At 40.2% G+C, this 115,980-nt stretch overlaps 8 protein-coding genes and 2 non-coding genes across 11 annotated transcripts; 5 read left to right on the forward strand and 5 right to left on the reverse strand.

Moving 5' to 3' along the window:
- Positions 1-2,597: 2,597 nt before the first annotated feature.
- On the forward strand, positions 2,598-19,157 carry LOC146309142 (myosin-4-like). The gene is made up of 40 exons (XM_084743678.1): positions 2,598-2,716; positions 2,821-3,033; positions 3,630-3,773; positions 5,094-5,250; positions 5,325-5,352; positions 5,442-5,550; positions 5,653-5,745; positions 6,574-6,637; positions 6,729-6,827; positions 6,909-7,012; positions 7,100-7,238; positions 7,342-7,460; positions 8,310-8,459; positions 8,554-8,724; positions 8,814-9,120; positions 9,301-9,377; positions 9,896-9,983; positions 10,065-10,182; positions 10,255-10,378; positions 10,470-10,606; positions 11,309-11,564; positions 11,650-11,892; positions 12,634-12,810; positions 12,898-13,043; positions 13,652-13,742; positions 13,841-14,230; positions 14,679-14,805; positions 14,889-15,007; positions 15,092-15,288; positions 15,361-15,544; positions 16,310-16,475; positions 16,558-16,682; positions 16,777-17,085; positions 17,174-17,377; positions 17,502-17,627; positions 17,717-17,887; positions 18,022-18,126; positions 18,286-18,381; positions 18,467-18,598; positions 18,681-19,157. Exons 2-40 carry the CDS (start codon positions 2,830-2,832, stop codon positions 18,699-18,701), a joined length of 5,817 nt encoding a protein of 1,938 aa, XP_084599804.1. The 5' UTR covers positions 2,598-2,716; positions 2,821-2,829; the 3' UTR covers positions 18,702-19,157.
- A 1,672-nt stretch (positions 19,158-20,829) lies between these two features.
- LOC146309143 (myosin heavy chain, fast skeletal muscle-like) lies at positions 20,830-39,259 on the reverse strand. The gene is made up of 40 exons (XM_084744468.1): positions 39,131-39,259; positions 38,827-39,038; positions 37,635-37,778; positions 37,402-37,558; positions 36,583-36,610; positions 36,379-36,490; positions 36,195-36,287; positions 35,953-36,016; positions 35,524-35,622; positions 35,340-35,443; positions 35,126-35,264; positions 34,936-35,054; positions 32,856-33,005; positions 32,575-32,745; positions 32,176-32,485; positions 31,982-32,073; positions 31,799-31,886; positions 31,564-31,681; positions 31,336-31,459; positions 30,524-30,660; positions 30,179-30,434; positions 29,849-30,091; positions 29,086-29,262; positions 28,854-28,999; positions 28,673-28,763; positions 27,805-28,194; positions 27,583-27,709; positions 26,518-26,636; positions 26,239-26,435; positions 25,846-26,029; positions 25,595-25,760; positions 25,385-25,509; positions 24,994-25,302; positions 23,952-24,155; positions 23,743-23,868; positions 23,485-23,655; positions 22,469-22,573; positions 22,253-22,348; positions 22,024-22,158; positions 20,830-21,480 (listed from the first exon to the last, which is right to left on the reverse strand). The coding sequence occupies exons 2-40, from the start codon at positions 39,028-39,030 to the stop codon at positions 21,457-21,459; spliced, it is 5,844 nt and encodes a 1,947-aa protein (XP_084600594.1). The 5' UTR covers positions 39,031-39,038; positions 39,131-39,259; the 3' UTR covers positions 20,830-21,456.
- A 6,040-nt stretch (positions 39,260-45,299) lies between these two features.
- LOC146309144 (myosin-1-like) lies at positions 45,300-62,544 on the reverse strand. Its single transcript, XM_084744469.1, has 38 exons — positions 62,344-62,544; positions 61,187-61,330; positions 60,913-61,069; positions 60,648-60,675; positions 60,446-60,560; positions 60,240-60,332; positions 59,881-59,944; positions 59,688-59,786; positions 59,460-59,563; positions 58,715-58,853; positions 58,309-58,427; positions 58,066-58,215; positions 57,142-57,312; positions 56,754-57,060; positions 56,564-56,637; positions 56,317-56,404; positions 55,992-56,109; positions 55,757-55,880; positions 55,061-55,197; positions 54,228-54,483; positions 52,967-53,209; positions 52,702-52,878; positions 52,456-52,601; positions 51,645-51,735; positions 51,161-51,550; positions 50,954-51,080; positions 50,743-50,861; positions 48,940-49,136; positions 48,676-48,859; positions 48,408-48,573; positions 48,199-48,323; positions 47,675-47,983; positions 47,378-47,581; positions 46,659-46,784; positions 46,371-46,541; positions 46,182-46,286; positions 45,980-46,075; positions 45,300-45,882 (listed from the first exon to the last, which is right to left on the reverse strand). The coding sequence occupies exons 1-38, from the start codon at positions 62,542-62,544 to the stop codon at positions 45,739-45,741; spliced, it is 5,808 nt and encodes a 1,935-aa protein (XP_084600595.1). The 3' UTR covers positions 45,300-45,738.
- A 6,772-nt stretch (positions 62,545-69,316) lies between these two features.
- On the reverse strand, positions 69,317-73,450 carry sco1 (synthesis of cytochrome C oxidase 1). Its single transcript, XM_084743955.1, has 7 exons — positions 73,212-73,450; positions 72,202-72,318; positions 71,838-71,928; positions 71,497-71,694; positions 71,313-71,405; positions 69,938-70,053; positions 69,317-69,821 (listed from the first exon to the last, which is right to left on the reverse strand). The coding sequence occupies exons 1-7, from the start codon at positions 73,380-73,382 to the stop codon at positions 69,687-69,689; spliced, it is 921 nt and encodes a 306-aa protein (XP_084600081.1). The 5' UTR covers positions 73,383-73,450; the 3' UTR covers positions 69,317-69,686.
- Positions 73,451-74,529: 1,079 nt separating this feature from the next.
- On the reverse strand, positions 74,530-76,598 carry tmem220 (transmembrane protein 220). The gene is made up of 6 exons (XM_084744347.1): positions 75,803-76,598; positions 75,681-75,710; positions 75,545-75,605; positions 75,129-75,252; positions 74,804-74,863; positions 74,530-74,689 (listed from the first exon to the last, which is right to left on the reverse strand). The coding sequence occupies exons 1-6, from the start codon at positions 75,908-75,910 to the stop codon at positions 74,557-74,559; spliced, it is 516 nt and encodes a 171-aa protein (XP_084600473.1). The 5' UTR covers positions 75,911-76,598; the 3' UTR covers positions 74,530-74,556.
- Positions 76,599-77,407: 809 nt separating this feature from the next.
- grna (granulin a) lies at positions 77,408-91,222 on the reverse strand. Its single transcript, XM_084743428.1, has 14 exons — positions 91,089-91,222; positions 90,260-90,400; positions 88,897-89,034; positions 88,663-88,791; positions 86,454-86,535; positions 85,083-85,189; positions 84,767-84,920; positions 84,553-84,642; positions 82,645-82,739; positions 82,309-82,545; positions 81,482-81,859; positions 80,496-80,732; positions 79,809-80,066; positions 77,408-79,231 (listed from the first exon to the last, which is right to left on the reverse strand). The coding sequence occupies exons 2-14, from the start codon at positions 90,398-90,400 to the stop codon at positions 79,088-79,090; spliced, it is 2,190 nt and encodes a 729-aa protein (XP_084599554.1). The 5' UTR covers positions 91,089-91,222; the 3' UTR covers positions 77,408-79,087.
- An 847-nt stretch (positions 91,223-92,069) lies between these two features.
- Positions 92,070-101,492, forward strand: slc25a39 (solute carrier family 25 member 39). 2 transcript variants are annotated; one of them, XM_084743429.1, is made up of 12 exons: positions 92,070-92,230; positions 94,126-94,231; positions 95,257-95,316; positions 95,520-95,570; positions 96,600-96,709; positions 96,790-96,857; positions 97,473-97,597; positions 97,733-97,906; positions 98,366-98,475; positions 99,117-99,198; positions 99,284-99,364; positions 100,216-101,492. In XM_084743429.1, the coding sequence occupies exons 1-12, from the start codon at positions 92,207-92,209 to the stop codon at positions 100,320-100,322; spliced, it is 1,098 nt and encodes a 365-aa protein (XP_084599555.1). In that variant the 5' UTR covers positions 92,070-92,206; the 3' UTR covers positions 100,323-101,492. The 2 variants fall into 2 exon arrangements, with proteins under 2 accessions (XP_084599555.1, XP_084599556.1); XM_084743430.1 differs by lacking the exon at positions 95,520-95,570.
- A 1,354-nt stretch (positions 101,493-102,846) lies between these two features.
- On the forward strand, positions 102,847-107,531 carry rpl3 (ribosomal protein L3; the record flags this gene model as incomplete). The annotated part of the gene is made up of 8 exons (XM_084744140.1): positions 102,847-103,051; positions 104,069-104,237; positions 104,606-104,741; positions 104,947-105,133; positions 105,238-105,500; positions 105,621-105,716; positions 106,907-107,026; positions 107,396-107,531. Coding segments are annotated over 8 exons (1,221 nt in total), but the record flags the coding sequence as incomplete, so codon positions are not given.
- LOC146309150 (small nucleolar RNA U83B) lies at positions 104,775-104,867 on the forward strand. The gene has a single exon (XR_014772542.1). It is a non-coding gene; the product is annotated as a small nucleolar RNA U83B (small nucleolar RNA).
- Positions 107,185-107,317, forward strand: LOC146309151 (small nucleolar RNA SNORA54). The gene has a single exon (XR_014772540.1). It is a non-coding gene; the product is annotated as a small nucleolar RNA SNORA54 (small nucleolar RNA).
- Positions 107,532-115,980: the final 8,449 nt, after the last annotated feature.

Raw genomic sequence — 115,980 nt, forward strand, 5'->3', positions numbered from 1 at the left:
GAGCTGCTTTAAGACGAGACAAGGGAAACAAACAAGAGTTTATGACTTTATCTCATGCTGACAAAAAGATCTTTTTTTTTTCTGGGATGTTAAAACAAAACTTGATATGACTTCGTTATGACTGCCAGGATGTTTATCTTGCAGGACTCAGTTCTACCTGCTCTATTTTCCTGGAAGCTGCCACAGCACCACCGCAGCGAATCATAATTAGTGATACATCAGCCTCAAGCATCTTCTTGAATTTTCGCTCTCCATGCACTGTCAATAGGAGACTGCGCAGCTTTTTTAATGATTGATGAGGGTCAAAGGTCGTTCCTCTCTGGTGTATTAAGAAAATACACAATACTTCACATATGTGCTGACACAGAAAAAGCAACACAGTACAACAGAGGGTGTGTGGGTCTTTGTGTTGCATTTAAAGGGATAGTTTGTTTTTTTTTTAATGTGGGCTTTTACGAAGACCTCACATTATCTACAGCAGGCAATGTGCCGGCGCAGAAGCTAAAAAGAAAAGATGTTTTTGCCATTTAAAAATGTACCACATAAGAAAAATAGATAATATCAGTTTAAGTCTATTTAGAATATTGCCATCACTTTACTTTGCTGTCATGCAGCCTTTTCTGAAGGGAATATCACTCTCTACAAACCAACCAAACTCCATAGGTGAAATCAAAAAACAAAACAGAAGTTGTTGGTCCACTGCTGCCTCAATCTGTTCATGTGTTTGTGTTATTGTGTGACTTCGGTGAACCAGGTCTAACCTTTGAAAACACCAAAGTTGCACAATAACGCAAACATACTAACAGATCGAGCCAGCGGTGGACCAGCAACTCCTGTGTTCTCCAAGGTAAAATGACTAGTTTCGCCTATGGAGTTTGGTTGGTTTGGAGAGAGTAATATTTGGCTAATATAATGATGGCTTCCTGTCAAAAAAGGCTGTCTGACAGGAAGGTAAAAAGGTGAAAATATTCCAAACTGGGGGCATGTCGACTCTATCTACTGTAGGTACCTGTTGCTTTTAATATTAATGTAGGTTTTCCTTATGACGATCACAATTCTCATAACTAATCCACACCTTCAGAAAAATATGTGACTCACTGACCTCATGAGGATTCAGCCTTCTCCTCTCCTCTCCTGTAACCTTCAAGCTCTCCCTGAATAAAAATCCTTGTTGTAGCATCCGCACATGATTAAGTTTTATGTGCTGCTGAAGAAACCAGTAATAGTTTAAAAGGTTTTTATGGTTTAAGAAGCGTTTTGGAAGGAAGAACAATCTAAGAGCCTCTCTGGTGGAAGAAACTTTTGCAGTCCAGCTGATATCAACTGTACAATCAAAGTGAAACCTTAAACCTGCTGAGATGCTAATGCTAAAATCCTGTCCTGTGCCTCACCTTGCTGTGGCATTACAGTTACACGACTTTATAGCCTCTTGCACAAGCTTCACTCGAAATGTTAGCCAGAAACAACTGACAGGAACGTTGACCACAAGCTGTGATTGGTTAATGCTGAAGATCACGGACAACCTCACACAAGAATAACAATGCACTTCTCTCACCGGACTGTTTACTTTGGTCTGCCGCCACAGTCTCATTGTTAAAACACTGTATCCCACTCAGGCTCTGAAGGCCTTTATTTCCACAGCAGCTGCCCCTGCAATAATCCTCTAAAAGGAATATAATCAATCCTCTTCAAATCCACTTTTAAAGGTTGTCTGCTTGTTCGTGTCCGGGCACTAATCACGTCAGTCTGCAGCTGTAAAACCCTCAAAACATGTTGGGTAATCAAAGGGAATGTGGATGAGATCGTACTGATGGCATAAATAACCTGCAGCTCGTTAACAGGCAGGTTGATCTTTTTTAATTTGCAGGATTTGGGTTTGAAATAAACATTGAAGTTGGCTTATTTGCATGAAATATGATTTACATTGTAAAAAAAAGAGCTGAGGATTAATTTTTACCATAATTCAAACCACACTTTGAGCATGTAGTAAAAAGAAAACTTGAGAAAACTATTATTATTAGAATTCAGTTGTTGTTGGACAATTTTCATGCCCCCCCCCCCCTTTTTTTAAATGAATTTATTTATATATTTTTGGCCCTTGTTATGCCTTTATTTCCAAGACAGCTTAAGTCATGGCAGGACAGGGGGAGAAAGAGAGTCGAAGGATGACATGCAGCAAAGAGCTCTAGGCGGGAATCAAAGCCATGGCAACTGCAGAGGTTGTGCTTTTCACAGACATGAGTCAGTAAGTGCTTTACAACAGTATAAAACAACATTCAAAATAAAGAAATCAATAAAGTGAAAAGATTAAAACAGCACATTAAATAAAAGTGAGAACACACAAATCAATTCAGAAATTGTTGCATCATGCATCAGTATTGTTCAAATGTGACATTCTGTGGTGTCACTGCACTCTATATATAACCTCACTGCATCTTGTGCTTAATCCATGATCCATCCTTATCCATGATAAGCAACAGGTTCGTGTAACTCTACCACCGCATGCCCATGTAAAGGAAGGAGGCCTCACACCAAGGACAATGGTGAGATATAAAAAGGGACAGTGCAACCGGTTATGATTGTTATCGCAGCGTAATCCAGAGTCCACAGTCCCGTGGTGTGCAGCAGCAACTGAGCAGGATTATTGTCTGCGTTTGCATCTTTTAATAAACTTCAGTTTCAAACTTTCTGGCAAGCATACTGGTGCAGTAAGCGGGTGAGTATAATGGGATTCTGGATTCAATTTCAGGCATTATCTACTGCATAAAGTCATTTAAAATATGCTGATGATGGTGAGGTTTTTTTTTGTCTTTGATTCAGGAGGAGAAAATGAGCACAGATGGGGAAATGGCAATCTTCGGGCCTGCTGCCCAGTTCCTCCGCAAGTCTGAGAGGGAGAGGACGGAGGCTCAGTCTCGCCCGTTTGACGGCAAGACGGCGTGCTTCGTCAGCGATGAGAAAGAGCTGTACGTCAAGGCTGAGATCCAGAACAGGGAGGACGGCAAAGTCACTGTCAAGACCGTGGATGACAGAGTGGGTGTACTGAAGGGTTATGCTGATAAATTGACCTTTTATTAGACACTCAACGCAGACGGTGAATATGGCTTTTCTGTTTTAATGGGATGTCTGAGCAGGACTTTATATTCCAGGGTGAAGTGGAGGGATTTTACGCAGCTTCAGGGTGTCTGTCTGTAAAACCGGCAATAAAGAATCTGCAGAATTTTATTAGTCTGGCTTTCAACAGAGACATTTAGTGGTGCCTGAAGCTCTGAGTGCTGCTTCACCTTTCATAAGAGTAATATTTTCTTCGCATTATGTTTTTAAAGTTCATGAAGACAATGAATATGCAGTTTTTGGTGGACACCCACATTTGTAAAAACTACTTTCTGACAATGCTTCAAACTTTAAAGTGTCAGTTCAACCCATATTTTTCACCCATTCTGTAGTGCTGTTTATTCATCCAGATTTTTTGGTGTGAGTTTGGAGATATCGGCTGTAGATATGTCTGCCTTTTCTCCTGCACTCTTTCTTTCTGCAACAGAATCGACCGGAACTACTTTCTTACCACTAGACATCCCTACAGTTACTCTGCAACTCAGATTAAAACTATTTATGTTTCTGTTTTCCAGACTTTAACCGTCAGGGAGGATCAAGTGTTTCCCATGAACCCACCAAAGTTTGATAAGATTGAGGACATGGTGATGATGACGCACCTTCATGAACCTGCAGTGTTGTTCAACCTCAAGGAACGATACGCAGCGTGGATGATCTACGTAAATCCTTCGACAAACACTGACGCCAATCAGCAGGGGTGCAAACGTGGGATTAAACTTCTTTAAAAAAGGAAGAGGCCTCAGAACTTGATTTATTTTAAAAAATATGTGTAATAATGGCCAGTTATGTTAAATTATTACACTTGTTTCCAAAGCAATATGGCAGTATCATGGGTGACAAACATCTCTCTTGCTAAAATTGATATTTCTACCGTTAAAGAGTTTGATAACACTTTAAAAATTTTAGACAAGACAAAGACATTATGCTTTTAACTGCTGACCAGTAGTAGAAAAACTGAATATTGTTTTTTTTAACTGCCATCTGCCCTGAAGCTAATTATTAAACTGGAGGAAATCAAAAGGAGGCATTTTGTTCCCTGTAGAGTCGCTGTCAAACACAGATGGCTGCTCATAATTTGATTTATTGCTTTGAATACATACATTTACTCTGACAGTAACTGGGCTACTGAGGGCTGAACATTTATTAAGGTAATGTGAAGGATACACTGTGCTTTTAACATTGCTTTCATGTGTGCATGACCATGGGACATGCAGCTCATCCTGCATAATACTGGACTGATCAGTCTAATTTTTTGTGCACATTCACTGCTGCATGTTCAAAGGCCTCTGTGATTCACAATAAAAAAAAAAACAACAACTGAAAAACCTTTTTAAAGGTTCTGCAGGTGTTATATTTTGGGTCGTAGCATTCTTATGAAAATATATCTTCAATCTCTTCTGTTTTCCCTCCTTATTATGCACTGACTTTATTTGTGGTCCTTTGTTTGATACGTGACTTTAAAGGTTTAAATTGATGACATTTAATTCACTCCACCTGCCAATAAAGGGCGCCAGTGCCGATAAGACTGACAGAATCTAGATTAAAACAAGACAAGGCCTTAATAAGGAAACCAAAACTTGATTTATTTTAAAAAAAAATGTGAAAAAAACTGAAGTGAGGTGAGATTATTCTACTGCTTCCCACTAGTTTTGCAATGAAAGATATACAGTCAAGTTTTTTCCCCCATAAAAATTTACCCAAACTGATCAATCAATTATTAAAATAGTTGGTGATTAATTACATTATCAATTCATAGGCGATTGTTGTTGCAGATTGATCGCCCCCTGGTGGCCAAATGTTAATTGGTGTCAGTGTATTGTCAGTTTTATCATAACATTAAATGTGAAATACCCTGGCAACAGTTGCTGAACAGTAAATTATTCACATGATCTACATCATCTGGAGATTTGGGTAATTTTCAATCATGAATATTTAGCAAACCTGCTGAATAAGTGAGAGACCTTCTCTTTTCATTACAGACCTACTCTGGGCTGTTCTGTGTGACTGTCAATCCCTATAAATGGCTGCCGGTCTACAACCCAGAGGTGGTACGGGCCTACAGAGGGAAGAAGAGGATGGAGGTTCCCCCTCACATCTTCGCCCTGTCTGATAACGCCTACCAGTTCATGCTCACCGGTATGTCTGCAGCCCAAAATCAGTGCAGATTCAGTTTCTTTCTTCTCACCATGTGTCTCCTTTTATGTCCTCAGATCGTGAAAATCAGTCCATACTTATCACGTAAGTTTAGCAAATGTTGTGAATATACTGACAAACTATTGACAGATAAAACAATTAAAAATTAAATGTGTGTGTCTGTGTGTGTTAAGTGGAGAATCCGGTGCAGGAAAGACCGTCAACACCAAACGTGTCATTCAGTATTTTGCGACCATCGCAGTGTCTCCAGACAAGAAAAAGGAGGCGAGCAGTAAAATGAAGGTGAGCTCAGGACGACTTGTGACAGGCTGCGCAGCTGGTTGAGTCAGTTGTTGTCTCTCGGAGAGGAGTGGGTGTCAGATTTACATGTTTGCTTTTCGACAGGGAACTCTGGAGGATCAAATCATCCAGGCCAACCCTCTGCTGGAAGCTTTTGGGAACGCCAAGACGATGAGGAATGACAACTCCTCTCGCTTTGTGAGTCACCTTGAGGGACTTTGGATTTGATTTAGCAAGAACTCGTCCAGCACACAGAGCTGGCCAAAGTACACAGTCTTTATTCAAGTAGAAGTACTGATTCAACATCTTTACTCAAGTAAAAGTGAAAAAGTACAGGCTCTGAAATGTACTCAAAGTATAAAGGTAAAAAAAAAATCATCCTCTGAAGGACATTTCTACTGACTGCGAACTGAACCTCACCTTTTCTCCATGGTCTCCCTCTCTGTCTTTTTTGTCTTGTTATGCCTTCTACAATGCTTTCATCTTGTTGCATCTTTTACGTCAATTTTGTCTTGTTCAGTCGTTTTCAATGTATTACATAATTTCCATCTTGTTACATTGTTTTTGTCTTGTCACAATGTCTTTGTCTTGTTACTTCTTTTACATTTCATCTTGTTACATCATTTTCATCTTGATACATATTGTTACATAAGTATTGTTGCATTGTTTACATTTTGTTACATTGTTTGCATCATATGATGTCTTGTTATGCTGTTTTCTTCCTCTTATGTCTGTTGTGTGTCATATAAATCGACGGACACACCAAGGAGTCGTCTTTTCTGTTTGTGATTGTTCCGTCCATTTAGGTTGAAATAAGTTATGATGTTAGGTGGCATGAACAATGATGCAAAATAAATATAATCAATAATTCCTCTCAAAACGCATTAAACTTAAGTAAGGAGCCTGTTTTGAAACTGAGGAGTAGACAGTACAGATATTTGTGTCAAAATGTAGGGAGTAAAAAAAAAGTAAAAAGTTGTCATAAAAATAAAATTCAAGAAAACTCTACCCTACTCTACTCTACAGGGGAAATTCATTCGAATACACTTTGGTGCAACTGGTAAACTGGCTTCTGCAGATATTGAAACATGTAAGTTCATGCAAATTTTGCCCAGAAAATTTACAGAGATAAATTAAGTTGCAGTCAAAATAAAGTTATTTTTGCTTTTTCTTCTTTTAAGATCTGCTGGAAAAATCAAGAGTGACATTCCAGCTGACGGCTGAGAGGAGTTATCACATTTTTTATCAGCTTACTTGTAACAAGAAGCCTGAACTGATTGGTAATCTGATTAATTATTCTGTGTCTTGTTTGACTGAAAAATTCATGCAGAGAGGTTTTAGTTGAATTTCTCTCCCTTCAGATCTGCTTCTCATCACCACCAACCCCTACGACTTCGCCTTCATCAGTCAGGGGGAAATCAGCGTCAAAAGCATAAATGATGCTGAGGAGTTAATGGCCACAGATGTGAGTCGACTTGATTAAAGCTCACAAAGCTTGTTCTGTTTTCTCAGGTGCTCCGTCACGTCTCACTTTGCCTGTTTTATGACACAGGAGGCCTTCGATATTTTGGGTTTCACCGCTGAAGAGAAAGCGTCCATCTACAAGCTGACTGGAGCTGTGATGCATTATGGGAACATGAAGTTCAAGCAGAAGCAGCGGGAGGAGCAGGCGGAACCAGATGGCACCGAGGGTGAGGATCATCCATCCAAATTAACGCCGTCACACAAGTAACAGAAGCAGACAAGGAAAATGTTTTGTGGTTAAGATTGATTTTGTTGTTGTGTTTTTTGCAGAAGCCGACAAAGCAGCATATCTGATGGGTCTGAACTCTGCTGATCTGCTGAAAGCTCTGTGTTATCCCAGAGTAAAGGTTGGAAATGAGTACGTTACCAAAGGACAAAATGTTCAACAGGTAAGACTTTCTACTTCTGGATATCTATATAATAATCCACTGAAGATCAATGAGCTGCAGGTAGAAACTCTAAGTTCACAAAAGTTCTGAGAATGTCCCTGCTGGTCTAAAGGACGTCACCTTGTAATGTTCTCGTAACGTTCCCTGATGGTGACCATACAGAATTCCTTAGGTTCTTAAGGGCAGGGGAGACTTTATTTGGTGGACGTTTGGAGAACATTCAGGATGCATTTTGGGAATGTTTAGAGGACCATTACTATACTGTGGGACATTCCCTCTAGGTCTCTACAGTACGTTACAATGATGTTTGCAGAACCTTTAGTGGCATCACAGGTACGTTTAGGGGAACAACCTTTAATGTTTGGTTGCACTTTAATTTACAGTACACTAACAAGCCATACACTGTGAAAAAAAAAGGCAAAGGATTGTAAAAGATTTGTGAGTTTTGAGCCCAACTCAAATTCTTAGGTTTTGAAAAAGTTTATCTCAAATACAGATTATAGATCAGCAAAACTTTTTAAAGTTTATTTCAAAACTCAAAAATCTCTTGCAGTGCGTTGCCTTGAAATTCCAAGCCGTCTCAACTGATTGACAGAGTAGCCAAGACTGATGCCTTCTTCTTTAATCAAATCACACTATCTGTCTACACTATTACAGTATTATAAGTCTGTGCAATGACCTACTGACAAAATATTTTAGTCGCAAACTACACTTCAATGAAGAAAAAAGGTAATCATTTAGGCAGTCGCAGTAAACAGCCATCCCATGGGAATATGTTGCTTTTGCACCACGGTAAAAAAAAAAAGAAAAAAAAAAAGAAAAACTGTCTTTAACCTTCCTTCTTTCTAGGTGTACAATGCTATAGGTGCCCTCGCAAAATCCGTGTATGAAAAGATGTTTTTGTGGATGGTCGTACGAATCAACCAGCAGCTCGACACAAAACAGCCCAGACAACATTTCATCGGTGTTCTCGACATCGCTGGCTTCGAAATCTTTGAAGTGGGTTTTCAAAGTCTGTATTGTAGTTTTTTATTCAGAGGTTCACTGGATAATACGTGTTTATTCAAACATGCTCTCCACGATTTGTCTTTAGTTCAACAGCATGGAGCAGCTCTGCATTAATTTCACCAACGAGAAGCTGCAACAGTTTTTCAACCATCACATGTTTGTGTTGGAGCAAGAAGAATACAAGAAGGAGGGGATTGAGTGGGAGTTCATTGACTTTGGGATGGACTTGGCAGCGTGCATCGAGCTAATTGAAAAGGTGCTGGATAATTTCAATTATTAGCCAAAGAAATGAAATGAAACGTTGCTTCTGTGATTGTGTTATTAAAAGAATGGTTTATTTCACAGCCGATGGGGATCTTCTCCATCCTCGAAGAAGAGTGCATGTTCCCAAAATCAACAGACACGTCTTTCAAGAACAAACTGTACGACCAACATCTTGGAAAGAACAACTGCTTCCTGAAGCCCAAACCTGTCAAAGGCAAACCTGAGGCTCACTTCACTCTGATGCACTACGCCGGCGCCGTGGACTACAACATCAGCGGCTGGCTGGAGAAGAACAAAGACCCTCTGAGCGAGTCTGTGGTGCAGCTTTACCAGAAGTCTTCAGTCAAAATACTGGCAATGTTGTATGCAAGCTTTTCAGGAGCTGATGGTAATTCTGTTTTTTAACCATTTTATCCAAAATGTGTGTCAAAAACTTTTAAATTAAATGTTGTGAGGACCTGTAGAGACACCACAGCAAAGGTCAAGTTGACTAAAGATAAATGCAAGTTTTCCAAACCCTGTCCTTTCATTCTTGATATGTTCATTCTTTAAATGTGTGTTAATGCAGAGGCCGCTGCAGGAGGAACCAAAAAAGGATCCAAGAAGAAGGCATCATCTTTCCAAACCGTGTCAGCGCTGTTCAGGGTAAGACGCTAATCAAGAAGGCACTTTTGTGGCATTTTTTTCAGAACATGGGGGCACCAGGGAGCCAGTTGAGTCCACCAGTGTATACACTATACACTTGTGTTGAATGTTGAATATTTTGTGGCAGTTGAAAAGAAACATGTCTGAAGTTTAGACACTGAAACAAAACTATTCTACAGGGATCTTGTTCTGTTCTAGGAGCTTTTCTTCCCAGTGGAGACTGAGTTGTTTTGTTCTATTTTTTATTTATTCTTTGTTTCATAATCATTGTTGCTGGGTTTTCTTTCCATAAAAGTGACTTGGCATTATTTTTTCTGCATGTTATTTTGAATGTTGCTACCCAACTTACCAATATAATATTACTAGACTGTATATTATCTTATATCCTATGAGGGGTGATCAGGGTGTAGGGTGGGTAGGAGGGGTAGGTGGTGTTATGTATGATGTATGTCTTTGTTCTGTTTTATATGTATATATTCATAATAAACAATGCAGTTCAGATGTAAATATTCTTACAGGAGAATCTTGGGAAGCTCATGACCAATCTGAGAACCACTCATCCTCATTTTGTGCGGTGCTTGATACCGAATGAGACCAAAACACCAGGTAGTTTTTATAATCATCTTGTTATGACATATATATCCTATAAAACAACATGCATTAAACTAATAACTGCCTTCATCATAGGTGTGATGGAAAACCAGCTGGTTATCCACCAACTACGCTGCAATGGCGTGCTGGAGGGGATCCGGATATGTAGGAAAGGATTTCCGAGCAGAATTCTCTATGGGGACTTTAAGCAGAGGTAAATAAAGCTTCATATTTAAATATTTCATAATGCTTGGTCCCATATTTAGACCTATTATTCCTCCTGCAGATACAGGATTCTTAATCCCACCGCTGTTCCAGAGGGACAGTTTATGGACAACAAAAAAGCTGCAGAGAAGCTGCTGGGATCGATCGACGTGGATCACACTCAGTACAAGTTTGGACACACGAAGGTTTCCACTCGTTACAGCACACTGGTTAAATACTAAGTTATTAAGAGTTAATGAGCTGCACTGATAAGTAATTACCTTTAATTAATTCCAGGTGTTTTTTAAAGCTGGTCTGCTGGGAGCTCTGGAGGAAATGAGAGACGAGCGGTTGGCCCAGGTGGTGACGTCCACTCAGGCTCTGTGTCGGGCCTACCTCATTCGGCTGGAGTACCAGAAGATGATGGCCAGAAAGTAAACTCATTTACTGCTTTAAGGCTCCAACTTTACATGCTGACATCTAAAAATACTAAATCAAATGCATCTGATTACATAGCGCAGTGATTTTCAAACGTTTTTGGCCAAGGCACCCCAAAGGACAAGCCAAAATCTCAACGCACGCCTGTATTATTATCCATGCAAAAAAATAGAGAAAAACAAAGTCTCAAATGAAGGAATCACTGTCAATGCATGAATAAAGAAAATGCCCTAAACATAGAACAGCTCACAGAAGTGAATCCACAGTAAAAACAACCACAAGAACAAAACTGTAAAAAAACAGAAAACATTTCAGATTTTTGAGTTTTGAGCTCAGCGGTCTGGGAAAAGTTTTACCAGCCAATAATATTTTTTTGAGATAATTTACTTTTCTTCTTTAAATAAACTTGAATCTCAGTTTTAGAAACTCTCAAAAATAGAGTAAAAGAGTCAACTAACTGAAGAGAATAATAGTGGTTTAAAAATTCTATTTAAAATTGCAGTAATTTAATTTTCAGGCACCCAAATTTTAAAAAATGAACAAAAAAAAAAGTAAATTATCACAACAAAAGATTATAAGTCAGCAAAACGTTGTTGAGTTTATGTCAAAAATTGTTGTTGAGGATGACAAGGAAAGGAAAATAGTCCCATAGAGGCTGAAACTTGCAGAGTAAATTTATCCAAGTTTTATTTTGACAGGGAGGCGATCTACACTATCCAGTATAACTTCCGTTCCTTCATGAATGTGAAACACTGGCCATGGATGAAGCTGTATTTTAAGCTCAAACCTCTGCTGAAGAGCGCTGAAGCTGAGAAGGAAATGGCCCAAATGAAGGTGGATTTCACGAAGCTCAAAGAGGATCTGGCAAAGTCAGAAAACCGTCGGAGGGAACTTGAAGAGAAAATGGTCTCCATCGTACAAGAGAAGAACGATCTCCTCCTTCAAGTCCAGACAGTAAGTTGAATTACAGAAAACAGGTCACATATTTAATATGATCAAAGTGTTTGGTTCTCATATTGGTGCACAAATATGATATCAGGAGGCAGACAACCTCCAGGATGCAGAGGAGAGATGTGAGGGCCTCATCAAAAGCAAGATCCAACTGGAAGCCAAGCTGAAGGAGGTGATGGAGAGGCTGGAGGATGAGGAGGAGGTCAACGCTGAGCTGACCGCCAAGAAGAGGAAGCTCGAGGACGAGTGCTCTGACCTAAAGAGAGACATCGACGACTTAGAGCTCACCTTAGCCAAAGTGGAGAAGGAGAAACACGCTGTTGAAAACAAGGTAATATCATGGACATCCTGCAGCTTGTTATGGCTACATAATCATGTTTAAAGGGATAGTTCACATTATTTGATTTGGGGTCATTTGAGGTATTTATCGATAGTCAGTCTGCAGTAGATGGAGGTCAGCACCTCCATATTTTTTAAATATATCACCATATTTTATAAATGTTTTTAAAATGTTTTTTTTTTCCCAGTTCCCTATGATATTTCCCAGGAACTGGGAAATGGTTTGGATGGACATTCTTGGAGAATTCTGTTTCCCAAGATGAAACCCTACTCCAGACCAACCAGTTTCCATCAGAAAAATCAGTCATTTTACCTCGCAGAACACTGCAGTTACTGGTCCACCATTGCTTTAATCTGTTGGTTTGTTTTTTTTATTTACTGTGTGACTTCAGTGAATTCTTGCTAACCTTTTAAAACACCAAAGTCACAAAGTAACACAAACAAACTAAGAGTTTGGTTGGTAGAGAGAGTGCAATATTTGACATGTTTAACAGTTATTTCTCATCTGAAAAATCTGTCTGAAGGCAAGGTAAAGTGGTGAAAATATTTTAAATATACAGCTTAGCCATGCTGGATCTCCGCTCCACTTCTCCAAACTGGCAGTGTGCTGACCACCATCCACCGGAGGTACTAAAGTGACTATCAATAAGTGCCTCATACAACCCTAAATCTAATAATCTGAACTGTCCCTTTAAGGAAGAATTACCACATCAGTTCTTAATAATTACTTTAGGTGAAAAACCTGACTGAGGAAATCATGAGCCAAGATGAAAACGTCGCCAAACTGTCGAAGGAGAAGAAAGCCCTGCAGGAGGCTCATCAGCAAACTCTGGACGACCTGCAGTCGGAGGAGGACAAAATAAACGTTCTGACCAAAGCCAAAACCAAACTGGAACAGCAGGTTGATGAGGTGAGTTACTGTACACACACAGGGGAGACTGAAAACGTCTTGTGTAATACTGCCGTTAAGAGGTAATTACAGTATGTGTGATTTTAGCTGGAATGTTCTCTGGAACAAGAGAAGAAGGTCCGTATGGATCTGGAGAGAGCCAAGAGAAAGCTGGAGGGAGACCTGAAACTGGCTCAGGAGTCCATAATGGATCTGGAGAACGAGAAGCAGCAGCAGGATGAAAAGCTGAAAAAGTAGGTTCCCCGTGAAAAAGATGGAACCCCCCAAAATCCATCTGCATTGTGGTTCTATGTGTCACCAAAGTTGATGACAGCTTTTCGGGTTGCAACTGTCCTGTTTGACAATACCAGTAAACTGTATTTACATCAGGTTGTTGATCCTGTTTAAATTGTGCCATGAATCACACATGTTGTTTGTCAATTTACAAGATAATTTTACAATTCAGTTTGTCATAAAATTTGTCATAAAACAGTTGAAATATCAAACTGTGAGGATACGTAATCAGAAAGACTACACACCCAGAAGTTGTGAAAGTGAAAGAAAAGAGTACCTTCATATTTTCTCCAAATTTGGGTCCTATGGGACACATTGGAAGGGGCGGGGCTTGAGCGCTCACTGTTTACAGCTTTTTCCACTACCCCAAAGAAGCCACAAAAATATGTAATGCAGGTGGAATACATCTAGTGGTATGGTAGAGTATTGCAAAATGACACTGCTTCAAAATTAACAACATTAGTAAGACAGTACGGCATCGCACTTTTCTCGCTTTTTCAATGCTTTTTTTGTTGTTCTAAATTTGCAATGGATTTAAATAAACAGCAAACTTCAATTCACTTTCCAGGAAAGACTTTGAGTTGTCCCAGCTGCAGACGAAGATAGAAGATGAACAAGCTCTTGGTGCTCAGCTGCAGAAGAAAATAAAAGAGCTCCAGGTGAAGAATTCAGTCACTGGTTGGGTTTGAGGTGATATTACAAAGCTAAAGACGGTGTATTCTTCCAGGATTACTTCAGTGCAGTCTCTTATCTGCAGGCCCGAATCGAGGAGTTGGAGGAGGAAATCGAATCTGAACGCTCAGCTCGAGCCAAAGTGGAGAAGCAGAGGTCCGACCTGTCCAGGGAGCTGGAGGAGATCACGGAGAGGCTGGAGGAGGCCGGAGGAGCCACCGCTGCTCAGGCTGAGATGAACAAGAAGCGAGAAGCTGAGTTCCTCAAGCTACGCAGAGAGTTGGAGGAGTGTTCGCTGCAGCACGAGGCCACGTCTGCTGCTCTGCGCAAGAAACATGCAGACAGTGTGGCTGAGATGGGAGAACAGCTGGATAACATCCAGAGGGTCCGGCAGAAACTGGAGAAGGAGAAGAGCGAGTTGAGGCTGGAGATCGACGACTTAGCAAGCAATATGGAATCCATGGCCAAAGCAAAGGTTGGTGATCAAAGTGGGATAATTTTTATGTTACATATGTGCCTGATTCATAGACTGTTTATAGAACTGGACAACATGAGAGCTCCCAAAAATTAAAGCCAAAGCATCTTTACTGCCCCCTGGTGGCTGTCTGCAGTACAAGTCAAAAATCCAGCTGCAGTAAAACATCAAATAAAGATGGTTTCTGTCACTTTAGGTTGTTCATATCCAGCTGATGTTTGTTCAAGTGTCAATTTTTCGGATCACTTTGGTGTATGGGAACATATGACCCTAGGAAATTAGGACCACAGGAACTTAGGACCATAGGACCTTAGGACCATGGGAATATTGGACCCTGGGAACTTGTGACTTTGGAAACATACATACTGTCCCTGTCAAATTTGTATTCCATCTGTCCAGTTCCATATGAAGATATAACAAGAACTTCTTTGATCTTTCAAATGTCAAGATTAATTTAGAGAAAATGTGCCGTTCACTCGAAGATCAACTGAATGAGGTGAAAACCAAAGAGGAGGAGCATCAGAGACTAATAAATGACCTTTCAAGTCAGAAAGCTCGGCTGCAGACAGAAAATGGTGAGAAAAATTTGATTGTATCTGAAGTCACATACACTCAGAGATAAAGCGGTTCTAATTTTTTCCTTACACTTATCATGCAGCTGAAATGTCTCGGCAGCTTGAAGAAAAAGAATCCTTAATGTCACAGCTAACTCGGGGCAAACAAGCCTTTATTCAGCAGATTGAGGAGATGAAAAGACTTCATGAAGAGGAAGTTAAGGTAAAGTCTAACAAAAATGACAAGCACAATGAAAAGTTTGAAGATGAAGCTAAGTGTGTATGCTGATTCTATCATTTCTTCAAGGCCAAAAATGCCCTGGCTCATGCTGTGCAGTCAGCTCGTCATGACTGCGAGCTGCTCAGAGAGCAATATGAGGAGGAGCAGGAGGCCAAAGCTGAGCTGCACCGCTGCCTGTCCAAGGCCAACAGCGAGGTTGCTCAGTGGAGAACCAAATACGAGACCGATGCCATCCAACGGACCGAAGAGCTCGAGGAGGCAAAGTAAGAAATATCCCAACACCAGTTCAAAAAAAGATGATCTCGTGAGATCTTATGATGTCTGTTCTCCCACAGGAAGAAGCTGGCACTGCGTCTGCAGGATGCAGAAGAAGCCGTGGAGGCCGTCAACTCCAAGTGTTCCTCTCTTGAGAAGACAAAACAACAGCTGCAGGGAGAGGTGGACGACTTAATGATGGACGTTGAGAGGTCAAATGCTGCTGCAGCTGCCTTGGACAAGAAGCAGAGAAATTTTGATAAGGTTTGAATATAAAGACTTTCTAAAATGTTGCATAAATGCACACTAATATGACTTTTCATGGTTTATTTGACAAGGTAAGATACAGTAGAAATAGACTCAAAACAGCTATACAAGTATCTTAGTGTTTATTGCAGATGATAATTTGAATCACCTGTCCCAAGAGGGACTTTTAATTAATAATTTTATTAATTGATATGTTCAGTTGGTTAAATAAAAATTACCTGTTATGAGAGAAGCTGGAAAGGGAGAACTAATCATTTAAACATGGCAAATGCTAAAAGTCTGTGCTGCATGGTGCATTTTACACATCAACAGGAGTATTAATAGTGAAATCTACATGGTGATATCATTGTGTTCTACAATATTTTATTGCAAATGAAAAATGCTGTGCCCTAAATTCAAACCAAAATCATTGTGCCTCCCAGTATTTCATTGTCTGTGACAGAGGAAACTCTCCAGAGGAAACAGAGTTAAATAATCAATGAAGCTGCGCTGCTGTGCTTTGTGCATAAATACGCACACAACGACCTTGAGAGACACATGCTATTTGTCTTGTAATAATGAACTAGTTTGAATTCATTTCTTCGGCTACTTTATTTTTATTATTTTATATTCTATTAAGTAAATATGGCTGCTGTATAAGATGTTCTCTGTTGGACAATAAATAAAAAAGTAAACAAAAAGTTTAGGAATACATCTGTCCAACTTTCAAAATAGTCATATTCCTTTGTTTAAAATATTCCACTATAATATTGGTTGCTGTAGGTTTTGGCTGAGTGGAAGCAAAAACATGAGGAGGGTCAGGCAGAGCTGGAGTCAGCCATGAAAGAGGTTCGTTGTTTGGGCACCGAGAACTTCAAGATGAAGAATTCCTTTGAAGAATGCCTGGAGCAACTGGAGACGCTCAAAAGGGAAAACAAAAACCTGCAACGTATGTCAGCGCCTTCCTTTAAATTTAGTCAATGTCGATGCTAATGCAGATAAATTACAAACAAAAATATTTCATTTTCTAGAGGAAATAATGGATCTGACTGAGCAGCTGGGAGAGACGGGAAAAACCATCCATGAGCTTGAGAAATCAAAGAAACAGGCTGAACAGGAGAAGCTGGAGGCCCAGGCTGCTCTAGAAGAGGCAGAGGTAAAAACAAAAAAAAAGAAACAAACATCTAAATCATACTGTATATTTAAATATGTCTGGTCAATATGGCTTCATTTCACGTGTACTTCTCCAGGCCTCCCTGGAGCATGGCGAATCCAAGATCCTGCGAGTCCAGCTGGAGCTGAACCAGGTGAAGTCTGAGGTGGACAAGAAGATAGCTGAGAAGGACGAAGAGATCGACCAGCTGAAGAGAAACAGCCAGCGGATCATCGACACCATGCAAAGTAATCTGGACGCTGAGATCCGGAGCAGGAACGACGCACTGAGAGTGAAGAAAAAGATGGAGGGGGACCTGAACGAGATGGAGATCCAGCTGAGCCACGCTAACAGGCAGGCGTCCGAGTCCCAGAAACAACTGAGGAACATACAAGTTCAGCTGAAGGTGAGACATGTAAAAGAGGAACATAATTTAAAGTTAAATAATGATTTCATATAGTAGAAAGACACATTTTTTTAATTCTGCTGTACAGGAATTTCAGATTCACCTGGACGACTCACTGAGAAACAGCGAAGACATGAAGGAGCAAGTTGCCATGACTGAGCGCAGGAGCAACCTCATGCAGGCTGAGATGGAGGAGATCAGAGCGGCTCTGGAGCAAACTGAGAGGAGCCGCAAGCTGGCAGAGCAGGAACTGCTGGACGCCAGCGAGAGAGTGCAGCTGCTTCACTCACAGGTGAAAAATCCACCTGAATTTTATCAGCAATTTTCACTTTTGTTTGTGAGATCTATAATCAATATTGTTACGTGACTTATAACAGTTATATAACATTATGTTGCCATAATAATAATTCTCACAGAACACCAGCCTGCTCAACAGTCGAAAGAAGTTGGAGGCTGATCTCTCTCAGATTCAGGGTGAGATGGACGACAGTGTTCAAGCTGCCAGGAACGCTGAAGAGAAAGCCAAGAAGGCCATCACTGATGTAAGTCAACTCTGAAATTCTGGAGTTTTATTAATTTTAACCTGCTCAAACAAACTGAAATCCTGTCACTACTTCACTTCACTGTTCAGGCCGCCATGATGGCTGAGGAGCTGAAGAAAGAGCAGGACACCAGCGCTCACCTGGAGAGGATGAAGAAGAACCTGGAGGTGACGGTCAAAGACCTGCAGCAGCGTCTGGACGAGGCCGAGAGCCTGGCCCTGAAGGGCGGAAAGAAGCAACTCCAAAAACTGGAAGCAAGGGTAACATATTGTACTTTAATCTCCAATAAATCCTTTTGGATCAGTTGTTTGTTTCAGGAAATCTCATAGGTGAGAATGACCAGATTGACAAGTTTTATGTACACAGCTTTGAGGAGATAACTGCTCTTTTGCAGGTGCGAGAGCTGGAGAACGAGCTCGAAGCAGAACAGAGACATGGATCAGATTCTGTGAAAGGGGTTCGCAAACTGGAGCGAAGGATTAAAGAGCTCACCTATCAGGTAAACTCTGCCACACCTTGTTCCTTTTTATACAAAAGTCCTGTCAGTCATGTTTTTGGATCAGTATAACTGCTGCATTAATGTGTGTGTTGCATTTTACTGCTGTAGTTCTTAACAAAAAAGTATACACTGGTTGTAAAGTTGTAATTGTTTTCTCAGTCTGAGGAGGACAAGAAAAACTTGATGCGGCTGCAGGAGCTGGTGGACAAAGTCCAGCTGAAGGTCAAAGTGTACAAGAGGCAGGCTGAAGAAGCCGTGAGTGACTTCTGCTGTGAACCCTGACGCTGAAACTCTTTGACACTTGGGAATTTGTATTAATCAGCTATTTGGTATCTGCCAGGAGGAGCAAGCCAACACTCATCTGACGAAGCTGAGGAAGGTGCAGCACGAGCTGGAGGAGGCCGAGGAGCGAGCCGACATCGCAGAGTCCCAGATCAATAAGATGAAAGTGAAGAGTCGTGACATGGGGAAGGTGAGTCAGTCAGCCTCAGGAAACACTGTGTCTCATTATGACTAATAAACATTAATGTAATTCTCATTTTCTCATTTACCAGGCTAAAGAGAGTGGAGAGTAGCCTGTAGCCGCTGTGAAGACCATAAAGTCTGCTGTGTGTCTGAAGCTGAGCTAGTTACAACATACTCTTAACAGAATATGTTTTCATTTATTCATTTAAAGCCATTAAGTGTATAAATGTATGTGATCAGGACCTTTGACTGACAGGGGCCCTAAAAAAATATTGGAAAAGTACCCTGTAAAAAACGAACAGTTGAGAGTTGAGACCTGCTACCATTAATAGAGTATTTTATTTTCAGTGTATCAATGAAAATAACGTTCTCTACTTTTACGAAATACTTCTGTATTTTGAAGCCTCGAGTAACTGAATTAAAGCTATAACATTTAACATTTCTACATAAAAATGTTAGACATGTTATATGTGTTGTTAGGTTGCAAACTGACTTTATCCCAAATGTTTACAACAGCGTTCAAAGAGAAATCCATAATTTATTCAAGGTAAAGGTATGTTGAGTTAAAGGTTAAAGGAAGGAAGTCAGTAACGTACCGTGAATAAAACTTTAATCCATGACCTCGTCCATGAACATGACTTCTGCCTGAGTCACATCAGATAGACTGTTCAACAATGACGACAACAACTCCAATGATCCGACTCTACTTCAGACGTCTTCAAACATCTTTTGTTATCGTTTTAATGTGAGTGAGACCCCTAGTGGCAGAATTTACATATTGTACATGTAAGTTAGATTAAAAAGTTATAGTTGTTCATTGATATTAAGAGGATTTTCCACTCTGTCATTAAAATTACATTAAGACTAGACAGATAGAAGTTTTATAGAGGTTATCAGTCTTGCATAAAATAGTTAATTTCATTGTTTTCACTGTTTAATATATTAACAGCTCTGGGCTGTTCCTGCTTCAGGACAAATTGACAATTTTTTTTCTCAGTTCTGCGCCACATTAAACTTTTATATCAACCTACATTAGTGATACGATGAGAAGATTTCCACAAAGTCAGAGAAGTGTTTTTTTTAAGCACCTGCCCTTTTCCAAACATTTTCTGTGGACAGCTTCCCGGATGGTTCTGTGTCACAAACCATCTCGTGTGTCAGGTTATTAGAAGATGCCAAAGCAAAATGCTGAATTGCTTGTGTTGTGGTAGTTGATGTATGTTGCCTTAACTTCAATAAAATCTAAAAAAAAATCCCACGCCTTGTTTTATTGTATTAATCTGCAGCAGTGTTTTTTTTAATGTTTTGTGCTAAAAGCACAACAAAGGGCAGACAAAATCTCAATGCAAACCTGTGTTCATTCATATCCATGTAATACCCTCTACAACGTGTCTTATGATGCTGTAGATATTTATTTTATTTAGTATTTATTAACAAAACCATGGGCGAATATGAAATTCATTCATAACTTTTTGTAGAATTGTATTTTGCAATAATGTATGGTTGTCACAAAATCCCAGGGCACAGCACGGCAGTGTGCCTCCAGTTTTTAGAGAGACATCTATTACTATCATCATTAATTAATTAATTGATTAATATGTTTATTGCTGAATACAGAAGCGAAGCACAGACTTACATCTGCGTGTTGATCAACATGGGACAAACTGACTTTAATTTAACAAACATTTATTGGTTTAAAATTAAAAATAGCAGCAAAGACAAGAAACTATGTGAAATGTGAAGATTATGACTTAGATAAACAGACTCCTGTGAATCCAACAAAAGAAGGTGAAATTTCTACCAGAACTAAATGCTCTTGTGGTGATATGGATACTAAATATAACAGTAAGATAAACATACACAGGGACTTCCTGTTTCTTCCACTCTACGTGCAGCGTGTTCGGTTTTCTGATGCTGGAATACTGTTTAGTAACCATTAGGAACATGCAACTTACCAGTGCAGTTTTAACTGAATGAATGAAGGTTTTAAAATGAACAACCTCTTCACTATAGAGTCAATTATAGTTCCAATTCATCAGTTTACCGCTCAAACTGTCATACAGTGGACCACGGGCTGTTTGTGGTCCCTGAAGCTCGAGGGCCCTTCGGCAGTTGACCAGTAGCATGAAGCTGCCTCTCTAAAACATACTGGATGATTAATATATTATTTGTATGCAACAACTGAGTGGACTGAGCTACAGTTCACCTCAACCAGTTCATTCTCAAAAATCTAAATTTTGAATGTCATCTTCAACACTACTGGATTATTATTATGTAATTAAATATGAGTGATAATGTTTGATTATTTGATGATTCTAGTAAGATTTACTGACGTGAGTTAACATGCTACAGTATCATATTAATATGGTATAAACTCTAAACTAATATATATGATTTGCTCTCAAACATTTCTGTCATGCACATCTGTATCCACAGGTCATTAAATACTGATGTTTTGTCATCTTGCCCCTCACCGTCTAATACAGACGCACAAAGTCAGAGCCGACCGCTGGTATAAACTCTCTGTGCAGGCGCTCAGGGCCACAGCTGTTATGGGGACCTCGTGATCAGTTTAAAGAATGATGAAAATCCAGGCCTCGCTCTTTGCGCGGTGTGAAGTTGACTTGCTCGTTGTAATAACTCAGTGCGTTGCCGTGGTAACGCAGGTTAGCTGGCAAGATGGCAAATAGCAAGAACTCAAGCTTGTTCTGATGAAAAATATTCAAACTAATATTAATAATAATGCGCCGGTGCCTCAGTATGGGACACTGAGGGGCGTGACAAAGACGTCAGTATCTGAAGATCTGTGATGAAAACAGGTTGATGTTCACTGGTGTTCAGAGAGACATCAAGTCCAACATTCAGCTACTCGCCCTGTCCCTCTTGAGCCTGCAAAACAAACAAACAAACAAACACAAAAAGCGGTACTAAATTTCATTGATCACAATACTTTCGAAACAAAAACAACATTATTACGGTAATTGCTTTTGGAAAATTTGGTCAATTTCATTTTTTTTTTTAAACAGGAACCTTTTTATTTTTATATTTTATTAGCAAATCCAAATTTGGTGATTTGAGTTTTTCAATAAAGCTGAAAAAGGGAGTGCTCCTTTATTTCTTGAGCCAAACAAAACATTTAAAAAACCACTGGATCATCTGAGAAATATATTTCCACAAAGCTGAATACATGAAAAACATTTCTCTTAGACTTTTACTGGATAGTGACACAAACAAATATCTTAATTTCCACTCTAAATTTATCTTAAGATGTAATTTCAATCTTTAATCACTTTATTTAACAGTGAATATATAAGTGTGGTAGGAATAATTCAGATTGCAGGAAAGTATTGATCATATTGATGCTGCAGAGGTCCCAGGAACTCAAGTATCAAATATGATCAAAATGGCGTCACACATTTAGTATCTCGGTACCTTCGTCCCTATTTCACGGCTCTTGGCTCTCATCTTGTTGGCCAGAGATTCGGCCACATCAGCTCTCTCTTCAGCCTCCTCCAGCTCGTGTTGAGCCTTCCTGAATCTGGCCATGTGCATGTTAGCTTGCTCCTCCTGCAGATTAATCATTAATCACGTTGAACATATTGGTGATCTGACACATTAACTGAGTCACTGAGCAGATTTCTGCCGGTCGTGAGTCACTCACAGCTTCTTCAGCGTGTCGCTTGTAGGCCTTCATCTTGTTCTGGAGCTTGTCCACCAAATCCTGCAGTCGGATGTTGTTTTTCTTGTCTTCCTCGGTCTGAAAGAAGTCATGGAAACTGCTGGATTCTGTCTTTCATTATTTTATCATATTTACAGTAACAATATGTCACTCAAGTGCTCAGTGGTTTCAGTGAATTCTTAAACAAAGGAGCTTTACCTGATAGGTCAGCTCTTTGATTTTCCTCTCGTATTTACGGACTCCTTTGATGGCCTCCGTGGATCTTTTTTGCTCAGCTTCCAGTTCATTTTCCAGCTCACGGACCTGCAGACAAGAGCACAATTAACTGCCACTTGGCCTTTGGTCTTGTTAGTTTTTTGAGGGTACAAAGGCCAAATGCCATCCAATACAACAATGATTTTAAGTCCACAGAGACAATAAAATTAACTTGTCTTGTGTGCAACATATAATGAGACACATCTCAAGTTTCTTAGGTCATGTTTTTATTTCATTCATTCATTTTTGTGATTGCTGTTTTATTTTGTCTCTCACATCTCCTCTGTCAGGTCACTTCCACTCATTCTTGTGATTGTCCACCCCGCCCTGATTGGCCTCACCTGTGTCTTGTTATTCTCCTCCTCACAAGAGTGTCTAATGTGTGTCTTGTTTTCACTCTGTGCCAGTTCATCTCAGCTCCATTGTGTCTTGCGTTCTAGCCTTTGTTATCCTACTGTTGAGATTTTCCTGTTTTTTGGGATTTTTTGCCTTTTTTCTGACAATGCTGCTGCTTTTTGCCCACTGGATTTGTTTGCCTTTGGTGACTGACCTGTGAATCATACTCTCTTTTTTAGCAAGTAAAGACTGTTTTTTTTTTTTTTTTTATAAAATGATAATGAATAAATAGCCAGTGAATAATACTGAGAAAATTTCTCATTATTTTGAGACTAACTCATTAAGTTAGTCATTATTTTAAGATAAGTCTTTTTTGGGGGGGGGGTAAAGTTTTGCATTATAATGACTTACAGGATCTTAAGTCTTCATCTTACTTCATCAGAGACAGCGCATGGACAGCAGTGAAAGCAGCAATGAAAGAGCACACAAGTGAATATAGCACAAATCTAGCTGTCTGTCACTGTTCACAGAGACATTGTAAAGCACTGAATTATAGACTAATTTCTAACTTCTTATGTTTCATGTGGATATCTGCAATGTGGACGGCCATATCCTGTACGTACTCTAGCCTCCAGTTTCTGAAGCTGTTTCTTTCCGCCCTTCATGGCCAAGTTTTCAGCCTCATCTAAGCGGTGCTGCAGGTCTTTCACTGTGACCTCTAGGTTCTTCTTCATCCTCTCGAGGTGAGCGCTGGTGTCCTGCTCCTTCCTCAGCTCTTCAGCCATCATGGCAGCCTAGGGGTGCCACAACAGGAGAACTTAATTTTTAAAAACACTTTCAGGTCTGTGTTAACAAAATAAGAGCCCTATATAGCATCTTACATCAGTAATGGCTTTCTTGGCCTTCTCCTCAGCATTCCTGGCCTCTTGAACAGCTTCCTCTATCTCAGTGTGAAGCTGAGTTACATCCGCCTCAAGCTTCTTTTTAGTGTTGAGAAGACTGGTGTTCTGTCAAAGATAAAAGACACATGACTTGTAAATCCTGCGAATGAAAGAGTTTGTTGATACCTTGATGATGGCAAACAACTCACCTGAGAGTGCAGGAGTCCCGCACGCTCACTGGCATCAACCAGCTCCTGCTCGGACATTTTGCGGCTCCGCTCGGTCTGCTCCACAACGGCTCGAAGCTCTTCGACCTCAGCCTGCATTAAGGCCGTCCTGCGCTCCATCATGGCTACCTGCTCCTTCATATCATCCTGCCCTCTCACAGAGTCATCCAGGTGGATTTGGGCATCCTAAAAGTGCATTTATCCACTGTTAGGATGATATAGTATTGATCTTTTTTATCCTGCTAAAATGCAAGATACAGCATGGATATTCATAGTCTCTGTAATTTTTAAATACTGTACTATTGCCACCATCAGGCCAAATATTCCATTAGTCTACACTTTTAATCCAGGATAAACTTCTCAAAGATGGCTGTCTATGAAATTTCCTGAGCTAACAACAACAAATAGCTGCAGTTAGTGGTTACTTTAGCAAAAAGGAAAGCTAGCTATCTGTCCTACAGGAAACTCCCTAAATCAGGACAATACCTTGTTGTGAAACTGTCTTCTTAATGACAAGTCCAAAATCTGAGCTCAACGAAAATATGCATGGCACAATTATAATGGCCTCATGGCAGCCAATGTCAAAACCAACCACATATGACAGTTTAACGTAGTGTTAACACAAAAAAACTTTCTCTAACATTGATAATTAGGTCTGCTATGGCATGTCTATGACGGGTTATGTTGTCTCAGCTAAACATTGACAAGTTATGTTGTTCTGGTTAATGTCAAGTTGTCATAGGAAAGAAATTGACAGTTATGTTGTAGTGTAAGTGTCAAATTGTCATAACAAAGACATTGGAGGGCTATGTCGTCTTAAACAAAGACATCTAAAACAATCTCAACTTTGCCCTACAAATTACATAACTGACCGAATGACACTTACAAATAACAGTCATAAATGTTCATAAAAATTCCTTCATGTTCATGACAGTGTCATGTCATGGTTATAGCAGTGTTGTGTCAGTCTTACGCACACCTCTTCAAATAAAGTGTAACCACAGATTAGTGTATGTTGTTATACCTTGAGTTGAGCCTGAAGGTTCCTCAGTTGTTTCTGGGCCTCGGCCGACTGCCTGTTGGCGTGACTCAGCTGGATCTCCATCTCGTTCAGGTCTCCCTCCATCTTCTTCTTCACTCTCAGGGCGTCGTTCCTGCTCCGGACCTCAGCATCCAGAGTGGCCTGCATCGACTCCATCACTCTCTGGTGGTTCCTCTTCAGCTGGTCGATCTCCTCATCCTTCTCCGCTATCTTTCTGTCAACTTCAGCCTTCATCTGGTTCAGCTCCATCTGCACACGCAGGATCTTTGACTCCTCTTGTTCCAGGGAGGCCTTAAAAACAGTTTGGGTTACTTACACCAATGCTGTGTTTTTACTGAAGACGTTTGTTGGCTAGGATTGTCATCAGTTGTACCTCAGCTTCTTCCAGTGAAGTCTGCATGTCATATTTTTCTGTCTCCACCTGCTTCTTGAATTTCTCCAGTTCATGAATCGTCTTCCCGCTCTCGCCAAGTTGTTCTGTCAGGTCTGAGATCTCCTCTGGAATGACAGAGATGTGTCTAAAATAACTGATTTAACATGTTTACCCCCAAGCTGTTGTTTCTCACCACAGGTTTTCACTCACGTTGCAGGTTTTTATTTTCTCTTTTCATCGTCTCCAGATGATCCAGGGCCTCTTCATAGGAGTTCTTCAGTTTGAAAAGCTCAGTGTTCAGAGATCGAGACTCTTTCTGAGCGCTTTCAAGCTCTGCCTGAGACTCCTCGTACTTCTGCTTCCACTCAGCTAGAATCTGAATTCATTGAAACATGAGCTAATAATAATAGTTCACAATGTTATATAAAGAAATGCATGTGGTATTAAGTGTAAGAAATTACTTTGTCAAAGTTTCTCTGCTTCTTGTCGAGGGTGGCAGCCACGCTGTTGGATCTTTCCACATCGACCATCAGATCCTCCATCTCATTCTGAAGTCGCTGCTTAGTTTTCTCCAGCGAGGCACACTTTGAATTCACAGCTTCGATTTGTTCTTCAGCCTCTTGGAGGCGTTGGGCCAGTTTTTTCCTGTCAAAACAGAAACCATGACTATTAAAAAAAGGAACTAAAAATATGGTCAGTGTTTTTTTTGTTTTTTTTTGGAAGGTCATGTTTTATTTTATAATTCTGTTATTTATTATTTCATCCTGCACTGATACATTAGACTCTTAGAAATAAGGGTTACTAATAAGGCAACATTAGCCTGATATATTGATCTAATCTCAGTATATAATTACTTTGCTTCCTCCAGCTCCTCGGTGCGTTGGATGGCATCAGTCTCATATTTGTTCCTCCACAGAGCCACCTCAGTGTTTGCCTTTGACAAACAGCGCTGCAGCTCAGCTTTGGCCTCCTGCTCCTCCTCAAACTGCTCACGGAGGAGATCGCAGTCATGGCGGGCTGACTGTAAACTGTGAGCCAAGGCGTTCTTGGCCTGTTGAGAAAGCCACAGATGTGAAGATTCAGGAGAACCAAAGTAAAGTAATCCAGAAGAGTGTCTGCAAACCTTTAGTTACCTTTGTTTCCTCCTCGATTAGTCTTTTTAACTCATCGATTTGTGTTGTGAATCCCTGTTTTCCTCTTGTCAGCTGGGAAATGAGACTCTCTCTCTCCTCCATTTGGCGGGAAAATTCAGCTACCAAGAGCCAAAGACGAAAATATATTTCAAGCAAAACTGTAACTTTAAAGGTTCCATGTACTACAGTCACTGCCACTAGAGCACTCACACCAGACAGCTGTTATATCACTCTCCTAAAAGCCACCAGACTCCACTGACGAAAACCCTGCAGATCATCGTAAAACACACTTGATTGAAAGTGATCAGTAACAAAATAAAGCTTAGCCATCAACTGGCCACCAAATTAGTTCTGGTTCTTTAACTAGTTCCATAAAACATTCTTGGCACCCTGGTGCTATCTCTTGAACAAGCCTGCATTTCCACCACTTTTGAGTTGAACCATTGTTATCAATGATGGGTGTGGTACAATGCACAGGGACCTGTAGAATATAACATGCCCACTTTGGTTCCCAAGGAAAACCTGATATTTTTTACTTTTCGGGTTCCAAATCGAAAATGGAATGGGGCCAGTTCCATGTCGGTGGAAAAGGTATAGGTTAGCCTTTGTTACTGTTCCAGCAATTACCAACTCATTGTTAGAAACAAATTCTGTTTAATGAGGAGCCATTTAGCACCAGGAAGCCACACCCAGCAAGAGCACCACCTTTGTACTATACCACTAGTTCGGTAGTTAGCTAACCGCTAAGTTCCATTAGCTTGGTTGGTATTCCCTGTTGGCGCAGGTAATAAAGTTGTGCTTTTGTACAGTGAGGACAGGCCAAGAGACCCACCAAATTGCTCCAGTAAACACATGTATGCTCTGCAGCATCATGGGTGAGAAAACATTTGATTGGCCCAAATTTAGTAATGAGGCTTTTAAGTTTTTGTTTCCCCGCATTTCTTGGACTGTTTTGTTTTCATGCACTGTGGACGTTGCTCCCCTTTTTGGATTTATTTGCCATATATTCAAAATTTCATATATATAACCTTCAAGGTTTTGAATAAAAGCAGTAAAAGAAACTACCATTCTCAGTCTGGAAACGGGCCCTCTGATTGTTGAGATCAGTAATCTGCCGCATGTTTTCCTCATTCTTGGTCTTTAGCTCCATAAGCTGATCTTCAAGTGACCGACACATCTTCTCCAAGTTGACCTAAAAGTGTGTAAAAGTAAAATTAATCCAGTTAAGTGAATTCTCCAATCTGTCATCTAATCACGAATATCATACTCCAGATTTAAACGTCTCACCTTGGCTTTTGCAACTGTTTCCATATTAATGGCCAAATCATCGATCTCCATCTTGAATTCGCTCTTCTCCTTTTCCAGTTTCTGTTTGATTCTCTGGAGGTTGTCGATCTGTTCTCCCAGCTCGGCCATGCTGTCCGCCTGCTTCTTGCGCAGTGCGGCGTTAGTGGCCTCGTGGTGCAGCGTGGACTCCTCCAGGTCACGCCGCAGTTTGAGGAACTCGGCTTCGCGCTTCTTGTTCATCTCGATCTGAGCGGCGGTGGCTCCTCCGGCCTCCTCCAGCCTCTCGCTGATCTCCTCGATCTCCCTGGAGAGGTCTGACCGCTGCTTCTCGATCTTTGCTCGGACAGCTCGTTCAGCCTCGACTTCTTCCTCCAGTTCTTCAATACGAGCCTTGAAACAAAAAGCAAATACGCCACCATGAGGGGAGGATTGAGATTTCCTAAGTCCTGCCTCATTTTTCGCTGTTCTCCAATTAGAGTCGAGAAAACTTCACTCAACTTTCTCATTTTTTCCTTTTTTCCAAGAGATGATGGATTAGCAACTGTCAGATTAGCTGGTTTCACTGAGACCAGAGTGGTATTGTGAGACTTGTGAGGTCTTGTAAAGTGTGTGCACTGCACTTGGTAGTTTATTTAAAGATGTTTTCCCACTAATAATCCCCCCATTTTTACTAAATGTAACTGTAATCTGATTATGTCACGCACAAGACGAGCTCATTTTTAAATACAGGAAAGAGAAAAAGAGAAAGTTGATTGAGGTACCAGTCTTGCTCAAATGTCATTGGAGCACAGAGCGAAAAAGGGGCAAGACTTAGGAATTGGTTGTTATCGGTCTGAATAATGTATGACTTTGATCTGAGGTTTATTACATGGAGCTCCTTCATCTTCTTCTGAAGCTGGTTATTAATCGCTTGCTCATCTGCAATTTTGCTGAGCAGCTGGTTGTTTTCAAATTCTTTTCTGCAGGGACAAGACAATTCATGATGTCAGTTTGAACCCAAAGATTTATTTTCTTCATGCATGCTGTACATGATCAGTGCAGGAGCTTACTTCTTAATCTTCTCCTCAGATAATTGTTTGTCATTTTCTAGGTCCATCAGGGATTCTTGGTTGAGTTTCAGATCCCCCTCGAGCTTCCTCTTGGCTCTCTCCAGGTCCATGCGGATCTTCTTTTCTTGCTCCAGTGAACCCTCAAGCTTGACAGCAATTTGCAAATTAATTAGTCAATTAAGATGTCAAGTAACACCGGTGGGGGAATGTATTATTGTTCACAGCAACTCACATCATCCACTTGCTGTTCAAGCTTGGACTTGGCTTTGGTCAGTGAGTTGACTTTGTCCTCCTCAGCCTGAAGGTCGTCCAGTGCCTGCTGATGAGCCTCCTGCAGAGCTCTCTTCTCCTTAGTCAGTTTGCCAATGTTTTCATCCTGACCAGCCAGCTCCTCCAACAGGTTTTTAACCTACAAGAAGTAGTATTATTCTTAAGTATTGTGATTCTATAAGTGGTGGTGGGACGTGGTTTATACATTATGTGTAATAATGTTAAGTCCTTAATAACTGGCCACATGGTGGTTCTGTCTGCACCAAAAATGAATCTGATGTTCGTTGCCAAAAATTCCATTGAAATGTTAATGTTGTTGTTGTGAGATACCTAGATATTGAAGAAGCACAAAAATATAAGGCACCAAAAATATTAAATAGGATATATGTGACACCAATCAAGTGGACTAACATATCAAAGGCTTGAGTTTGGCATTGTGACTGTTGTTTTTTTGGAGCCAAAAGTGACCATATTTGGATGAGAACATGGAGCTGGAGAGGATACACATTGCTACATCTTTTTCCTGATTGAATTTGACTGAGAACTTGCAGACATGGTAGCAATTTGTCCATCACAAGATAGCCACAAACTAAAGCATAATGTACATAATTAACAGCTGTATTGAAGAAGACTTGAAACTAACAATTGAGACCATTGCATGTTTAAGGTGCTTCTACATTGGCATCACCACAAAGACCAGGAATCTACGTCCACTAACAACAAACCTTGTTTTCCGTGGCATGTTTCTCCTTCTCCACTTTAGCCAGGGTTATCTCCAGATCATCAATGTCCTTTTTAAGCTCAGAGCATTCGTCTTCAAGCTTCCGCTTCTTGGCGGTCAGCTCAGCGGTCACTTCCTCCTCATCCTCCAGCCTCTCAGTCACCTCTTTGAGTTTGGCTTCGAGCTGGATTTTACTCTTGATCAAGCCTTCGCATCTTTCCTCTGCATCGCAAAGATTTTCGGAGTCCTGAGAAAACCACAGAAAGAACAACAATAATATGATTGCACAATGATTTGACTGATATCTGTGGCTTTCATTTGCTGTGATACTCACAGCTTGTACTTGCAGGAGGAGGTTATTTTTCTCCTGCAATAGAGAGACCATTTTCTCTTCAAGCTCCTTTCTCTTCGACTCTGACTTTGCCAGATCCTCCTTACATTTGACGAAGTCCTCTTTCATCGTCGCCATCTCCTTTTCTGTCTCTGCGCTCTTTAGGAGCGGCTTTATTTTAAAGAACAGCTTCATCCATGGCCAGTGTTTCACATTCATGAATGAGCGCAAGTTATACTGCAGAATCCAGACGCAATCTCTGAAAGATACACATCAGCAGTTTTTAATCATAGTGGTATTGGTTTAGTTTCTGTCATTGAAGAGAAGTATTTTTGGCGATGATCTTACTTTTGTGCGATTAACTTGGAGAATTCTTTTCTCATGAGATATCCCCGACACAGCGCTTGAGTCTGGGTCACAAGAGAAGCTAGTTTTTCATCTCGCAGCTCCTCCAGAGTGCCGAGTAAGCCAGCTTTGAAGAAGACCTGAAACAATATAGTGTAGTAAAACTCAGAGGTGGCAAAAGTTCACACACACTGTACTTCATGTAGAGGAAAATACATCCTCTGAAATATACTTAAAGTGTTAAAGGAAAAAGTTGACCTCTGAAGGAAGCTGTTTTTTTGCAAAGCTAACAGGACTTCCTTTTCTCCATCTTTTACATAGTTTTTAGTGTTGTCATGTCTTCTCCATCTTGTTAGCGTTCTGTCTTGTTACATCTTTTTTGTCGTTGCATCTTTGTCGTTTTTTCCTCTTGTCACCTCTTTTTCATCATGTCATGTATTTGATGTCTTTTCATTGTTTTTTTGTCTTGTTTCGTCTTTTTCATCTTGTTAGTTTCCCGTCTTATGTCTTTTTTTTTGTCTTGTTACACCTTCTACATCTTGTTACATCTTTTTCATCATTATGTCTTTTTGTCTTGTTGCATCTTTTATGTTGTTTTTCATCTTGTTATGTCTTTTTCGTCTTATTATGTCTGTTTTTTGTCTCGTTACATCTTTTTTGTCTACTTAGTAATTTGTACTTAGTTACTTCCCACCTCTGGTGTGGTCTGCTGCATCTAGTCCACTTGAATGAATTGATTTGTTGATTGTAAAGGCTTACGTCTAGACCCAAAGAAGTTTTTAGATCTTTACCCTGTGAGGCAGATGGACACATACCTTTGTAGAACCAAATCTGTACTGTGTGTGGTCAATATCAATGGAACCAAGAAGCTTCTCAGAAGCTTTCTTTCCATCAATGAACTGTCCCTCTGGGATGGCACTGGCATTAAGGATTCTGTATCTGTTCAAATTAAGATGAAAACAGATGATCACAAACTGGAAGATTAAAGGACAAGTATCAGTTTTCTTTATGTAGTTTTATTTCGGGTGGGAATCAATGCTGACCTCTGCTTGAAGTCGGCATAAAGGATCCTGCTGGGGAATCCCTTCCTACAGATCCTGATTCCTTCCAGCACGCCGTTACAGCGCAGCTGGTGTATGACCAAGTGATTGTCCATGATACCTGCCAGTGAAGTCAACAGGAACTGATTAGCAACAAACATTTCATTCAACATCATGTTTTTCATCAACAAGAGCCTTTTTTTTGTATTATCATATAGTTTTTCTTGTAAATTTGTACCTGGTGTTTTGATCTCATTTGGAATCAGGCAGCGCACAAAGTGAGGATGGGTGCTCCTCAAGTTGGTCATCAGTTTTCCGAGATTTTCCTGCAGGAGATCAATTGTTATTTTATCTTTTTGAATTTTGAATTTGAATGTGTGGTTGAAAGTCATATCTCATTAAACTTTCATCACATCTCTACCCTGAAAACCGCAGACACCGTCTGAAATGAGCCGCCCTTCTTCTTTGCTCCTTTCTTTCCACCTTTGCCACCTCCAGCATCACCACCTGATTCTACAAAACAGAAACAGAAGAACTATTTGGTCTTTTTTTTTCCAGTAAATCTCCAGTTTCTGCCTTTAATGTTAATTATTCCAAAGCTTTGCAAACTTTTACCTGCTTCAGCTCCAGAAAATGACGCATACAAGAAAGCCAGCAACTTCATTGATGACTTCTGGTAAAGCTGCACCACAGACTCGTTCAGAGGGTCTTTGTTCTTCTCCAGCCAGCCGGTGATGTTGTAGTCCACAGTGCCGGCGTAGTGCACCAGGGAGAAGTGAGCCTCAGGCTTGCCTTTGACAACCTTTGGCTTTTGGAAAGCATTGTTTTTCCCAAGATGCTGGTCGTAGAGTTTGTTCTTAAAGGAAGTGTCTGAGGCCTTGGGGAACATACACTCCTCTTCAAGGATGGAGAAGATCCCCATTGGCTGTTGAATGTAACACAAGCATACGTAATGAATACAAAGTGCCTAAAGTAAGGTCAAATATACACTGATGTGCAGTAGATTAATCCTACCTTTTCAATTAGCTCAATGCAGGCTGCCAAATCCATCCCAAAGTCAATGAACTCCCAGTCAATTCCCTCTTTCTTGTATTCTTCTTGCTCCAACACAAACATGTGATGGTTGAAAAACTGTTGCAGCTTCTCGTTGGTGAAATTAATGCAGAGCTGCTCCATGCTGTTGAACTGTGACAAGAATTAAGCATCAGTTTACGACATATGGACATAAAACTGAGAAGCAAGCGTGCCTGCTGGAAACACCAACCGCCCCCCCCCCCCACTGAATCCAGACTCACATCAAATATTTCAAACCCTGCGATGTCCAACACTCCGATGAAGAACTGCCGCGGCTGCTTCGTGTCCAGCATCTCATTGATTCTTATGACCATCCATAAGAACATCTTCTCATACACAGACTTCGCCAGTGCACCAACTGCATTGGTGACCTGATCAGAAGGAGCATGAATCACTATCATGAATTATAGATTTCCATGCAAACAAGGTTATTAAATTTTATAACAGAGGTTATGGGGTACTTGCTGACAGATGGTTTGGGGTGTTTATTTGTTATTTGTTTTGCCCAAGTGATATATCAGCCCGACCAACCTGACACTCAGTCAACACTGGCTGTGCAAGCTGTTGTTAGGACCAGTTAATGGAGGGAATCTTAAAGCTTAATGATTAGATGCCCCTCCCTCACAGATTACTCGTCATAAATACCAAACATTTAATGCAGGATTTCAAGCTATTATATTTCACATATAAACATTCAATTGATAAATGTTATGTGATATTCTAAAGCCATATATGCCCTATTATTTTGTATTGTACTCTGTTTTGTATTGATGAAGAATTTGTTGCATAAATGAATGCACCCAGAAATATGATTTTTTCTTCCCTGTCATGTTACAGGATGTCAGTAGTTTAAATGGGGAACAAGAGCATGGATGTAGGTGAAAAGTCACAACCCCTGCAAACACAGCATATCACTGCAATGCCAACGTTGTGATGTTAGTTCATTTGTGATGCATCGACATTCCTGCAACATTAGGTTGCACCAATCTTCCTGCAACATTACCTTAAAACATTATGTCAGAACAACATTTCTGCTGCATTGCACTTAAAAACACATTGCAGTGACATTCCTGCAACATTACACCAGTGACATCAAGTTGCAGCGACATTCCTACAACATTACACTAAAAACGTTATGCGGCAGTAACAATCCAGCCACAACCCTGTCTTAGTAGGGACAATGCTTGCCACATCCCAGTGACATAACGAGACATTGTCACAACATTTCCAAAAAGTGGTGCAAACATTAGGACAACATACCGACAGCACCTAAAATAACATGCTGGTGACAATACTCTGGAATTTCACTTGGTAGGTTTCTACAGTGTGACGTGTGATATTCCAGCAACGACACATGTCACAAAACTTATAGATGATGAAGATGATGTTGATATTCTTAGTTCCACCGATGCTAAGCTCTTGATGGCAAAATATCACAACTACAGTAGTCTGCATGAGATGCTGACCAATCAACAGCCTGCAGTCAACACTGAAGCTGTGGTAGGAGCAGTTAACATTGTTCAGGACAACTAAAGAAATTTTAGAGCTCAAAATTTTAATGGCTATTATTGAAGTTAAAGCCTGCAAGCTATACAACATGATTATTGTTTCCACCAAAGTTTAACTCAGCTTTGCTGTCACACGGACCGATGCAGGAAATCTTACCTGCCACGAGCAATTACCCTCTACAACACCTCAGCTCTGTCTAACAGAGAGGCTGTATAGTTTCTGTTCTACCAAACGCCTCTGCTTTGCTGTTTCGCTCTGTTCCTGGTTTGCACCTTCATTATCATGGTTATGGTAAATTGCTCATCTTATACTCCTACTGGTTCATTTGCACATCTTGACTTTATTCCCACCTACTTCATTACAGACATATTATCTTATGTCTGCAGAATGCTTTTACATTTTCTATATTTTGGCATATTTTAGTATACTGTGTTATTGTATATTATTCCTGTATATATTTTTAGGTATTAGTATAATAAATTCTCCCTATAATGTATTGTATAATGACTGTTGCTATGAAGAACAGAGCATTGCTATGGACACAGTTCTGATCATAGACTCTGGAGGAGCAATGAAATAATTTTTAAATCCACAAAACCACTTTAAAATCGATAGTTTGTGTCAAATTATCATTATTTTCTGATAAGTAACCACATAATCAGCAGGGCAATGAAAAATACCTTTAGGATGATTCATTATTTTGCAATAATGACCTGCTGACTGTACATGATCCTTTTTATATTAGTGCACCTCATCATGCATTATGACTTGTTAAGTCTACAGTCACAGTACCTGGGGGACCGTCTGGCCCTTGGTGACATATTCATTCCCCACTTTCACTCTGGGGTAGCAGAGGCCTTTCAGCAGGTCGGCAGAGTTCAGACCCATGAGGAAGGCGACTTTGTCTGCCACTGAGAGGTAAACATGAGGTTAACATCATCTTCACATCTCCACTGATGAAAACTAAAGCCAGACGTCTCACCCTCAGTGCCGTCGGGCTCCGCCTGCTCCTCACGCTGCTTCTGCTTGAACTTCATGTTCCCATAATGCATCACAGCTCCGGTCAGCTTGTAGATGGAGACTTTTTCTTCATTGGTGAAGCCCAGGATATCAGTCGCTGTCTGTTACATTAAATTCTTTGTTAGCGGGAGTTGATGAAATGCATGTGTGTGACACTGAAGACAAGAGACACTCACGTCTGTGGCCAACAGCTCCTCTTTGTCGTCGATGCTGGCCACAGAGATCTGCCCCTGACTTATCATGGGGAAGTCATACGGGTTTGTTGTTATGAGAAGCATTTCTGAAAAGAAAAACATAAGGAATTACATCTTTTCTGAATGTATTCTTCAAAATCTGCAAGATATGATGTCCTCCCCATACCTATGAGCTCTGGTTTGTGGCCAGTCATTATCTGATAGAAGATGTGGTAGCTCCTCTCTTCAGACAACTGGAAGGTCACTCTTGACTTCTCCAGCAAATCTGTGTTGAATTAAGTTAAGTATATCAAATGAGACATGAGACACTTTATTTGTCATTGCAGCCATTAAAAAAATATGTTTGGCAACCCTCAGAGACCAGCAACAATAAAAAAAACAAGATAAAAAGACAAGAAGTTAAGATGAGAAAAGTTTAAGTTGAAATAAAAAAGGCTTCCTACACCTTTTCTAATGTCAAACTGAAGCACTTTTCAAGTATTTTCAAGGTGTATTTTCAGGATTTTCCAGTAAATTCCATATGTATATACATATATATGCTCAAGATGATTATTTCACTTCATCATCACATTAAATCAGATGTTATTGTGCTTACAGGTTTCGATATCAGCAGAAGCCAGTTTTCCTGTGGTTCCAAAGTGAATTCTGATGAATTTACCCTGTGAAATATAAAATCAGTCGAGAAACTGGGCAAACTGCACAAAAAATCACGAAATTTTGTAATAAAGATTTTAGGAATATTTGAAGGAGAATAACAGCCTCAGTTATTGGAACATCTGTGAGGTGGAAAACAAGCAAATCTCGTTCAAAGATCCTATCTTTAAAGCTCATACTTACAAATCGTGAGGAGTTATCATTCCTCACAGTCTTGGCATTCCCAAAAGCCTCCAGCAAAGGGTTCGCTGAGATGATTTGATCTTCCAGCGTCCCCTGGAAAACACAGCCAGTCAGCTTTATCGGAATCCCATTGTGGATTTTATTTTTCATTTTTTGTCAGGCTCATATCTCGTTGAGGGATTACCTGCATTTTGCCAGACGAGTGCTCTTTCTTGTCGCCACCAGCCACCGCGATTGTCGCAAAGTACTGGATGACACGTTTTGTGTTGACCGTCTTCCCTGCACCAGATTCTCCACTGTGAACAAAGACAACCAAAAGCAATCATACTGTCCATCTTTAATGACTGAATTATAAGTGAAATTTGTACTAATATGCAGCACCACTCACGTGATCAGGACAGACTGGTTCTCACGATCTGTCAGAAAAATATGAACGCGCTTCAGTGAAGTCATGCATTTGTTAAAGTGACAAAATGGTTATGAACAAGTTACTAAGAGTAATGGAATCCAACAGTATAGGCTAAAATCTTATTTAACACACAGTCTATAGTAGAAGTGCGTTGTTTTCCCTCCTTCTTCCTCCCCAGATTTGAGGAAGTTCAGGCAGGCTGCAGGAACACTGCAGGAATGCAAGACGGGTGCAACATTGTGTTTTGACAAAAACAAGCAACAACAAGGTCTCCACTATAAGTTGATCAGCTGTTTATAACTGTCAGTTATAATTTCTTACAGTGAATACATTAGATATTTCTCCTTTATATTATAGAGTAATGTTCAAGTTTTGACAGAAAATCTATTGGCAACTATTTTGATTTAATGACAGTGGTCTTTCATGCAAAAACATTTCAAATGTGAAGATTTGCTGTTTGTTTGTTTTTTTTAATCTTTAAATTACTTTAATAATTTTAATGTATTAGCTCCACCTCAGCTCACATCAACCTGTCCTGAGTTTGAAGAGTGACACCTGGAGACTATTCCACTGTTCTTCATTTACAAAAAAAGCAGATTTTGTTAGTATTTTTGTAATTCGCCCTTTTGGTAAGATTAATTCAGAGTGGTGGTTTTATTGTCACCAGAAGTTGCCTTTGATTTTTCATAAATGATACACACACACAAAAACTTTCACTTGCTCCTGCAAGTTCATTGCAAAAATCACCTAAAAAAATTGCAACATGGATCACAAACTTTTAGAAAAGCTTTTTGTTACCTGTAAGCATATTTTGATATGCATTATCAGAGACAGAGAAAATATGTGGTGGGGCCTCCATGCGCTTTTTCCCTCTGTAAGCCGCCACCACTTGTGGGTCGTACACCGGCAGCCACTTGTAGGGATTAACAGTGGCACAGAAGAGCCCAGAGTAGGTCTGCAGACGACAATACACAGTGTGTGAGAACCACTCAGACAAATAAAGAGATGAAACTGTCCCTCTCATTACTCACATAAATCATCCACGCTGCATAACGATCTTTGAGGTTAAACAGCACAGAGGGCTCATTGAGGTGAGTCATCATGGCCATGTCCTCAATCTTGTCGTACTTTGGAGGATTCATAGGATGGCAATCTTCCTCTTTGACTGTTACAGTCTGGAAAATAAAGAGAGAAGAGAAGAGAAGAGAAGAGAAGAGAAGAGAAGAGAAGAGAAGAGAAGAGAAGATCATACTGATGAGAGGAAATAGAATAGACCTGCTAACAGGACTCAGCAGTAAGAAAAGAGAAAAGGCACCAGACAGAATATGTGACCTTAAAAATTAAAATATTGGCACCTTTAAACAAAGAGTCAAAGCAGATGATGCTTAAAGTCATATTTCAGTGTCTTTGCATGTTACATCCCATTCACCAGAAAACATGCATTTTCCATATTACATTTACCAATTTTCACACTGGGTTTCACTATCAAAGATTAATTTAATCTAGATTTAGTTCTAACCAAAGTTTAGCAAAATATATTTAAAGTGAGTAGAGCAAGATTTTAAGAAAGCAGACCTCGTTTGCACAATCAAAAACTAATCTCAGGTTTGTAAAGCCAAGTTCAAGCCTAGTAAATTAGCCTATGAAAGACTGGGGAAAAAGTTAACTTCTCCCTGCTCTGTATTCCTTAACAAAACACATAACAACATTGTTTGATACCCAACTAAAGCATTGCATTGTTTGCTGGATGGCTAAAAAGTTAGTTAGCCTCGCTAGCCTATTCATGATCATGGCTCAGCAGAGAATTATTTTGCTCATTCTATCTACAAAAGGCATCCATATAAAAAGTGGCTAAAGTAAATGAAAACTGAACCGCGCTTAGTCCAGTGATGACTCGCACAAGTGCCTGAAAAAGAAAGGTAATGAGTTATGAAAGGGCGTGGCTAAAGTAAAGGGGCGGGGGTAACTGGTACCATCTGCTGAGACCAATGATATGTCCCACAAAAATCTGTGACAAACAGTTTATGAGGTATGAAAGGGCGTGGCTAAAGTGTAGGGGGTTAGGTGGCGGTCACAGAGCAACCTACAGAGCTGCTGGTCAGAGCTAAATAAGAGAAAAATCATGTCTATATCAAATTAATTAAATCAGTTGTGGGACTGTTTCACAAACTGCTGTGAGACTGTGTTGGATAAATAACTCTTGACGGATACAGAAATATTTACCTCATCAGCTTCAGTCTTCACGATGACTTGGCCACCTTCTTTTTTCTGGATGGTACCTTTGATGTACAGCTCCTTGACATCGGGCACATAGCAGGCAGTTCTGGCATCAAACGGGCGGTTCTGAGCCTCCACTCTCTCCTTCTCCGGTTTGCGGAGAAAGATGGCCGCCGGCCCATACTGGGCCATCTCGGCATCACTGCTCATGGTGATATCTGAGGGTTAAAAAAAAAAAAAAGCATGAAAGTAAGGCACACTTAATCAAAGAAAAAAATTCAAAAGATTTCTAATTGAATTATTTACTCACCGGGTTTAGACTCCCCAGCAGGACTGAATCAGAGATTCTGCAGGCCAAACACAAAAAAGGAGGAGACACCCAGTGCAGAGCCACCGATGTTGACAGATGTAAGCAGGGAAAATGACAGATCTTATGGACGGCACGTCTCTAAGTGAACACCAGCGGGAGGCTGAGGCTCCTTTTATCAAGATGAATGTGCTGCTGAAGCAAACCGGACGCTCCAAACTTGGCAATGTCACTCTATTCAAATGTGAATCAAGTCGCATTATCGATCTCTGCTCTACACTTAAATATGGGACGGGATCTTCGGGTGGTAATAGGAACATGTCAGCAGTGACAGGTGATGATCCTCAAGCACTATTTTTACATGCCTTCCATACTGTCAAGAACTGTCAGTAGCTACTTAACATTTATGTTGTGTTTGCTGTTCAGTGAGACCACATCTCATGTTAAAGGCAATCTTCTATAATCAGTGCATTTATTTATTTTGTGATAACACTGATTTAGAGACAGAGCCTGTCATTGCTTGTATTTATGGGAATAAACCATACGTAACTCAGTGTCTCCATGATGCATCGTGACCTTCATGTTCATCCTGGATTCGAGGACCACCTGCTCATTCACCTCCAAGACACCTTGCTTGGATTAAGTGCATTAAACTCTTGACAGATGTCAGTACAATGTCAACTTCAGTTTGTTGGAATGTGTCAAAATGATTTTTTTTTTTTGTTTGTTTGTTTGTTTTATGGCCAGTGCACAAATGAACGTCTGTCTCATCGGGAAATTCCACTGAATTTGTCATTAGGTTTTTATTTTTTAAATAAATAAAAAAGTTAGTTCACACACCGTTTTCCTCTGACGTCACACTCAGGGTGAGAAACAAACACTGTATTGCTGTGTTCCAGGTTGCACCTCTTACAGAACATAGAGAATCTGACAAATCATTATAATTTCATGGCTTCCTGATTGATCAGCAGCTGAAAAGACAATAGATAACGAAAGTCTGTGCAGTCACCCATAGGCAAAACATTCCTCTACCTTTATAAATTTGACCTTGACTTGGTAGATCTGGTTCAGATATTGTTTTTTAAAGAGGAAAGTAGCAGATTTGATACAAATACTGCTTGTCACATCTTATTAGTGTAGTGTAAAATAAAGTGTGACCGTAACTTGTACACAGAGAACACAAATGGGCCAAGAATCCCATACACCACACACAACACACCACCACATTAAAGAGGCAGATGAATGACTGTCACCATCTTCATTTTTTGGAGCCAGAAGTGGCGATATTTGGACAATAGAATAGAAGTGCAATAGGCCCTTTAATTGACATTTCTGCATCACCTTGTCTTAATGCATGTTATTGAAATCATACACATTTTGAATACTTTATAAATAAGAAATAAATGTATTCTGGCTGATTTAACAGGCCATCTTATTGTTTATTTCCTCTCTGCAAGAAAACAATATGGAACATTTTAGCCCACTTAATAAGTGGGACAAAAAGTGCATTTTTGTGGAACTTACAAGCTTTCATTTTTTTGTTTTTTCCTCTAATGAGTAAATGAAATAAAATTAAATTTGCACAATTTCTTCCACAGTCTTTTATTTATTTGGTGACCCAACAAAAATCTCCTGTGGCCCGCCTGTGGGTCCCAAACCAGTGTTTGGGAATGATTGTCTATTTCAAACTAGTGATTGAGACCATAAACTCATTAGAAAACTGTTTACTGAAGGAATAAATCAAGTGACAATTTAGGACGTTTTCTCATAAGCTTACATACAGCGAGACTTCTCTTATGCTACCAGCGTAGTCGCCCCCTGCTGGCCGTTAGAAAGAACGCAGGTGCTTCCAGATTGGCTTCACCTTTCAGAGCTGGAACATCTGTCCACTATTTCTGGAAGAAACAATCACACAGACAGCAAACTTGACATAGATAGAGATAGATTTTAATATTTTTGGACAAACATCTTGGTGGCAAATACATTAATTACATTCCATGACAAGGTTAGCGTTAGCCAGCCACCTTGAGGGAAGTTGTCTGCTTTGTTTACAAGTTAACACATACTGTAACATCTGGTGTGTGCTATACTTAAGGCTGTGTGAACATTGCAGGCGGGTAGCAACACATGACGAGTCCTTTGTACCACATTTAGAAAAAGCATGGGAGGGTGTTTGTAACCTGAGCCCTCATCATATCAGGGGGAGTTGTGCGCAGGAGCAGGTGTGAACAGCAGCTTGTCATCTTGAAAATACATCACATCACCTCTTAATATCAGGCTGTAATGCAGAGTGTAGGTTTACAGGCTCTGAAACAAGGAGAAATCACACTGAGCAATAAAATAAAATGTAAAAAAAAAAAAAAAATCCAGTTTATGTGAGAGTAAATATGTGTCTGTTATGTTTCTGGTGAAAATCAGTCACTTTTGTTTATGTCTGATATGATGGATAAGCAGTTTTTCTTCATTTCTTATTAATTTTAGAGCTGATGAAAACTGCACTGTTTGCTCATAAGAAGAAAAACAAAAGAAAGATAAAATAAGATTTTTAATTATATATTTTGGTCAAATTTCTGAATAGACTTTCTTAATAGATGCCATTATCGTGTGAAACACGTGTATCTCCAAGAACAAGACCATCCTTGTTCTTAATGCCTGCAACCAGAGTGGTTCATAGTAAACTGTGTAACATCTAAGTTCTGTAAAATCTTCATTTAGGCTGATTAATAACTGTCAGACCTTAAATAAAACCTGAAACAAACATTAGATAGCCTACTTTGGACAATCTAAAGGGCACAGCGAAAGACAGTTGGCCTATATCCAACAACATGTGTTGTCCATTAAATGAGTTAATCTAATCAGGTCATTTATAATTAAATACATTGAAAAAATGTGATACGAGGGCAGCAAAGTCCTTTTTTTTTAGTTACATCAAGTTAGCTATGGCTTAAGCTATCTCACCAGCTAGCTTTAACTAGCTAATTTTTATATGGTAAAACAGATTTGGGTCTGTACTCTACTTTGGGACTCTAATTTGTCCAACTAGGCCTGGTTGCAGCGTTTTGGCTTTTTTTCAGTGGCTTATTTAGGTTTATCTTTATTTCACTGCTTTTCTAGATTCTTTCTTTTTAGTGTCCTGTATTTACATACGTATATGCATGTGTTCTTCTGTGCAAATCTGTATGATGTTCTCTGTATATTTTCGCTACCAAAACCAGCCTCCCCCTGCACTGTGAGTGAAGAACTCTACACTCTTCACTGAAAATGCTGACAAGCTGGTGGACTGTGTTTGTCCCTGCCTGTCCACTTAGTGTCCTGTCTCTGCAAACAACAACCTGTCAGCTCCTCGAGCAGCGGCCATCCTCTTTGTACTTTCTCCTCACTTGGAGGTTACCTTCAGCGCTCGTACGTAACCCTCCTCTGCTAAAAGTCACACATGCACTTGCAGTAACTCTAACCCGTCTTCAGCAGGGATTTCTACAAATGTCATGAACATACCAGCTGCTGCTGATCGCTGCGCCGCTGACAGGAGAGAAAAAGGTGGATTTTGACATCGTCCGTTTTAACTCACAGACTCGGGCCTGTGTTATTCTGGTTTTTATCTGATATCTGATGTCCACTCCAGTGTGATTTTTACTGTTGAACTGGTGAGAAACTGCAGTGTTACTGAGCAAAGTTTTATTATCGGCTGTGCTTCAGCTTTTAGTTAAACAATAGTATGGAAGAAGCATCAGTAGCATTAGCAAAATTGTATTTTATAATGTGCAATATTACATTATTATCAGGTGTAGTAGTACTGTTTATTATTTTCATTATCGCTGCCAGTACCACTTTTCAATTTGTTTTTTTTAGCTCACTTTTTAATTTAACTTATGTAACTTGCTGTTATTCTTTTAGGAATTGTTGTTTTGCATTTACTCTTTTTACACTTTCTATTTTTCCCTTTATATTTAAAACACTATTGTTTTTATTCGATGTTACTGTGATTTTGGAGCAATAGAAGACAATAATTTCCCTCGCTATTAATAAAGGTCCATCTTATCTTAAGGCATGAGTTTTTATCCTTTTTATTGATTGTGACTGGATTGTGACAATTATCCCCTCCAGTAAGGAAGTATTTTATTAGGAATCATATCAGATTTTACTCTCAAACGTCTGCTTCATGTTTTTGTTGTTAGTTGATCAGAAAAGATACTTGACAGATTCAGGATGTGAATGTGGGTGAAGAAATAAAACAGCTTCTCCTGGGAAATGAGCATCCGATTTTATGCTCTTTATTTTGTCATGCACAATTAGACCAGAGGACAGAAAAAAAGAAGAAGAAAATAATTGTACAATTTTCTGCAGTTTGACACATATATTCAAGGACTTCGGGGGGATTATTGTAACACTCAATAGGGTAAATTCTCTTTATTAATTTAGAGTTTTTCATTTTCATTTGTGCTGTCGTGGTTATTTAAGAAAACACTCATTTAGTCACACGTCTACACCAGCTTCTATGCTGCTGCCACTTTTCTTGAAAAAGCTTTTTGTCTTGTGAAATAACTGTATTATTATTATTATTAGCTGTGATTATCATGTTTTCTTTCATTTTTTTTAAAAGAATGACAAAATGTATCTCTGCATCTTGACACACGTTTGAAAAAGGAATTATCAGTTCAGCGACACACCGTTAATCTGCAGCCTGCCTGCATCTCCTCCTCCCATCTGCAGCAGAGTGTTGTGTACAGTGCTGATGTGTAGCACAGCCTGCAATGTTTGGAAGATACTGGGGATGATAACAACTAATCAACAACTGATTGATCGGTAATTTTAATTTTGAGAGATTATTCAATCAAGCAAAATTCAATCATGTTATCTGATATTCAATTATATGTTTAATATGTAGATCTTTACAGGTTTAATCTCTGCAAAACTGTCAGAGAATATGAAATATGGTTCTGTTGAAATAAAACTTTCATGGGGGGCATATATTGTATTGTTTGGCATAAGCAAAATGTTTAAATGGTTTCTTTAATAAAAATTAATTGATCACTTTATTGTTAATGTTGCCAATGATCAATTAAACAAAGTGGAAGCCTAGAAGATACCAATACCATACTGAAATGGGCTCTGTGTGACTTTTTACATAACATATTTAGAAGAATACATTTATCCTACAACATAAAATAAAATAAAAATATTTTTTAAAAATAGATGAATGAATCTGGATGCTGTTTCACAACCATTTGAATACGTGATGCTGTTCGGTCTAATTTGATATTTAACAATATTATTAATTTCGCAAACATTTCAAATAAGTTTCACAGGCACTAAAACTTGAACAAAAGCATTTTTTCTGTGTTTTGGTAAGAATGAGGTTTTAGTTTGGGTCAGTGCACAAATAACTGCTGTGTAGACACTATTCCTGGAGCGCGTTGAGCCGTCACTGTTTACTTTGCTCGGTGTCGACTGATCCCAGGATTAACGACACACATGCTGCGTTTATGCAAGTTTCCTTTTGCATTTTTCAAAATTTTCAGACTCTGACTAGCCAGTCTATCTTTACATAGACCTTTACATAAACAAAGAGTGACTAGACGAAGGATTGACTGGGCCTTCTTTGTTGCTCTGACTGGACACTTTGGAGAGGCTTTTGGTGGCAGCGGACAAAGTTTGGGGGCTTTCGGTGAAGCCTGCATGTTCCTCCTATCATTTATAGATACCAAGACAACATTTCAGCTGATCTCTACAAACAAATGTCTCTGTATAAATGCTGGTAATTTTTTTTAAAAGCTAACATCTGTTAAATGTCCTCTGCATGACGTTTGACTTTATCTAATGATGTTGCTGCAATGTTGCTAAAACATCACAACATCTCCAAAAAGTGGTGGAAATGTTGAGACAACATACCGGCGACATTTTAAAATGACTTGTGTGTTGGTATAGAAATCATCATCAGAAGATAGCATCAAGATTGCATTTCTGCCACACAGACTGTTTATTTGCCTGCATGCAACCAAATCTGATTGGTCAAGACTACAAACAGAAACCAGTAGAGATTCAGATGCCAAAATCTTGTCCGTTGCCTACAGATTCTGCATTCATATGCAAAGATTGTACTCCTCACAACTGACGATACATCATCAACTGCCTATATGCCATTCTAGCTTACTGGAAGATAAGTTTGTTACATTTTTACAGGTAATTTAATGTTGAAAATGACCCAGTTACTGTCCACACCAAAAATCTCAAAATTTGGTGTCTTCAATTTTCAAGTGTTCCTTTAAACCAGGAGTCTTCAGAGTTTTTCAGGCCATGGACCTTAGCTGACTGAGCCACTGATCCATTTTTTGGCTCAAGAGTGTCTGTACACTTGGGATAATAATGTAGTTGTTTGGCAAATATGTCAGTAATGTGTAGCTACTTAGTTCTCTGCTATGGATAAGAGTGATTTTAATAGGTTTGCAAGCTCCCATGGTCACACAGTTTTACACAATTTTGTGTAAATTAAAGGTTCTGTTTGTTGCACAATTTATCTTTGCCAGAACATGTGTGTGTGCTTTCAGATATATATATTTCAGTCATGAACCTGAAGAAAAGCGCCTACTGGTGTCTTGTACCAGTGTTGATTTCTAGTCCCCTTTACCAACAACATCACGGCTCTTTGCTCGTAATTTATTCAGCTGCGATTCTGCGACATCAGCTCGTTCCTCCGCCTCCTCCAGCTCATGCTGCACCTTCCGAAATTTAGCCAAATGCACGCTGGTTTGTTCCTCCTGTGTGTCACAGAAAACAATAAAGGAAAGGAGACTTTTTTTTTTAAGGTGCACATCAAGCTTACATTTCACACAGTATTCGTGTGTTTGTACTCACCGCCTCCTCACACTGACGCTTATAAGCTTTGACTTTCAGCTGCAGTTTGTTGACCAGATCCTGGAGTCTCGCCACGTTCTTCTTCTCCTCCTCACCCTAAAACATTTGAGAGATTATTCTCACATCTCAGTTTTGCACATTTCCAATTCAGATTCAAGCAGTTAAATCTCATCACAGTTACATAACAGGATCTACCCTTTACCTGATAAGTGAGCTCTTTAATCTTCCTCTCATATTTCCGCAGACCTTTCATAGCTTCGCCGCTGCGTTTCTGTTCCGCCTCCACTTCATTTTCCAGCTCACGAACCTTAAAAACACAGTTAGTTTAAATCACTTTTTATGCTGTTTTTCTCTCCATAGAATTCAGATTTTGTCCTACTCAAATTCCCACCCTGGCCTCCAGTTTCTGAAGCTCTTTCTTCCCTCCTTTCAGAGCCATCTGCTCGGCCTCGTCCAGGCGCTGCTGCAGGTCTTTCACTGTGACCTCCAGGTTCTTCTTCATCCTCTCCAAGTGAGCGCTGGTGTCCTGCTCTTTCTTCAGCTCCTCAGCCATCATGGCGGCCTGTATGCAAATGTGAACTCGCTGTGAAATTTAATCTGCACGAACGAACCTCAAAGTCCGGCAGTTCCTCATTGAAGTGGCTCCCTGCAGTAAATTGGATAAAAGCGGGACACTCACATCCATGATGGCTTTTTTGGCCTTCTCGTCCGCATTCCTCGCCTCCTGGACAGTGTCCTCCATCTCTGACTGCAGCTGACTTAAATCAGCCTCCATCTTCTTTTTAGTGTTTAGGAGGCTGGTGTTCTGCTCATTGGACAACATTGAAACAGGACACATTCAGTAGAACTAATAAAGCTAATAAAACTAATAAATGGAGCTTGTAGAACTGTTATATAAAAGTAATATCACACTTGGGGTTGTGTTATTGTCCTGATTATCAGCTCGGCTGTGATTATCCAAGCTGATATTCAGTAAAATGCTCTCTCGTGTAATATTGCTTTAGTGAATCATGATTTCAAAAGTCAGTCCAACCCCGATAACAAAAAAAGGTTGGATGTTGGGTAAAAACTAAGCAAAAACAGAATCTAATGAAGATATTTAATGTTCAAACTGATGCAAACAAATGCAAGTTAAGACTCTACCACGCAAAGAGAAAGACATGTATCAACAACATCCAGAAACGCTGCAGACTTCACTGGGCCCGAGCTCATCTGAGATGGACTGACGCAAAGTGGAAAAGTGTGCTGTGGTCTGACAAGTCCACATTTCAGATTGTTCACAGAAATCATTATTATACAGTATATTGTATAGCATATTATGTGGCACATATATACTTAGGCAAGCATAAAATTACAAACTCGGAAAAATACTCGTGAAAGTACAAGCCCCTCCCTAACCTGAGAGTGCAGCAGCTGAACCCTCTCATTGACGTCGATCAGCTCCTGCTCAGCCAGCTTCCGACTCCTCTCAGATTGCTCCAGTGCTGCCACCATCTCCTCATTCTCCGCCATCATCAGAGCGTTTCGGCGCTCTGTGATAGCAAGTTGTTCCTTCAAGTCCTCCTGGCTGTGAAGCGCTTCATCCAGATGGACCTGGATGTCCTGCGACAGTCAGAGAAGTCTTGGAGGTTTAAAATCGTCCCGACATATCACTCTAACACTTGTGTGATTTCTATGAGCGGCGCATTAACAAACCTTTAACTGACTCTGCAGGTTCCTCAGTTGTTTGGTGGCCTCGGACGCCTGCCGGTTGGCGTGACCCAGCTGGATCTCCATCTCGTTCAGGTCTCCCTCCATCTTTTTCTTCGACCGGACAGCATCGTTTCTGCTGCGCGTCTCAGCATCCAGGGTGTTCTGCAAGGTGTCCACGGTCCTCTGGTGAGTCCTCTTGAGCTGGTCAATTTCTTCGTCTTTCTCCGCCACCTTTCTGTCCACCTCAGACTTGATCTGGTTCAGCTCCAGTTGAAGATGCAGGATTTTGGCCTCTTCGTGTTCAAGGGAAGACTGCAGAGAGAAAAAAAAAAAGACTTAAAGTGCTGACAGTTGCTGTCTGTTTCTGCAGACATACAGAGCACTGGGGTGGGAGCAGCATGGAGAACGGGATGCTGAAGATGTTCATGTTGGACTGGTGACTTGTAGTGGAGGTGACTTTTATTTAAATGTCTCCTTTAAGGCATCATGTGGTTGTTTAGCTTAGGAGACGAGCTTATAATACAAACCTCAACTTCCTCAAGAGCTGCCTGTGTGTCTCTCTTCTCCTGTTCAGCTTGCTTTGCAGCTTTCTCCAGCTCATGGATAGTTTTAGCAGACTGGCCAACTTGCTCCGTGATATCTGCAATCTCCTCTGCAAAATGCAAATAAAAGTCAAAAACAAATGATACAACTTCACACCACCAAACAGACGATTTATTTCTAGCACAGCCCTTACGCTGAAGATTTTTATTCTCTCTTTTCATGTTCTCCAGATGATCCAGAGCCTCTTCATATGAGTTTTTCAGCTTGAAGAGTTCTGTGCTCAGCCCTCTCGACTCTCTCTGGGAAACCTCCAGGTCTGATTGACTCTCCTCGTATTTCTGTTTCCATTCAGCCAGAATCTGACAGAGGAGGAAACAGCATGTGTAATTAATGCAGCCTCAACGAGATGCAAATGAGGACATGTTTCTGAGGAGAGAGAAATGGAAAAAAAGATGACATACCTTGTCAAAGTTCCTCTGTTTCTTGTCCAACGTGGCGCAGGCTGCATTTGACCTTTCCAGCTCAACCATGAGATCCTCGACCTCAGCCTGCAGCCTCTGCTTGGTTTTCTCCAGAGATGCACATTTGACATTTGCTGCTTCCGTCATTTCCTCAGACTCCTGCAGCCGCTGGGCCAGCTTCTTCCTTTGAACCACAGATAAATCGTGTTAAAGTGTAACAAACCCACCGGCGCTGACTGGGAAAATATGCTCTGCAATTCTTACTTCGCCTCCTCGAGCTCTTCAGTGCGCTGGATGGCATCTGTCTCATATTTGGTTCTCCACTGGGACACATCGCTGTTGGCTTTGGACAGGGAGCGCTGCAGCTCAGCTTTGGCCTCCTGTTCCTCCTCGTACTGCTCTCTGAGCAGCTCGCAGTCATGGCGAGAAGACTGTAAACTGTGAGCCAGGGCGTTTTTAGCCTGACAAAACAGAAGCACATACAGCAGGGGTTTACTGCCTGCATTAAAACTGCTTTGGCAAGATGTAAAAATGTACTCAAAGGTGCCCAGTAGAGCTCTGAAGCACTACTGTGGAACACTGTTTTTACAAAAGTGTGCTACAGCTAAGCAGTTTATCAATTTCATATCAATATTTGTGACATGGGACTAGATATCGTCTTAGATTTTGGATATCATTGTATCATAAAATGGTATAAGTTTAGCCTTTTTTGGTTTTAAGAGCTGCATTACAGTAAAGTGATGTAATTTTCTGAACTTATCAGACTGGTCTAGTTCTATTATTTGCCTTTATTCGCTTACACATTATATTCACATTATTGATCATTATTTATCAAAAATCCCATTGTGTTAATATTTTGTGAAAGCACTAGTAGTTATACCTACATTTATCCATATAACTCCACTACAAGTACAGGTCCTGCATATTAAACCTTAAAGGGATAGTTCACCCAAAAATGACTGAATTTTCATTTTTGGGTGAACTATGCCTTTAATAACAGTATGTAAATTATAGCAAAATGTACTTAAAATATTCATTGTGCAGTAAAAAAAAGATTTCAGTCAGTTTTTTACTATTATAACTGATGTTTCTGGATTAATATTACTGCTATATTAATGTGTATGTTGCATTTTATTACTGCAGAAGAGCTACAGCTTCTGTAGGTTGTGCTTATTCTAACTACTTTATATACTGTTGGGTTGTTCAGTCTACAATAATGCATCATATAATATTTTTGCACTATTTGGCAATTTACAATATGTTGCTTTAGAGAAAATGCAGACATCAAGTTATACATCATATATCGTGGAATTCAGATGCTCTTCTTCTGTTAGTTGGTGTGTAGAGGTGAAGCACTGCACCACCTAAACTAAAGAAGACTGCAAGATGGTTACAGGGATGCAAACTAACAATTAATTTAATTTTTCAACAATTGATCTATTAGCCAAAATAATCGACTCATTCAGTGATTGTCAAAGCAGGGGTCCTGACCAGGGGTTGAATTATTAGTGTGTGGATTATTATTGAAATCTAATTTGCCGTGTCTATATTTCTAATTGGCTTTCAGTCAGAATATAATATATTCATCACGGCATAAGCTGTCACTGTTGACCTGGACTGCTACAAACCTGCTCTGCTCCTTTTGTGTTAACTCACGATCTTGGACACTTTTTGAAAAAAGAAAAGATCTGACGATCAGACCAACAGCCTGGCTGACAAAGGCTCGGCTGCGAAAAAATCTGAAAAACTCCTGGCCAAGAAAAACTTGAAAATAGGAGTACATAAAGTATGGATTTACTGCTGCACATAAGAAGTGACCCAAATATGTTCCCTGCCTCGAGACGGTCTCAGATGAGCATGACTTGGAGAGAAGCTTCCTGCAGAGGCAGAGAAAAGACATCTTGCAAAAAGGTGGCTCGGCCATAAACTGATACTATTTAGGGAGCCTTGGTATGGAAACGTTTTGGAGCCCCTGGGCTAATTGTTGCAGCTCTGTCTGAAATTATATTGATTGATGATCAGTCTGTCGTGAGAATAAATTGTATTTCAGTTTTGTGTCTTTCAGACCTTAATTTCTTCATCCAAAAGTCTCTTCAGCTCCTCGATTTGATGACTGCCGGCAGATTTCACTCTGCTCAGCTGGGACAGAGTGATCTCTTTCTCGTCCAGCAGCCGTGTGAGTTCACCTATTCAGGATAAAGGGGACACAAGTTAACTTTTCCATCCATTTTATTCACTCCTTTGTGTGTTTGTAATAATTTTACATTTAGAAACGTACCATTTTCTGTTTGCAGACGAGCACTCAGTGTAGTTTGATCACTCAGAGACCTCTGGGCTTCATCTGCTTTGGTCTTGTATTCATTCATTTGGTCTTCAAGAGTCCTGCACATTTTCTCCAAATTAGCCTGAAAAATTGAGCATCTGTTATCACAAGCTAGATAAAATAATCATGGAGAGGAAACATTGCTGCAGACCAGCCTTTTACCTTGCTTTTCAGGACGCTCTCCATGTTGCTCGCCATGTCATCGATCTCCATCTTCAGCTCACTTTTCTCCTTCTCCAGTTTCTGCTTGACTCTTTGCATGTTGTCGATCTGATCGCTGAGCTCAGCAACACTGTCCGCGTGTTTCTTGCGTAAAGTCGCGGCGATGGATTCGTGCTGCAGGGTGGACTCTTCCAGATCTCGACGCAGCCTCTGAAACTCAGCCTCGCGCTTCTTGTTGAGCTCGGCCTGGGCGGCGGTGGCTCCTCCGGCCTCCTCCAGCCGCTCACTGATCTCCTCCAGCTCTCTGGACAGATCACACCTCTGCTTCTCCACTTTGGCTCGAGCCGAGCGCTCAGCCTCGATTTCCTCCTCCAGCTCTTCAATGCGAGCCTGCAGCGAAAGTGTATTAACTTGTCAGAACGTGGGTTCTTCAAATATTAAATAAAATGTATTTAAATAGGCCAAGTATTGCTCTAAATCATACCTGAAGCTCTTTAATCTTCTTTTGTAGCTGAGTGCCAAGGGCTTGCTCATCCTCAATTTTGCCCTGCAGGTGGCTGATTTCAAAGTCTTTTCTGAAAATGAGTTAATTGTTTCTCTTATCAGTGCAAAAAACATTTACTTGGGTGAGTAATGTTTCAGTGGAACTGACACATGAATTAAAGTGCTAAAAATGCAGGTTTGTATAGTTATACACTTTATTGCTGTCATGTTTGTTCATTCAGTATGTAGCTGGAGTCAGCAGCTGGTTAGCTTAGCTTAACACGAAGACTGGAAGCTAGCCTCATGTTTCTTAGCACCCCTATTTAACATATTACACCTTGTTTGTTTAATCAAGTGAAAAAACAAGAATTTGCCATTTTTTGGGGGGGTAAGTACTGGACGATTGTCTGCAGCCTAGGGTTGCCAGGCAACCACCAGAGATTCCAAGAAGTTCCTGGCCAACAGACTGAATCCCTGTGACATCACAACAACAACAACAGTTACTTCCAGGTAGCAAACTGCAGTTGATTTGAACTGCTGAGGTATGTAAAGTCAGCAAACTTGTTTATTTTCAGCTTTAACTGTAACGTTTAATGATAAACAATTAGACACTGTGGTCTGACCTATCTGATGTTTCTGCTGTGCTTATTTTATGTACCGTGTTGTTGTTTGGTGACTTTTAAAGAATGAAAATGACAAAAGAATAAGTACAGAACAGATGCCCGCAGAACTCACTCTTATTACTTTGAAAACACAATGGAACCACAGCATTTAGCCCTACCTGCAGGACAGAGGGCCCAACAGAAACTTACTTTTTCAGTCTCTCTTCCATTTGCTGTCTTTCATTCTCCAGATCCATGATGGTTTCCTGAGACAGCTTCAGGTCCCCCTCCAGTTTTCTTTTGGATCGCTCCAACTCTGCACGCACCTTCTTCTCCTGCTCCAGGGAGCCCTCCAGCTGCAACAGACATTCACGTCAACTAAACCAGGTAAATCATGCAATTCGAAAATTAAACGATCCAATCCAAAAGAGAATCATTTTGTTATTCCGCACTTACATCATCAACCTGTTGCTCCAGCTTGATTTTCGTCTTCACCAGACAGTTTACTTTATCCTCCTCAGCCTGGAGGTCATCTAACGTCTGCTGATGCACTTCCTGCAGAGCTTTGATCTCCTTTGAAGACTTCATCAGGTTTTCCTCCAGAGTAGTGAGCTCCTCTACCAAATTCTTAACCTAAAGAGGGAAGATTTTTTCTTGATGTGTCAACATACTTAAACTAAAAAGTCTATAAGGCTTAATATGATGAAAATGATCAGAGCACCTTATTTTCTGTGGCATATTTCTCCTTCTCCACTTTGGCGATGGTGAGTTCCAGGTCGTCGATGTCTCTTTTGAGCTCTGAACATTCGTCCTCCAGCTTCCTCTTCTTAGCAGTGATTTCTGCGTTGATCTCCTCCTCTTCCTCCATCCTCTCGGAGAACTCTTTGACTTTAGCCTCAAGGTGGATCTTGCTCTTTATCAAGCCTTCACACCTCTCCTCAGCATCGCACAGGTTCTCCCTCTCCTTCAGAGGAGGGACACAATGATGCAATATAACAGTGGAGTAAAAGTGAACAGTTCAACTAAAGTTCATGATTAATTTTAATAGACATCTGCATATTTGGACATATCATCTGAAAAATTAAGAAAAGCTACACTGGTGATGATGAAAAAAGGAGGAAGCGAGCAATTAAAAGACTCAAATACACACCTCAGCCACAGCCTGTTTACTCTGTTGCCATCTGCCAAGAGATACAGAAGTATCCGCTGCCCTACCATAAGACGTCAGTGTACACACCCCACCATAAATAATAGTGTTAGTGCGTCAGATGCAGCTGGGACACTAGACGCATGGAGCTGCACTGATAAAACTGATAGTGTTTCTGTTGCATGAGACATGAGAGTAAAAAACTCATCTGAAATGTTTGCGGTCGAGACAAGGGGTCAGGCGCCAGAATGATTAAATCCACTCCTGGCTGTGAGAGATGTTAACAGAATAAATGGCTGTTTGGAGCCAAAAAAAAAAAAATGAAGCTTGTGCCTGATTCAATACACAATGCAAAAGAGAGTACACAACTGTCACACTGGCATGACACTCCTGATCCCTGATTATCATTATTTATAAGAGAAAACCATTTTGTTTTCCTGTAAATATCTCCTTATCTCACATAAGATAAGAAAATAATTAACTTGTGATTTTGAGATAAAGAAAAAATAATTGCAAGCACGGCCATTCTTGGCTTCTGTACGTGTGTCATATTAATTATGAATATTTATTATATTTTCTCTCCCAATAATTTCTATTTTTATCATAATTTGAATTTGATTTAATAGCCCCTGCCTGCTCTATTTATGTTTTATTTTTATTTTGTTGAATTTAGCTCCTGCAGGGATCCATGACACTTCCTCTTATCTTACATTATTATTGATTATGTAGCTGCTGGATTCCAGATGAATTTAAAAAATCGTTTCTCTCCTAATCTCTTTATCTACCAGAATGAAATCAATACAAACAAACCACTTTGTTCTATTCATTTACATACTGCTTGGATTTGAAGGTAAAGGTCATTTTTCTCCTGGACGAGCATGACCATTTTCTCCTCCAGCTCCTTCCTCCTGGCTTCCGACTTTGCAAACTCCTCTTTGAGTCGCGCAAACTCCTCTTTCATGTTCTGCATCTCCTTCTCGGCCTCCGCACTTCGCAGCAGAGGCTTTATCTTGAAGAAGAGCCTCATCCAAGGCCAGTTCTTCACATTCATGAATGAACGGATGTTGTACTGGATGATGAAAATGGACTCTCTGTGGAGAGAAAATGCATAAAGGCTTTGTTTAACATCCTACTGTGATGAAAATCTCAATGACTTCTCCAAGGTTTTCCATAACTTATTTAAACATTTCCACTGCCTGAGTGTAAAGCGAGGCAAGGCGAGGCGATATTATTTGTGCAGCACATTTCAGCAACAAGGTAATGCAAAGTGCTTTACGTAAAACATGAAAGCATCAAGGCAAAATGTAAAAGAGACATAAAGCAACATAAAAGGTGTAAAAAGCTAAAAAAGCTCAAAATTCATTTGCCACCCAACTTGTTACCATAGCAACATTAAAGAGCTCAGCTGTCAAAACTTACATGTTATCAACTGTGGCAAACCAACGGAGCAACTTAATAAACTAATAAATGGGAAAGAAAACACATTTCTTTCAGTATATTTGTAGAACACAATAATTTGCAGATGAGACACAAATGGAGAAGGAATGAAAAAAAACAACAGCTCAAGGAACTGACACCAAAAGAGTTTAAAAAGACAGAAGAAGAGGAGAATAAAATTAATAAGAAAAGGTGACAAAATGAACAGAAAGAAATTGATTTATCAGAGACCTTTTCTTTGTCATCTCCTTGAGCCTCAGCCTGGTGACGTAACCTCTGGACACGGCCTGGATACGAGTCATCAGCACAGCCAGACGTTCGTCTCTCATCTCCTCCAGGAGACCCAAGAGACCGGCTTTGAAAAACACCTGCATTAAAGATAAAAACGTGAATGGAATTTAATTTAATAGCATAGCATGGAACAGAGTGAACACTCTTTCCTGATTGTTTAAGAAGGAAAGAGATAGTGTACTGCAGTCTTATTTAGTTGAAAAGTCTAAGATGAGCATCTAAAGCGGTCCAGACTAGTGCAATCCTTTGAGTAAGGGATAATGTGCAGTGAGTGGGTCATTGTCGAGGTCCTGCATCATCCTGTCAGGGTTTATTGTACAATAATGACCTGCTCACCGTACATTATCCTGCAAAACATTAATTTAAAAATGATTTTATGGATTTAAAAATAGTAATAATAATAGTAAAAATAATAATAGTCTATGGAGTGAATGATTTTTCCAGCTAATAAGTGTTAGTTATAAGTCATCTCCAGGCATCTGTCTGCCAAATATGTGTACTAATTATTTGTTATTTTCATTCCACAATGCAGGAAACCTAACTGAAATTCTATTTTTGAGGTATTGAGGTTGGCAAATGTAGGTTTAATAACCGAGCACACAGAAACAAATATTGTCAGATTTTTCTGAAAAATACCTTAGTGTATCCAAATCTATACTGAGCATGGTCCACATCAATGGAGGCGAGCAGTTTCTCAGAAGCCTTCTTGCTGTCAATAAACTGGCCCTCGGGGATCGCGCTGGCGTTCAGAATCCTGTACCTGTCTCAGAGATAATTGAGGCTCAAACTTGGGTGAGTTTGACTGTTGTGTCGTGTCGTGTGTGTGTGTGTTTGTGTGTGTAATCCTCCCAGACAAAGTGTGGTGAATCACCTCTGCCTGAAATCTCCATAGAGGATCCTGCTGGGGAATCCTTTCCTGCAGATCCTGATACCTTCCAGCACGCCATTACAGCGCAGCTGGTGCAGGACCAGATGGTGGTCCATGGACCCTACATGGACAAGACATTTTGTTTTCTCTTTTTTTAAAAAGCTCATCATTTGGAGTTAGATGAGAAACTCAATACTCCTCTTTGCAGTGATATGTAGCCGGGGGCAGCAGCTGGTTAGCTTAGCTTAGCATAAAGACAGGAAATGGGTATCGATATTTTCATCCTATCTCTTTAACTTTGCAAAAACTTTTTTTGCTTTCTTCTTACCTGGTGTCTTAGTTTCATTTGGGATAATACATCTCACAAAGTGTGGATGCGTGGACCTGAGGTTGGCCATCAGTTTATTCAGGTTTTCCTGCAGGAGATGGACACATTATGGTATTTTAACATGCAGTTGTTGTGCAGTCTTGCAGTCTTGAATTTCACTAAAAGTGGCTACAAAGAACTTCTTTCATATTGTGTTGATTTTGGAGGCCCCTGTGGACAAAAGTGGTAGTGTATTATACGTTTTTACCCTGAAAAGTGCAGAAACTGTCTGGAAAGAAGAGCCCTTTTTCTTGGAACTTTTCTTACTTCCATCAGCAGCAACTACCGAAAGAGAAGAGAAACATTAAAAAGTATAGTAAACTATATATATATACGATGGGGTAAACTATACAGCGAACATAATCTCACTGTTTTACATCTGTGGTGCGTGAACTGACCATCTGCAGAGGCATATGTGGCAAAGAGCTGACAGAGCAGCTTGAGAGAAGCTTTTTGGTAAAGCTGCACCACAGTGTCATTCAGAGGGTCTTTGTTTTTCTCCAGCCAGCCGCTGATGTTGTAGTCCACAGTTCCGGCATAATGCATGAGTGAGAAGTGTGCCTCTGCTTTTCCTTTGGAGGGTTTTGGCTTCTGAAAGATGCTGTTCTTCCCCAGGTGCTGGTCGTACAGTTTGTTCTTGAAGGAGCCGTCTGTCGCCTTTGGAAACATGCACTCCTCCTCGAGGATTGAAAAAATGCCCATCGGCTGAAGCAAAGACAGATGATTAGTGCCGAAATGTGTGCATCTTCTTCTGATTTGAATATTGTTTGTAAAACTTTGATGTACCTTTTCAATGAGCTCAATGCAGGCGGCAAGGTCCATGCCGAAGTCAATGAACTCCCACGCTATTCCTTCCTTCTTGTATTCCTCTTGCTCCAACACAAACATGTGGTGGTTGAAAAACTGTTGCAGCTTCTCATTTGTGAAGTTGATGCACAGCTGCTCCAAGCTGTTCATCTGAAGTAAACAAACACTGACTGAACAAATATAGACATTTTTAGAAAGATTTTGTTCTAATTTTGGGTATATTTTAACAATCTGTAATAATACTGATAACTGGGTTCATTCTGGTCACCGTAATCGTGATATGAACTGTTTCATCTCTAGTCACTGGTGTTACGTTAATAACAAGTAAAATGCCTCTTAATTAATTGATAGGCTCTGTACTAAACATTTTCTCAGCTCCAAACTCATTGACACCATGTCAAAGTACAACCACAACTCGGTGCATCTGCCCCCAGCCCTCAGCCTCAGAGGACAGAAGAGCTGAGTGGATAAAAAGTTTATATTTGATGACAACACTGGGTCTTTTCCACTGGTGCTTTTGGCTGCGCTGAATCAAACCATGCCGCGCTGATTTGCATTTTCATTACCACTTTTGTTGCACTGAGCTGCACCAAGCCGTGCCAAAAAATGGACCTATTCAGGAAGCCAAAGTGAGGCCGACGTCCCTCCAAGCAGGCTGCGGTAACATCACGTCGGCCGCCACTAACCTGTTTCTCCCCCTCAAAAAACGGGTGTTGTGATACTGAGGAATTCATGTGTTTGGCAGTGCTGTGTAAGTTTGAATCAGCACACTGTGGCTGAGTTACTTAATGTAGACATAATGTGCAGTTTTTTTTTCCTCCATCGGCCAATCGATTGGTTAAGAATGGGTAGAAGATTTTCCTTGTTTGTCTACAGCCTTAATTTTATGTAGGTGTGATTTACCTCGAAGATCTCAAATCCTGCGATATCTAAGACACCGATAAAATGCTGTCTTGGAAGTTTGGTGTCGAGCTGCTGGTTGATCCTGGTGACCATCCACAGGAACAGCTTCTCGTACACTGCCTTAGACAGGGCACCCATGGCATTGTTCACCTGTAATCAAACACCATCTTTTAATTTAACTTTCATTTAGAGTGAGCGTGGTTAACCTGTTAATATTTTCAGGTGTAGAAATGTGAACTGTACCTGCTGTGGAGTCTGACCTTTGGTGACGTACTCATTCCCAACCTTCACTCGGGGATAACACAGAGCTTTCAGCAAATCGGCAGAGTTTAGACCCATGAGGTATGCGACTTTGTCTGCAACTGTGGGGAATAAACCACACATGGACATGAACAATAAAGTGTTCAAATTGTTCAAACTGTTCTGCAGCGAGAATCTGAACTAGCAGAGACTTCCTACATCCATTGCTACTTTATTTGATAACTTGCATGCACCTTTGTAGGAATGCAGAACAAAAATTCTGAATTATTTTGGTTTGACAAGAATAAGAGGTTAGTTTTAGTGGTGCAGTCTATATTAAGAGTGAACTGTGATGTTGTCACACTGAAGCCTAATTTGGTGTAAATTTAGAGTCACAGTAAGGTCTGACCCTCAGTGCCATCAGGCTCGGCCTGCTCCTCCCGCTGCTTCTGCTTGAACTTCATGTTCCCGTTGTGCATCACAGCTCCAGTCAGCTTGTAGATGCCCACCTTCTCCTCCATGTTGAACCCCAGGATGTCGATGGCACTCTGAGGAACAGACACAGATGTGAAAGCTTTGTGATTTTGGAAGAAACTCCCTGAGGAGATCATAGTGGCAAGCTCCTTATCCTGTTTTATTTCTCTTTTAAAACAGATTTTATGAGTGGGGTTAGGTCTGGTTTTATCTGTTAAGACATTTCTTTGTAACTTTTTATACAAATTAATTCTCTCTTTTATTAATTGTCTTTTTGACCTTTTTATATTGTTATCTCCACTGGGCATAAGCCCAAAAGATTGATTGCACGTGTGCATTTGTGCGTGACCAGCTGATCTGTAGCTTCTTTGCAGATAATCCCTCATACTACTGGACCCATCAGCCTATTTTCTTTTTTTTTTTTGTGCTCATTCATGACTGTGCTTGAGGGCCTCTCTTTTTATGGCTCCATGCTGGTGACAGTCATGGCTAAAATTAGTTTTAGGAATCTAAAAAAAGTTTTGGCTACATTGAACCATTTTATTTATCTATGATTTTTCATGCATTTTAAAATATATCCATGTTAGAAAATATTTTTATTAGCTGTAAATTTCCACACATTGGCCAGTCTTAGTTTCATGTTTCTGTTAATAAATACGGTAGTGACTGGTGTCACTCACGTCTGTGGCCATCAGCTCCTCGGTATCATTGATGCTCAGCACAGTGATTTCACCCTGGCTGATGAAGGGGTAGTCGTATGGATTGGTGGTTATCAGCAGCATCTCTGAAATGAAATGAAACAGTATTGATTTGTCTTTGCAGCATCAGCAGCTACAGTAGCTGTGAAACTGCAGCATTATTTATTAGATTCAAACTACATTGACCTACAGTACCTTAAGTTTATTTACCTATTAAATCTGGTTTCTTGTTTGACATGATCTGATAGAAGATGTGGTAGCTCCTCTCTGCCGGCAGCTGAAAAGTCACTCTGGATTTTTCCAGAAGGTCTAATCATAAATATAAACACAAACAGAGATAAACCACACTGTGTATGAAACAGTTATAGTGAAATATAAATGACACTGATAAAAGGAAGCTTACATGTTTCAATATCAGCTGATGCCAACTTCCCCTTTGTTCCAAAGTGGATACGGATGAATTTTCCCTGAAAAAGTTTTTAAATCATTACTTAAGTTTGACATTTGAGTTACAGCATATTACAAATAAAAATTACTCTAAAATTCTCTCTCTCCATCAAACTGATTTACAGATATTGCACCAAATACATATAGTATTTATTATATTTTTTATTAGATATTACTATATTTACTATATATTATACTATACTCATACTATAGTACACCTTTACATGGAAATCAGTCCATATGGTCTTACAAGCAAAGTGATTAATACATGTGTATACATAATAATAAGTGCAGTAAAAGTTACTCTCAACTTACAAAGCGAGAGGAGTTGTCATTCCTCACGGTCTTGGCGTTGCCGAAAGCCTCCAGCAGAGGGTTGGCCTGGATGATTTGATCCTCCAGAGTCCCCTGTAAACCCACATCATGTATATAAACCCAACATATGTGTAAAGGAACTGTTCCTCCACACGGTTTGATATCTGATCAATACATTGTCAGAATGCACCATAAGTGGACTGAACCTGCATTTTTCCAGTCGTTTGTTCCTTCTTGCTAAAGTCTCCAAACGAAGCAATTGTTGCAAAGTACTGGATGACTCGCTTGGTGTTGACGGTTTTCCCGGCACCAGATTCTCCACTGACAGAAGCACAGCATGAGATGAGTGAATGAAAATAACGTACACCGAGTTATCTTTTGGCGAACAACACACAGAGTTGCACGTACGTGATCAGGATAGACTGGTTCTCTCGATCTGTTCAAGGGAAACAAACTGGGTGAATACTGGTGTATTTCAGCAGTGAATTTGAGTTCATTTTACCTCTTCATGAACACGAACTCCCATGATCCCATTCTGCTTCATGACATCATCGCATCTTTTGTTAGTGTTTTAATGTGAGGGAGACGTCTAGCAGCAGAGTTTACATATTGTGCATTTAAGTAAAAGATCTGATTACTCCTTCCACCACTGAATATTATACTGGGACAGGACCTGTGAGCATGAACTGGTAAGCGTTGTCAGAGATGGAGAAGATGTGCGGGGGGGCCTCCTGACGTTTCTTCCCACGATACCCTGCGACCACCTCCGGGTTGTAGACTGGAAGCCACTTGTAGGGGTTCACAGTCACACAGAAGAGTCCAGAGTAGGTCTGTGAATACGCGACAGGAGGAAACCATCACGATAAAGACATTTCATTTTGTAAAATCAAACAAGGTCTTCAGGCTTGCCAGAGTATTTTCGCTTTGTGTTTTTGTGTTTGTGTTACATAGATCATCCAGGCAGCGTAGCGCTCTTTGAGGTTAAAGAGCACGGCCGGTTCGTGCAGATGTGTCAGCAGGGCCATGTCCTCAATCTTGTCAAATTTAGGGGGGTTCATGGGGCGAATGTCGTCCTGGTGCACAGAGACAACCTGAAGAACAATTTCAAAAGGTCCAGTCAATAAAATATCAGATAAAAACACAAAAGGTGATGTCAGCATTTAGGTAAAACCCTATGAATGTTCTCTGTGAATGAAAAAATGATACTCAGATAAGATTTGATTCTCTACTTCAAACTATAAAACACACCAGAGCTGGGAAGTAACTAACTTCATTACTGTACTTGAGTAGATTTTTCAGGTATCTGTACATTTTTTTACATTTACTTCCTACATTTGAACACAAATATCTGTACTTTCTACTCCTTACATTTTTAAAATGAGCTCATTACTTTAGTTTTAATGTATTTGAGTGGAATTACACATCATCTTTATTTCATGCCTCTTTCATGCATCTTTGTTTTCACCACCTTCCTAACATTAAGAATGATTACAACTTACATGAACGGGAAAATATCACATAGAAAGATGATTCCTTGGTGTATCTATCACGATAGATGTAACAAGATGAAAAACATAAAAAAAAGGGAATAAAATGATGTAACAAAACGAAAAATTGGTAAAACAGGGCAAAAATGTTGTAAAATATTTAACAAGATGGACAAGAACAAGACAAAAAGACATAAGAAAGAAAACAATGTACAAGACGTAAAAAGATAAAACTGATGCAAAAGACATAACAAAATGAAAGACAAAAACGATGTAAAAGACTGAACAAGATGAAAATTTACATAAAAGATGTAACAAGATGAAACAAGATGAAAACAGTGTAAAAGACGTAACATGATGAAACAAGACAAAGATGAGGATGAAAATGTATAACAAGACGAAACAGAGAGGACAACTCAACTGCAGTGGGTGAGGTCAGTCCGTCCTTCAGATGGTGTCTTTTTATATTTATACATTGAGTACATTTCAGACCCTTTACTTTTTCACTTTTACTTGAATCAAGAAGTTGAATCAGTACGTTTACTTATAGTTTTCCACAAATATCTGCACTTGATTACAGAACGTGTGCACTTTTGCCACCTGTGACATACGCCCACCTTCCCATCCTCCGTCTCCACGGTGACCTTGGAGCCGTCCTGGGTCTTGATTTTCCCCTTCACGTACTCCTGCTTCGGGTCAGGCACGAAGACGGCTGTTTTGGCATCAAACAGCATGTTTTGCGCTGCGATTCTCTCCCGCTCTGATTTGCGCAGGTACGGGGCAGCGACCCCGAATATTTCCATCTCGGCGTCACTCATTTTGTCTGTGAATCGACAAAGAACATGTACTCAGAAATAATACACAGGATTTATAAAGCTGATGCACTGTTGTTCTCACCAGAGTGCTGCAGACCAAACAGCAACGATCAAACGATTCCTTCTTTCAGAAGAACACCACAGACATCACTCATTCTAGCAAGGCTTTAACAGCTTTTATAAGCCATGCTCGGGCCTGTTTCATGGCGCCTTCTTCTCCTATATTTGGAGATCTGGCTTCTGCACCACCTTGGAAAAGTCAAGTATGCCCACTTTGTATTTCGACCTGTCTATGTATAGCTGTATTGTGTCACTTTTAAACGGTTTCAATTGTAATCCTTCAGACTGTCCATTAAAAAGCAATGAATGCTAAAGACGACAGCTTAGGGGGCTTACGGTCCCGACACGGCGGGCCTCATTTTCTGGGATCAGGGAAGATTAGGTCTGTTAGGGCGTAGCTGAAATTCTGGCATTGGCTGTCTGGAGAGCAGAGCTGATCACACACGACTGTTTGGGTTTAGTGTTGGGAGGGTTGACAGGCAACATTTAGCACATTCCAGACAGGCCTCTCTCTATTAACCCACATTACTACAAATTAAACATGTTTCTCATGGTATTTGTCATTTTGATGCATATTTAGCTTTTGATTCATTAATGTTTGTAAGTCTGTGAAGCTTTATTTAAAGCTACTTACAAGAAACTTTAATATTGTGCTGATTTTGGAGGCCCCTGTGGACAAATACTGAAGTGTTTCCACCACAATAATAATTAAATATAACTTTTTATTTTCAAAGTATGCTTTTGTTTCTGCTTCCATGACTTTCTGCTCATTTTCTGTTATGTTTCTGTTGTCACTGAGGTGCAAAAGTCACTGTTTTAAAGGAAATGCGCACATTTTTTCTAAGAGCAGCCTAATTACTGAATCCTTAAAAAACTATTGGCAAAATGTTTATTTTTGTGTGTAATCAAATTTGAAATTAGACTAAATGGTGTGGTCCTATTGTGTTTTCTGACTAATAAATTTCCTTCCTCATCTGCATGCACCTGTTTGAACAAAAAAAATGTATGTTACTCATTATTTTGCTATTTCTATTCTTTAAAAGTCTCCAAAATCCAGCAAACAAAGTCTCTGAACCTCAGACTCCCCTACTTCGGTTCTGAAATCCAAGTATGCCCCCACCCCCTCCACACACTGGTCCTTTAAGCTTTAGTGCTACTGGCACAGCTAGCTGCACAGCTAACATGCAGCTACAGTTGGCAATGTTCATATCTGAATGCATTCATTTGCAGAAGTTTAAGTTTTTAGAAACATGAAATCCAGTTGTATATTAGTTTGTTCTGTAAGAACTTTAATATTAGTGTTTTATGTTCAATCTGTCACTGATGTGCAGACAGAGACAGTGATCTGTGACATCGTGGATTCATCCTCAGCTCAGAATAAAATCTATACATCGTCCCTCTTTATCACTCAGTGGCTCTGTGGACATGAAGACAGCTGTTCCCCGGCACTGACACGTTTACTGTACATTACTGTAGTAATCACACTAATCTGTATGCAGCTTTAGACACATAAGACACTGATCAATGATCAATCATATTGCAATTGGCCCCTCTGATGGAACATTCCTCTCATAGTTACCAAATGATTTGGAGCTTTAAAATATTTGTGTGGTGCAGCTGCAACAACTTTATTTATTCTTATTCTAAAACCAGACCGAACGTAGTTTAAAGTTCAAAGCTGAGCCAAAGCTTTCATGTTGAAATATTCACACATGTTGAAATATAGATTGCTGTTGATATTTTTTTTTTTTTAAATAAAATGGATCTAAAAATATACAGTCACTTTGAGGCTGCAAATTCCTTATTACTGGGTCAGACTCTGGATTAAAATATGCGCTCTGCTTTTTATTTACCCATTACCACGGTGAATCATGGTATCAGAGCTCCATTAGTAATGGCTTTCATGCACACACTTAACTCAGAGTGAACATACTCAGAGTTGATTGAACTAATTCTGATCAGCTGTTCTGGGATCGAAAACTCAGAGTTTCCCATCTCAGGCCGAGCCGTTGAATCCACTGGGCACAGCACTCGTCCTCCACACGGCTGCATGTCCAACCAGCAGCGCTTCAGAAGCGGGCGGCGCCTGATTATGCTGATTTGCTCTGATTTGCTTGACTTGGTCGTCTTTCCTTGATTTTTGTGCTTCTACCATGGATAAGAAGGCTACGTAATTAGTTTCTTTTTTTGTCTGCACATGGTGTTTTATTTTGAAAACTGACTGGATTCTCTATGCCATTTCTGTGCTCTGTGTGGCTTAATGTGGCATCCATCAGAAATAGACCCAGCACGTATTTGCAGAGAGCCGCTTCTGGGACATCCCTGCTGCGCTGAGATGGAGTCAAGATGTGAGTTAACTCAGAGTTCAAGATTAAGCTCAGAGTTTATTAAACGTGGACGGACTGTCTAAAATTGTACATCTCTGGCCCTTCAACAACATGTTGCAACAACCAGTTTTAGAATTAAAAATCAGGATATCATTGCTTCTGCTGCATCATTCTTTTAATCATCTGTCTTTTGCATGCCCCCTAAATTTACATTAAATTCTGAAGGACTCCTTTAAGAAAAAAATCTAAAAAACTTGCCTTTTACTGTCTCCTAGGGTGGCCAGTTTGGAACAAACAGACTAGGTAGCCAGACCTCCCTCCTCAGCCTTGGAGAAAGGTCTCGCTCCATGCAAACACATCCTGCCATGAGGGCAAAAACACCCTGCCTTGTTTGCAAGTCTTAAAACAAATCATAAATGTCTTTAGGGACGCAAAGTTGAGGATGAACTTGTTTTGGTGGAACAATTGCAAGCAGGGAGGTGAGCTCTGGCATTAAATGACTACATCACTGCAAAGGAAAAGGTAACAGCCGTTAGCTTGTTTATGTTCGTACCATTAGCATCCCAGGCGCTAATTTGCAGTTTTCAGCATGTAGGTTGCAGCTTGGAGGTTCTTGTTTCCTGGGGACTTTGAAAACGTAGATAGTGGACATTGCATTGCCATTTGAAGCAAGCCACCAATGGCAGGACTTAGACTTGCAGTGTAGATCCAGTGAGTCGACAAGAACAAACCAAACATGGGACAAAGAGTATGTTTGTTCGGTCTAAAATTATTATTAATATCTCACACTTTGCCCTGTGGGTAGCACACAATAGATAACAGAGAAGTACTTTCCCAGTCTCCTCTACAGCTGTATTTCCTTTTCTTTGTGGTAGTTTCCATCACATTCCACTTAAATCTGCAGAGTTTGTGAATTTAGGAGGAACCCCAATTTCCCTCGTCTATCCTTACCACCCAACCGTCTCCTGTCTTGACTATCGCAAGGCCTTATTTTCAAGCCTTAATCAAACAAGAGCTTATTTGTCTTATTCACAAAAGTGTAAATTTAACCCAATGCAGATATCCACAAATCCCATATCTGCAGCATAAAAATCAATTTAACTTTCAATGTCTTGCATCCTTCTTTATTAGTTATTTGACATTTATTTCTATGTACATTTATTCACTGTTGCCTGTTATATTGCTTTGCCTTTCCTTGTCATTATTTGTTGAACAGCTGCACTGAAAAAAACTAAAGAAATAAAGCATTAATCTACTTTTGCACAAGTAAAACTACCCTGGCTTCCATTTTTTCAATTAAGTATTTTAGTCTGCTGGACTGAGCCACAGCAATTTTCACAATTCCTCCTCGGAGCAGAGGAAGCGATGTGGTATTCTGGAGGGAAGAGCTGTATGATATGGGCATTTTGTCTGGCAGTGCATCACAGACAGTCTAATTGGTGCTGATTTAATAGCCTCTTAATGTCACTTGAAGGTCTGGCAACAGCTGCGATTATAATTGGCTCTGGGTAGACAAGCATGGCCCGGGCAGGCAGACCGGCACGAAGACTTACAGTCCGCCGACCCCTCTGTCATGCCTCGACATGGCAGCAAATATGTGTGTGGCAGTTCGACAGCGAGACGCGAATTCAAGGGTCACAGGACAAGAAAGAGAAGAAGCAGAAAGAAAATCCCCATCAGCTGGTTGTGTGGGAGAGAGGCCGACGCCTCACCGCAGGGGAAAATAGATCTGACGACGGGTGCATCTGCACAGGATTAGTGGGTCAACGGGCGAGACAAGGACCAGCCCGGGAGTAAAGCTACTGCAAACCGCACACAGGATAAATGTCTCAAACTCAAAAAGCACAATTCAGAAAGATGGAAAACAGATGACGGTGTAAGGTTTCTTAGAGTCACAAAGCAAGATTTACATGTTATGCTGCACTGCACTTATGCAGCTTCCTCACTGATGTGTGTCATTCCTGAGCGTAATCTCCAGAAACAACCACGAGAGCGAGAACTAAACCACGTTTGGATTGACAGCAACATTGATCTGCCCACAAGCAGGCTGGTTGTGGGAGGTGTCAGCGGAGCCTGAAGGCCTCGCAGATCAATCGTGCCGTCAATCCAAATGCAGTTTACTTCTTACAGTTTATGTTTACTGTACAAGAAAAAAATGCAACAGTGCAGAGTCTGAGGCTGAAAGGTGTTTTATGAGAGAAGTGAAATATTGATCTCGTGGTCACACTGTTTGTTTGAGCTTTGCCCTCCGTGCTGTTTGCCTCTCCTCCTGTGAGCCCGTCCTGCTTCACACGGTGGTCTTGCAAAGCTAGCAAAGCTAAAGCTAAATGTTTTTCCAAAATCACTCCCTCCAGGAAGTTGTGATTGCAACAATTTTTAGATTTTCTGTAATTGTGAGCCTTTTTGGTAGGGTTAGTTGGAACACTCGAAAAAGAGTGTGGGTTTGTTCTCCCTGGAACAAGTTGCCTTTCATTTTTAATGACTTAACATAAAAAAAGCAACTTTCCTTTGCAATTTTCTCTTGGTCCCACAATTTCATTGCAAAAATACCTAGAAGCATTGCAACGTATTAAATTTTTTTGTTTTCTTTTCTTTTCAAAAGCTGCCATAAAAGCAGGCATTTTAAGCAGCAACAATCCCAAACAAGGCCCGCAAAATCTGGGAGAGACCGAAAGATTAACAAATACAGAAAAAACAGGTGAATTTAACGTGATTTTGCACTGTTGAAATTCATTCCAGACTTCTTGGAAGGAAGAATTCATGTTTCTTTAGGGACGTTTTAACGGAAGGGGCCAAGCATTTCGAAAAATCCACCACATCAATTTCCTCTTAGGGGCAGGGGCAAAAAGAATAAAAGAAAGAAAATAAAAGAATGAAAGAAAATGTCAAAGCTTTACACATGATCACACCAGAGGTGTGAAGTATTCTGTATTCTTTCCTCAGAATTTTTATTTAGTATTCATCTTAAAAAAAACAACTGAAATTATTTGGAGTTTTTGAAATCCTCAGCTTTTAAATGTTGTCAAGTATGACCACATTGAGGAGAAGAAAAACCAGCTCAGACTTCAGCTGTGGCCCTTTGCTAATGGATTGTAGGTCAGATGTACTAAAAAAACAGATTTCTGGCCATATGTCAGTGTCCATGAAACATTGTTCTTTTGATAAGTTGTAAACATCTCTGTAGAGTCCAGCTGTTTTCCAGTTTTCCCTGCTAAAGTCGGCCATGTTGCACGACGTTTTGCCACTCAGTCCAACTGAGGGGACGTGTTCTGTTGGGAATTAGAAAACAGCTACAGGCTACATTAAAACTGTTAAAGCTCTGTTCTTTCAGAGGGTTTAATTGATCTGCCTTGGCTGGAACTTTTTAGTGTTAATTTATAGCACGATCACAAAAAAAGAAAAACATGAATGCAAAGGTGTTTGTGTAGTGACATGCCTGGAAAGGAGCAGATGAAAGCCTCGGGAGAGACACCGAAGAGTTCTTTTTTTAAAATAACTTATCAATGCAGAAATCAATTGGTTCCATTCTGAGAGCTCCATGTGACGCTGGTCGGCCGGTCGGAGCTGGAAAGGCCTCTCTCCTCCGGGAATGAGCGCGGTGTCTGCCTGTGGAGAGCCGAACAACTGCTGTGTTTGCTTTTCTAATCCGATTTCTAAAGGAGGAACACGACAGGTGTGCGGGCAGAAAAGATATTAATAAATCAATACTGGCCGGTGGCAACTTCAGGTTCAAGTGAATCTAATGTCTCTCTAAACATCATTGTCTATTAAATATTAATATATAATGACAGACATTCTTTTCTTATGAAATCTGTATTTGTTGAGGATGGACCACATCAGAAGGATGCAAATGTATTTTGACAAGAATAAAAATGTGATCCTGTTTTCATTCTTTGTGCAAATATTAAAATTTTCTTAGCAGCATGTTTTCTCTCAAAATGTGAAAAACTACACATAGGACTAGGATATATTTTGGAGATTTAACCCTGAATTAACGGGTAATCTAATGCAAAAATGGGCAGCAAGGTAGAGTGTGTGTGGAGCTGAGACAGTCCAAATGAAGCAGCTACCATTGGCTATCCACCTGTGACATCACCCACCTGTCAATCAAAGTTAATTATGCAGAACTTTAAATCTTAAGAAGATTTAAAGGGCTGAGTTTCTGCAATTTCTGCAGTAAACTTGGGCACTTTCATGCAGGGGTTTTAGGGGACTCATGCTTTTGGAGCCCCAAGTGGCCGTTCAAGGAACTGTAGTTTATGGCAACTACAGAGGTTGCTCCTTGATCTACATAAAATATACATTAACAACAGTTTTCTTCCTGATTTGACAATGGGCGGATGGTCTAAGTATTGCCTGTCAAGCAAAATAAAATAAGCAACACACAGTTGTACTTTGGATTTTATCACAAAATCAAAATGTTCACTTCATTTACAACATTTGTCTTCAGGGATTTCCTGATTATTTGCATCAGAAATCATATAGTGATCTGGGGTCAGTGGAACTGATGTGTACAATTAATCACGCAGGAAGCGGCTTTTTCCAAATTCTGTCCATTCAGCAGCAGTGAGAAGAGTATTATGAATAATGTTAGAGATCAGACATCAGGCCCGTTTTCTTCTGCACACCACTCACTGAAAGGAATGTTACTGCAGACACAGTGAAGAATAAATAAATAGAGATGGGCCAATGTAAGATGGCAGAAGTGATTTAAGTTCGAACAGAAACACCCGAGGACAGAATCTTTTCATTTTCTGCTCACTTTGCCTTCTTGTACTTTCTCATGTGTGCTGCTATTGAGTTTGTGATCTCCACACTTCGTTTGTTCTGTCCAAAGTACTCCACAAATTCTCCATCAGGTCCCACCAGGTACATGATGATGGTGTGATCGACCTAAAGACAACAGGAGGAGGAGTTCAGACAGAGATATTCCCCTTGATTTAAAGCTTATTATCTTTGTGTTGTTATGACATGCAGTGAGAGTGACAACAGAGCAGGTTATAACTCACAATGTAGTCGTTGTCTTCATCCTTTGGTCCCTGACTGTAATAAACTCTGTAGGATCTGGAAACCTGCTCGATCTGAGCTAGTGTTCCTGTCAGGCCAATCAGCTTTGGAGAAAACTCTGAAAAATACATAATGTATCTGTTAGAATTAAAACAGCAAAAGGCAAGTTAAGATTAGAAATTCTCTAGTTTGATTTGTGTAAAATCATCAAAATTCATCAGACAACAGACACATATTTGAGGAGGATTCGACACATTCGTCTTTGGAATTCATCAAGTCTTTTTCAGTTCTCTTTCTTCAGAATATATCACACCTTTCTGGAAAAATCTGAGATCATTTTAAGATAGAAAATCAAATAATTCAAAATAGTGTTTATTGTACTGTTCTGTTTGTATACGTTCATATTTGTTCATATACTTCTGATGACCTGAAATATTTTTATTAGAAAAACAATTCCTCTTAAAAGTGGAGGTGGAAAAACATAATGCCAAGCTTACAGAGCTGTATGAGGATTATAAAATCATATCCTCATATATTCTGATCAAGTTTTTAGTGCTGATCTGCCTTCCAAAAAGGGAAAATCCTGCGCTGTCTTTTAGGTTTTTTTTTTTTTTTTCTTTGGAAATGTGCTGGACACTAGTGAAGAGAAAAAAAAAAGAATTGGAGAACTGCAATTTTGCCTTTGATGAAAATTTCAATTTGATTTTGATAATTTCAATTGATTTTCAATGTAATATTTAATGCAATTGTGGTCAAATCAATCAATTGTGAAGAAATGCTCGTCACAATGTTCCAATGCAATGTCCTCATATTGCTTTTGTTTGTCCAACCAACAGACTCTTCATCTACTGTCAAAAATGACAAAAAACAAGCAAATCCTCACATTTAAGAAACTGAAACTAGCAGATGTTTGACTGCGGAGGCAGCTGTGGTTAGCAGCCAGCTGCATGGCTCATGAGAGTAGTGTCTGATTGGCCCAGCTGCTGCTGGTTTTTCCTGATTGCATCTCTCCCCTTTTCATGCAGTGGTGTGCTGACCCTCAGATGGCTGCTGCCCAGACAAAGAGAAGGACCTCTGCCTGAGTTTTTGTAAACTGAATATCTTTGGGTTGTGGACAAAACAAGACATTTGAGGGGGTCATCCTGGGTTTTGGGAAACACTGATCAACATTTTTCACAATTTTCTGACATTTTTTGGAGCAAACGACTAATCGATTAACCAAGAAAATGACTGACAGATTAATAGATCATGAAAATAATCACTAGTTGCAGTCCTCATAGCTGGTGATTAAAGAAAGCAGATTTTGGGGAGAATTCATAGCAAATATGGGGATCTAACGCAAACACAGACGGGATCGGTTTCTTGTGGTTTTTGTACCTTTCACATAAGCAGCCATGGCCTCTGCCGTGTCCCTCTCCGGATCGATGGTGATGAGGATCGGCGTCAGGTTTGGAAGAGACTTTATTTTATCTGTGGAAAACACAAAAACGAGAGCACGTTCAGACAATGAAGATACAAGACATTGAAGTTCTCTCATGTATCATGATTCCTCATCTATTACCTATTTCATCCACCACCTCGATCATCTTCTCCAGCTCGTCGGGGCAAATGTCAGGACAGTGAGTGAACCCGAAATAGATGAGGACCCACTGTCCGAGGAAGTCCTCACTCTTGGTGGGCTTGTTGTTGTGATCGATCAGCGAGAACGGACCGCCCAGCGCCGGCCGGCCGATCGATCTGGTCCGTTCTTTTTCAATCACTGCAGAGTTCAGCAATGATTGATAAGCATCTTGATCACTTGTTTTTTTTTGTTTTTTTTTTAAAGTAGCTTTGTTTATCTAATTCACCAACTTGTTTTAAACAACTTGTTTGCTCTGTATATCAAGTGGTAAAAATACTCACTTTCTTCTTTTTCTTTCTTGAAATATTTCATCCCTCCAAGCAGAGAGCCTCCAATAGCAAAGGTTATTGCCAAAGATTTCCACGTCACAGGCTTTAAAGAGGAGATGACAAGGAAACTGAATCATAAAGGAACCCTTACATTCAAAGACAGTTACTTAAAATAAACTCTGGTAATCAGTCTGTCAGCTCTTTTTTCTTTTCTTCCAGACTGCCTGAAGCAGATAATTAAGAGTAAGAGATTATCTTCTCTAACAACCTCTGAGGTTTGTTAAAGGGACAGTTTGGATTTTTTGAATGATTGTATGTTGTGCTAATAAACGGGCCTCTCCTTGATGCAGCCTTTACATTTGACAAGACCACTTACTCCAGACTTCTTGGACTTATCTCCTGATGAGGGCGGTGGAGGTAATGAGGAAAATGTTCTGGAGTGTTGAAGCAGCCACTGAGTTGTTCTGCAGGTGTGCCACTGACTCACATTCACCTGTTAATGAATAAACACATGAACGAAACAGACGTGGTTACAGTTAAAGTCTTTCATTGTGGTATCAAGCCTTTAGTGGCTACAACACTTGAGAGCATCTTAGCATTATGCCAAAGTCCATTCAAACATCTGCCAATTTAAGGTGTGGCTGTACAATGGAAGGACAGATGGTGTAACTGGAGTTTTCTAAATTATTTAGTAGTTTTTGTTTTGTTTTTTTCGATCCAGACATGGTTGGTTGCATATATGTGAAAACAAAAGGTGATTATGAAAGTTGTGTTTTAGATAAGAACTTCACACTGTGTGGAAGTAAAATGAATTAATAAATAAAAATGGAGGTCATGAAAATGAGTGTAAACTGAAAAACAGAGGGATAAAAATGGATGCAGAAATTGTCATTTTGACCAAAATGTGTCCAATCAATTGACCATTTATTAGGGCTGCAACTAATAATTACTGTCATAGCCAGAAAATATTCACAAAGAAATTTTACTTGTTTTCTTGAAAAGTTAGTCAAACTGATTAATTGATTATCAAAATAGTTGACAGCTGAATTTTGTCACTTTTCTTTAATGATAAGTGGTCATTTTGTGTTGTGACTGATGAAATGTAAGATGGAGGAAATGATGGAACTTCGGCCAAATTTTAACCAATTTTTGGCTTTAATTAATTCAATCAATTGACAGTCTAAATTATCACCCAGTTTTAAATTTCACATCAAATTTTAACCACTACAATTTTCAACTCACATGTATTTTCATCTTCTCCATTATTATCAAATAATATTCGTTTCTTGCTCCGTACGAACATGTCAGAAATGTGGGCACTAAATTGCCAAATTTCTGAATGTAGTTTGGTGTTAGAGATGATAACCACAGCTAGCTTTGACCTACCAGGCAGCAGTGAGCTCTGTGCGGTGACAGTTTGTGTTTCGGTCCAGTTTCTGTCCGTAAAACATCGTGTGTCAGTCTGACAGTTTGGTTCTGAGGACATCTTTGTAAGACTTTAACGTTACTGTGGAACAACCGGCAGCCCAGGCGGTGATATAAAGCGCTCGCGGACATGTTTGGACCTTGACAGAACCGCTGCTGCAACCAGGAAGCGGCTCCAAGTTTACAAAACGTGACAAGTGTGGCCATATAACGGCATACAATCTGCTGCTCTGGAGTCAGTTCTACCGTTTCATGTTAGCTTCTAATGGATGGTTTAAAAACTGAAAAGGCTGTTCTCAGATCAGTATTCATAGAGCCGTTACTAAACACAGGAAGTGACGGTTACACTTCTTCTTCTGTCATCTTTCAGTCGTTTGCTCTCTGCTGCCCTCTGAAGGACAGAGAAATCTTGTTATAAAGACAAAATAAACCTGAATTGGTTCTGAGTCAGAGTAGTAAAAAAATTAAAATAAATTTCACAAATCGTATAATACCCAAAGTTCACATTTCTAGTAATTGTACAGTTTATTCTCACATTGCACTTTAAAGATGCAACAATAAATTAATGAATTGATTAGTAAATTAATCACCAACTATTTTGGTAATTGATCAATTGGTTTGAGTATTTTTTTTTTTTTTAAGAAAAAATAAGTCTTTAAGTTGTAAATAAAACATTTGAGGATGTCATGTTGAACTTTGGGAAACAATGGTCAACATTTATTTTATTTTATTTTATTTATTTATTTTACTGTTTTATCAATCAAACAACTCATTGATCAATGGAGAAAATGATCAACAGATTTATGGATAGCAGCCCTATTGTATTTTCTGACAGTTTCAGGACATTTTTCCTCTCCCAGAATTCGTCATTCCTGAAAAACAAATATGACATTAAAAAAAAGTAATATAATGACTTATTAAAATTTGTTGTATAATTTTTCTTGGCAAAGGGCATAAAATTGATCATACTGATTTCAAAGTTAAGGATATATTAGTTTTAACTACACTGAACCGAACACTAGCATAACTTCTTAGATGATAACTCAATATACTTTATTTTTGACAAAATATCCCATGTTTTGGTATTATATGTTGTAATAGACTTTTATATAAATAACAACAACCAATAACAACTCTTCAATCTTTATTGGTCCAAAAATAAACATTACATTAATATCATCTCCATGCATCTTAGCTGTCATATGTCTGTATTTAATGAGGTTTACTGAAGCAGCATTCTTGGTCCAGGATTTTCAGTCATAGAACAAAACAGAAGGAATATTTAAGCATCAAAAGAAACTGATGTTTAAATGGCAGTTTTACAATGTGAAGGCCAGCTGGATCTCAGCTCGCTGTTGATGTGGTAGTAAAGCCAGGCCACAAAGGGGAAGACTGTGATGGCAACAGCTGTGAAGACTCTGAGCATCCCGACTGGAGCTCTGACAGAGGAGAGAGGAATTAAACTTATTAGGAAAAAAAAACAAAAGGTCTTTATGTGTGTATTAGACCAGTTTAATCAGTGGCATACATTTGAAGAAATTAATTCATTTTACCTTCCAGAGTGGCGACACATGAGAAGCCAAACAGCTGTCAACATGAGACCAGAAAATTCTCTAAAGGAGGAAAAAAAATATATTAAAATGCATATTACTATTTTTTACCTGAATCGGTTCTGCTCACAATTCCATGAGCTGTTTTAATGTGTGCAAAATCTAATCATAAAGGACAAAGGCTGGAAGAAGATGACTCAAAGTATTAGTATAAATGAAATGTTTATAAAATGTTTTAAAAGTCCAAGTATATTAGAAAATAAAAAGTAATTAATTTTCTAAAATATGTATATGTAGTTGCCCGTTTAAGGGTTATTTAAGAGTCTACCTGCCCTCCTCCTGCTGGAAGATCTCTGTGATTCGCTCTTTATAAAGTCTCCATCCCAACATGGCAACGACAGCGCTGGAAATCATCACATGGAGATCAGCGACACGCCTCCAGGGCAAAGTCTCTGCCAAGAAGACAAGAAAACATGCAGAAAGCTGAAATGCACAGATCAGTTCTGCAGGTTCCTGTAGTGCTCTGCAGGGTGGGCTCTGCTGGGCTGCACGGTCAGGATTAAACCACTAGATGGCGCTATCAGGACTGGGAAAAAAAAAAGTGCATGGAGAGTTCAGCAGCCTGAAAAGTTGGAAAACAGGAACATGCGAACTGTCACATGAAGGGAACTGGATTCACTGTCTCTCCAATGAGGTTTTCGTTCTTAGTTTGCAATTAATCATTACAATGACACTAAAACTTACCTGTCACCTGAGGATTCAAACCAATGAAAACACACAGGACTGCAGGGACACAGTAACCCACCTGAAACAGACATGTGGTGTCAATAATAAGTCTTTCAGAACAGAGGAAATAATACGTTAAATATTGTAATCTTACCATCCATAAGCCCGCGTCTGGATCATTGATCTGAAGTCAATAAGACACGATAATATTAGTGATTAATGATCCGGATTTAAGAGGATGCAGAGAAACATTTTTAAACAAATCAAACGAATCACCTGAACGTATGTTGCAAGAGCGAAGAAGAAAGACATGAACACGTTACAGACTCGCCAAATCACAGAAAGCCATGACTTAGTGTTCTGCTCTTTGCAAACTTCTCCCATCGTTGTTTGTAACCTTTCACCTTCCCGCCCGGGCCGGCGGGACGTAGAGGCAAAGAAAGCAGGGCTCCTTCTAGTCCGATAAAACAGCGAGGGTTTGTTTGATTTTAACAACTTCTACACGTTTTTCTGGGTACGTCTCAGGTCACTAAAGTTGCATCCCTGCGTCCCTCACTTGCGTCCTTTCCTTGCGTCTCTAAGTCCCTCCCACCGAGGATTCATGGGGAGAGACGCGAGGAGACCAAGCGAGGAGAGAGGACACGAGGAAATCTGTTTTAAGAGACATGGAACGTTGTTTCTTCTGGAGCGTCACGTCAAGGGACGTCCGTTTGCGATGACCGGGTCAGCTGATCACAGCTGGATCAGCTGTCAGTCGGTTTGAACAGCTGTGCAGGATCTGATGGAATTTGTGTCCACAGACTCACAGTTGTCATCAGTGACAGAGCAGCAGCTACTCAAACTATGATTATTGTGTATTTCGAACATTAGAAATGATTTACTAAATTTAATGTTTCAGGGGAAACTTAAAAACCCAACAACCTCTGCCTCTCGCGGAATGGGGCGGAGTCGGACTAGGCGGAGTTGGATATCCGATGGGCGTGGCATGATACGTCAGCCTAATAAAACAAATAACACCATCTGCTGGACGACTGCAAGAAGCACAAGATACAAATCTGTACTCAACAAATATAGTGGAAACTGAGTTCTCCTGTGGGGACAAGCTGAAGAACCCTGGTTCTAGCTAGCACTCTTCTGGGTCTTGTGCTATTTCCTCTGTGAGAATAAACAAAGTCTTTGTGATTGAATACTTAATATATTTAATACAACTATTTAATTGAAAGAAAAATATTTACTCTTCTTTAGGCTTTTATTTTTAAAACTATAACCGCAGCTCCTTTCTTTTATTATAATATTGTGGTATTATTGAGTTTGTGTTATTTAATTTCTGTCTTTTTATTTATTGGTTTAATTTATACAAAAAATCTAAAACTTTGCGATGTACTCCAAACAAACAATTGTCTGGAAAAATGAACTTTTAATCATTGCAACACAGTAACTAAAAAAAGAAAGGAAAAAAAAATTGTCACTTAAAATGTCTGACTAAGTGCCTTTTCCTCTTGCCAGTGGATAGACTTGAATCTCTCTAGGCTAGCTAAAAATAAGAGAATTTAACAGTTGTGGCTCCTCAGGGTCAAAAATGGCTCATTTGATGGTGATTTCTGACACCTGCTATCAAAGGAAGTTCCTCTTTCTAGTCATGAACCCAAAATATAATCCATACTCACTTAAAAAACACCCTGAAATTCCACCCAGGAAGTAAAGATGAGGAAAAACAGGTGGATATGATTTTGTTCTCATTTACATATATTTTTGGTGCACCTGCTCAGTGTAACAGGTGTTTTCTTTACACACTCATATTCTTGTTTCTACTCATTCCTTTCACACACAGACACACAACTGTAGTCCTCCTGTAAGTGAATCATTTGACAAGTTGCAATGTTGTAACATCAAATATTGTTTATTAGTTTCATGGAATAAGTAGAGATCTCTCTGACACCTCAGGACATTAAGCTGCACAAAGCGAGTATTTCTCCATGTTTCCTTCATGGGGTATCAAAAGTGACGGGAAGCTTCACCAAATTAAAACAAGTTTGATTTTTTAAGTCTTTCCAGAAATATGACAAATTAATAACGGGTTAGAGGTGAAAACACATCAGGAAAAAACAAGAAAAAAAACGCACCACAGCAGACTCATCATCAGAGTCGGGTCAGATTACCTTGAAACGTTTGTCAAGTACTGAATATAAATTACATGCCAATTTTTGTAATTAGTAATGTAGCAGTAAAAAAATCTAATCTGAATACTTTTATATTAATTTTGGATCATTTCAAAATCAAACACTGTATATATCACATCTTACACTAAAAAAACAGGCACAGCCATAAAAATGTTAAGTTCTCTTTAAAGGGATAGTTCACCCCAAAATAAAAGAAAAATGCATATTTTTCCCTGGCCTGTGGTGCTATTTATCCATCTAGATTTTTTGGGTGTGATTGGCAGAGTTTTGGAGATATAATCCATACAGATGTCTGCCTTTATATAATGGGACTAAATGGCACTCAGCTTGTGGTGCTCAAAACAGCGACAATACACTTAAAAAAAAAAATCAAAACCAGTTTCTCTTTCCCAAAATCATGACCTGGTTACTAAAGATAATCCACAGACCTTGTTGTGAGCAGTTTTAGTGTATAAACTACTTTCTTTCTAGTAGAAAAAAAGTAATTCTAAAGTAGTTCCAGTAGATTCTACTACCGTAATATTGGAGAGAAGGCAGATAACTCTAACAACAATATTTCCAAAACTCTGCAACTCACACCAAAGAAATCGAGATGGATAAATAGCATTACAGGCTAGGGGAAATATATGTGTTTTTGATTCTGAGGTGAACTGTCCCTTTAAACATCTCAAAACATTCTCAGTGTAAATAAAATGCATTTTTGTAGTTGTCTAGGAAACCCTGAATGTGGCTTTTTATGAATGAATTGCTTATCATGGAAAAAAAATAATAAATTGTTATATTTTGAAGATGTAACCAAAATGTAACTATAATCCAATTGCACATTTTAAAAATGTAATCTGGGCTGATTAAAATACTTATTTATGTGATGTGATAATATAATCCAGATTACATGTAATCTGTTACTACCCAACCCTGTTGATCATGAGGTGGAATCATGCAGCAGTTCATGTTTGTCATATTTCAAAATGATGAAAGGTAACGTGAAATTATGGCTCAAACTGTGATTACTGGAAAGTTTGCAACACAAGGCAGCAGAAGCAGAACATACAGAGACAGACGACTGACAGCGAACAAAATCAGACTTCGTGTGGAGTGTTTCAGTTGATTTTGAGTTTCAAGTACAAAACTGTTTGCTTGCAATAACGAGGATCTAAAATGACCGATTAAAACGTTGCTGACCTGTTATGACAACATGCCAGAACCTGTTGCATGTAGTTGCTGTTGCAACTCAAAGATTACAGACCATCATAAAACCAAGTGCAACTTAATTCCACTGTCGCAAAAATCATTTAACAATTATCAGTAAATCCCTCTACATTCTTTCCCATTAGTGCATTGCTTGCAGAAACAAATGACAGTGAAACAGAGATCGATGTTTTCAAATTATTAGAGCTCTCTTCTTGTTGGCGAGGAACACGTGCCAGTTGTACCAGTGAAGGCTGGGGTTCTGGGTGCAGTCTCCAGTGTCAGTGCAGATGTAGCCGGTGGGACAGCAGTGCAACATGTCGGGGCAGCACACCGCCTGTGGAGAGGACAGAGGACGGAGTAGCACTGTCAACAATCAGGTGCTTCATTCTAGATCTAACTTAAGTAAAGTACAACAGATCAATAAGGCTCCCTCCAGAGTGTATTATTGCATAAGTTACATTATTGGACTGATGCAGTCCCTCCAGGATTTTGCAGGCTGTCTTTGGGATTGTTGCGACCTAAAATCCTCGATTTCATGGCAGCTTTTCTAAAAAAAAATTGTGATGCATGTTGTGATGTTTTAAGGCTTCTTTTTTTTTTTTTGCAGGAGCAAGTGAAAACTGCAAAATAAATTTTTGTATAATTCATTAAAATCAAAGGCGACTTGTTCTAAATTCTAAAATAAAAGTGCACACAGTGTTAGTAAATGTCAATAACACTGACAAACCCGTGCGTTTCAGTACTCTTGACAAAATTGATTGGTAGAATGTGATTTGATCAAATTTGCAGAAAAGTTGCAGAGTTTGGACAAAACTGCAAGGTTGCGCAGAATCCACATGGATTGGTTGAATTTGCTCGACCGCAACATCGCAACTTCCCGGAGGGACTGAATGTATCTGCATGTATCATACATTAGGCATTGGACAGCAGCCCCATGTAGTAGCGGACGTCCTGCAGCAGGTTTCTCCGTCTTCGCAGCTGGTCGTGTCATCACACTTGACGTCTCTGTGCTTTGAGGGGACGAGCTGAGGTTGAGTCATCGGCGGATACACGGGCGTCAGCGGGACGGATTCCAGCTGCAGCATGAGGAGCTTCTGACAGGAGTTGGTGGCCATGTTACAGGTGTAACCCTGAGGGCAGCAGTGCTTCTTATCTTGGCAGCACACGGCCTGCGGACATATACAGCATTACATCCCTTACTTTACATGAGCCAACCCTGACAAAGCTAATTTGTACTGATAGTGTGTATTATATTTTCATATCAAAGTAGCTGCACCGCTCATAGTAATCCTTCCACGAACAAACACACACATGTGGGGAGTAACATGAATTACATATAACAGGATGATGCAATTAGGAAAAAAGGTAACTGTATTCTGTTACAGTTACAGAGAAAGAGATGTAATCAGATTACAAATACCTTTAGAAAAATAGGGATTGTTAGCAGGATTACAATTTTAAGATACATTTGAAAATAAAGAACAAGTGAAACCATCGCTAATCTTAAATGTTCAATTTCAATTTACTTGCGAGAAATTCATGGAAAGTAATCAAGTTACATTACTTTACACACACACACACACACACACAGTGCTCACATTTTCCAGCGGGCAGCAGCCCCACTTGCCCGTGGCCAGCTGGCAGCAGGTGGTGTGTTCGGGACACTGATGCGCATCGTCACACTGCACGGTGTTGGGATCGAGCTGGAAGCTGGTGGTGGCTGGGAGCTTGGTGTACCAGGGAATCACCACTTCTCCTTTGATGCACGAGGTCTCATCATCGCTGCACTCATAGCTGGCGGGGCAGCAGTGGTCGCCATCGGAGCAGCACACGGCCTGGGGAGGAGGAATGGAAGTGAGAGAGAGAAGTGCTGCTTTCAGATCATGTTTTCCAGTTCTCCTTTCAAATGAAAAGTGAAAAGCACGAGTGGTGTGGTCATCTGCTATAAGTAAAGGTATGTCAGCTAACTCAAGAGCCTCAAGGAATTCTGATTGTGGCCTGTAGTTGATAGAAATAATAATGTCAAAAGTTCACACAGAAAAAGTCGAGTTACCACTGCAGAAGAGTATATCAAGTATATCATAATGCAAAGCAAAGATTATAATGTCATTTATCTATTGAGGTTTCAGAAAATGCATTCAGTTGTTTGCAGAACCGTCCTACACTACAGCTGGGCTGCATCAACAAAAGTTTATTTTTAAACCTGAATAAACTGTGGTTTACCTTTAATTTATGTCGCACCAAACTTTAAAACTATCTTACAATTTAAACCTCTCAATAGACTTCAGTTTAGCTTTTACTCTAAATTTAATTCTGTTCCACAAAAACTCCAATTTAAAATGTAACCCAGGATTAACTTTCAGCTCACAAATGAGTAGGTTTAACTTTTAAAAAATGGCTGCCTTACTGAGATGGATTTACGTCTAAGTGACTAATGGAGAAAATATTTTTTTGAAATTGCATCCACTAAAAGTCCTTGTTTTTCATATATGGAGTATAACGGTCATTTTGTGTCAATTCCATCTTTAAATTTCAGTATGGGTGTTAGTGGAGGTCAGTGATGTGATGAAGAAGCAACACTCACATCTGGCAGGGGGCAACAGCCCCACCTTTTAGTCGACTTCATGAAGCAGCAGGTGGAAGACTGAGGGCAGCTGGTCTGGGGATCACACTGGACCCTGCCCTCCTCCTCCTCCTCCTGGTTCTCCTCCTCCTGGTCCTCCTCCTCCTGGTCCTCCTCATCATCACCCTCCCCCTCATCCGCCTCTCCCTCCTCAGGCTCATCGCTCTCCTCCTCCACCGGCTCTGTGCTCGCTTTCACTGTCGTCGGTGCCTCCGTGACAAACGCAGGCAGCTTCTCAACCATCGGCACAGAGCCTGAGCTGCTCTCACAGGTGAGGGTGGTCACGTCACAGGTGGTGCCGGAGGGGCAGCAGTGTTCATGGTCGTCACAGCAGACCGCCTTTTGAACAAAAACACCTTTCTTCACAAACATTCTTGAAAAAAACATTTTGTATCTTAAATATTAATGAATAACTGCTTCATCAATTCAATTCAACTAGGTTAAAGAAATGCACAAAGATTGTAACCCTACTTCTAACTTAAAGTAGGGCTGCAAAATTAATAAAAGATTTTACCGAAACTGCAATATGGCTTTCTATAATTTTCAAACTGCAGGAGGTGCAATATTCGTTAAAGGCAAAATGTGTCAAAAAACTTAATTTAATGAACGTTATGAGGCAGAGATGTCCTGTCCTACAAATCATACTTAGAAAACATCTTTGTTTGGTGCAGAAAAAATCACACCATAGTCAAAATAATGATATAAAAATTATTTTAGTTTGAGGCCCCTGCTTAACAAACATTTTTTAACTCATTGGTGGGTGCACGCATGTCACTGTGTGTGTTTACCTGGGGTAGAGGACAGCAGGCCCAGTCTCCTTTTTTGTTCTTGCAGCAGGTTGTACCATCAGGACAGCTGAAGGTGGCGTCACAGGTGACGTCCCCGACCTGCACGTCCTGCCTGGGGGCTGCTGGTATTTTTGTGACCCACGGCACAGAGCACGTTTCGTCGTCGCAGGTCTGGGCGGCCAGATTACATTTCTTGCCGTGTGGGCAGCAGTGAATGTTATCATCACAACAAACAGCCTGAGGATGACACGATCAGAAAAAAAAAAAAATAACGCATCAGCAACACATTTAACATCAAAACTAGGACTGTCTAGAAGATGTCTGTCAGTATCGTACCTCGGGTAGAGGACAGCAGGCCCAGTTGCCTTCAGTGGTTTTACAGCATGTGGTGTTATCTGGACAGATGAATGTATCATCGCAGGGGACATCGCCTGAAAAAAAAAAAACTGTTACATTTTGACAGGCACATTCATACAGTCACATGCTCAAATGCACGACAAGGTCATAAATGTCTTCAGGAGGCAGTCTGAGAGTTTCAGCATTTAATCCATGTCCATACATCGCTCAGATAAGTAGGGATGAATAATTTTTGTCCATGAAATGGAAGGAGAAATTCCCTCCAACCTTTAAGATGTGGATTAAAGATTAGTTATCTGGCATTACATTAGTTAACTAATTAGACATGAGATTGTAAGTTAGCCAGTGTTTTGCAAGCATTAGCTAACTTAGGAGACTGGTCCGTCTAGTCCTGCCCTACTGTGCTGTGAGTGGCTAGTTGCCTCAACAAGTTGTAACTGTGATTACTAGAGAGCCTCTCTAATGTTGTGAAATGATCTATTTTAACCATGAACCAGGGCTTTTTCATGTATCCAAGTAGTTTTTGTGCCTCAACCCGACCAAACTGTGACTGAAAAATTATTAGTCAACTAAATTTAGCATTTAGCTTCACACCAGACACAAAAAACAGCCTTCTGGGTAAAAGTCTTGCTTTTGCTCCATTCATTTACCACAACCACCTTGCTAAACTTCTCCAAAGTGGTAGTCTACAGTCACGCTCACAGCCAATCACAGCACAGTACGGCAGGAATGCATCACAAACATGTCACTTTTACAGAAAAAGGAGGAAGTTGACCAAGGTATCAAGTTTGCTCAACTGTTATTAGAGCACAGAACAAAGAGTTAGGAAGGGTCAGTCCACAACATATTAACACGGAAAAGACATGCAATCTGGACAAACTTTTAAAAGTTGCTTTTTTCAGCTAATGTACGCCAGCCGTACTGAAGCTTTTGAGGAAAAATACCTTTTAAAATCCATTGTATTAGATTATTATGTGATACATTGCAATGGTGGTGGTAACCTGATATTACCGCGTTCAGGTCAAATGCTGCTGTACCTCGTGTTTTCTTTGATTGACCTTTCACACAGCAGGGCATGAATTTTGTCTTGTCATAGCAGGAGTGCCACTAAAGTCATCCACCCACTGACACACCTCACATGGAATGCATCTGTTATTTCTGTCATTAAATCAAAATATCTGATTCTGTACATGTCGGAAACTGGACAAAGAATTATTATTTATAGTGAGAGGATGCACATATTTTTACATACTTATAATTTTCTTGTGTTTCTTTTTTTCTATATGTATTGTTAATATAATACACATACTTTTACATACTTATGCTCAGTTTTCTTATAATTTAGCTATTCTAGAATGGGAGAAACTCTTACTTGGTGCTCTTTGGTGAGCTCCAGGAAGTCTTGCTTAATACAAAGTACTACGGAAAAATTCTAAGGCGCTCTGTCTTCTGGTGAAATGATACTATAAATATATTCTTCAAGTGACGGCAAACAAATAGAGCTACGGGTATCAACTTTACATCTTCATTAGAGCTGCAACGATTAATTGATTATTAATCGCCAACTATTTTGATACTCTTGAGTATTTTTTTAAGAAAAAATCCCTGATTTCATCTTCTTAAATGTGAATATTTTTTGGTTTCTTTACTTCTTTATGACAGTAAACTGAATATTTTTGGGTTGTGAGCAAAACAAGACATTTCAGGACATTTGGGAACCATTTTCTGACATTTTATAGACCAAATAACTAACTGATTAATTAAAAAAAAAAAGGGTTTCACCAGGGTGATTTCTGAGGCTGATTCTAAAACTATCTACATCTTATGATACACCTGTGATGCTCCTCTACTTTATTTTTAGTTGATGCATGACGATGAACTTTTTACCTGCAGCTGCCTTAGCAACAGATGATGTGGTAATTTCCCTCTCTGGAGGAGGAACTGTGTTCACTGTCTCTGCAGTCACTTGATCATCCTCTGAACGCAAAACCACATGCACAAACACACAGAGATCAACTTGCATTAACACCCACTGAAATTTCAGACAATGATTAATCAGAATGAGGAAGTAAGTTTACAGCGAAACAAATACAAATCTGACCTTTCTGGTTCTCCCAGTCTGCTCTTCTCCTAGCGGGGAGTTTGGCCCACATCGGCATATCTTTTTTGGTAGATGAGGAAATACATTTGAAGTGTTCGATGTCACATGTGCTCCCTTCAGGACAGCAGTGTAACTTGTCCTCGCAGCACACAGCCTGTTCGAACAATACACACACATGGAGTATCAGCACAGAACCAGGTGTGATAAGACGCCATAAAGTCTCGATAACTGGACATGCAAATCCGTCATTTGACTTGTTTCTCATTCATGAGCACGCTTATGGTATGGAGTGACATTAAGATCAGCCATATTGTACCTGTGGCATCGGACAGCATGCCCACTGTCCGTCTGGGTTCTCACAGCAGGTGGTTCCATCCGGACACTCTGACTTTTCGTCGCTGCACAGAACTGCAGTCACAAGCTCTGCAACAAGATGACAACAGAACGTCACATTTTAAAATATGTCTGTGATCACACAGATAAAGGTACTAACTGGACACATAAACAGTGCTTCGGCTTGTTCCCCTTTTTTGGCTGCTGTTAGAACCTTTAATCAAGGTTCCACTTAGAATCCTTTCAGAGAGTACTACCTAGAACTCAAAGTGCACAAAGAACCACCTACCACCTAGAACCATCTGTGAAAGGTTTCCCACAGAGCCTCCTATGAGAGGTTCAATAGAGAACCCTTCTATGGTATAATGGTTCCACTGAGAAACCTCTCTATCTAGAACCTTTTTTAGGGTGCCAACAAGAACCCATTCCAATGGTTTTATCTAACCTTTTAATATTCCAAGAATATTATCTAGAACACGATCAGGGGTCATAAGAAAACCATTTTGAATTAAAATGTTTTATCTAGAACCCACCCAAGTGGTTCTATATAACAAGGATTTTATCTAGTACACACTAGAACCCACAAAGCGGACTCTGCCATGACCCTTTTGATATTATGGTGCAAAAACCCTTGACACATCCTTGATGAAAGAGTTCTTCAAGTTCTTGTCTGCATAATTATGGTCAAATATTTTGATGTTTGTTGTCCGTTCCGGTTTAGGTTGCTTTTAATAGTCCAACACACAATCAAAAGTAACTAACTGGGTAATTTTTAAAGAATGCAAAATGTTGTGAAATAAAAGTGGCACCTGTTGTCCCCATGTCTCCACCACTCAGTCCCAGTCAGTAGTAATGAAGTGGAAGGTATTTGTGATGTTGCTTTCATTTGTAAGAGCTGTCCAGCAGTTGGTGGTCAGTTAGCTTGTCTGCTCTGGCTAGCTTGACTTTTAGCTCATCCTTCTTCTCCTCAGAGTGTTTTTAATCACATCACACAGTTACTTTTGACTTTGCTGACTTTCTTTTTTTTTACCTTACACTGCTAGAAGCTAGCAAAGCTGTTAGCGGTAAACCACAGACCAACATGATTAACTCAAAAATATCCTCAGTGGTCAACCAACTAATGGTTAACCGTTGCCATCCCTGGTCTGACACTTATAGGAGCATGTAAAGTTTAACCAGAAGAGTCCCGAGAACAGAGCCTTGGGGAACTTCATGTCATTTTTGCTCATTCAGATTTGTAATTATCCTCTGACACAAAACAGTCCCTGTGGACAGGATAAACACCAGTTTACGATCATGCCATTAAATCCCCGACTGCCTAGCAATGTTGTGCAAGTAAGTGGAAGAGCTTCACCTTTTTTGATGCAGGAGCGGCTGTCTGCGCTGCACTCGTGGCCCTCAGGACAGCAGTGTTTCCCATCAGAGCAGGAAACTCCCTGTCAGGGGTCAGAAAATCACTCAGAGTAATTCACATAATAAATTCATTCCAACTAGTAATAAATTTTACTCTACAGTTTTCCATAAAAACCCTTGCTTACGTGGATTCTAAGTAACCAATTTGTAACCTGTGATCCATAGATTTAAACTGAACATAAAATTCACTGCTCCTGTCTTAAAATAAGCTGTTTCTTCTCATATGAAGTAGCACAAATGAGCGTTTAGTCAGGAGTCATGATGGACTAGAGAAGAAAAGGAAACTTTTAAGAAGACAGGAGATTGAAGTCAGGCATCCTTTAAAGTGAGACACTTAACCTTTTTTCTTTTTGTTAAAATGGATTTAGTATCAATGAAAGTATTATTCAGGAACCCGTATCGAAGCCAGGGTACCTGCATCAGTACTGGTGTCAAAGATCTTTGACCGATACCCAGCTGTAATAAAGTCCCAGCTTTGCTCAGAGATAACATTATTTCCACGTCAAAATAACATTTTATAAATACTGACTTTGCTGTATAAATCATACTTTGATTGATCCAAAGTCCGTTTCATAAATGAGGCCCCTGCTCTCTGCAATGTGTTGTCAGTTGTTGCTGTAAATCAGTCCTGCAGATAACTCCACTTCCAGTCATGTTTAAATAATATAAAATTCTCTATAAGAAGTCATAAATTGTGCCTGATATGTTTTTTTCTTTTTTTTGGCAAAATAAGTTTAAACACCTTGTTATAATGGTTTACATACAGCTCTACACCTTGCCTTCACTGAGTATTAAAGGATTCATGAATAAGCACCTAATAAGCGTCTCCTCTGTTTTTTAAGCTAATCACAGTAACAAGCCACACCTGGTTTGTCCTGCAGGTCAGACATTAACCTAATAATATGCATAGTGCGACCCCCTCGATTAACGGGACTGGTTCCTTAGGTTTATGACGTCATATCTCCAGCCTGACTGGATCCATTCTTTTGAGACTGCCCTTGGTCGGTATAGTTTCAAAGCAAGTAACCCTCAGACATGATGTTTACTGCTTAATTCTGCTCCTGATATGTCTTGTAACACATCAAAAACACCACATGAACACTTTTTAACAAGGTTGAAAATGTGATTTTCACAGGAGGGGGGTCTTTAACAGCAAAACACAGGCAACTGCTGCCTGTTGAGAGCTGCAGCTTCTACCTTACATTTCTTACAAGAGCAGAAATGACTTTCAACATAATTTTCAGTGAAGTGAAACAGCTCAGTTTGCAGACCAAAAAAGCAAAGTTCCTCTTTGTGACAGGAAGTGGATGGGTTTCTAGATGACAAATCATAGTTTTGCATATCATTACAATTGTAACACCCCCGGGATTACTATATTCTTAGAATATTGTATTGTGGTTTTGGTCTTTATTTCCTCTTTTTGTTATCTCTGTTTTGTTAACTTGACTTTTCTTCCTTGTGTCTTCAGTTTTGCCACTTAAATAACTGTGGGAATTCTTATAATTGCACCACTAGTATTATTATGCTTAAAAGAAAAGAGAAGATAAATTTTATTGAACCCACTGCAGGGAAATTTACACATTATATCAGCTTAGAAAGTACAGTTAGATAAGAGAGCTGTTCATAAATAGAATAAAGATCAAGTAAAACGTGGAAAAATATATGGCTATGTGGACAGATTTATGGATATATAAGGATAATTGTGCAGAGATGCAGAGATTTGGATCGTGCACGCAGCAAAGATTCACTGAATGATTCACAGCATGAAAATATGAGTTAACGGTGAAAAAACAAGTAAACAGTATATTGCACAGGATAACTGCACAGTAGGAATGTATGCATTTATGAAATATAAAAGGGTATATTATATAATATATATATGTCCATAAAGAGAGAGACTGATATAAACATGTAAAAAATATAGTATAGGATATGATATCCACAAATATAATAAAGATATAACATGAAGTATATAATAATATGTATATGTAATGTGTATTAATAGAGTAAGTATAAATATTCATTCATGTGTTATATGGTCAGAGCTGCTGCCATCTTGACTTTATTACAAATGTTATATGACAATGGTGTAAAAATGTTGCATGTTATCGGCTGCATGCTATAATCTGTATTGGACAGGGTTTGGTTACCTGAGCGAGGGGACAACAGCCGTATTTTGTCAAGGCCCTCAGACAGGAAAACTCAGGAGGACATCGTGACTGATCGGGACAGACGTTGTCGTCTTCCTCCCCCATGTACGCCTTGATCATCCTGAAGGACTGCAGGGACGGGATGGGAAAGGCAGGCGGTCTTACAGCAGGCACTCATCTAAAAAACTCAGAATTCTTACTCAGTATTTTCTCATGAAAGTGTGTTTTTCTTACTTTAGAGAGTCTGGGCTGATCAGCGGAAGCTCTTTCCACCCAGGGGATGGACACAGTGGCATTCACGCAGCTGGACGTGGCTGTATCGCATGTCGTTTCTGCAGGACAGCAGTGCGCGTGATCTTCACAGCACTCAGCCTGCGAGGACAGCAGTAGTAAGAACGCTTTGACTACCAAAGTTTTAAAACTTTTATCACACCGACCAAATGAAGGCTGAGTTTTTATCTGGTCCATAAAATAGTAAAACACCACTGAGCATGAATAGTGCCACTGTACATTCCTAATTCTCTCCTATAGCACACCAGAGAATGTTATCTCATATTTACATTTAACTACGTCATGAACAAAGTATGTTACTAAAGCTGACTGTCCTGGGCTTTATCCTGTTAGGAGGTTATGTTAATTGAGCTGTTGTACAAAGGAAGAGAGCAATAAAAAAAAAAGTTTTGCTGTGGAGCTTTGGAAAAACTTCAGGGAATATCTGAAAACAGAATATCAACAAAAAAAATGTGTTCTCTCACATTTCTATCAGCTGTTTTTAATAATGACCTTGAAATTAGTAAAATACATTAATTTACACTAAAATACATTTGATTTAAAAGTGATTTAAAAGCAGCTTAATCACACCAAATAGAGAATTCTGCAAGAGTCACTGCTTCTCTGCTAAGATAACGTTAGGGTAGTTAGCTTTTTAGCAGAATTATTTCATCAGTTTTTATTCTCAGTGTTGGGATTAAGCTGCGTCCTTCCTTGTGTATAAGTGTACATATCTATAGCCTGATTTCGCAGGAAAAAATGGGGACCTGGCAACCCTGTTGACTAGGTAATTTGTAACAGATGAATATTTACTCATTTTCAATTACTTTAATCAAATACTTCATATTTACTATTTGATATATTAGCTACATAATGTTTAATATCTAATCAAATACAAGGTACTCATGTGTACTTACTGCATTTTGACATATTGGGCAGTGTGAACAAATCAACTTAAAGGCATAGTATGCAACATTTTCCTCAAAGAAAAAAGTACAGACTCATATAAACATGGTAAAAGCAATAAAAACAGTTCATTTAAACCCTTTAACCATAACAGCATGAACCAGCAGGTCACGTCAACCTGTTGTGCAGGTTGTGAACTATGTGGGCTTTTTTTGTAACTACTTATGAGGAAATAAGGATATAAAGTGGCCAAATATTTGCTGCAAGTTAGAACATGCTGAAGCAAAATTACTGATCCCCAAAGCTGGTCAGTTACAGCAGGTACAGTAATTTTGATTAGTGTCGTCCACGTTGGTAGAAGTTTATCTGTTACTGAGGCAAATTATGACGCAGAGCATGCAGGTAGGTCAGTCATATCCACCTGATCAAACGGGCAGCATTCATAGCCATTGGCCGGGTCGTTGCAGCAGGTTTGATCATCCTTGCATTGTCCTCCATCTGGACACTCTTCTGCACCAACCAGGGCCAGGAGAGCCCAGCAGATCACAACCCACTTCTGCATCTGCACATGAGGACACACACAGGTACAATGGAAAGTGAAAGGCATGCATGTGGAATCCCCCTTCACAGCAACACCACAAAATAGTTCCTCTTATCTTCATTTCACAGAGCAAAACGAGATTAAGTTGCAATCCTGCTGGTGCATTCAGGCATCATAGACAACAGTTAACAAAAAGGAAAAAGAAACAACAAATTATAAACAGTTTGTAGTACTATAAAAACTATAACAACAGTGGGATAGCCATTGTAATGTAGTAATGTGACTGGTATTGCACATTTCACAAACATTCACAAATTGTAGTGGCTTATATACAAGTAGTGCAGCCTAAGTGAGCCCAAGTTCTTCATTTACTTCTCCTTCTTCTTTGTTCCTGTTCTTTTTTTCATCCTCTTCATTTTGCAATGAATAAGAACATCAAACACAACAAGGGTTTAAATAAATTAACTCACTTTCACTTTCGTTTGGCGTGTATATGAAAAACGAAACGCGGTTTGACAGGAAAAAATCTCGGCTGTTGAGAAAAACTGTGGACATTATATAAACATTAAATTATTAGAATAATCTAAGCAATCTAAAAAGTAGCTGGCTTCTGTAAATGTGTGCAAATAATTTAAAACATCTTTATAATTAATTTAACTTTGTTGAGTATGGTGTCAGATTCTCAAAGCTAAAAGGAGTTCGCTCTTACCTTGATAAAAGACTGAAGGGCTGTTGTGAGCAGTTGGAAGTTTGAGAAGCGTCTCACCTCAAAATAAGACAAGTGATAGACCTGCTGCAGTGTATTGAACACGCCCACGACACACAGAGAGAGATAGAGAGAGAGAGAATAGAAAGGGGAAGGGTTGCGCGCCTAATTTCCCTAAAACACCCTGTAGCGTCTCTCCTTGTTTCTTTCATAGCATGTGACTTTTAACATTATAACTTAAGATGTTCAGTGAAGTTGCTCCTGTTTAGTGTCATGCTGCACAGAACAGGTTACACTTGACCAGCGGACAAACTTGTTTATATGCGACAGCTGCAGCGCGTCACAGTGCCCTGTCCACCAGGCGGCGACAGAGCTACAACGGCGAAAGGTCGTGTCTTTTTCAAAACTCTCGCGACGTTTGTACGGGTTGGTTCCTCATCGTGCGTGTTGAACATAATCTTTTAGGGTGTGGCGTTGGCTGTGGTTAAGATATGCTTATGATTAGGGACACAAAACAATTGGTTAGGGGTTGGGGAAGACCACGTTTTGGGTTAAAACGATCACTCTCGCGAGATCGTTCTTGGATCTTGCTTCCGCTCCAGACACGACCTTTTATTTGCGAACTTCTCGCGATATTCTGGATACATTGTTTCTTAGGTTTGCACGCTGCACGATCAGTTATGTTTCACAATGCTGTTGTTAAGATATACGCAGGTTTAGGAACATAAAGCGCTTGGTCGGGGTCAGGAAAAGATCATCATTTGGGTAACATGGTCACTCTCGCGAGATCTTTCGCGGATGTGGGGTTCCCTTCTACAAACGACTAGGCGGGGCAAGCGGAGTCTAACATTTCACAGATCTCCAAAACATGCGCACTACCCTCGCTCTATCTCTGAGCACCACTATCACTGAGCAGAGTTTTGTACAGATTTATGAAGTCTACGTACCTTGCGCGTACACGCTGTGACTCGTGCATATAAATTGCCGTGCTGTGAGCTCAGCTCGCCCCCTCGAACATGTTTACGGGTTATCCACGATGGAGAACCCAATTAAAGTGCGGCTTAACGTTAGCTGCAAAGTAACGTTAAATTAACCGAAATGGGTGAAGACGCCTCTATTTTATGACGCTAGCAGCTAAAGTAAAGGTAAGTAACCATTAGCTTGTCATCTTAAAAACGTGATAACAGCCTGAATGAGATCGTGTCTAGAAGAGAACCCTTGATTTACAAATCTCTCGTGAGATTTGTACGCGGTGTTTCCATATTCTGGATGTTGTACGACCTTATTATTTTTAATAACGTGACACCACTGTGGTTAAAACCGAAGTTAGTTTATAGGCTAAAGAAAAGCCTGATCAGAGTAAGGGAAATATCATAAATTTGTTTAAAATAAACACTCTCGCGGGATCTCTCGCGGGTTTGGGGTTCTCTTCTAGATAAGACTCAAGCTAGCAACTCAGCTAACATGCTGACGATTACACTTGAACATGATATAAGAAATATTTGGCTGTTCGTTTTGTTTGTGTAATGATCTAGTTATTTTTTAGCTAATAGTCAAGTGAAAGGCTACGTGTGTAACATCAGACAGAAAGATTAACCATATCATTTAGTTGCAGGATTCAGTGAAACGTTAATCTAGTCTCATTTGAAAGCTGTTAATGTGTCTGTTTTGACTTCAACTTGTGTGTCCTGCGTCATGATGAACCTCCTTACAACGCTGTATAATATGGCGGTGACAGCCAGAACCCCAAACATCTTCTCACTTTTGGACGCGTGTCTGTTTTGAACACTATCAAAGCAGCTTATTGGCCAGACAAACGTGGAGGGCCAAGTGGCTAAAACTGTCACACTCAAGTGCTATTAGCCCCAGAAATAGGACAGGACAAAAGGCAACCAACCACACAAGTTGCAAAACAGGAAAGTTAAACAAATGACTGTTACTTCCTTTTCCACAGTGCACATATTCAGCCATAAGTTCAGCCTTATGGAGTTTTGTTGGAAAAACCTCATCAGATTCCTCATTATTCCAGTTGAAAAGAGTCATTTTACCAAATCCTGTAACAGCTGAAGACAATCATGGTCGTATATTCTGTAGGGCCAATCAAACTGGATATTTGCGACCTTGCCGATACCAAAATTAGGGAGAAAATGTATTTATTTTTGCTAAATTCTAATTTAGTACATGGCTACTTACTTAAAAAAACAACAACAATTTGGCACAAAATATTAATTTAAAAGTGATTTTACTGATCCAAAGCTTATGTTATTACTTCTCCAGAAAGTATGATCAGATTTGTGTCCATAACAAGGACTATTTTTTGTAGCCGCTGTCTACCTTACAGAAATAACAGACTTAAGATTATGTAATTGACCAATCAGAATCAAGTATTTAACAAAGCCGTTTAATAAAATTTCCTTACGACTCTAATCACTTACTTAAAGTCACGACTCCCCTCAGAACGCTTTATAACCAGCCTTAATTTTTGTTCTGTTTCACTATTGGCTGATTAAATTATATTTATCTGCTTCTACTCACCACTCTCTGAGTGAGGAGTGGGCCTCATTGGTTCTCTGGTGACATGCACATCATAGATAAGTTATCATAATGTTTCAACGACTGTGTCATAACAACCCCACCTAGACTTAACCCAGCTCTGGTCTGACTTAATAACACAGTAACAATCAGGTGGTGCATTTTGGAGATGAACTTTTTTTTTTTTCCTGAAGGACAATATTATTAATTGTGGTCATTTTATTTGTTGGATAACATTTTTAACACAATTTCTGTTGCCATGGTGATACTAACTTGGAGCATGTCAGGAGTGGCCGTCACACAATCGGCACTGTGACATAACAGGACGTTAACCTGACCACAGACTAGGTACTGATCCTGCAGGACTCCAGCACTCCTCTTCAAGTTGTTTTACATAATGAGGAGACAAAGACATCTGACTCCAACCGGATCAGAAAACTCCTCTGTGAAGTTTAGGTACAGAACATTGTGTTCTCTGTGTGACGTGTTCTTCTGTTTGGTCTGACAGGTGGGCAAGATGGGGGAGCGGACCGTCACTGGCCCCGTGGCTGCGATCTCTCCAGTGCAGCAGATGCTAGCCTCTGGCACCGGAGCCCTGCTTACATCTATTTTTGGTGAGATCATGGAAACAAAGACTAGAAAAAAGTTATTTTACTTTCTAATGGTGTTTTCCTACAATGTTTTGTTTTGTGCAAACACTTGGTTTATTGTCACTAAAGTCACTGGGCTGCAAGTTATTAGGTCCACCTAAATAAAACTAATGCGGTCTAATACAGCTGTTCTGCATTATATGCTACCTTGAAGGTTATAATGTTCAGTTTTTATTGAAATTTATTTAAAACTCACCAAATGCTAACTAACTTTTGACACTATTTTGATAAGTGATTAATCTGTCAAATAATTTTTCATGCAAAAATGGCAGAAAATGCTGGTTTAAAATCCTCAGATATGAAGATTTTCTGTTTTTCTCAGTTTATTATCACAATAAACTGAATCTTTGGGACATGGACCGACAAATAATACATTGAGTGACATCACCTTGGACTTGAAGTGATTGGGAGGGACATTTTTCTCAATTTTCTGATATTTTATAGATGTTGCAGCCCTAGATTAAACATGACAATTAACTTATACAATACAACTGCTATTACATTAATGTTGAATGCTGATATAGTTAGAGCTGCAACCATTAATCAATTATTAAATTAATCACTAACTATTTTGACAATCGATTAATCGGTTTCAGACATTTTTTATTTAAAAAAGAGTCAAAATTTTCTGATTTCTGCTTCTTTAATGTGAATAGCTTCTGGTTTCAGGAAACCGAATATCTTTGGGGTGCATACAAAACAAGACATTTGAGGACGTCGTCTTGGACTTTTGGGAAACACTGATCAACATTTTCTGACATTTTATGGACCAAGAAACTAAACAATTAATCACAAAAATGAATGACAGATTAATTGATAATGAAAATAATCATTAGCTGCAGCCCTACAAAAACTGGGTTTTATAAAATATTGCACCTCTCGTGAGCCATTTGAAAATTGCAGTAGACCAAATTGCGATTTTGATCAAATTGTTCAGTCCTAGTGCATTTCATTATTATAACTGAATCTGTCGTTTGATTTGTTTGTAGTCACACCGCTGGACGTTGTGAAGATCAGGCTGCAGGCTCAGCAAACACCCTTCCACCAAGGTAGGACAAGGAGCTCGTCTTCTTCTGTGGTTTTAAATCATACACTGACTTTGCTTTTAACAGCTGCTTGTGGATGCCATGCTTTTCTAACCCCACTGCACCTGTCCTTTGTGTCTCCTCTGTGTCTTTCACACTGTGTTTTTTGTCCCCCCCCCCCTCTCTCTCTCTCTCAATCTGTCCTGCCTTTTGCTTTCATTTCATAGCTTTAGCTTGTGAACCAGCTCCCTGGGGTGGCGTCATCCGCCCTTCCAAGTGTGAGTATCTGACCCGCCATTGCTGCACGCTGAAACTTGTCTGCTGGTTTAAACCAAACACGGTGATCCAGCATGACTTTCCGTATGTGGCTACACGCTCAACTAACAAACTGCTCTCGCCAATGAAAACAAACAAAAGCAAACAGATCCACGTGTTTTCTGTCAGCTTAGATGTGCATGTTTTTGTTTGGCCTTCAGTCGTATTTGTCCATTAATGTTCAGTATGAAGGTCTCTAGTTTAGTACTTCAGTTTCTACTCCAGCCACACCTAATTAATTAAATTTTAACCTTTCTTCCTGGAACATTTTCTGTCCCTGGTAAATGTTTTGTTTTCTGCAGTATTTCTGCAGTGTAACATCAGGTTGTGAAATTATGCTTTTTTTAGAATTTCTTTGACCTTTGTCAATCATCCAGCCCTAAATAAACAGGTAAAGTAAGCAGTGAGGAGGACGAGCCCCGATGTTATCCTCTGAGTGACTCTGGGGTCATTGCCATCGCTTGTATTATTAATCACCTTTCTCGCCTCTTCCAAGGATTGTTAAACTTAGTTTAGGACACGTGAAAACTTCATACTAATAATTGATACTTGCTTAACCAGGATGATGTTTTTAGATAAATAAGGGTTCACCTAAAAATCACATATGCATATTTTCCCTCTTACCTGTAGAGCTGTTTATCCAACTGTGACTTTTGGAGATATCGGCCTGAGTATTTTTATGTTGATTCCTGTGTGAAACTTATCAGTGTCACTTGTCACAACCTTTTTTTTTTTATCGCTTTGTTTTATCTTGGTATAAAATTTAAATCCCTATGGATACTTTGTCACTAGAGCGTACTGTGTACACTGTGCATGCCACACATTTTCTCTAGCCTTTGCCACCTTTATCTCAAAAACAAGATTGTGACTGTGTGCACTGCAAGCCAGAGGAACAAGAGTGTTTTTGAATTTGGGGTGAACTGTCCCGTTAAGGTTCATACAGTTATTGTTTGGTTTATAACTCTGACCGCTGGTTGTTCTGTGTCTCACAGGGAAGTGTTTCCTTTACTGTAACGGACTGATGGATCACATTTATGTGTGTCAGAATGGAACCAGTTGCACCAGCTGGTACAAAGCACCAACACATTTCAGTGGGACAGTGGTGAGTACAAATACACAAGCAGGTTTATCTTTGCTGCAGAATGAATCAGAATGAGTCAAATATGTTTGTTTGTGCCGTAGGACGCTTTTGTGAAAATCAGTCGACACGAAGGACTCAGGTCTTTGTGGAGCGGGCTGCCACCAACACTGTGAGTCTAAACTCTATTCAAGAAAATGTTTGAAATACAAAGAGGGTGTCAGAAAATATCAATACACTTGAGTATCGTGATATTATGTTTTGTTTTGTTTTTTAAAGAAATAAACATTTTTTTAAACTCGGATTTGATGCATATGGTGGTGTGTTCTTTATCCTATGATTTAAAAAATACCAATATAGTGCCTTGCTTACAGTATCGCATTATATTGCAGTATATTGAATTGTAACCCTTGTATCATGATACATATTGTTATTGACAGATTTTTGCCAATACACAGCCTTAAGTACAAATATTAATGGCGAGGTAGACATTGATCTTCAATTCAAAACAGCACTGATGTTGGCAGCTATCAGCTGTTTTATTGTGATATTTAGTATTTACAATAAAACGTGTTTCCTCCTCTTCAGAAAATCCAACCTGTAACAGTCTATTTAGGCTTTAAAACAGGAGCACCCACCTCAACCAGGCAATCTAATCGAGACCTTAAAATGGAAAATCAGATTGCATTGTGGATTTTGAAGAATTGTAACACCCCTAGTATTGATATAACGCACAGTATAAAGTTTTGCCCTGAACTTACTCATTTGAAGCCTTTTGTTTATTCAGGGTCATGGCTGTACCTGCCACCGTCATCTACTTCACCTGCTATGACCAGCTGCGGGACTTCCTGAAATACGGTCTTGGTTTCCAGGGCAACCACATCCCTCTTGTTGCCGGGGGTCTGGCCAGATGTAAGTCCATTAAAGCACAAGCACATCCTAACTGTATGATGTTAATGAGTTTCTGACTTATAACGTGTGTGTGTGTGTGTGTGTCTGTGTGTGTCTGTGTGTGTCTGTGTGTGTCTGTGTGTGTCTGTGTTGCAGTGGGGGCTGTGACAGTGATCAGCCCTCTGGAGCTGGTCAGGACTAAGATGCAGTCCCGTCGGCTGCCCTACAGCGAGCTGCGGGAGTGTATCCGCTCTGCCGTGGCTCAGGACGGCCTGCTGTCGCTGTGGAGGGGCTGGGGGCCCACTGTGCTCAGAGACGTACCCTTCTCTGGTGAGAGCAGCACCACAGAATACAAAAAAATCTGATTTTTAGAAGGGTTGTTACACAGATTACATGTGCAAAATCTGTCAAACCTCCATCTTCTGGCAAGGGACCCACAGAATCCTAAAAGCATTAAAAAAATGACCTTAAAAATCTGAAATTAAGTCCTTAAACGTATAGCATTTCATTTACTTGTTTTACTTGGTTTTCAAGGGTTTAAAATCCAATGCAAAGTCTATTTTTGAAGGATTCTGAGCACACAGATGGACAGAGAAGCAGTGCCTGATGCCTTCAGAGTCCTTTGAGAATTTTCCTCAAGGGACTCCACCGTTATGCACTTCAAAAACATTAACATGTATGGAAGAGCAATAGGAAATTTGATAGTAAACTAAAAATAAGCCTAAGAATCCTGCAGTGTGGAGAGGAGAAACAAATGAACCGTCCCTGTTTGTGTGTGTGTGTTTGCAGCTTTGTACTGGTTTAATTATGAACTGGTGAAGGCCCAGCTATGTGAACAGACCGGAACAACACAGGCCAACTTCTCCATCAGCTTCAGCGCAGGAGCCGTCTCTGGAGCTGTAAGTATATAAGATAAAATAAGATAATTTTGCGTCTGTACAATCCAATCCAGTTGGTGTTTGCTTTTGACCCGTGGCCCACAGTTTGGTGTCAGTTTTGGCCCTGTGTGAGAAGTTGTTTTGGCACCACTGGTCAATGGGAAAATGAATAGGACTTTGACTTCTGAAACTAGGGCTGCCCAACATATCTCACTTGCCAACTCTGTTATTCTCTGGTAAAACAGACTGTAACAGTAATAAAAGTTTTGATTAGCATTTATCAATATATGTTGATATGATCAGACGCATTTCTTGCTTGAACCCAAAGTGAGGATGAATAAAATAAAATGGAACAAAATGTTTCCTTTGATTAGCTAACTACAGTTACCTCTATTGTATAATACTGTCACAATAACAGTCTGATAACAAGGTTTCAGGTGTGAGCAGTGAATGCATCGTCAGGGACCTGTTTAGAGAATCAGGCCAGTGACTGACCCACATTCACAGTGTCAGGTTTCTTGTGCAATAATTAAGCAACTGCCCACCTGAAATAAATGATAATCCTTCATGCACAGATAATATCTAACGGATTAAAGTGTAACCATTGGCTGCACCTTTGTGTCGTCCAGTAAATGACTGTTGTTGTCTGCCATTGTGTCTAGATTGCTGCAATCCTGACGCTGCCTTTTGATGTGGTGAAAACACGGAGGCAGATCCAGCTGGGAGAAATGGATACTCTGGGAGGTCTGTGCACATTGTAATGTTAACGTGTTGAAATGTGTTTACTGAGGTGTGTAGCAAGAGATTGACTTATTCTCATTCCTCCTAGTTTCCTTAAAGAAAACCACGTCCACATGGCATATAATGAAGGAAATATGGGGCGAGTTGGGCTACAGAGGTCTTTTTGCAGGTAAACACTCATTCTGTCTTATGTTAAAGGGATAGTTCGGCTTATTTGTAGTGTGGTTGTATGAGGTATCTATCCATAGTCAGTGTATTACCTACAGGCATGGAAGAGAAGCAATGCACAAAAAAGCTAAAAAGCTATTTTAGCCACCTAAAAATCAATATCAGTTTAAGTGTATGCTATATTTAGAAGATTTTCCCCTCTTTACCTTTCCACCAGACGGTCTTTTGTGATGGGAAACTGCCATTGTATTAGCCAAATATTGCTCTCTCCAAAGCAACCAAACTCAGTTGGTAAAATCAGCAGTTTTACCTCACAGAACACAGGAGCTGCTGGTCTACCACTGCCTCGATCAGTTTGTTTGTGTTATTGTGTGACTTTGGTGAATCTGAACTAACCTTTTAAAACATCAAAGTCACACAATAACACAAACAAACTAACCGATCGAGGCATCAATAGACCAGCAACTCCTGTGTTCTGCGAGGTAAAATTGCACTGGAGTTTGGTTGCTTTGGATAGAGTGATATTTGGCTCATATAAAAACAAAAGGCTGTCTGATGGCAGCCTTTTGTGAAGAGGACAAAATCTTCTAAAAATAGTGTACACTTAAATTGATATTGATGTTTTTTCAGGTTGCCTTGTCCGCACCAGTACATTGCTTTACTTCGTACACCGGAGCTGCTGCTGCTTCTCCAAACAGGAAGTGTGCCAACTGCAATCTAATCTTGGCAATACACTGACTATGAGAAATTATCTCATACAACCCCACTTCAGAAAACCAAAACTATACATTTAAGTAAAAAAAATACTACATTTTCTTTCCTCAGACCTGAAAACATTTGTATTTTCCTCAGGTTTCATGCCCAGGGTGATCAAAGTGGCCCCAGCCTGCGCTGTGATGATAAGCACCTACGAGTTTGGAAAGGCCTTCTTCCAAAAAATGAACCTTGACCGACAATGACTGCTGGTGCTGACTGTTCCTCGCTCACAGCAGCACCTGCAGACATCATTACCCAGACAGTCGGGACAAAGTCTCCTCAAACCACGTCTGGATTTGGTTTTATGCGAACACAAAAGAAGAGGAATTTCCCAACATGTCCAGGTTGCCTCTCCCACCAAATCTGCTGTCTTGACATTTTAAACACAGACTGTGATAAGACTTCAGACACACCTACATCCTCGAACTTAAAAACTAGCTTGAACAGCGAACCTGAGAGATGCTCTTGGAACACAGACTTTATGTGTGTTGTTTATTTGAATAAACATTTTCCAGGTATCTTAAAGGAGGACGTCTGTTCAATTCTTAAGGGAAATTACTTGTACCAAATAACACTGACGTGGATTGCACCTCTGTGCATGTTGTCCTTGATGAAAACACTGAACCCACTCATCCACTGTACAGGACAGTGGTTCAAGATAAAATGCTCAGTGGGAACATTCAAACCCTCTTAAGAACTGCAACTGCAACAGTACCTTCACATGAACCAGAGGAAAATGTTCTCTTTGCTTGAGACTAACTGCATGGTGTATCCAGCTTTATTCAGTGTAGATAAGCTGGTCCACTCTGCATTTATTGGTAAAGCATGGCATCTGAGTAGATGACTGACAAATCTGTTTTGTTTAATAGATAGATTTGATCATTTGTAGCACTTTAAATTTGCAAGATGAGCGCTGTGAAATGAAATCATAGAAATAACTACAGATGTTTATGTTTGTTGAAAGTATGTTCATAGTATACAAAGCACAAGGCCTGGTGAAGTGAGGCTTATTGGAAGATCAGTTTTCATTGTTGCATGTGATGTATGCTATAATTATATTGCAAAAAATCATGAACATTTCAACAGAATTTTCTGTGAAAACCACTGTAGCCATCTTCCCAGAAGCCACACAGACTTTATTAAAATCTTGCCAAAATTTTAAAGGAAAACACAAAAGACTTTCAAAATGTTCCCCTTGTGGCATTCATGTGATCATATTATGTGAATTTCTAGCCTACGGTAAACATGACATCGAAACTTGTTAGATCACTGGATCATAAAACAAAATATTGTTGCCTTATTTGAAAGGTGTAAATGTGTCATTTTGTTTTGTTTTTTAATGAATAATGGTAATAAATGTTAAGATGGCTTGATTTTTACGCTGTGTGTGATTTATTCCCTAACAACTTTTTAAATGACCACCATTCTTTAAAAGAACAGAAAAGTGTATGTGTCAGTGATCAGTGAGAGGGGGTATTAAATATAGGAATGAACAACATAAATAGAAAATTGTATTGTAAATTTTCTTAATTTGCACACGCTAGTTCAAAGACAGTTTTATCCTCTGTCTGAATTGATTCATACTGCACTAAAATCCATATTATTTTTATTTGTCACAAATACAACTAAATGATGCAAAACAGTTTCAAGACTAAACACAAAGTCACTGAAGGAGGACAGAAATATTTCCAAAAAATATATTAATATATATTATAAGCATTAGTGAACAAAGCCAAATTGCGATATCCTTTTATACTGTCTAAAATAAACAAAAAAAAATGAAAACAATGCTCAATACCTCTTTTTATACTATGGCAACAAAGGATAAAAGTCCTAAACACACAAAATGGGATTTATTATTTTATTTTTTATTTTCTTTAAGTTGACCACTTGCACACAGCGCTGGTTAAAAAACAAAAATAGAACTGGAATATGATCGATATATTTCATGAAATTAATGCATTTACGTTTACATTATGAAACCAAACAGCGGCATCTAGTGGCTCCTGTGTACATCTACAGGGTGAAATCTCGGGGGCGGGACCTCTCTGACGATAGCCACGCTAGATCCCGCGATAATTTGATTTGTATATAGAGGCAGCGTTCCATTCAGTTGGCCTCTTTGAATCGGATTGGAGACAAAATGGTGAGTGAGCTCTCCATGTAGCCGATATTGTGGACATGAATCTGTTTGTCATCTGCGGCATCCTACGTGTTTTACTAAACACAGACACACTAATCATTCTTATAGAAAGTTTAACTTATTACCGAGAGAGATTTCTGTGTTTTTCAGTCCAGTATTTCAACTTTTCGTGATGCACGTATAATCATACCGGCGACTCAGGATCCAAAATGGAAGCACGGCACAGGCCGCTACTAGTCATTTCTAATGTTGTTATTTTAAGACTCTTGGTATATTACTTAATTAAAGTGATGTACTCTCTCTGGCTACTGAAAATGTAAAGCTGAAGCGATGTGTCACTTTGAAGCGTCAGTTTTTGACAACGTGCAACTGTGCATACCATCTGGTTAGCTAAGTTGGCTAAGCTAACATCGTGGTTAGCTGCATCGCCCTGCAGTTATTCATTAAGAACCTCATCCTGTTTGATACAACAGCACAATAACACGTACAGCCATGTTTATGCTGTACCTGCGATCTTCGGGGTTAAATGTCAGTGTTGGCAGCTTTTTTATCATCGTGGCTAGTTCACCTGCTAACCTCTTCTTTTTCGTCCTCAGTCCCACCGTAAGTTTTCGGCTCCGCGCCACGGATCCCTGGGCTTCTTGCCCCGCAAGAGGAGCCGTCGTCACCGGGGTAAGGCCAAGAGCTTCCCTAAGGATGACCCCAGCAAGCCCGTGCATCTGACCGCCTTCTTGGGCTACAAGGCCGGCATGACACACATCGTCCGTGAGGTCGACAGACCAGGCTCAAGTGAGTGCAAAGACTGTTCACTTTGATTATAATTGAGGAACTTGAGTGTCAGTCATATGAATTGGACATTAAAAGTCCAGTGTGTGTGATTTATATGGCTTTATTGGCAAAAATGGAGTAGAATGTTGCAAATTGCAGTGTTAATGTCTAAATTAAGAGATGTCACATTTTATGTAATCTTAGTAATCTAGTGCTTTATAATCACATTGTGTATGCTTAAATATTGACTTCTTTACACTAGAAGTGTAATTGCAATTCCAACAGTACAGGCGGCAGATTCTCTTTGCCTCCCTGCATTTGTCTTTTGAGTGCAAGTCATTTGCCCAAAGAGGGGAAAGAAATGCATAAAAGAATTTTATAGCCTTAAATAGAATTTACTAATTAGATTTTTTTTGGTTGTAATGAAAATCTGGCTATATGAGAAAATTGCATGAGGTACTTTAGTGCTGCATAGATGTCCTGGTCTGAGAATCTTAGTCTTCAGCCTCAAGAAAATATTTATTTGGTATGGACTTCAAATATTACATCAACAGTTTTAATAGGCTTTTTCAGTGAACATGGAAATTGTGATGCAAAATTAGTCATTTCAACTGACACAGTCCCAATTTCAGTCAATTTCAGTAATTTCATTGGTGGGTAATCACTTAAAAATGAGTGATTTTGTATGTTACCTTAGAATGAACTTTTTTTTTATTTTTATGTAGAACATGAAACAAAACCTAGTTTAACATTTTGCAGCCACTGTGGCTTCTCCTTATAAGCATAAGTGTTTGCAATCTCAAAGCTCACTGCTCAATGCCACTAAATCCTACACACTGGTCATAGGTTATAATCCATCAGGTATGGTGTTGTGTCTGTGATGAGACTCTCGACGGGCGGACATAATGGGTTTTTAACCCCTTGCTGAATGTCGAGCACTGAGCGCAGTCTGTACCATCAAGAATGTAACAAGTGCAGTTGAAGTCATGAAGTTTGGAAGCACTCTTGGCTTAAGAGGAACTGTTTTTCTCTTTGCAGAGGTGAACAAGAAGGAAGTGGTTGAGGCTGTGACCATTGTGGAGACTCCCCCCATGATTGTGGTCGGAGTTGTGGGTTACGTCAGCACCCCCCGTGGCCTGCGTTCCTTCAAGACCATCTTCGCCGAGCACGTCAGTGATGAGTGCAAGCGTCGGTTCTACAACAACTGGTGAGATGCTACATAAGATGGTTTATTATATTTCAAAGTAGTCTTTAGTGTTTGAAGCAGTTAGTTGCCCAGTGGAAATGAAACGAGACGTGTATTTTCACTGAGTGAGTCTAACAGTACGGTGGCCTCTGTGGCAGCTCCGCTCAGGTGCCGTGTGCCCTGATGAGCTCCGGGCTCCTCTGGCCAGTGGAAAGTGCTTCTTAGAAACTGTGCCATGAGCCGAAAACTTTACTAGCTGATACAGCCCCTTTATCCACATGGAGGGGAGGGCGTACAGCTATGCACTGTGTTCTTCCGCTGACCCACTGTGGTTATGAAGGACCTGTGCCAACCTGTGTTCTCTCTCCTGCCCCGCTGTGCCCCATCAGGTACAAGTCGAAGAAGAAGGCTTTCACCAAGTACTGCAAGAAATGGCAGGATGAGGAGGGCAAGAAGCAGCTGGAGAAGGACTTTGCTGCCATGAAGAAGTACTGCCAGGTCGTCCGCATCATTGCCCACACACAGGTGAGTTAACTTTCCAATGAGATTAGTTGCTGCGTCTGTCAGTGATGAGACCACGGATCTTGCGTCAGGCATGGCGCCCGACTCGCATGAGGACACCATCCATGCTGCCTTCCTTCTGAGACTACCCAGCTAAAATTTTCACAGTTCCTTTTTAAAGAGGTTGTGTATATTTCTCTGTTCTGACCTGTATTTAATTTGCCTGCAGATGCGTCTGCTGCCCCTGAGGCAGAAGAAGTCTCACCTTATGGAGGTGCAGCTGAACGGAGGCACCATCTCTGACAAGGTGGACTGGGCCCGTGAGAAGCTGGAGCAGGCCGTGCCCGTCAACACTGTCTTCACTCAGGATGAGATGATCGACGTCATTGGAGTCACAAAGGGTCACGGATACAAGGGTAAGAGAAAATTCCAGGATTCATTAGCTGAGGTAAACTAGTATGGTCTTTCTGCAAGGGCAAGTGTTTAGTCTTGGTGCTAATAAGATGTCCTTCCCTCGTAGGTGTCACCAGCCGTTGGCACACAAAGAAGCTTCCTCGCAAGACCCATCGTGGTCTGCGTAAGGTGGCCTGTATCGGTGCCTGGCATCCTGCCCGTGTGGCCTTCTCTGTGGCCCGTGCTGGTCAGAAGGGTTACCACCACCGCACAGAGATCAACAAGAAGATCTACAAGATCGGCCAGGGCTACCACACCAAGGATGGAAAAGTGGTGAAGAACAACGCCTCCACTGAGTACGATCTGTCCAACAAGAGCATCAACCCTCTGGTAAGTGCTGTTAATGATGGCTGGTGGATGAACAATGAAGTTGTTTTTTTTTTGTTTGTTTTTTTTAATCATCCTACCTGTAAGCAGAAGATTTGACTTTTTTCCCCCCTTTCTCAACAGGGTGGATTTGTCCACTACGGTGAGGTGACCAATGACTTTGTCATGGTGAAGGGCTGTGTTGTAGGAACCAAGAAGAGGGTGCTGACTCTGCGCAAGGTGAGGACAAATGCAGCACAGTTGATCATTTACAGAGTTTGTCTTTTAGAAATGCTTTTACCTGAATACATTCTTGAATGCTCAATTTTCAACCTCATCTGGAGTTTCCATTTCAAATACTTAAGTATAGATAAAACAAATATGTGAAATTGGATTCTAGAATCTCGAGCGAGATTGTCTGGCACTGAAATAAAACTCAACTCTTCCACCTGGTGTCACAATTAAGATTTGAAGTCTTTGATTTGGACTCTTGGACTGGCTCCACCTCCCTACACTTGTATTGAGTCATTTATTTGCCTAAAGAGATAAAATGCACTAAAAGTGAGGAATATAAGTGTTAGAATGTTCAAAGTTTTTGTGAACTGTTTTTCTACAATAGTGTATAATCACCTGCAAATGATCATTTATAACTTGCCTTTGAATGGGCCCTACAGAGGGCAGTGGTTCTCTTCCATGGAAGCTGTCATGTTGCACCACCATCTTTAAATATTAACCCTGAACAGACAACCCAAATACTGACTCTAGATGAGGACTTTTGCAATATGTGTGAATCTCCGAGCTCAGATATACTAAATCCTAAACATTAGTCCTTAAATGCTAAGGCTTGTAGGTATGGTGATCTGCCTGTGATGAGACTCTCGACGGGCGGACATAATGGGTTTTTAACCCCTTGCTGAATGTCGAGCACTGAGCGCAGTCTGTACCATCAAGTAGAATTTAACACGTGCAGTTAGACCTGAAAAGTTTAGATCTCTTTACTTAAACCTCAGTAATTCTTCTGTGGAGGTGAACAGGACATTTCAACTTGCTGTCTTTACTATCTGACAGGATGTATAGTAATGATGCTGCAGAAATGAAACCTCAGATTCTGACATGTGACTTGGAATGTTTTCAGAAATTTTACATGGTCAGGTGTTAAAAAGCAAATTAATCACAATACTTGTACAGTTGCAATGTGTTAACTCTGCACCCAAGCATCATATTGTAGGTGCCTCGAAAGTGCTTCACTACTATGAATTTATTTTTAGACAGTCTTATCAGATGACGCATTTGTATGTCAGATGTGTTATATAGGTGCAATGTCACAGAATTGAAATTGAGGGTAAATGAAAATGTGCTGTGTTCTACTAGGAAGATTAATTTGATCCATTTTGACATTTAACAAACTTTGAACCTCATTGCTTTTTCAGTCTCTGCTGGTGCAGACCAGCCGTCGTGCCTTGGAGAAGATCGACCTCAAGTTCATCGACACCACCTCCAAGTTCGGTCACGGCCGCTTCCAGACCGTGGAGGAGAAGAAGGCGTTCATGGTAAGACTTGGTCCTGAAAGTCAAGCCTCAAGCCTTCTCATAGCACTCGTCTTGATTCGCATGCTTCAGGATTTCCATTTTATTTTGTTATTTTACTGGTTCTCAAATGTAGCACAAGATGAGCTAATGGTTGATGCCTCCAGATGTCAATGTTTGTTCTGCACTGTTCGTAACCTGGTTCAGTCTTCAGTATGAACTCTGGGTTCCATTCCAGTGCCACAGTGAACTCCAGTGAGGCAGGGGAGCAGTGCCTCTTTGTGCTCGCTCCCTGTTCACTCTCTGGGAACACTGGCTGCTCCGGAGTACATGCTGACAGCAGACTTAAGTTATTGGCACACACCTGATCGTCGTGTTTCTCTCTTTGTGCAGGGACCACTCAAAAAGGACCGTATCACCAAGGAGGAGACTGCTTGAAGTTGCTGTCCAGAACCAATGTCTCTGCTGCATTGACTTTCACCATCATAACTGTTCTGCAGAGTTGTTTAATAAAAATGGAAAAATCCAAGATGTCTTTTTCATTTTTTTTAATAAAAGTGAATGTAGAAATGGGACTGACTTCTTGGTCTGTCTAAACTTGTGTACATTACCTGAGTTGGATTGTGGATAATCAGATGTGTAAGGGGGACCACAGAATTAAAAGAATTTGAATATCTTAATAAAGCTTACAGCTTTTTTTGTACTATAAGATTTAGAAAATGTCTTGTTGGACGTGGCAGTTGGTGCTAAATAAAATAAATTTGGACTAAAGAAAACCAAATTGAACTGGGCAAAGATTTCCCTTTAATATTTGAAATCACACATTTTTCTGATTATAAATGAGGGTAAATGGGCAGTTCTCTACAGTTATAAGAGAAAGATCAAAATAAATGCATTTGCAGTTCTCTAGAAAGGGATTTAAATGGACTGAAAAGGTTTCTCACAACATGGAATATGAAAATTACTTGATTTTGTACAGTCATCAGCAAAAACACTGCAGTAAAGTTGTTTTATCCAGTGATGGCAAAAGCACAAGATTTGATTTTGAGGAAAAACTGGCATTAAAATATTGAAGTGATGCTTTACTGGATGATGAAAAACTGACTTCTAATATTAGAGTATCATAACTAAGTGATACGTTCATGTGTACGTATTTTAATGTTGGTCTTTGTGTTAAAAAATGTTATGGATTCAACTTAAAATATTCTGTTAAGGCAGTGGTGAAAACTAACAAGTACAGTTTTGAGGCACTTGAACTTGAGTATTTCCATTTTTAGAGAAACGTTTTTTATACCACTACATTTATGCATTTAAATTACTGCTCATTAAGATTAATAACATACCAAATACAAACAACAAATTAGACTTAATTGATTTTTATTGACTGGGATTTACTTTGAGAGTTTTTAGGGTATATAATTTGTCGCTATTGGGAAGTGAGTGTGGATGAAGTAGTGATATATTAAATTAAAAATCTTTCATGTGTTTGCAGTAGCAATGTATGGTTGTCAACATTTGAGAACGTTTGAGAAATTTAAGTGATCAACACATTGATACATAAACAGTTCTTATCTCAAATGGGCCTTTCTGCAAATTGAGTACTTTTAGTTTGGGAAACCCACTGTTGTGTTGAATAAATTATGGATTTGCCTGCATTTGCAGATCGTTGGAAACATTTGAGATAATATCGGTGAACAACTCAACAAAATATAAAACATGCAACACAGTAATAGAGATCCAAGTTTAGTTTTAGTGAAGTAAAGGTCAGCTTGCTGATTATTTTCCCTATGAAAATTCATTCGACTTTGTGTTTCACTGCACATTTTTCTCCTGACCATCCATGGCCCAAATTCAGTGCTGCATGATGTGAGAACCACTGCAATTAAGTAATTAAAAAAAGACAGTCCTGGTACCTCGGATTTGCTACAGTACTTGAGTAAAACTACTTAATTACTTCCCGCTGCTGCTCTCTGAGCTTGTTAAACGCGATCAGTCCCCGAGTCCAGTCCCTCATCCTGCAGCTGAAAAGGTCGACATCAGCTGTGATGAGAGCAGCCACCTATGCAGAACTGATGGACAGCAGGACTCCCCGTTCAGCTAACATTGCATGTTTTAACCGGCTATATGTGTCCTTGAGCTGTAAGGCTTGTATTCGGCTGACATCAGAACTCTAGCAGTCACAGTACAGTAATTAAGCCCCAACATCATCCATTCTGACTCATCACTGCCAAAACTAAAACCTCCTCTTCAGCAGGTAATGAGGAAGACCCTGAGAGGGCTCTACAGGCCATTTAGACGTCCTGCAAAACACTTCTCTGAGACACCCCTGCATAATATTCAGCACTCTTAGCAGAAATGTGGATTTCCAGTAAGGATTTTCAAGGTCCCACCCACCTCCCATTAACCTGCAGTCGAGGGAGTTGAAGGACAATTGTTCTCCGTTGAGCAGCATTTCAAGAATTTGACATTTTCTCTACCGAAGCAGTTCTAAAGAAGTGAAGAGAAAACTATCCTCTGAAGGACACTTATGATACACCGAGGCCTGCTGTCCACATCGAAGCAGCGGGAGTGGGAAGAAGCAGGGGTGAAGCCCTCTGTCACTGTGGCCAGAGGACAGTCATGGAGATGGCCCCGCTGTTACATAATAACCTCCAGAGGCTGTGACCCCTGCCCCGCTGCAGCACAAGCAGAGCTGCAGTTCAAAGCTCCCACACAGCTCTGCTTTACATAATGCCCTCTCTGCTAAATGTGACAGTTAACAGGCCACAATTATGCCATTATTGCTCCCTCCGTCCCGTTCAGGTGAGCCGAGGTGTCCCAGCAGGCGCTCCCTTTATGACCCCGTGCATCTGCTCAAACAGCAGCACTGTGCACTTTTCATAAAGGCCTGTCCGCACCATTCCACCCTATTAGTTCAGTCCTCCATCATCTCAAACGAGCTCAATGAGCTCTCCTCAGAGTGGGGACGAAGGAGGCCGGGGCGGGACGAAGGGGGGCGAGACTCAGCCTCAGACAAAACGTAAGGGTCTGATCCTTAACAGTGGTAAAATGACATTATTAATAGTTACAGTGTTTATGGAATGTTATAAATGAATGCCAAATATGAAATTATATCAATTAATAGCTGCTATTTGTAAATAACCAACAACCATGGACAGATTATGAGACAAAGAGACCCTGGACACAGACACGTACAAGCTCCCCTTCACTTTGTGGTCATTTTGGGGTCATTTTGCGTCTGTTTGCATCATTTTTTGGTCATTATGCAACACATTGTCGTCGTTTTGCATCATTTTATGGGGGTTTTGTATTAATTTGTGGTCATTTTGCATCTCTTTGTGGTCATTTTATGTTAATTTGTAGTCATTGTCTTAGAATTTTTTAGTCATTTTGCATCACTTCGTGTCTCTGTGTTTGTTTTGTGTCACATGGCTGTTTTGCATCCCTTTGTGTTCATTTTTTTGTCATTTTGCACCACATTATGGTTGTTTTTCATAATTTTGTGGGGGGGTTTTTGTCAATTTGTAGCCATTTTCTGGCCATTTGGTCCATTGCATCTTTTTGCAGTTGTTTAATTAACTTTCCAACAAAGGGCCTGTGGACCGTCACCCAGTAGACCTGTTAAGAAATCCATCCGCAGTACTAATAAGCCAACTACCTATCACTTTCTCACTCTGATCAGGGTGGTCAATCAAATTCCAGGGGGTGTAGTGCCGCCCCTGTGGCCCCGCCCCCGAATAGTTCAGTCCTCCATCATGTCAGATGAGCTCTCCTCAGAGCCAGGGGCCGGTGAAGCCACTATTATCCGTGTCTCTACTTTATGTGACTGCATTTGTGTGTGTGTGTGTGTGTGTGTGTGTGTGTGTGTGTGCGTGTGTGTGTGTGTGTGCGTGCTATCCTGCAGTGGAACCTCCAGTCCAGTCTTGAGGTAGCAGCTGTTGCTAGTGGGACAGCAGCCAGGTAACCAGGGTGCATGCTGGGACAGCAGAGAGAAGGGCCAAGCATTTGATTTATGTGAGTGTGTGAGAGTGTGTGCAGTTGCTTGTACACGAAAGTAGGTGTGTGCATCTGTGTGTCGGTGTGTGTCCTGGCACGGTCGACGGCTGGCTGGCATGGAGTCAGCGGCGGGCCGTCCTGCAGAGTGAGGGAAGTGACTGGGTGTTGCTGCAGCGTGGCGTCTGACAGGAGGACAGACGGTTGGAGGGGACGACCACACACTTAAGACCATTATTACACAGGACGGAGGCTGCAGGCTCGGCTGCTTTGTGCTCCAACGGTTGCTTGTCTACTGCTGCTATGAACGGTTAGTTTGTTTGCGTTATTTTGTGCCTTTGTTTTTTAAAAGATTCACCGAAGACACCAAATAACACAAACAAACAAACTGGTCGAGGCAGCGTTAGACCAGCAACTCCCATGTCCCGCAAGGTACAATTACTGTTTTTGCCAAAGGAATCTGGTTTCTTTGGAGAAAGCGATATTTGGTTCACACAAAGGTTGGAAGTAACTAATTACAAATAATTCTTTGGTGTGCTTAAAATGTCGTTTTTTCAGGTATCTGTATTTTACTTGAATATTTCTTTGTCTGACAGCTTTTTACTTGTACTCCCTACATTTTAACACAAATATCTTTAAAACAGGCTCATTAGTTTCATTTTAATGCAAGATGAAAACGACATAACACAATGAAAATGTAAATGTACTTAAGTAGAAATACAGATACTTGTGTAACAAAAGACTTGAGTAGAAGTACAGTACGTGTGTACTCTAGCCACCTCTGGCTGTCTAACTCCGCTTCCAGGCTCTAGCTAAAACATGAGAATTTGCTGCTTTTCTTTGTTTTCTATCTACCTATTTACCTATTACCTATCTACCTATTTAAGATAAGATCTATGGTTGAAGTGAGTTGTTTCCCTGTGTCCAAGAGAGGACAAGTTCTCCACTGTAAGTTAATCAAATTAAAGTTTCAAAGTTGTCTGTTACTGTAAGTCTTATCCTGAGAACAAAAGCCCACTGCTCTGAAAATACACGCTCTAGAGTTGGAATCTACTTCCTGCCAGACTCCATTAACATTTTGCTAAATTTAAGCGTCATAAACATAAACATCTACTCCTTCTAAAAGATGATTGATGATTTCTTACAACCATAAACAGACACTTAGCTGTTCGGTGAACATTCTGCATTTGAACTTTAATTAATAGGAAACAGGCAAACAAAAGTACAAGTTACAGGCTGGAATGGAAATTTCACTGGAGGACACTGCAGCTGAAGCTTTGTTGTGACAGAGGTGAATATTTCAGTTCAACCTCCTTAATCTCTGATGATGTATCATGACCAATTTATGGTAGAACACTGAATATATTACAGATTTCTCCTTTAAAAAGTATTTACATGTCACAGGACTGAGCAGCAGACAAAGCCTTGTTGCAGATCATGATGTAAAGAGGTGGAAATCACTACAAATGTTTTCTTCCTGCCAGGCATCACAAAATGCACGTGTGGCTTTTGGCTGTATTTGAATGCGGAGGATTTCCATCCCCATCACACGGCGATGGCGACTAAAGCTGCGTTTTTTTATCACAAAGCAGGCAGCAGTCCTCTGTAGTCTGCGTAAAGGACAGTGGATCTGAGGGCCTGAGCGTTCCTCTCGGGCCTGCCAGACTGCAGCTCCTGCACCCCTGCACTGTGGCATCAGTATTCCAGGCCCGTTCATGGACACAGCGTTCCCTGCACTCCTCTCCTGTCTCCCATCACACCACCAGAGGGCAGAGCACAGCAGCGCTCCCTTTGCTTCACGCATCCCAGAGCACTTTGTGTGCTGTAGCCTACTTTGAATCCTCCTCTTTATCTCTCTCTCTTTTTTTTTTAAACTGCCCTCTATTCAAAGCTGGATTTAAAAGCTTCAGATGATTTGTAAAATAGCAGTGACAGAGCTCAGACTCCTCTCTGGTCCATATATTTTTTATTCAGGAAATGTTGAAGCTTCAGACTGCTTGTATCAGCAGTGGGGGTGATGTGAATGTGTCATTTCAGACTATGTTTGCTCCGATGATTTTTTTTTCTTTTTCAGTTGGTTGACCGTGGTTATAGCTCTCTGTTGCCACTCAACTCTGCATGACCCAAAAATAACCTGGGGTGAGCGCAGTCAGCAAGTGTTCTCTGGTCAGCACAAACAACAGGCCGCATCTCTCCCCCTCTCTCTCTCTCACACACACGCACACGTAAGCTTGCACATGCAGATTCAGTGTTTGCACGCACAAGAAAAAGATAAACATTCCTCCAACAAAAATACACACACACACATTTCAGGTTGCATTTTGTTTGCCAGAGCAGTAATTCACAGAGAGCGACCGTCGAACTCTGCAGCCTCCTCCTCCTTCCAGTGACTTAAAGTTGGCGGTAGCTTCGGAGGCTTCGGGTGACGCGCCCACACAGCTCCCATGGGTGCTTGCTCCTCTGTCCCGGAACGTTGTCCAGTAAAGTCAGAGAAAGGTCATCAGTCGGTTTGATGTGAGGTTATGTAACCTCGCAGGCTGCCAGAGACACAAAGCCCGGTTCAGGCAGAGAGAGAGAGAGAGACAGAGAGTCAGTGTGTTTGCTCTTAATATTTCCAGCCAGGAGGAGACGACAGCGTGCTGCTGCTCCTCAGGTCTCATCTGCTCGCCCGATACCTCCCCTCCCTCCAGTGACCCCACCCCAACACCCATCACTGGGCTGTTCCCCCTCTTCTCTGATCACACGGCACTGCAGAGACAGTTTGATCACCGCAGCAGGAGTAAGAGTCAAAGGGGGGAGGTTGATGCCAGAGAAGAGCAACCTGGTGATGAGGGCCAGCCAGCCTCTTCAGGAAGCTGCGATGTTGCAATCGCAACAATTCATCCAAATTCAACCAATCCCTGTGATTTCTGCATGATCTTGCAATTTTTTTCAGTCGTCATAGTTTCCCTCAAGTTCCCCGTGCAAATGACACACATGTAGGCCTTAATGAACCAGGAACAGGCCAACAAACCGCATTTTCACTAACCTCTTCAGGATCTGCCATTATTTGTTCATGACAAGTTGTTTCCATGGACTCTTCTTGCTGAAGACTTAAACTCACGCATGTAGCTGCCAGTCATCTCTACTAGAACCCTGATTGGCTGCACCACTTTTTGGTGCGGGCACAAACGGGTAACTTGAAGCCTGGTAAGATGGACTGTTGTGTGATCACACAAATCAAGCTGCCTCACAAGGAAAGGAAAAAAAAAACAAAACGATATCCATCCCTAACCAACAATAAATAATGTAACAGCACAGCCTGATTGCTAACAAGGTCACCACATCAACTCAAAAGATGTTATGTCAGTGTTATGTTTTACAGTGGTTATTGCAGGTTCAAAACCTGCTCAGTGTTCTGCAAACACTGCTTGTGTTTGCTGCCCCATCTACTTCTTTTTGCAACATTATTGTGTTCCCAGATCTCAGCAGTAATTATGCAACAGTAGGTGAGAACGAAATGACAATAAAAGATAGAAATGTTAAACAAAACTATAGAGTTATCGCTTGAGGGGCCATTTAACTGCCAACATTTTCAAGACTCTTATTTTATATTCTCAAATGCCAATGATTTATGACTAAAGGAAGGACAGTTAGAGAGGGACACATATTACACATCCACACATGCAAAAACACACAGTGTCAGGCAAGAAGAGAGATTCCCCCAGCCCTCTGTCTTTCCTCTTGTCCTATCTCCAATAAATGACACTTGGTGCCCTCCAGCAAACAGAGCATGGAAATCTGGCCCCTGAGCATTACGGGGCCTTGCTCTGGCCGCGTGGTGCAGCTGTGGGTGGAGCCATCATCAGTTTAGAGAGCTCCTGTCCTAATATCATTAGTATTAGCACCGGCGCTCTCGCCCTGACCCTGCCTGACATCGGCGAGCAGCGTCCAACTCTGTTAGCCTGCCAAAAAAAAAAAAAATGGCTTTGACTCTTCAAGGGCATGTCTCGCTTCCTCTGGACTCAAAGTCCCTCTGTGAGGAGCCAGAGGAGGAGGAGGAGGAGGAGGAGGAGGAGGAGGAGGAGGAGGGTGTGTGTCTTCATCCTACACCTGCACAGTGAATCAGTCTGTAAGAAAGTGCCGGATGGAGCTTAACACAGATTTTCAGATATACTGTGTTTATGCAGTTTTTTCCCAGCAAAATGAACATCCATGGTTCTGACATGGAGCAGAGGAGACTCACAGACAGACGGACAGACAGAGCACGCCACTTAATTCGGTCCCTGCTTGCTTTCTGTGGTTGTAAATAGAACTTTGGTCCCTAACACCATTTTCCCTCGATTATAACAATTCACAGACACTGAATGGAAATGACAGGGACGTGAAGGGACAGTCAATGAGTGTGTGAGAAAGAGACAGCTGTTTCAACATGCCACTTCATATGAAGTCCTGCAATTTAAAAACAAATGTCTCAGTGAGTTCATTTTGATTCAAGAACTATTTGCAGTAGTTTACATTCATAAAGCTCACATGATAATATTAATACCTCATAACAGGCTCTGTAAAAGCCTTAAAAAGCCTTAAACAAGATTTTTTCTGTAGATTAAAAAAACAAGTTTGCGTAACGATCCTCTGCTGGTTTCAGGATTTCGCTCGTTTTTTGCTCTTATTAATAAATGTACTGTTTGATTTTGAAGCGGTAGCCTTATATTCTTATTTCGCCTCCATAAAATGTTATTGACAGTATGAACTGTTAGTAGTAGGAACATGTTCAGTTGCACTGGCAATTCAAACCCTGATCAGGCCAGTTATTCAACAATATGATCTCCATTCTCCATTTGCACAAAATAACAAAATAAATGAGATAACGTCACAAGCTGACATCAAACAAATGAGACAATGGCACACAGGCGAAAAGGCCCAAACACACATAAAAGGCTACAGTTTTAAAAAATACCCAATCACCAATTTAATTTCATATATATGTATCCTTGGGAGAATAT

The sequence above is a fragment of the Lutjanus erythropterus genome, chromosome 19 (genome assembly GCF_056507025.1).
Source record: "Lutjanus erythropterus isolate fLutEry1 chromosome 19, fLutEry1.hap2, whole genome shotgun sequence".
Lineage (NCBI taxonomy): Eukaryota > Metazoa > Chordata > Actinopteri > Lutjaniformes > Lutjanidae > Lutjanus > Lutjanus erythropterus.

What these genes read in the sequence shown, in the direction of transcription:
- LOC146309144 (XM_084744469.1), bottom strand. Translation starts at nt 62,544, where the DNA reads ATGAGTGACGCCGAGATGGAAATATTCGGGGTCGCTGCCCCGTACCTG. An exon ending in AACCAGTCTATCCTGATCAC is followed by an intron (nt 60,561 to 60,647) that starts GTACGTGCAACT and finishes TGCTTCTGTCAG; the next exon opens with TGGAGAATCTGGTGCCGGGA. An exon ending in AAACGACTGGAAAAATGCAG is followed by an intron (nt 60,333 to 60,445) that starts GTTCAGTCCACT and finishes GTGGGTTTACAG; the next exon opens with GGGACTCTGGAGGATCAAAT.
- LOC146309143 (XM_084744468.1), bottom strand. Translation starts at nt 39,030, where the DNA reads ATGAGCAGTGATGCCGAGATGGCCCAGTATGGGCCGGCGGCCATCTTT. An exon ending in TATGCCGACTTCAAGCAGAG is followed by an intron (nt 31,460 to 31,563) that starts GTCAGCATTGAT and finishes TAATTTGAACAG; the next exon opens with ATACAGAATCCTTAATGCCA. An exon ending in AACATGCCACGGAAAACAAG is followed by an intron (nt 29,263 to 29,848) that starts GTTTGTTGTTAG and finishes TACTTCTTGTAG; the next exon opens with GTTAAAAACCTGTTGGAGGA.
- slc25a39 (XM_084743429.1), top strand. Translation starts at nt 92,207, where the DNA reads ATGACGCTAGCAGCTAAAGTAAAG. An exon ending in CGTCATCCGCCCTTCCAAGT is followed by an intron (nt 95,571 to 96,599) that starts GTGAGTATCTGA and finishes TGTGTCTCACAG; the next exon opens with GGAAGTGTTTCCTTTACTGT. An exon ending in CAGAGACGTACCCTTCTCTG is followed by an intron (nt 97,907 to 98,365) that starts GTGAGAGCAGCA and finishes GTGTGTTTGCAG; the next exon opens with CTTTGTACTGGTTTAATTAT.
- grna (XM_084743428.1), bottom strand. Translation starts at nt 90,400, where the DNA reads ATGCAGAAGTGGGTTGTGATCTGCTGGGCTCTCCTGGCCCTGGTTGGT. An exon ending in AGACTGGGAGAACCAGAAAG is followed by an intron (nt 84,643 to 84,766) that starts GTCAGATTTGTA and finishes TTTTGCGTTCAG; the next exon opens with AGGATGATCAAGTGACTGCA. An exon ending in TGTTGCTAAGGCAGCTGCAG is followed by an intron (nt 82,740 to 84,552) that starts GTAAAAAGTTCA and finishes TTTTTTTTTCAG; the next exon opens with GCGATGTCCCCTGCGATGAT.
- LOC146309142 (XM_084743678.1), top strand. Translation starts at nt 2,830, where the DNA reads ATGAGCACAGATGGGGAAATGGCAATCTTCGGGCCTGCTGCCCAGTTC. An exon ending in AGCAGAGAAATTTTGATAAG is followed by an intron (nt 15,545 to 16,309) that starts GTTTGAATATAA and finishes TGGTTGCTGTAG; the next exon opens with GTTTTGGCTGAGTGGAAGCA. An exon ending in TCCAAAAACTGGAAGCAAGG is followed by an intron (nt 17,888 to 18,021) that starts GTAACATATTGT and finishes GCTCTTTTGCAG; the next exon opens with GTGCGAGAGCTGGAGAACGA.
- sco1 (XM_084743955.1), bottom strand. Translation starts at nt 73,382, where the DNA reads ATGTCCGCGAGCGCTTTATATCACCGCCTGGGCTGCCGGTTGTTCCAC. An exon ending in ATAAGTCCAAGAAGTCTGGA is followed by an intron (nt 71,929 to 72,201) that starts GTAAGTGGTCTT and finishes TCCTCTTTAAAG; the next exon opens with CCTGTGACGTGGAAATCTTT. An exon ending in ATGAAGACAACGACTACATT is followed by an intron (nt 69,822 to 69,937) that starts GTGAGTTATAAC and finishes TGTTGTCTTTAG; the next exon opens with GTCGATCACACCATCATCAT.
- tmem220 (XM_084744347.1), bottom strand. Translation starts at nt 75,910, where the DNA reads ATGGGAGAAGTTTGCAAAGAGCAGAACACTAAGTCATGGCTTTCTGTG. An exon ending in CAGACGCGGGCTTATGGATG is followed by an intron (nt 75,606 to 75,680) that starts GTAAGATTACAA and finishes TGTCTGTTTCAG; the next exon opens with GTGGGTTACTGTGTCCCTGC. An exon ending in ATGTGTCGCCACTCTGGAAG is followed by an intron (nt 74,690 to 74,803) that starts GTAAAATGAATT and finishes CTCCTCTGTCAG; the next exon opens with AGCTCCAGTCGGGATGCTCA.